Source organism: Macrosteles quadrilineatus, unplaced genomic scaffold, assembly GCF_028750875.1.
Source record: "Macrosteles quadrilineatus isolate MER2022 unplaced genomic scaffold, UCM_ALF_1.0 Scaffold_1__1_contigs__length_201487025, whole genome shotgun sequence".
NCBI lineage: Eukaryota > Metazoa > Arthropoda > Insecta > Hemiptera > Cicadellidae > Macrosteles > Macrosteles quadrilineatus.
In genome coordinates, this window is record NW_026542594.1 from 126,307,448 (window position 1) to 126,451,626 (window position 144,179).

Genomic DNA, 144,179 nt, shown 5'->3' on the forward strand with positions numbered 1-144,179 from the left:
CTTCTGTTTCTAAATAAACTAACTAGGGATTTTCCTAATAATTTCTTATTACTTTATCGCAATGACATACAAATGTCCCATCAATGGTAAAAACTAAGTTCACAGACGTAGTAAACCACGATTGTCGTCTGGGGCCTGCTCTGCCAGACATGTATCTCAGTATTTACAATATGGCCGCTACATAAACTCAGGGGCAGTACTAACCCGCCCCTTACCACACCGCACATGCTACTGAGTTATTTCCCGTCGGCCGTCAGGCTAACCCTTGTTTACTTACTTCGATTTATGGCCTAGACTCTCCAAGCGCCCAGCTCTATAAACACTTCCTTACATTTTGCCAGATTCACGCTCGAGTAGTAGCCACATAAATAAGGTTCCCTTGGAAGACTGTGGTGGTAGCCACTGTAGCACTTGGGATGAAATATTTAGCCAGACACCCGCGGTCGTCGAGTGGTTCGCATTCCTTTTGGATTTCTCAAATTTGTAAGGGACTCATCGGCTGCTCCGAGTAAACCATCGAAAAAGAGTAAAACCAATTGATATGTGAAGAAAGAGGTTATAACTTTTAAAAGATTGGAACCAAAGGACCATAGGCTGGCAGTAAATTTTCCAATCGTAATGAATCACGACGTTGCTGTAATTCTAGAGCAAATAGATTTGGATGTGAATTGCAGTATTTTTTTACTGCACTTGGATTCGATATTCTGAACTCAATTTTTTAGGTTCCGGATTCAGTGAATCTTCTAGATTTAACGATCCTTGATTCTTTCTCTTAAAAATTTCGATTGATCCCCCTTGCTCACCCTAGTCCATGGCCAAGGGCTGCCTATTGTGGATAATCCAACCGTATTGGTTCACCGAAAATAATGTACAGATAATGCTCATTAAGGGTTTGAAGAGGTTTGCCAGCCCTTTTAATCAGTCTTTTATTTTAAAGGGGAAAATGCTCCAGACTGATAGTAAATTTAGTATTATACATTGAGATTGGTCATTAGACCTGTGTGATTTATAATGTACACATAAACTTTGTCCGCCACAGGTCGGACTCATCCTTGTAGTAGATGGTCAGGGTATCAGCTCTTATCAAGTCATAATCGTATAGTTCTTCAGGGCCTTTATAAGGATACAAAATTAGTGTGGACACAACCACTCGGGTTTGATGATAGTTCTTTAATGTTGGTATATTTTAATGTCCCATGGATCACCTTAAGTATGGGATTCAATCGATAAAGGTTTTGAAGAGGTATGACAATGATTTTACGATTGGCAAAATCAACTCTATGTTACGATTCCAATATTGTAATGATTTTTGCTGTTTGACAAGATGCTGCCGTTTGTTTAAATCCTTAAATCCTGAGAGAAACTATTATAGAACATCCAACAAGTGTTGTCATGCTTTAGCAAATGCTTCATTATCATTACCCAATGTTTTATTGAGTTTAAGAAGAAATTCTTAAACTGAATTGGACTCTGTGTATCACCGATTATCTTGAATGTTTTTGCTAAACTACCAGGTATCATACAATTATCCCATCAATGATTGGTACGAGACAAAGAAAGGGAATTTAAGGAGGATAGAGTGATAGAGCATCGGCATGGTTTGTTACAGACCAAGAAATTTGCACAGACCGACAGTTAAAGGAACAAGTGTGTCAAAGGATACATGCATGGATCTACGGCATTCTCTTCTCATCTAGAATGGGTCATATCACTGATCAAAAATGTAACCCTCTTTCCACCTACCTTCAGAGTTGGCCTTAGGTAGTGCGGGGCCCTGTGCAAAAATTCAGATAGGGGCACCTTTCTGCTAAAAGCCCCCCCCCCCAAACGCCATATTGTTCTTCATGCTCATATGAAGATACATTTTGGTGGTCGTGGCAGCATCCGTCATCATTGCTTTCGACCACGGCAACAATCATGATGATGTTTACCATCACAGCGACTCCCATGAGTAGGGAAACATCTTAATCATTTTCAGCGATTGCGACTTTTCACTTGACGACAACACAAAACTAAGATAAATGGCAATTATTGGGGCTTATTCAAAAACAAAATTGGTTAAGACTTTAATTTTTCTACAATATTAGCGTATCAGGTTACCACAGACCCCTATTAGTGTACCAGGTTATCAGAGTACCCCAAAATCAGCACACGAAGTTTACACATCAGAAGATTAGAGTATCGGCTAGCCTACTGTAACAGCTAGTACTGGGAGGGACAATGGCTTGTCTAAGTGTTACTTCGGTATTACCATATATTCGGGTTATCATGTAATAGCATCAGTACCACAAAGTATCAGCGTTTTAGAATATCAGATACAAAAATATTAGCGTATTAGGATAAGTTATAAGACATAAGTCTCATCAGAGTAATACAATATCAGCGTATCAGGATATCAGGTACCATAATATTAGCGTATTAGAATATTAGAGTGATATAATACAGTACCAGCGTATAAGGACACTGTAACAGTATTAGCATATCAGGATATCAGAGTAATACAATATCAGCGTATCAAAACATCAGATACCAAAGTATCAGAATATTTAGGGTTCAGCAGCGTATAAGGATACTGTTACTGTAGCATTATTAGCGTACCAGGATATTTAGGGTTCGGGTATCAGGTTACTACAGTACCTGCGTATAAGGATACTGTTAGTGTAGCATTATTAGCGTACCAGGATAGGGTTCGGGTGTCAGGTTACTACAGTACCAGCGTATAAGGACACTGTAACAGTATTAGCGTATCAGGATATCGGGGTATCAGGTGTGACGTGTGACAGTCAGTAGCTCACCCTGAGAGCTGCTGTCAGAGCTAGTCTGATGGATAGGTGAGAAGGGTGCGGGTGGGCTTCTACTGCTCCTACCCCTCAAATTAGGCTCATTTATCTTTTAGGGGTCACCAGTCTGCATCCATCTTCAACATGTGTGTACCCCGTCCCCCAGGACTATGCTCCTGTAGATTCCCTTTAAATACGTGCTTAATAAGATAAGAAATATAGAAGTAAAATTACAACTCTATTTTCCAGTCGATATCGTTTTAAATATCGTGTGAAGCTCCTGAATTGCGAATATGTCAAAAGTAACAACACCTTATGATGTAAGCAGTTTATAGGTTGGTATTCAAATTACGTTTTAACATATTTGGATTTTATAAAACAAAATCTCAGCACACTTCATTAGGCTTGTCCTTTTAAACCTAATGCTGATTTCACTTGGACCACAATCGCAAGTAGTACATGGGAACGAGCGAAGCGACTTATACCGCTAGACATTCACGCGACGGTCAAAAAATGCTTACGATTGCTACAGATGAGGTTACAGTATACTGTATACAGGTACTTTTTAAACGGGTCTTTTTTTTGATAGTTTGAAACTGAGTTCAGATTAGAAAGAGGGTAATGATTTAATTGTACGTTTCCAGCTTTCCAAACTTTTCAAATGATCCAGAAAATTGTTTACGCATCTAGCATAATGCCAGAGGAGTCGGTCAACACACTTTCAGGTTTTATATAATTTTTTGCGAATCTGTAAAAAGGTCTGCAACTAAACGTGGGTCTGGGTACGTCATGGCCGATGCGGGATAGGTTTGTCAGTTTGTTTCTAATACAATATCGTTTGTGAGCATTCGATTAGGCGTGAGGGCGAAAATGTATTGCTTTAACCCTAAATTCTACGTTTAAAGGAAAAACATACTTTAATAGGTGGTTTTTAACAATGTTTGAAATTATTACAAGCATAGAAGCTGGAGGAATATTTAAGGAAACTATTAGTAAGTAATCAAATATTCCACCAGGAACACTTTGAAAAAGTGATATTATTGTTTGATGGGTCCTGGTAAGTGTAATAAATCCCATCCTTTAACAGAAAAATCAATTAATGGCTTTTTTTGGATTATATGATCTACAGTAAGTCTATTGGAGGTTTGATACTTGATCATGTCAAAGATATGCAGAGCCCGGATGTGCGAAAGGTACCGCTGCACAGGGACCCACACTTTAGGCAAAACACAGAAAAAATACTAATAATGTAGTACGCTGATGTAACTTTAAAATAAAAGTAGTCAATATTTGCTTTGTTTAGTTTAAAACTCTTTATTTCATTTTCTTTGCATGCATTTTACTTGGGTTTCAACTGACTTTTAATGACAACCGATCATCGTGCTAAACACCGGAAAGGGCATGAATCGATTCCTCAAATTTAAATCTCTAGGGGACCAATATAAATTGATTATTGAATCATTACCACATGTTATAATCATAATCGTGTGTTTTCTTTTTACACCTACCTCCTGCTTTAATTGATGACAATTTAGAAGGATTTTCTAGTTGAGAAAAAGGAGTGTATAAGAATGTTCTGTTTGAGGTATTAAAGATAATTTATTTCAATCATATTTTTAAAGAGTTAATCTGCTGGAAATTCAATTCAGAACTTTATAAATTCTTCATCTAATCGAGGTTACACGAATTACTGATTCCATAGTAGTATTTTTACATATAAGTACAGTATTAGTTCTTCCAAAAACAGTTGGAAAAATAATTCAATGTGAAAGATTCAAGTTGTGAGATGTGATATAGACTGGGGTTAATCCGTAGCAAACCTGCAGACTAAGCTAATTTCCATTTACCATGTTGGATTTTCACTAAATTAACCCCTGAAAATGTCTGTTTTATTCCCTATTTAAATAACATTAATTTTATTGTAATGAGTACTAGGGTTTGCCTGTAGGTAAGGCCCCGGCCACACGAGGCGAATTTAAGCCGCACGGCTTATCTTCGCGCGAAGTTAAGCCGCGCGAGTTATAAAGTGTGTTTTTATTGAAACGTTAATAGTTTAGTATGAAATTAACAAATACGCCACAATTAATTAAATTTATCCCTAAACAAGCAAACTACAACAGTGTATTTGTTCATAACAATAACATGCGCATTTTAAATTTACAGATTTTGGAATCTCCCCGTTACCATTCAGGCGTACGCTTTAATATACTAAATTATTGTTTTGTTTAAGCTTTACAACATAGTTTGAAAAGAAATTTCAAAATCTTATGTTTTGGGGGTAAAAATGGGGAATACTAATTTGTACCACGTTACACCCTCCCCCATCGTTCTCATAGTCACATCGTACTGGTTCGCGAACTCATTCCAACTCATTATACTGTTGGTTTACACGTTACTTTCACGTGGATTTTTACTGAAGATTATAATTATGGTAGATGCATATAGTGCATGATAGAGCTGCATCGTAGCAAACTGATAACCAACAATGACCAGGAGTTATCATTATAGTACTTGTAATTTACATGGACCTATTTGGGACACGTCGATATATTACGAATATGGTTATTATTTTAAAAATTATTCATACAGATTACTTTAATATTCTGGTTTATCCTAATGTGTAAATAGTTCCGAGCTACAGCCTAGCGTTCAAAGATAAACGTGAGACATAACAATATACTATGTATATACAGGGTGTACATAATTTTATACGGGAGTAAATTTTAAAAACGTGTAAGACAAGAAATTTACATGACGAAACAACGAAACACTAAAGACCAAAAGATTACTTACAATACTGACACGTTGGGCACTGCAAATTCATAAGAGGAGTCTAAGTTTCTGAATGCAACAGATGTAAGAAATATTCCCGTCTTGTTCCAGACACGGGAACAAATTGTCTGGTTGTCGGGCAGCGGGCCCGCTATGTCTGGCATCCTCACGTCTCTGTCCGCAATTAAGCCCGCAGACCACCGGCGCTCTTGCGAGTCTGAGATATAGCATTGGCTTTTGACTTACCTCTGTACATGGACAGCTGTAGTCAACATAGTTGAACGAGTCTTCCGAAGTGCTTTTTAATCCACACTGAATTTGGTAATTCGTTGAATTTTGCTTGGTGGCTTAGGACTAAATTCCATTTTCTTTCATAATTTTTGATACTGAAATATTTTTGTGAGATAATAAATCCTTATTATATAATTCTGTAAGACAAAATTTTTACCAGAAAATTGTGGACGTCTGGTTAGTCGCACAAAATTGGGAGAGGTCTTAAATTAAAGGTCTTGACCCCAGGGACTAGGGAAAAATAACAGAATTCCCATAAAGTTACCAGAAAACGAGATATAACGTAAAATATCCACTATAAGAAATATATCTTAAAATAGTAAAATATATCTAACGGGCAAAGAAAAAACAATGAAATTAATACAAATAAATAGTATCAGCTGATCAGAAATATAAAAAAAAATACCCCCGCCGCAGCAAACCTGCAGACTAAGCGAATTTCAACTTGTCTTATTACATTTTTGCTCAAATATTTCCATAAATAAGATATATTTTTATTCCTTACTAGCAGAGCACCCGTCCTTCGTACGGAATCGGCATATAAGTATAAAATGCTTGGTACAGTTATACTCAACATTTGCGTTTGCAATGGGGGAGGACACAATATTATAAAAATTGGCTTCTTTAAATTTACGGTATACTATAGTATTACACATCTAGGCCTACCATAGCTATAATGTTTTACCACTTCCCACTTCACCCAAACAATAGAAAAACATTAATTATTAAAGATTCACAAAATATCACAAATTATTCGTGAAATTAAAAATATAAACAAAACTGTAAACAGAAGGTTCTCATTGGGTATCACAGTTTTTTGTTGCTGCTTAATTCAATTTAGCTGTTTCATAAATTAAAAAAAAATTGGGCTGCGCCCTGTTGGTAAATCTTATAACTTTTAATGCTTTTGCATACCATAGAACTAACAATTTTAGTTGCAACAGTTGACTAAATTCTTTAATTCCATTTAAATATGAGTACTCATAAGGTTAACATGGCAAACTCTAGAGCCACTGGGGCAGAGCCCGAAAGGAGTTTTAAGATAAGAATATGCCTATATGTTAATCGGGAATGTAAGCTATCATCATGCCAAATTTCAGCCCAATCCGTCCAGTAATTAATGCGTGATTGAACTTCAAACAAACAAACAAACAAACACACAAACTTTCACATTTATAATATTAGTAAGATTTAAATAACATTAGATTTAACGAGTGCTTAGGTTTGCTGCTACGGGGAAGGTAAAAAGTGTTTTTGACCATATGTCAATAGTATAGGATGAAATAAATAAATTTGCCAAATTTTATCAATATATATCCATAAACAAGTAAACTACAACAATTTTCATTTTCTCCATAAGAATAACATGGGAATTTTAAATTACACTATTTTTGAATTTTCTCCGTGACTGTTAGGCATACAACAGCGCTTCAATATACTAAATTTTTTATTTTTTTATGCTCTACAAAACGGTTTAAAAAGAAATTGCAAAATATTTTGTTTTTAGGGTCAAAAATGGGAAAACCCAATTTTTACCCCATAAAACCCCCCATAAACCCCCGTTCCTATAGTCCGATCATGCTGGTTCGCGAACTCGTTCGAATAAACGTAGGTTTACATGTTCGTACCAAATTTCATCAAAATCGGATCATTTTTGCTTGAGTTATCGCGCTAACGGACACATATATAAATAAATATATATATATATATATATATATATATATATATATATATATATATATATGAATTTGAACGATTAGTGTTTTTGGCCTCTGGGGACATCAAAATGAAAAAGTAAATTGGTCCCGCGCCCAGGTCTTACCATGAGACCTACGGTAATAGCTACTTTCCTATAGGGAAATTCGCTAAAACGGGGATATCAACTAGCTTGTTCTGTCGTTAAAATGTGTCTCGCAGTTCTTTTAAAAGATACAAAAATGGTCGCCTTAAAAGATACACCCTGTATTAAAGATATGAAGGAAGTAATTTTAGTAAAAATCTAATCAGGCTAATGTTAATTTTTGATTCTGTAGGTTTGCCGAGACAGGGGTTTATGAAACACACGCTATGCCACTGACAATTAAACTAGGTGTGGTTATAATCAGAAAGCCTAATTATTGAATAGAAGGTCGTAGTTTTGTATTTTTATCATCTTAGTGGTGCAAGTTTCCTGCTTGTAACGATCAGTTTATATCAAAGGAATAACATTTGTAGTGATTCAAGTTTGTAGTGGGCCAAGAGAGTTTTTATTTAGCATTGGATTTAATTTTCGAAAGATGGAAATTTCAAAATCATCTGAAGTAAATAAAGATCTTAAAGATCACATAGATGAGCAAAACAGAAGAATAATTCAACTAGAAGTCTCCATGAAAACAGTATTGTCAAGCTTAAAACCCCTGCAGTCGCATGACCCTGCTGAAGGTACATCTACAAGGCAATTTGAATCTGAAGTTGTTGAGCAAAATAGAAAAGTTTCTACACACGAGTGTAATCGTTCACTTTATGATACAAACTGTTTCCCGCACACATACTTTCAAGATTTGATTCAGTCATTGAGTCTACCAGGCATGAAGTTTCTCGTAGGGAAGAACCAATCTTGGTTTCATACTTGCTTGTGGTTGTTTGTTCACATTCTCGCTCTGTTGGCAAGTTCATCTCTAATCAAGATAGAGTATGACAGATGGCAAAACTCTCCTGTTGTCAAAATTACTTCAAGCAACGTAACCTGTGTCAACGAAGTACCATTTCCCGCGATGATCTTTTGTCTACCGCCATCTCTAAGCATCAACTACACGGGGCTCAAGGAGAAATGTTTCCTGTGCGAAGATTATACTTGTAAATTCAATGAAGAATGTAGCTTCGAAGAGGTGGCGTCTCTTGCCGTTTCTTCATTGATCTGTTATCCAACTTTGTCGAGTTTCAGTCCATGGTTCAAATTTTACAAGTATTTTAATGGTTCATTACAGAGTGAACAATTTTTAACCCACTTTACAAATAATTTTGAACTAAAAGATTTGATCATAGGCCTGTCTTTAGGTTTAGTAGGTCTAGATCCCGAAAGTTATTCCATCGATGGGTGTGATGCCAATGACTGTCAAAAGTTCGTATCACCACGAGGTATGTGTTTTACTATTAATGGTCTCCACCATGAAGATATTTATAAGAAAAACGTGATTGCTACTTTACCTATGATAAATTACTCTATTCCGGAAACTTATTATCAATACCTAGGAAAATGTTGGACTTTAGACAATATGATGAATCATCGAGGAAACGACACATTTCCTACGACACCTAGATACACGAATAAAACAGTTGAGATTGATTTACATTTACCAACCAACGAAAATGAACAACCTTGCTTAAATGTAGAAAAGGATGGTTTAATTGTAATACACAACGCAGTGGAAATTCCTATTAACTTTGAAAATCATATCCCAATAGATATCAACTCTTTTAAGCACATAGAGATAATTCCTCACCTAGTGACATCAGAAGAAGGCCTTGAGAAGTTTGATCCTTCTGTTAGAGGGTGTTATTTTACTCATGAGAATCAGCTGTCAATGTTTAAACATTACAGTCAGATGAACTGTGAGACAGAATGTCAAGTGAACCGTTCACTTTTACATGCAGGCTGTGTCCCGTATTTCTTGCCTAGACCCAACAGTTCTGTAGAGGTTTGCATTGGAAAAAGTCATTTTATGACGAGAAGTGATTGTAATTGTTTGCCTGATTGCAATTCTTTAACTTACGATTTTAAATTTAAAGATCTTAACATGGATGATGGTGGTCAAATTTGTATGACGTTTACTTTCGAACGAGATAGAATTTACGAATCAAAGATCCGAGTCAGTTCCAACACCCTGACTCAGTTCATGGCGTATTCCATCGGTATTGTTGCTGTTTTTAACGGTTTCAATGTCTTAGTTATCTTTGAACTGTTTTACTTTTTGACATTCAAGCTGTGGAGTTACGTCAAGGGTTATTCGCACTAATTGATGTATCAAATGTTTACATGTACTGAAATAAATGTTCATTTACTTTTGTATTTTGATCAAACCTTTTTGTAATTATCTAGATAGATTTATCGAGAACTAATGCTTTATGGATGCAAAAAGAAATAAAAATAGAGTAAAATCAAGAAATTCTCTTAGTTAAATGCAGCTTTTTTAAAACAATATTTACATGTGGTTTAGTAGTATTGTTTAGTATTGTTTAGTAGCTATATTAGCATTTTACCTTTTTAAAGGTTATATTCTATACTGCTCGGACTAATAAGAAACTGATTTTTGCTTATTCTCTTTATAATTGAAACTGAGGAACCGAATACGTAGGTTTGCTGAAATGGTAACTGCCAAAAAAGGAATTTTTAGTAAACAAAATATTAAAACAGATAATATGAAGCAGAACAAAAAGTCTTATCTATATAGGTTTAATGAAAAATAATATTAATATTTATGCTTATTCTCCATAAGATTAACATTGAGTTATCTCGGCAAGAAAACATACTAAAGTTATTACAGTACTTTCAATATCTCTGTAACAAATTTAAGCAGAACAAAGATTCAATATACTAAATTGTTAGGTTTTTTTGTGTTGAATCTAATGATGAAAAAATAAATTTGAAATTATAACAAACTTTGTACAAAATATTACAAAAACATATATTTGAGGTAAAAAATCTACTTTTTAGCACATAATACCCTGAAAATTCATCTTTGGGTTACTTTGACTGCCTAGTTTTCATATGTAAGGCTGTAAATATAGTTCTACATGAGTTTGCCAATTTTCGTGGAAATCGGCCAATCCTGGAACTATGAATCGACGAATTTGCAGTCATCTTGTCGATTTGAGGGCCTCACGGCGGCCATCTTGGAAAAACCCGACTTCCGGTTGTCCGATTTTGGTAGACTTTTTTCCTGGTAATTTCTACACCTATTACTACCAAAAACCGTCGAAAAACCATTTGTTGGAATTTGTTCTATCTTAGAGGCTTTTTGGGCTAAATCGACTCAAGTCTAAAAAGCATGGGGACTGAAACACTTCTGCATTCTAATCAGCTGTTACTTATTTATTTGCAATTTTTACATTTATTCCGAAAGTCAATGTTGTTAAATAATGTTTCAAAATTTGTTTCCCGTTTTAATGAGTGAAGTAACTAGACAGGGTAGGGGAAGACTTGCAAGACGTGGAAGAGTATCCAGGAATTCAACTGACAAAAGAGAACGTCATGTAGTAAGGACTAACCATGAAAGAAATCCACAAGCTGGTTTACAACCTGCATTCAGAAGAACGCTGGAAAATGAGTTGAGTGTTGTTTCTCACAATCTAGATCCTCTCAACAGAACTTGCAAGCATTGGGGCGCAACGAGAGGAGGCCACAAATGGACATTTCAACACATGTTGCGACAATGGACTCATTAACATGCCACAACCACAAGTAAATGACGAACTAAAAGAACTGTTAAGGTTAAGGCAATACAACAGTGCAATGGCTTTTGCGTCGCTTTCCGCTACACAAAAAGAGATTCCGGGAAATGGGCCTTACTGTTTAAAAATTCAGGGACAAATTCATAGGTATATTTCCTACTTACTACAGCGAAATGGGAAGTTGCCTTCATATGGACAATTGTATTTCATTGACACATCAGAAGCAAATAATATACGACTCCAACGGAAGGGAAAGCAAGATATAAAACAAGAAACACTGTTAATTTTAAGTAACGTAAAAATTATAATTTTAAAAACATGTTGCAAGTATTTGTCTTTTTATATTACGTTTTTTTATTATTGTAGTCTAAATTAGGGGCTATGGCCCCTACAGGCCACTAGTAAGTTTACAATAAGTTTTCTTTTCAAGTTGGTGTGGTTAAAAAGTTGCTGTAGGTACACATTAGTGTTTACTAGTGATAGAACTACTGAACTAGACGTTCCATGTCCATAAGTTGACGCCTGTTTTTAAATCAAAATGGACGTAAATAGTTGAAGAGAGTTACTGACGGATTGCGTTGATGTACATTAATTTTTGTCGAATATTTTTAACCAAGTTAAACTGGTAAGATGGCTCATTTTAAGATAGGGCCTATAGAATCTTTTGTATCACATCAATCTACTAGTATCAAAAAGTCGATGGTATTTGACCATTGGTCAGGGATTGGTGGTTTTTATCAGCAGCTCAGTTCATATGTAGTCCAACGCTGGTTACTTTTATGGGAGTCGAGGGTCCAGTTTCATCATTGTGAAAGACTAATGTTAGAAGATAGCAAGGTTCAGGAAGACGGTAATTTCCCACGAGCAATTTTAATAGGTACGAAACACTTTAAAATATATTTTTTCTCCATCTCAAAGCCGGATGTCTCTTTTTAAAGAGTTTACAACACACTTATTAATTATGTTTGTCCCAAAAATCTTTAGGAGTTTTTTAACCAACCAAAACAATGCCCAAAATCGAAACTAGAGTAAAATTCAAAAGGAACCGATTTTAAACAATATAATGGTTTAGTATACCTTTATTTTCGTCAGTTCAAATCTAGTTCTTCTTTACTACAACCAAGGTTTCGACCATGGTTGCGGTTGTGTCATGATCACGCAGATGCTATTGTCAAGAAAATCAATCTTCAACAAAAATCGGTCACTTGGAAGTAGTCAAGGGGGTTATGTAAACACATACACGGACACGCACACAGTAAACATAAATACGTCACTTAATTTTATATTATTTTATTTATTCATGGCAAATTCACAATTTTTACAATCAATTTACTGCGGGCCTACACGCATAACAAATTTGTGGATAATATTAATACTATTTACATAACGACAGAAACATGCAATTTGAGCTTTGTTTGAAAGAAAAAAAACACCCAACAGAAAACTGAATCCGTGGTCTTTGCAACGATTTACTTTCAACGTATTACTCTAACTCTACAAGATTGGGGGAACGAAATGCCAATTGTTGTGTCTTATATACAATTAGGGATGGGTGGGTCTCGAATTCTCGAGAAATATTAAATCTCGTTCCACGAGACGAGATTTTATTTTGATTGAGTCGAGTGTATACAAAAAAAATTAAAACTCCTTCAGAAAGTCAATGCAATACCCACAACACAGAAACGCGTTGTTGTTGCGTTTCTTTTGCGAAGGCGTTCTTCAATTAATTATTTACTTGTAAAAATTACTTCGTTTTATATATTTTTTGTTTTGACATCGAAAATGATGAGAAGTTTTGCTAAGTGTAGGCAGTGTGAGACATGTTTTACATAGCAAACAAAAAAAAAAAAGTAAAAAGTGTTAGTAAACATAGCCAAAGAAAGTCACTCCAAAATCATTCTAAAAATAACACAAGACTGAAAAATCTTTACTTGATACTAGTAAGACTGATAAATTTTGTATTTTTCAAATGTGAACTATATTCTAACTGATATCACCATATCTCCTATGTGAAAGGGTTATTTTTAATAAGGCAGGCCTAATTAATATTTTTTTTATACTAATGTTTTTTATTAAAATATTCTTGCCTATTATTATTATTATTGTTTAAACCCGTCTTCTGGTCATAAATCAGTAGTTATTTATTTAACAATGCTATAAAATGAGGTTAAATGAATTGTTTGCATTTTCCTTTATGTATGAGAAGGGAAATCCTGTCTCGATCTCATCTCAAAATTTTATGAGACATAAAAAATCCTGCCTCGTCTCGAACTAAAAGTCCAATCTCATCCATCCCTATTTACAATAAATTTATCAAAAAAACTAAACCTTGTTGATAACAATGCAATGACACATATCAGTGTTAGGCAATGAAGTAAAGAAAACAGGGATACCAAAATATAAGGTTTAGTCCAGTAAATAGAGATGAAAATAGGGGGGTTAACTTACATACGGTCCAGTAATTCTAAATTTTTTATATGTTGTCTAGGATGATAAGTAGGTGTTAAAAATGCAAAATGCACAATTCTCCCTCCTCCGCGTTAACTATATATACAGTAGAACCTCTTTAAACCGAACCCCCGTAATCCGAACGTCCACTAATCCAAACGTCTCATTGCGCTGTACTCTATAGACAGAACAGTGTAGTTCTTCATTGGATACTGTATTTATTGATATTATACGCACCGTAATTGTTTCCATTGTAATGTACAGTACTGTTTATTCCCTATGTTTACTACTGTATTAAATAAGGACTGTATTTTACTTTATAAAGCATTTTTCACTTTTCCCTAGCAATTGTTATGTAAAAACAACAATATGTTTACTCATTGTTTGGTGTGTCAAGAACGGCTTATAAAACGGCACAGTTTTTTAATTTTTTACATATTCCGACACTTTCTTGTATACAGGGTGTGAAAAATGCAATAGACCATTGTTTTTTTAAATTTTTTTCAAACATCTTATTTTTATCTTTGAATCTACTTCCAATAGAGTTTTTACAACTGATCATCGTCATTTTCTATTATTCTTGTTCAAAATCTAATATAGAACACGAAAATGACATTTTCTACTCAAATCCATATACAGGTAATTGAGAAATCGCTGTATTAAGTTTAAAACCATGGTTATTTTTGAAAATCATCAAATAATTCTTTGGGAAGCTATTTTTAGACTTGGAACATTTGATATGCATCATCACACTGCATTTACTTTGTACTTACACCAAAAAATTTCTGTCACACTGAGTACCAATCACCCTGTATATGTTTTAGGTGTTATTTACTTTCCGTAAATTTAATAAAACGTACAATGCTGATCAAGAAGTTATATATATTCCCTTTCCCTTACAAAATCCACTGGTGAGAGAAGTTGTTAAATTTCAAACAACCCACCAACACAGCAAGTACATTTTTTAAGATTCATTTATTTATTTAAAATAAAAAACTCGAGCAAAAATTATCTAATTTTGATGAAACTTGGTATAAACGTGTAAACCTACATTTATTCGAACGAGTTTGCGAACCAGCATGTTTGGACTATGGGAGTGGGGGTTTAATGGGATAAAAGTGGGGTTTTCTAATTTTTCACCCTGTGGTATAAAATTTTGCAATTTCTTTCCAAACCATTTTGTAGAGCTCAAAATAATTTAGTATACTGAAGCATTGTTTTATGCCTAACTGCTACGGAGATATTATAAAAAATTTTGAATTTAAAATTACAATGTTTATCTCATGGAGAATAAATAAACTATTGTACAGTAGCTTGCTTGTCTATGGACATATTTTTATGAAATTTGGTTTACTTCATACTAAGCTATTGATATTTTAATTGAAAATCCCTATTTTCTTTCCTGTAGCAGCAAACCTAAGTACTCATTAAAATTAATGATATTTAAATAGGAAATAAATCTAACAATTTTGAGGGAATAATTTAGTGGAATTCCACCCAGTAGATGGAAATTCGCTTAGTCTGCAGGTTTGCTGTGGGGTATTATTAACTGAGAATTACAGCTAAAAGTCACAAAAGCAAACAAATTGACTAGTGGTGTGACGAGTCGAGTATTTTCTTGACTCGAGTCAGGACTATGTCAACTCGAGTCAGACTCAACTCGGTATCATCATGAAACTTCGGCTTCCATCGGTCGAGTTCAGGTCGACTTGCAGCGCAGCCAATAGGGTTATAGTTTGGCGAGTCGGCTCAACTCACATTCAGCCAATAGCGTTTACGTTTCGCGAGTCAACCGAGTCAACTCGTTAATTCCCGAGTTCGTAAAGGTTCGGCTTTCTCCATATGAGTTCGGTTTCTTGACTTGCTTTGAGGTTGTGAGCCACTAGCGTTTAAGTTTTGCGAGTCGGACTCGTCACGCTTCGAGTTTGTGTAGCTTCGGCAATTCCCGTACGAGTTCGTACCAACTCGAGTTGTGAATGAGATGACTCGAGTCAACTCGACTCGCCAACTCAACTCGTCACATCACTAAAATTTACCCATTCTTTTATTTTGCATTTTTAACACCTACTTACCATCCTAAACAACATATAAAAAAAATTAGAAGTACCGGACCGTTTGTAAGTTAACAGACCTCTATTCACTGGACTAGTTGTTTTGTCGTTAAAGTCTTACAATACTTATTGAATATAATGAATATATAAAAACATATTGATGCCAAATTTTAAAAAGAACTTTTAACAGTAGTAATGATTAATCAAGATTTATAATGCTATATTTATATTTGTCAAGGCAACTTATTTGACACTAAATCATTTTTTCAAAATATTTTAGCATAAAACTTATTTGAACTCACAGTTTTTTTCAAAATACTGAGCATTGAATATTATTTCTTTATATCCTATTCAACAATCAATTTCTACTTAAAGATTAGAAATAGAGAAAAAATCAGGGAACATCAAGAACAATAGTTTATTTTATGAACACTTAGTTTATTGGAGTTAAAAAAATAACAATAGGTAACTGTAGCATAGCTATGGAACTTACAGCATACTGTCATTAACTAACAGTAAAACAAGTGACTAAAACATACTCTTTATAACAATAAAACAAAACATAAACAATTTTTTTGCTTAATTTTAACACAAAAACTATCTTCTAAATAATAATATAGGTGGACAGGGTAGAAACTTAAACCGGGCCACATACTTCAAAACAGTTATTTGATGTAACAAAGAAATAATTTTAACATACAGAAAAACCTCTTTAACTCAAAGATATGTGGACCCAGAGATGGTCGAGTTTGGGGGTTGTCTAGTTATCCAGTCCAGAACATTGAAATTTTTGATGGGTTTTAATATAATTAACACATAACAGACTAATTTTTACATATAAACATACTACTGTACTTACATGTATTTTTACATATTTGAGTAAAAAATCTTTTTAAAAAATGTTGAATATTCAACAATTCAGACTAAATGTTCAAATGTTTTGCGTGCACTCCGTCAGCCGTTGACTGTTGAGTTAGTGAGGTTTTACTGTATAGCTACTTAACAGTTTTTTTCTTGAAACAGTTATTCTTGTGGTTTGATGTAGACACATTTTTTAAGAACTAATAGTTTTAAAATCTAACATCAATGAATATAAGATGTTCAGTAAACAAATTTGAGCATCATTTTTCTATTTGATTTTTTACCAATGGTGGCACGGTAAAAAATTATTTTGGCACTTGTGAACTATTATTAACTAACTAGTGTAATCATTAAACCCTAACAGTCTTTTAAATCTTTTAATATAACTGCCTTAAGGCACTGGTGGTATCATAAATTACAAAAATACTTACAATACAATGATTAAAGAAGAAATAAGAAATTCATAAGTTTTGCAAATCTATCAATGTTTGGTTTGTTGTAACTGCTGAAATATTATAAATCATATTCTAAATTATCGATTAATTGAGGTGGGATGCCACCTAAGTGCGTATTTAAACAAATATGAGAAAAGGATGAGTGTAAAATAGAGTGGTGATGTGTCAAAACTGAATCTCAAAACCATAAAAACTTTGGAAAAGTTTCGGTTTCAAGTTTTAAGATTCAAAATATTCTAAATAAAAGATTTTGGAAATTCTAATTTTGAAATTGCTGAAATTTTTTGGCATCATTTTTTTCTCTTACACTCAAGCTGGCTGCAAAAGGAGCAAACAAATCATCAGTAACACTGATGTAACAAGTAATATAGAGTATAAACTGCAATAGGTATCATAAATATTAATACAGGAACAGCTTACTTACCATACAGTTTCTCATCGGTATTAACTAAACCAAATAAATATTGACCACTGAATGTTTTTAATAGATCTAGATCTAATATTTATATTTATGTAAGTTTAAGAGGTTTAATTTATTTTAGTGTTTGTGAATATATGATTCTAAGGTTTATTTTACAAGCCACATATTCAAACAATTAGTATGTCAGGGTCTGGGTCCAATTTCTTTCAGTTTTGATTGGATAATAAACATTTTATTATCACCTTAATTTTTTTGTAGCCTTGACTGAGCAAATAAAAAAGTTTTCGTATCAGTTTTGGGATTTGAGATTTGAATTTTTAAATTTCCGTTTCGGTTTTGAGATTCAAAATTTATGGTTTCAACCATCACTGGAATATAGTGAGGTGATCTATGTAGCTTTAGTAAAAGGCTAAGACCAGCCGTTTTGGTAGCCAGGATCATGTTACGCTATGCAGCCAGTTAAATGTTACGAAACGTCTATGGTTTGTATACCACTCTGTTTCATTTAGTCATGTCATTTGTGAACAATTTGATTTGTATTTTATATTTTATTCTGTTTTCTTAACCAAAGTATTTAATAAGTTTTGTTGTGTTTATATGTTTATTTGAGCGTTTTCAAATATTTTTGTCTGTAAGGTAAGATAAGCCTACTGTTAACCTGTCCATCACAGAATCCTAAAAATACTGGCCTAAACCCATTTTTTACCACAAAAGGTCATGTATTTTGTATAAGCTATTTACGTTTTTTACCAAAGCTCTATTTAATTTGCAAACAGTTGTTTGTATACTGGTTTATATGAACGATGGTATTAACAAAAACAATAATATTAAATACTGATTTTGCTAGTTTGCACATACACTTTGCAAAGCATATCAGAAGTAGGAACTTCATTAGATGTGATGTGGAAAGCGAAAAGGGACCTCTTGTCGGCGATGCAAAATTTTCAGTACGGCCGATATAAGTAATTAAGGTTGAAAATATCGAAATTTGGTGTTTTATTGATTGTTATACCTCAACATAGAACAGGACAGTATCGGTTAAAATATCGAATTGAAGATGTAAAAGGTCGAAATAAATCATTTTGTTAGCCTCTGCACGGTCTGAGAAATGGGACCTCTTATCTTTCACTTTATAAACAGACTTTAGCCCAAAAGATTAATTGTCCTGCATTCTAGTGGAAATTTATAGATCTACAAATTCAGTTTACGGAGAACAAATATCTCACAAATTTTTGGTCCCGACAAGAGGTACCTTTATGAGGTAAGATATGGAGAAATAACATAGGGCCGACAAGAGGTTCCTTTTCTGAAGGGTGATTTTTATGACATGCTTTGATAAAACAATTATTTAAATGGAAACTACAGTGAGTTAAGACAAAAATTGGTATAGCCTCCAAAGAGGACATTGTAAGCTTTATTTTGATATCAAAATTGTTTCTTAAAAAAGAAAAAAACTATTTTTATACGTATTTGTAATTTTCAAAACGGTTTTTCTCAAAATGACCCTTTTCCATAACGAAATTTCAAAGTCCTATAACTAAAAAAAAAAATCGTAGATGTATGAGACGTGCACCAAGTAATTTAGAATTTAATAAGGAGTTCAAATATATATATAACTCAAAATCGAAAATTCCCGACAAGAGGTCCCTATTCGCTTTCCACATCACAAATATAACTCACCTTCATATCTCTTTTTACAATAAAATATTATTAAAGGCTAATAATTGTAAAAACATCACATTTGTTTATAATGCCATCACAACAATGATGCTATCTAATTATTGGTCTGAAAGTTAGTATTTAAACATAAATAAAACAATCTACTCGTAACAAATATCCCTGGCGATATAACCAGAAATAAATCACAAATTATAAAATAAGTCGTAATATATTAGAACCAAAATGTTATTAACACTAGTGCCCAGTGTCACCAACACGAACTAGACTTATGTAAAACAAGCTTCAGATCTTACTTGTGTTGTCTATGGTATCACTCATTGATTTTGACTGTTTGTTACAAATTATTCAGCCAAGAAATAGGTTACGCTAACTGCGTAGAAACAGATTTCCTCTGATGTTTTGTTGGGCTTCCTGATGTACGGGTAGAATTTTGCTAAGTCATTCTTCCCAGCCGTTATCAACATTTGGTTGTCCTCCACAATAAACTGTGAGACAATCTAAACAGACAAATACAAAAACAATATTGACAACATTAAGAAAAAAAACATGAATCAAGGTGCCTATTAAAGAGTGACTTATTTAAGTCTGTAACGGTACTGGTTTATGACCGAAATCGATTGTCGATACCGGAACCATTGGCACCTGACTGATTCTTTAAACGTAAATTACAAAAGTTGACCGTATGTTGATTTTTTAATATGAATCTCAAGGTATTAAAGCCATAGAAGTATGTAAAGTTTGCACAATTTTAAATCACGATCGCATGAGTCGAAGAAGCTCTGCTGAAAGGGGAGTCTCCCTTAGAGAGGCTCTACCAATCACTGCGGATAGGAAGAGATGGAAGCGCCTTGTAACCTCGACACCGATTGGTAGAAAGAGGACCAGATTAAGTAAGTAGATCGCGCGAGTAGATGGTTATTTCGTCAACGCAATTGTAGATGATTGATTACAATTTCAACGGAATAGGTGGAGATTCTGAAACTGGTATTGAATTCGAAGTATCAAGAACTGACGGTTCCTTGATATCCCTGAGGTCCAGAGGTTTATAGGAATCAAGAATCGGGATTTCCCCATTAGCAAATTTTCCATATAGGGAATAAGCTATTACCGTGAGTCTCACGATAAGACCCAGACCCAGTACCGATCTACTTTTTTACGTTTTGAAGTACCCAGAGACCACCAAAAAACCATCCGTTCAAATTCATATAAAATAAAATTCGAATATAACCTATCCGATTTTGATTAAATTTGGTACAAAATTGTAAACCTACATTTTTTTGAACGCATTTGGGACCAGCATTATAGGACTAAGGGAACTGGGTTTTATGGGGTAGAAATAGGATTTCTGATATTTGACCCCCGAAACATAACATTTTCCAATTTCTTTCCAGACTATTTTTATTTTGTTAAGCTAAAAAACAAATAATTTAGTATACATTTTAGGCATACAATGAGCATTGTTGTATGCCTAATAGTTACATAGACAGTACGTTGTCTTACATTACCATGTCCCCTGGGTGGCGGATAGGGGTAAGGTTGGTGGATTTGCTACAGTATTCCTCCCGACTAGTTCCAAGGGACCCACTGACCATAAGTAGGTGCAGTCCTCCATTCACTTGGGGGTTGAGCATTGGACCAACAATTCTAACTTGTACAAACGTAAAGTTGAGAAAATGCAACAACAAGCTTCGGAAACATCTGAATTATCTCAAATTTACAAAGAAAATTACAAAAAAACTGTAATTTTCCCATGTTATTTCTAAATGGATAATAGATAAACTGTTATAGTTTGCTTGTTTAGGGATTTAATATGATCAAATTTAACAAATTTGTTTATTTCATACGCTATTGACATTTCAATACAAAACACACTTTATTACCTTCCCTGTGTAGCAGCAAATCCAAGTACTCAGACATTAAAATGGAAAATAAATCTGACAATTTTAAGGAGACATTTGAGTGAAAATCTAACCAGGTAAATGGGAGTTTCCTAAGTCTCAATAGTCTGCCGGTTAGATGCTCGTTTTTTTATTTTTTATTTATTATTAAGAAAGAACAATAACTTACATCTTGCATTTTTGATCGGTGCTCATTTATCTTCCGTAGCTTTTCAGAGGCTATGGCAGCTAATTTCTTCGTCTGTAACAAATTAAACATGTTGAAAGCCACTACATGTTAACAATGCACTAATGAATATGCTGGAATCATGTGTAAATTAAAGGAATATTGAATATTGTGAGTAAGGTGGACAGAAACAATACAAAAAATAAGATTTGTCACTCAAATCAAGTCCCAATTGAAGTTTTGATCAAAGAAGGAAATGGAGATCAGTGCATAACAAGCGGAAGAGAGAACAAGACATAGCTAGAGGTATTTGAGTGGTATCCCGCTGGAATCAGAAGAGAGGTATTGAAAAAAACAAAACACGTGGGAAGGGACATTGAGCAAGGAATTAAAAGATAAAGACAAAACTTTGGAGTTGGAGAGAAGCTACCATTGTAATGGAGGGTAGACGACTAGGAGAGCTGGTTTGATGCTATTTGGTCAGACTTTGCAAGCTAAGAGGCGTGCTGAAGGTGTTTATGTAAACACTGAGGGCCTTGCACTCAGTAGCAGTTTTGGTGAGTATATAGTAGCATTGTGCGAGTACTCAAGTCGGGTATTTTTAGCAAGTATTCCATTACTCTGCTCAAATTGAGCTTTCTCTAAAAACACGAACAGTCAAGCTTTTTAATGAGATTTTTGGAAGCATTTATCTTCGTACAGTATGGCAGAACCAACGAACAATCATTATGCTAGCGAGTTACTTTACAATTCTTACTGTCAAGTGTCAACAGACCTTAAAACATACTTAAACAAAGTTGTTGAAAATGCAGAAAGGTATAAATTGCTTGGTTTAGGCAAAACCAACTATACTCCAAAGGCAAAACGCAAATGTAAATTAAATGACTAAACATCTTGCTAGGTCTGCCGAAAGCACATATTTATGGTTAGGAGGTGGAGAATCTTTTGCACGATATATTTGCCGTTGATGTTGTTAAAATTAGTTACAGCAAATAAACATGAAGTGAACAAAACAGAGAGTCAATATAGTCTGATTCACCTTCCAAAACTATAAAAAAAGGAACATGCAGCCATTTTGTTTAGTTAACCCTCGAGCGGGCGCTTGCAGAGTTTTCCTCTGCACTTAGTAGTTTTTCTTAATATAAATATGCATAATGGGTGTCGGCAGTCGTGTCCGGCTCTACACTTCACGCACCTCATCCCGGGAATGCCCCTAAGCTATTTTTACCCCCTAATTCCTCCTCATATTGTTGTCAGTTGAAATTCTGTGACGATGAATTTCTATGTTCAAAAACTATGTTGTTGGCTATGTTGCAAAAACTGACAACTTTGACACATTTTGCGTACATATAATCTAAACTAATTATGCGTTAAACCTTGGCTAGAGGTGGGACGAAAACGCAAATGGTTGTTTGACAACGGTTGTGGCGACAGAGGTTGCACAACTAAACGGTTGTGGAGAACTGGCAGTTGTCGAAAACTGTTTCAGGGAGTTGTCGTTGTTCACAGCTGCACGACTGCTAACGCAACGCTCAGTTAAAAACTGAAAAACTGTTTGGTTCGGTTGTGGGCTGGCCAAACGTGTGCGTTATCTAACTAAACAGTTGTGTAAAACAGGCAGAGGCAGTTGCGTTCAAATGTTTCGCGGAAAAGTCGTTGTTTGTATAAGACCGAGGTTACCTAAAATCTGATTTCATTCTTATTGTTACCTAAGAAAGAATAGGCTGCAAGTATATCCAGTTACTCCAAGTGATGTCAATATTTACTCTAAAATTTGTAAATTTAATAAACAAGTTAGCCTAAATTTAATGTTTGAAAACAAAACTTGTTTTGTTCACAGTGTACATTATGTATAATTTAAAGTCACAGTTATTTTGTATTTATAAACTATATAATTAATTAATTATCGCTAGGTTTTACACTTTGGCCATGCATGGCACGAGGCTAACAGCAGCAAGCAATTTAATTTATAGATAACTAAGGCAAAATAGACATTCACAACAGTCGAGGACAATGCAACTATCCACTCACGAATGTTGAGCTAAACTATCTAAACGTTATCGTTGTAAACAGCACAGCCACAACACAACGCCAGTGTCAAGGTCCGCAATGTTTGTGTGATTTTGGCAGTGTGCCTATCCCTAACCTTGGCGTTAAAGCGACGCATTTAGCGTCCGTATAGTATGGGCCTAATATGTAGGCTTCCTAGGGTAGGAAAGGGGTCAGTTGGCCAGGGCAGAGGCCTATAAGCCAGTGAAAGGTTGGGTGAGTACTGGTCACTCTGTCTTTTAGTGTTAGTCACTTTTCCTTTGTGTATACCACAATGTCACCTAGGGGGGAGTCAATTGAACTAACTAATTAAGATGAAAAAGCAAATAAAACAACACTCTTATAACTTGTCATGGAAAGTACAATGAGTTTGGGTACCTCCTATATACGGTGTAAATAGCTACATTTCATAAAGGACAAACCTAATTTCTTAATGACAAATACTAGGTAACATCTCGCAACTCTTTAATGATATTAAAAAAAAAGGTATGTTTACAGCTACTTAGTCTATGTAGATATGTTTCAGATCTTAGTGATCTTTAAACAAATAAACCTGAAAAATGTCTTTGGTTACTGGTAGCCTAGTTATTAAGTTATTATACAGTTAAATTTGTTTTTACTTGGTACAGAAACACTAAACCAATAACATTAGTTTGGATGAATAAAGCGTTATGATGTTGGCTAACTCGTAATATGTAACCCTTACAAAAGAGTGAATAGTACTGAAATTTCATGCTTAATTCAAGCCAAAAAATAGAATGGCACCTCTGTTTGCAAACTTGAATTTGCCAATTCTAAAGCTTAATTTACAATTAAGAAGAACCAAAGGCTAAGAATGACAGAAAATGTTACAGAAATTTAAGAAATTTAAAAGAAAAAGAAAGAAAATTAAAAAAAAAGAAAGAGACATTCAAAAGAAAATTTTCAAATTACCAATTTCTCGAATTTAACTCTCTTCCTTGGTGGGTAACGATTACTCTTCCATTCGTGGTCAGCCAGCATCCTCTGAATCTTAGTGCGAATCTTTGAGTTCTTTTCACTGTCTGTAAGCTGGAAAATTCCGTGTATTTAGTTGGAACTCAAGCCGACATGTTTAATCATTGTAAGAAATTGTTTAGAAAATTTAAATTAAAGCTTGGGATCTCAGTAACAAGACTTTTAATAGCAAGTCATCCTTGATAAAAAGTGCCATTCTCAAATAATTTTGATTTTGTATCACTCCCAATCACATGTTATGGCAGAAATTGTATAACTTTTTCTGCAAACAGATGATTACTTATGTACATATTTATACCATTTTACATTATACACATTAATCTAAAGGCTACACTTTTTTTAAACGTAATAGGGTCTTTACCATCTCTTGTAAATTATATTCTTGTCCTAACTAGTGAAAGTTGAATTCAACTTCTCCTGGAATGAATTTTGATTAGGGATGGACGGGTCCCGAAATTTCGGGAATTTTTCGGGAAAAAAATATTCCCGATTATCGGGACGGGATTACATTTGACTCGGGAATTTTTCGGGACGGGATTTGGTCCGGTCGTCGGTGATTTTTCCGCTTCGCGAGTGCCGATAACGCCGTTATTGCGAGCGATAGGTCCGCGAACGCAGGAGACGGAGTCATACCGACGATCGCGCCGTGACCGCGGAGTCCTACCGACGATTGCGCCGTGACCGCGGAGTCCTACCGACGATCGCGCCGTGACCGCGGAGTCCTACCGACGATCGCGCCGTGACCGCGAGTCATGACGACGATCGCGCCGTGACCGCGGAGTCATGCTGACGATCGAGCCGTGATCGCGAGTCATACCGACGATCGCGACGTGATCGCGAGTCATACCGACGATCGCGACGTGACCGCGAGTCATACCGACGATCGCGCCGTGACCGCGAGTCATACCGACGATAACCCCGTGACCGCGGAGTCATACCGACGATCGCGCCGTGACCGCGAGTCATACCGACGATCGCGCCGTGACCGCGAGTCATACCGACGATCGCGCCGTGACCGCGAGTCATACCGACGATAACCCCGTGACCGCGGAGTCATACCGACGATCGCGCCGTGACCGCGAGTCATACCGACGATCGCGCCGTGACCGCGAGTTATGACGACGATCGCGCCGTGACCGCGGAGTCATGCTGACCATCGAGCCGTGATCGCGAGTCATACCGATTATCATGCCGTGACCGCGGAGTCATACCTACGATAACCCCGTGACCGCGGAGTCATACTGACGATAACCCCGTGACCGAGGAGTCATACCGACGATAACCCCGTGACCGAGGAGTCATACCGACGATAACCCCGTGACCGCAGAGTCATACCGACGATCGCGCCGTGACCGCGAGTCATGACGACGATCGCGCCGTGACCGTGAGTCATGACGAATATCGCGCCGTGACCTTGAGTCATACAGACGATCACCCCGTGACCCGCGAGTCACAAGTTACTATAGGTACCTGTAAATTGTTACCAATTTTTTGGCTTTTATAGATCAGTGCCAAAAATGGTAAAAATTGATTTCGTATGTCTAACTGCAATACAGTACTTTCTTTTTATGCACAGAAAAAAATCCCGTCCCGTCCCGTCCCGAAAATTGGGAAGGAAATAAAAATCCCGTCCCGTCCCGTCCCGAACTAAAAATACAATCCCGTCCATCCCTAATTTTGATAAAAAAAAAAAATAGGAGGAAATTTTAGGAATTGGAAGAAACAAGAAACAGATAGTAAGTAGGGGTCTGCGGTGCAACGAAAAAGTCAGTACGGTACGGTACAAGCTTAATTACCGCCATCGGTTTGGTTCAGCATTTTACATGGTACAAATTCGGTTCGGTACAGCCTATTATAATAATAAATTACTTTCAGTTTACTATCTTAGTCAATGACAGTTGGTTCCGAGCACATAAAAGTCTTATCAGATGTTTGTTTACGATCTTTATAATTTATTACTTGGGTGATGATGCAATAAAAAACCCATTAGCAGTCCCAAATCCATTAACATTTTATCACGACAATAATTGTTGTATTGAAGTACTTCCAAGAACTGTTGAGTTTTATCACTTTTATTTCTTTACTACTTTTCCCAATTCTATTTTATCATAAAAATAATAGTTTTATGATGACTGTTAAATGATCTCTAACTCAGTCAGTATTTTCGTGAATGTTAAATTTGCCGCTGGTCATTGCCTACTGCCATAAAACTGTTTATGACTACATATTAAACTTGTAACTAATCTACAATCTTATTTTATAAGTTAAAATATTTGTTATAGATATTTTATCTTTCTATTGAGGAAACCACAAGCAAAGTTGTTGTTGTTTGCATAACTTTTTTCCGTTATTCAAGCCTACTCGGTCTCTAATTATGTCATTGCATGTTCTGTATCTTGTCTTATATTGTTAGATGTGGCTGTTTAAGGCTTAAATGTTTTTTTAGGTTCCTGTATTTTTTTATTGTGTTGAAGGTACTTTATGCGATCTAAATCTTATGAACTAGATAGTGATTTTGCCACCCTCGTTGTAACCTAATCAATTTATATAGGCCATCCTAAATAATTACGTCTAGGTCTGGGTCTTTTGATTCTTTGGAAGAGCTTTAAAATATACTAAGAAAATTGGATTGAGCCTGAGATAAACTAATGATTGATATGATTGATATTGTGGATGTTAACTTTGTAAGACACTTTGTAAATTAAGTAAGACAATAATCTTACTCTGTGATAATCCAAATTTTAGTTTCAGAAAAAAACTTTGCAAGAGTTGTATCCATCTTATAACTAGTTTTGAAGCTGATAAAAAAAGATGCTCTTTGCCATTACTTCATCATAACCTCCAGTTTTTCATTGTCGTCTGCTGTGAACAGCTGGCAACTACACTGTCATCATACTAAATGCTTTTATATGTTTTAAAAAATTTAAAAAACAACTAGACATTGTGTTGGTTGGAAATAATTTACCAGTTGTGTGAAATTATCTTGTCAATAAATGTTTCGAACATGTTTATTCCTAAAAATTCTTATCCTATTTTTAAAACCACTTTTATCATGGCTATTCAAAGTATCTCAGAGTAAAATAGGTAAAGCCTTTAGCTTAACTGTGATTTTTATTGACACAATCCTCGCAGTAGTAAAAGGTTTTGTTTTAATAATGTGTGGTACAGTAATTGTTGTTAAAAAACCATGAATGTAGGATACTATCCATTTTCATAGTAATGTCATGTATTAAAGTTTAAAATAATGGTTTGAATACAGTTCTGAGCAGAAAACCGCAAAAATACGGGTAGCCGCGTACTGTACCGATTTTGTACCGAGAACCGAGGTACAAAATATTGTACCGTACCGAACCGTACCGACCTTAAATTTTCTGTACCGCAGACCCCTAATAGTAAGCAATTTGTTCAAGCTGTTTGGTTATAAAAATTAACTTAATATAATTTGCTTTTCCCTTACCATGTAAGGGAAAATACTTGATCACCTGACTTAACTCATTCTTGTCAATATATGAAATTTCATTTAAATTTTAGACGGAAAAAATTTACACAAGAAATTTCTACAAACAATTTGTTTGTAATTTGGAGTTGCTAAGGGGACCTGGCCATTCAAAAGACACACATCTTATAATAGTTGCCTACTTTTGGGTATTTTCTTGTCCGTGTAACCAGTCCGTTTTCTTCATAGGAATTGATAAGGTCCTTCTTCAGATGAAAGACAACTGTCACTTCAATAGAAGTTTGATCTCTTTCTATATCATTGTCACATAGAAGGGTATAATTCCCTTGCTTCCACCTCTGCACCTCAACCATTGCAGATGGTGGAACATATGCTGCAAAAACAAGGATGTAAAATATAGCATAAGGCATTTTAAGGATTTTTGTTATAATAGTAGGCTTACATACAATAGGTTATAGTTGGGACTTGGAGAGATGTCTCCAGGTCCATTAATAATTATACCACTGACACAGATATCATTAGAAGTCAAATTTCTTCCAAAATCAAAACTGCCTTGTTTAAAAATAATGCCATTTAGAGTGTAATATTTCACTTTTTGTGTATAGTTTTGTGTTTCTTGTACCAAAGAAGTCTCCTTTATTCTTCATATAATTACATTAAGAAAAAAAACTTTACAATAAGACTATAATATGTATCATAAAACTGGCTCCTGACCGCCCCTCCGTCTACCCAAGGCCCCACTAGAAAAACAGGCCATGCTGCAGTGCGGGCTGCACAACACCATGTCTCAGTAGTGGATAGTTGTACTAAAGTTGCCAGACGTAAACAGCCAGCTTATTTACGAAAAACATATGGGATATGGGAATCTACCCACAAGTGTGACGTCATGGCCTGTTTTTCTAGTGGGGCCTTGGTCTACCTGGAAATGGCCCGGGCCTTAACCATTGGCCAGTTCCCAGATAGAAAGAGGGCCAGTTTTCAGGATACAGGTTCCATTATAACTATAAAAATATAACTTAACTTTTCCACAGGCTTCAATAAAAAAAATAAATTTGCAAGTCTAATATGCATCCTCGAAAAAACGCCCCACTCAGGGTTTAAGTCACTGTTACTGTTTTCTTTTTTAACATTTATAAATTGTTGATTAAATAAAGCAAAGCACTTGTATGTAGCCTACATAATTAAAACAAACTTGAAAGATGATTGTATCGTTGAATTGGCAAAGATATTGACTGATGTTTTAAATGGATTGCTGTAAGGTAAGGCCTGAAAGCCATCCGAATCATCAGCTGATTCAAAGATATTGCAGACCAAGATTCTACAGTATACAAACAAGGTACGAGTAACATCAAAACCTGTCTGAAAATAAGACTTTAACAGATAACTGATGGAGCAGAACAAAAAGACTTTCAGCACTATTCAAACAAACAGTAGAATAAAATCATTATTCGTTCCCTAGCGAATAATTTATTGAATTACTTTATCTTATAAAAATAATTTCTTTGATTTGTAATTTCTATCACTCAATTCAATTAAGTTTAAAATCAACTTACGTCCAAACACTGCATAAGTAGCTCCAGTTATTCTAGTCAGGATGTTCAGGAAATCATTACTAAGCAGATAGTCGACTATGTTCCCAATGTAAAAAAGACTTTCTCCAAAGAAAAGATGGGGTCCTTCAATTTCAAATTCCGTTGTAGAGTAGTTTCTGAAAATAGCCACTCAAATCAATCATGCAAACAAACAAATTGAAATTATATCCACACTGTAAAAACGGCATTTTTCAACTTCCACCAAAGCTTAAATTGGTGCTAGAAGTATAGTTTTTACAGGACAATGATGATTTTACAGCCATAAAATCAGCTGACTTCGAGCACAAGATCCACACATTGTGGAGGAAGGGTTTGAACAACTATTTACATGCTGTCACTTTTCACAACTGCTTCACCAAAGCCTGGCAGTTTCAGTCTTATTGATTTTTTTTTTAAGTTTTAAAATTATTATTTATTAACTTTTTCTTAATACTTTGGAAAAACATTTGGCTATAGATTACTGCAGATTATGTAAGCTTGGGACCTGATAAAATACCAATTAAAGCCACTATAAGAATGATTCAAAGAAGAAAACTCATCACATGTTGAAGCAGTACAAAACTACAAGAGATTATGTCATACTAAAGTATGGTGTATCATTGTTTTAGTCATTAAATGAATTTCATTTCTAGGAGCTTTAAAATATTCAAGTTTCGAGTTATTTAGTAACTTCTCAACTTTTTACAAATACTCAAGCCCAAGATGAGAAGTTCCACAAATAACATTTAAGTCAGGTTAGTTAAGCCTGTGATAACTTCCTTTGTATTCAATGATTTACTAAATAATATTTGTAAAGTATTTGTCTTGATGTCTTATTTTTCATAAAGTTAACAGTTTTGCACAAAAATTTCATTTTTTATGGTGAATTAACGAATAACGTTATCCAAGTCATTATTGCAGACATTTGCCATCATGAGAAGTAAAAAAAATAACAGGTTTCACGAAATTTCGAAATGTGGAACCAAAAGTGTGAAACAAGTGGCTATTTTTTGTGGATTGTCTATTATTTCTCCTTCACAATTACGCTGAATCGGGTGTTGTTTGTTGGTTATTATTATTTATTACTTGCCATAGTGCTTTGGATTCATTTTCTGATGGATTTATATGGCTCATGGTTTGTTCTCTCTTACAGAGTTTATTAGCGAATTTCCCTATAGGGAAGTAGCTATTACCGTAGGTGGCACGGTAAGACCTAGACCCAGGACCAATTTACTTTTTCATTTTGATGTCCCCAGAGGCCAAAAACACCATTCATTCAAATTTTTATATATGTATATATATATATATATATATATAGACTTATATATATATATATACGTCCGTGAACGCGATAACTTGAGTAATTTTTGTCCGATTTTGATGAAATTTGGGTTAAAGGTGTAAAGCGAGATAAACTTGAATGAGTTCGCGAACCAGCACGATCGGACCATGGGAACGGGGCTTTACGGGGGGTTTTATGGGGTAAAAATTGGTTTTTCTCACTTTTGACCTTCAAAACACAAAATTTCCCGATTTCTCTTTAGACCTTTTTAAAGAGCTTAAAAAAACAAATAATTTAGTATATAAAAGTATTTTTGTTCGATTATTAGTAACGGAGAAAATTTAAAAAATTGTAAATTTAAAATTCCCATGTTATTCTTATGGAGAATATTGTCAAATGTTGTAGTTTGCTTGTTTATGGATATATTTTGATCAAACTTGGCAAATTTATTTATTTTGTACTAAGCTATCAATATTTTACTCAAAAACACACTTTTTTAGTTTCCTTGTAGCAGCAAACCTAGGTACTCGTTAAACCTATTATTAAAATATATTTAACTGAAAATCAATTCAGACAAATGGAAATTCGCTTAGTCGGCAGGTTTGCTGCGGCGGGGGTATTTTTATAGAAAATATTGTATTAAAAGGAAACTGGCTACTGATTAAGTATTGTGCAGATGCAAAGGGATGCAGTTTAGTTGGAGGTTTGACTGGTTCCTAAGGTTCAGTTAAAATTAAAATCTGTTAATAAAATAAAATGGCTTTCTGTTAATAGTTGTACTTGATTAACTGACAATCAAGTGTCATGTCAATGTAAGCATATGTTTATTGTAGGTAGGCAGAGTGCCTAGGTCAGGGTTGCTAAGGTTTCAAGTGCAGGTCACTTGTCAGTCTGTCTTAGTGGCAAGTTTGCTGATGTGTTTATAGAGTTGGTGGGGATGTGTAAAACTAGTGTGTTGGAATTGGAAATTCGGATTAAGTTGTCTGTGACGTCACTTATACCTTCTTGATAGTTAATCAAGCTGATTTGGCAATTGATGTTTCGTTTACTTAAGTATATTTTAAGGGAAATATAACTTTTTATTTATTTTAGTTAAATGGCAGATGATAAGGTTTTATAAAGACGTTGCTGCAAGAAAAGTATGTTATTAAATTGTAAAAAGGGTGTTATTATTTTTTAAGTTTTGGTTTTGTTTTTCAATATTGTATTTAAAAGTTAACTTACAGAGACAATGTTTTGTCAGTTGACTTAACGGTGCAGGGAAGGTAGCTGGTTGCCTGGCTGGTCGCTGACTCTCTTACTGCGATGTAAAATTAAAGCACGCGTTGTTACAAGCATGTACACAGTTGCGCCTAGCAGGTAGCCGGCGAGGTAGCAGTAAGCTATGCGGCAAGTGGCAAGAGTTGCCAAATCGATTGTTTGTTAGCTGTAAGCGGGGATGGCTCGAATGGGGCATGCGCAATAGCACTTGACAGCCAAGTCTTCAAAATTGTATGTTCCACATGGAACTTTTCACTGAGTATTCCAATGTACAGGGTGTTGTTTATTGTGTTGGTTGATATGATTTGTTTAATTATTGTTTTCTGTACATGAATTAAAATGATGGATGTGGAAAAATTATAGCAGAGGTTTTCATTTGTGTGCTTTTGTGGTGCCAACCCCATTTAGACCCTCATATTTGTCACATTCTCAACGGTTTTTTTTATGAAAAAGCAAATGAATTTAGAATTTAACACCAATGACTAAGCCCGGTACTTTTTGTTTGGACTTCAGGTTCTCTGAAAACCAAAATCACCATTTATTCTTAAACATAGCCTAAGCTGCAGGTGGTTCCTATAGCAGCAAACCAGTGTTCTCAACCCCCTTGTTATTCTAAAGAATAATATTAAAGTGTGACAAAATGATTGTTAATGAATTTATGTAAATGAAACTTGGCATGTGGGTTGTAATATTAATAGGGTCGAGAGAGCCATGCACAGGGTAATTAATACTAATGTGGCTCAAAGGGATTGCAATTGACGACTCTACAAAATACAGTAATAAACTCCATGATTATACAGAAATCAAATTTATTTTGCAAAAATTAAAACTCAGACAATCCAGTATTTTTTCCCCTCTCATCCCACGACGTTAGATTCCCATTATTTTTTAATTCATCAGATATAACTTATAGTTAATTTATTTGGGTACTGTAACTGTAATTATTAAGTAAAAGGTCAGCTGACAAGCGACTGACTGAGCGCCACTGTGTGTGTGTCCAGCTTCCATCCAGGTAACCAGAGACTATGCAATTAGGCAACCTGCCCTGCTCCACTGTGTTTTTACCCTTACACTTGTCTCAGATGTACCATCACATTTGCACAATTCTTGTAGCTTGATTGTCATGGTTAGCACCTAGCAGTGTCTTCTGTTCTTCTAGACTTTGTAAGTTGGTGTTATTGTGCTTGATGTAGAGTACATTTGAAGTGGACATCGCTAATTAGTAATTTTATCATAGCAAAAGAAAAAATCACTAAATATTGGGAGCACTTATAACTTATAAGCTGATGTGTTGGGTGTCAGCTAATCCCCTGAATTAAAGGAAATATGTCTGGGAACTTATGATCTTTGAGTTGAAAGATGTGTAAATTAAATACCTATAGTTTGCGGGTCCCACGTCATTCCAATACATATCCTCAATGCTTTCAAATTCATTGACGCATGTTCTGTAAAATTCCGTGTCCAAAACATTGGGAATTATTATCCCTGCCTCATCACTTTCTTGGAAAGCAGCAGCGACTGAGTCTAAAAACATGTCTGACAGGAGCATTCTTGAAATGATTTTCTCTTGTTTCAAAATCTGCAAATGTCAAAATGCATGAATTTTACATTTTCAAACAGGAATAAATATGCAGGAGTTAAAAGTTAGACTTGATTATTATATACTTCAACCGGTCATGGCAAGGATGGATAAGCAGAAATGTAAGGGAAGGAAAATTATCTATTAAAATTTTTTTAAGAAATGTAAAATTAATTCATTAATTTTTTCGGTTCTAAGAACTGTTCTAGGCTTTAAATTTGTGTTGCATTAAAACCAATATATAATTCTTTGTCCTTAAGAGTCATACATAGTTAAATATACTTAGTGATGGTGGGATCCGGATATCGCACTACCGGATCTGCCGGATCCGAGCTAGAACCTTGGGCTGGATACGGTTTTGATGGATCTAATTTTTTCCGATTTTTTTACTAACATAAAGCCTTCTGTATTCATGTACAAGACTATCTGTGTCTGTGTACAAGAAGACTATCTGTGTTTGTGTACAAGAAGACTATCTGTGTCTGTGTACAAGAAGACTCCTCTAAAATTTAGGCAACTTCAAATCAGCAGCAAGTTTTACTATATCCAAACTACTTAATGGTTTAATTTTTGAAGTCTGCCCTTTACCCCAACTAAATTTTGCAATTATGTTAGTTTTCATTATGTTAGTAGCTGCCCAGGCGGCAGCTCTCTCACCAATACTAGAGTCTGAAGCTTTTACCCTTTCTCAAGCTGTCAGCCACTGATCTCATTTTACTATCCATCGATCTTGAGTATGCTACATTGTGGTTTTTGCATGAAGCATCCAATTTCTTATGCCTGGACCACCTCTTGCTAATCTCTTCCTTAAATTCGTTCCAGGTCCACAGTACTGATATCCGGGTATGTGAAGTTTTACAAAATAAACTCTGCGTAAAAATATCTGCGTCTGTGTACAAGAAGACTATCTGTGTCCATACAGGGTGAATAAAAAGTCAAGACACCCCATCAAATATTTTTCTAAGTTAGAACACAGTTAGTACACAGATAGTCTTCTTGTACACAGACGCAGGTATTTTACCTGTAAAACTTCACACCCGGATATCAGTACTGTAGACCTGGAACAAATTTAAGGAAGAGATTAGCAAGAGGTGATCCAGGCATAAAAAATTTGATGCTGCATGCAAAAAACCACGATATAGCATGATACTCAAGATCGAAGGATAGTAAAATATACACAGATACTCTTTTGTCCCCCAAAACTGAGGGGATAATTTTAAACAGTATGATTTAAATTGGCATTCTGTTAATATTAAGTTTTTTTCAACCCACCCTTATGACGTTGTGTATCTGGATCCGGAACCGACATTTTCTTGGATCGGCCCATCACTAATATAAACGTACCGGGACAGTTAAATATTTCAAAAAATAATAAAGAAAATATAGCTATAAAACCTTGGTACAATATCACTGGGCATAAATGCCATTTTAAAACATTATTCAGTGATACGCTACCTCCTCAGGGGCGACGGCCTGCTAGGAGTCAGGAGAAAATCATAAATGTAAGCATCGGTCAAAATCCACATGATATTTAAGGTTTCTGTTAGTAAAATATTATGCCAAAAACGCAAACTCAAACGGACAAATGAGTCAAAAATTACAGCCGTTCAAAGTTCCTTGTATTTACAATGCAATTAAACGCTACCTCCTCAGGTTTATGATTACAGTAGACCCCCTCTTAACCGACCTCGCATTAACCGATAATCGGATTATCCGCCCTTGATCGCAAAATATTACAGTTTGTTTAACCGACCTTGCTTTGGGAGCAGCTCGGTTTAACCGCCGCTTTCTAGGAATTTCGGCATTTCCGCTCCCACGCTGGGCTATGGGAACATTCACTTATCTCCACAGGATGGGACTAACAATTAGTATTTTATAGCTATCCCAAACAATATTGCATATTGCCAGTTTGTCATCATCGTACGTCTTGCGAGCACATCTAATTTTTTCTCTGTGCGGAAAATTTATACAGTAATATCAGAAAGTGTGTGGAAGTGTGTGTTTGGCTGTTTAGTTTATTTAATTAATCGGACCATGCTTCAGTTTTAATTACAATGTAAAAATAGTCATTTTAAAATACAGTAAAGTGTTTTTATGAAATAGAAATACAGTATAGTAAAGTACAAAATGGCATCGGTAAAACGAAAACAGAACGTTGTTACTGTGGAACAGAAACTAAGTGCATTGGACCGTCTTGACAAAGGTGCATCTGTGATAGTGACGAGCTGGGTGTCACTAACAACTGTCAAAGACTGGCGTCGTAACAGGAAATCTTTACAAGATTTTTGTACTCAAATAGAATTAGGGGTGTGCGAATAGTGATTTTTAGGTTCGAGCCGAGCCGAGCCGAACTTAAGCAAAAAGTTCCGAGCTTCGAGCTTTTTCGAGCCGAACCTTAACCTTCTAAAGTTTGTGGTATATTCCTGTTTTTACGCAAAAATAAAGATACAAAATACATGTAATTGTTTAAACTTACTCAAATAGGTGTTTAATAAGTAAGTATTTTACCAAGCCCCTATATATTCAATGAGTTTGCTTATCCTACTAGGCCTATTTATTAAAGGTTTAATGGGAAATACAAGATAACATTCTTAATAAAAATGCAAATTTATTTTATACAAGTAAATAATATATCAATACAAAACAATAGATTTATCTTGGAAATATAGCCTATTTGAAAATTAACCAAACATTGGAAACTGAGATCAAGTTGATAATGCCAAAACTAGGAGATGAAAAAATAACGGTAACAATAACACATGAATAGATAATGTAACAAATAAAAATCCATACTAAAGATTAGGATACACACTTTACCCTGACACTACATTTTAATTTCCTAAAAAGGAAGTATTTTGTTGAAATTAATACAACTCCTTAAATCATCTTAACAAATTAAATCAACAGCTACCTACTATAAAATAAACAACATAAAACCGAGATCAAAATGAAAATGACTAGGCTATATTATTTAAGGAATATCGATGAAAACAATTAACAGTGTAATAAATAAAAAACTATACAACAAACTGTTGTATGGTATCTTGCATACTCGAAAATGAAACGAACTTTGAAAGTGATATCCAATTAAAAATGCCAAAACTAAGAGATGAAATAATTTTTTTAAAATAATAACTGGTAGCAATATTACATAAATAAATAATGTAACCAAAAAGATACACTTCAAAACCCTGCATCAACATTTTACCAGGCAAAAAAAGGCAGTGGTTATTGAAATTATAGGCCTACAAAATGTTAAATCATCTTAAACATTTAATCATAAGATAATACTAGAAAATTAGGAACATGAAACTGAGATCAAGATGAAAATGTTCAGCCCATGTTATTTTAGGCAAGTAATAAAAACATTAACAGCTAAACAAATAAAAAATACATAAGAAACCGTTGTGAATATAAAAATATTTTTAAGCCTACGTACAGTAAATAGATAACTCAATCAGGAAACTACTTCCTTACGCAAAAGATATAGCCTAACTTAGAACTTTAGCATTTTTTATCTGCTATATTAGGCTATATTTCAAATGAGTACTAGGCAGTGCCTTGTTTCAGGTGTGTAAGCCTATTTTGTAAAATTGAATTGGCTATAACTAACCCAAAAGTATGGTAATCGAAAGCCACTTGGCCTATGGTAAAGATAGTTACTGAGATCAAGAGAAAGTTACAGCAGTAAAACATGAACACTCAAAAACTATCTAAATTTAACAAAAATTATTGAATGGATAACATAACCACGCATGTAGAAAATAATTATATTATAGCCTACTATAAAAATATAAATATACCAAACAAACACTCAACATCTTGAATATAAAAATATAACCTAGACCTAAACAGATAACTCAACCTGTAACCAGATAACAACAAAACTAATTGAATGGATAACTTAACCATGTATGTAGAAAATAATTATATTGCACTATAAAAATATAGGCCTACCAAACACTCAACATTTTGTATTTCCAGAGTTCATGAAAAAGTGTGGTTATGTTTATAATGTTTCATGTAACATGAAAATGAACGCCAATGGCAGTTAGTTAGCTTAGTTAGCGTTTGTACTTTGTATCATAAAATGATTTTGATTTGAGATTGTGAGGGTGCATAACCATGACCCAAACGTCCCTTGTGCATTTTCGAAATATCTTAAATATCTATATTATGGTGCAAAAAAACCAATTCACTAATGTGTTCCTGGGTTAAACACCTGCGCCTTTCATTCACCACATTTCCGGCACTCGAGAAGATTCTCTCACTTGCTACTTCAGTGGCAGGAATCCCCAGATAACGCTTTGCAACTGAAGCGATTGGTCCATATAATTGAGAATGCTGTTTCCACCATGAACATGGATTTTCTTGCATTGGTATGCAAGGAGAATTTATGTAGGCCTGGACATGTTGTTTCACTGCATCTTCTTTTGAACTCGGTCTGGTTCTTTGTGAGAGAGACTGGAGGTGACCCCATAATGACATCTCTGGTAGACCCTCTGAAAAGAGTACAGAAGGTTGATACTTGTTCAACTTGATAGGTTTTCATGAGTAAAAGTTGTAAAATGCCAATAGGCCTACAACAATAAAGACAATATTGACAAAAAGAAAATGCCCTCTTAAATCCTTCCAAAATTCCCGCCTTTTGGCTAACGCAATAAGAAAACATTTTTTTTTACTCAGTAAACTAATCAAGCTGTTACTACATCCAGTACTCTCATAGAACATTACATTCAGTGTAATTGTCAAAGCCTCAACAAACTCTTGTGTAGAGCATTATAAAATTAATGTTTTCATTTTTTATATAAACTAGTAGGGCAAAGATTTGGCCCTAACTTTATAATTTTAGCCATTCTGCTGACTAAAAATATACTAGGCCTAAATACAACTAGGTCTTACCCTAAAGCTTGTACTGACCTTTTGGACCACCAGAAGTAGAAGAACCTATGGATGCTGGTGGGTTATCTTCAGCGTAGAAACTCATTGCTTCCCTCTCCAATAAGTCAATTGCAAGCTTCTTGTTGATATCATCTAGGATTAGTGCCTTATACCTCGGATCAACCAGCATTGCCAATTGATAATGTTTGCTAAGTAGATATTCATCTGGCGGAAATCTTGCATTGATTGCCTTGTCAAGGGCCCTAGCGAACATTGTGCCTCTTGCCCCAGATGTAATGAATTGTCTAATGACAGTTCTTATTCCATCAATCAGAGGTAGTACTGTTGATAACGTTGGAAGATAGCCACTGGAAGATAATTTTGTGGCATCATCAAGTGGTTTCAATATATGTATATAGCCTTCAGCCAAGTCCCATTCGGTAGAAGTGAGGTTGTTAGGTTTTATTGATGTCGATAGTTCAGCTGAAATTGCCTGCTTTAGAGTAACAAGACGAGAAAGCATGTTGTATTCAGAATTCCATCTTGTCTCGCAGTCTTGAACAAGTTGGAGGGGAGTTTTGCCTAATTGTTGTTGTAATTTGTTTAGTCTGGTATTTGCGGAAGAACTATGCTTGTAGTGGCTGACAATAGCCCTAGCTTTGGCCAGCATGTGTAGCATACCAGGAACATCTTTTTTAGCATCGCTGAGTGCTAACTGAAGGGTGTGCGCAAAACACCGTATATGCGTCCATGGTGTCATCGACGCTGCACTGACCATATTGGCAGCGTTGTCTGTTACACAAAAAACTGGAATAGTACAATTAGTTCCTTGTTGATGATTCCAATCATTTAGTAATTCCATCAATTTAGAAGAAATATTTACAGCGTTATGTTCTTCGGGGAAATGAGAATTACTCAAGCAATAAGATTTTATATTGAAATCTAGATCAACAAAGTGGCCTGTCAGGGAGATAAATGAATCGTTTGCTGCGGATGTCCAGATATCAGAGGTCAGAGATAAGGATTTTAAATCCTGCATTGTATTTTTAAAATCATTTGATATTTTTACTTTTGTCTCTTTGAAAAGATCCGGTATAACACTGCGAGAAAAGGTCGTTCTTGAAGGTATTTGATATCTGGGTTCCACAATACCCATTAGGTTTCTGAAACCATCTTCCTCAACCAAAGTATATGGATGGAAACTTTTGGCCATCCACTTTCCAATTGCCTTGGTTATCAGTTGCGATCTGGGATGGTTGGAAGATAATTTCTCAGTTGTTCTAAAATGCTCATCTATTTTAAGTTGCTTAGGGGCTGTAGGCCTAGGCATTTTAGACCTTTTTTGTTCAGCTTTTAAACTTAAAAATCCCTTCTGTTCTGTGTCATATTGTTTATATATGTTAGCATGTTTATTTTCCAAATGTCTTATTATAGACGATGTAGTCCCTGTAGGAGTTTTGAAGGTTTTTTTGCAACTATTACATTTTGCTTCTTTGGAGCTTGTCTTAGTAAAATATTTCCAAATAATGGCCTGACCAACTGGTTGTGTAATACTAGAACTAGGCCTAGGACTAACTGGGTTGATCACTTCAACAGAAGTACTTGTAGAAGGTCCAGCTGGTGGGTCATCAATGCATTGTTCATCTTCACTATCCATCTTGTAATTTGAACGAAACTCAGTAAACTAAACAAAAGGTCAGGCCTTAAAAACTACAAATACAATCGAAATTAATTAAACTCGCTACGTCCAAACTGTTCTAATTGTACTTTCATTACACGACGTGACTAGAGAAATACACGCACTTCCTACATTTTGGGCGAAACTATTTTTGTAACAAACTACTTTATAAAATAACAAATAAATTATAACAATGTTACGACTAGAGAACGATAAAAAATTTTAAAAGTAAACAAACACTAAACAGAGATAACAGCCAAGAAGTAAAACCAAAAACAATAACAACAAACAACGATTCAGAAACGAAACGGCAACACGCAATATGATTTTTTCACATTCGTGCAGTACAAAGTAAAACCAAATGCAATCTTTAACCATTGATTATAGTACCTTTATAACATAATAAGCGTAACGTCAACAATATATATGATTAAAATCATTGACGAAGCAATTGCTTTATACGAAGTTGGTCAATCATAACGATTTTAATGGAATAAAAAATCCACAAATATTATATACTAATATGGTTGTACCGTCAACCCGCCACCAAGCACGAAGGCACTAACGTGCCACCCCGACAATCCGCCACCACACGGAAGAGGTGCCACCACGACAACGTGCACCACATCAACCTGCAACCATTGATTATACTTCTTCCCCAAGATGTATAATCAATGATGCAACCCTAAACTGCTTCTTCTTGTTGGTGGTTGGTTGATGTGGTGTCATCTTGACGCGTTCCCGCTTTGTCAATGCTAATACCACGAATATTAAAACCACGGCCGCCTCTAACTACAGGCCGCGGCCTTCGAACTGGCAACGTCGCAAGTGGTGTTGTAACAGCTGTTTTTGTTTGGAAGCAGCTAATGGTATTTGTGTATTTACGAACGAATGGTTACTGGACTATGACATTATTGACTCCGCTTAAAAATCTACAGATAAATTCATATTGTTTCGGTTTTCAATTCTGTATGTTTTATTTTCAATATTTTAATAAATTTATATTAATAAATTTAAATCAATAAAGTGCGATTTAATGAGCTAATGTCACATGTCTGCTATGTTATCTTATCGGACGTCTGTCACTGAACAACACCACTTGCGATGTGTTGCCAATTCGACCAGACCGCGGCCTGTAGTTAAAGGCGGCCGTGATTAAAACAGACACGGTATTGTTCATAAACATAAACAAATGTGTTACTGGCTGGAAAGTGCAAATTTAAAATAGCTTAAAATGATTTGTCCAAACCATGTTGTTATTAGCACTCGATCCGGACCAGTTACGTCATTTGTTTACATTGTCGATTTTATAACAAAGTCGCCGTTCCAGTGCTTCTCAATCCAGTATTCTTTCTCACTCAGTCTCAGTTTAGTGTCCAATCCAAACATTGCAGCAAAAATGATGTGCAGTGTCGACGGCAGTGGCATTGGCTAGTTGATTTAGTCAGCTGATTTCGTCTTGTCATTGCGTAATTCTTTCGTTGGTTGGTTCTTCTGTTCTTCAGTTCAGTTCAGTATTTACTGAGCAAACATCGTGTAATGATGTAGGCTATGCTTATCGAATTACATATTGACACAATTATGAAACGGAGATTAAATTTAAATGAAAGTTAGTTCCTTATTTCCTATTTTAAGTTTTATTTGCTAGTTCAAAAAGTATTCGGCTCGAACATTACGAACTTTTTGAAAATCACGAGCCGAGCCGAATAGGACGCTATTCGGCTCGAAAAAGCTCGATGTTCGAATACTCGCACACCCCTAAATAGAATCTGGCACGGCGTTGGCGACTCGGCGTATATTAAAAAAACCAACAAATGATCTCGTAGATGACGCGTTGTGGTTGTGGTTCACAAAAGAAAGGCGTAAAGGAAACCCATTAAATGGCCCGATTTTAAAGGGAAAAGCAACCATGCTTCATTCTAAGATTGAAAACGGCGGCAGTTTCACTGCCAGTAACGGCTGGTTCGACAGGGGGAAAAAAAGACATGGCGTCCACTTTTTATCTGTTTGCAGTGAAAAGTTGTCGGCAGATCCTACTGGAGCTAGTGAATTTTCTACAAAATTCAAGGACTATATTGAGGAGGAGGGTTTACCTCCAGAACAAATTTATAACATGGATGAAACTGGATTAAATTTTAAACGTCTGCCAGACAAAACATTTGCCGCCAGCAATGAAAAATCGGCTGCAGGGTTCAAAATGAACAAAGAGAGGGTAACAGTTTCCCTATGTTCTAATGCGTCTGGAACCCACAAACTACCTCCCTTAGTGATTGGCAAATATCAAAAGCCAAGAGCATTCAAAAACATAAACGTAAATGCTCTTCAAGTTTGTTACAAAGCGCAGCAATCTGCTTGGATGGATGAGTTTATTATTAAGGACTGGTTTATCAACGAGTTTGTTCTCAGCGTGAAAAAACATTGACTAGCCTGAAAATGCCAATAAAGGCAATTTTGCTTTTGGACAATGCTACCAGTCATGTAGAAGGCATTGAAAGCGAGGAAGACAGTGGAATAAAATGCTATTTTCTTCCTCCGAACGTTACCAGCATTGTCCAACCTATGGACCAAGGCGTAATCGATAGTTTCAAGAGACAATAAAAGAAAAAGTTACTTTCTGAAATTTTGAACAGGATGGAGTTTTACAGTAAAGGACTTGTTGACGTCTTAAAAACAATCAATGTAAAGGACGTCATTTACATGGTGGCTAAGTCGTATGAAGAACTACAATAGTAAAGTCATGGAGTAAACTGTGGCCTGAAGTAGAAGAAGCGGTATTAAACAACATAACAACGATAATCCATCAGCAGAAGTTCGCCAACAAGAGATTGACCCAAGTGAACAATTAGTATTGGAGGATCTTCAAACATTGACAGGTGGTGATTACGTCATAGAAGCAGAAGATGTTCAACAATGGATTGTTCACGTTGACGAGCTGGGGAACGATATGATGACAGACGAAGAAATCGTTATGGCAGTCACCCGTCAAGATAACAATGAGGAGGAAGATGAAGTCTAAGATTTAGATCAGGAATCCAAAATTAGTCATTCCGAGGCAAGAAAGGCATTTACTCTAGCTGCAAGTTATGTTGAACAACAAAAAGTATCAAGTTCTGCAGATGTGATGTGCAGAAGTAAGCTAGCTTCAGTGTAAAAGAAATCGCTAATTTTTATCAATGGTTTATTGTATTTTTTTATTACTGTAAAGTAGTGTGTGTGTTTCAATTCAATACAGTAATCGAATGTGAAAAATTGAAGGTGTTTTTTATTAAGTTTTCTGGTGGATCTTCAGTGTGTCAAACCAAAGCAAATCAGCGAGATCGATTGTACAAAGAGCAATTGGTATGTAAACAAAATAGTTTTCCTACAGTTACCTAACAATGTACATGTTCTCTCACTGATTTGAGAAAGCAAAGTGGCCAATTCGCTCATCAGTGAGACAATGTTAACATTGTCTCACTCTAATTACTTTGTCTCACTCCAGATTTGCAACGTGAAGGCACGAAATAGTGAGCGCGTAACATGCAGGCAACGTCGTATGCGCGCGAAATACGTTGGCAGCACTGGCTGTAAATCAGCTGGTCAACTGTTGTACTGTTGTATTAGTCACTTCACGTTAAATGTTATATTTAAAGTTCACTTCTGTGTAAAAATAGGTTATGTTTCTTCACCAATTTATTTGTTTTATAACTGTTTTGTTTGTAACTGTAGGAAAAGTATAATGTGCAACTCGAGTTCAAAGTACAATTGTCTCACTCGAGAAACCATTCCTCACTCGCCTACGGCTCGTGAGTAAGGATTTCTCTCGAGTGAGTCAATTGCTCACTTTTCTCACTAGTTGCACAAATAACTATTTACCAGTTACTTAACGTGTCTGAAAACAGCTGCTATTTTTTGTAATATATATTCCAGAGTTATCTTATCGCTAGAGTAAACAAACAAACAATGCAACTTGTAGGGGCGGGAAGGGGAGAGGGTTAACAACTCCAAGTCCAAGGTCAAGATTGTTTTTGTCACTCGAGCTTCCAGTGAGAGGCTATAAATAAACATTCTGTATCGTAACAATATGTTGCTTGTATCTTTAATTTCAACAAAGAGTTCTGTACTGTATTACGATATACTGTACTGTATTTTGAAAGCATCAATTAACAGAACAAGAACGTACTTAAGTTATAACAGTACAGTAAAATAACAGTTTTTATTGATTCTTGCCTACAACTATAATTTATTCTACTGAAAGTATTTGACTTAACCGTGTTATTTTGTTTATTAGTGTACGAAAAAAGGAGACAAGTGTAGTTTATTTTATAAATAATGCAACTACTACTTCAAAATAGTGATTATACAACACTTAATTTCATTGTGTTTTTAGGTATTACCCGTTTTAACCGACGTTTTGAGTTATCCGACCTAGGTCTGGTCCCATTAGGGTCGGTTAAGAGGCGGTCTACTGTAGTCAGAAAAAATCATAAATGTAAGCATGGGTCAACATGCACATCAAATTACAGGTCTTTGTTAGACAAAACAATTCCGCAATTCTTGAAAATAATTGTAAATAAGTAAGATTTGCTCACCGGTTTTATTGCCATTTCCAATTGCAAGACCTTGCTTTTTTGGTTAATTTTTACACATGTAAGGCTCTCATCTAATGGACTTGGTAAATGGTACCATCCATTTATAGACAGTCTTTCCTTGTCGACGTACACCTGTTCTACCTGAAAAAGAATTATACTTTAGTAAATTGAGCATGTTGTTGTAACTAAAAACTTAACAGATCAAACAAATCATTTTGTGTTGCTTTGTACACTTTTTTAAAGCAAAATATTTTTTTTAATGTCATATGGTAATTTTACCATTAATTTAAAATACAATGTATTCTCAGTTCTAAAACCTGTATTGTATCCAATCTCATGCTCAAAAATGTGTATATCCGTCCAACTTGATAAAAATCTAAAATCTTTGGGTAGGCTAGGAAATTTGTTTTGCCATATGAGCGACTAGGAACAATATTCTTGGACAATAAGAAAGTATAAAAATAAGAGATATAAAAACTAAATTGAGTTTTATGTGATACAACTTACCTCATGAAACGAAAAGTCGGAGACGTTAAACATCAGAAGTGTGTTCTCGGCAGGTTTGACTTTCTTAAAATATCTATCTTGTTTAGGATCACGATCTACAAACAATATCAGATATCAATCACACAGTTACTAAAATAAAATCTTTCACGATTGTTTGCTTGAGCAACATCTGGGGTTCATGATGACCTAATCAAATTGATTTATTATCGAACAACAACAGTTTAAGAAGACTAACATGAAAAGTGTTGTTATTAAGCTTTCTTTAATTGGAACCTTAAATGAGGCCGACATATAAAAACACAATAACAAACACTCATAATATACACACAACATAATACTAAACAATTTAAAATTTAATGTAAACAGTCCAAAGAAGGCTAAAAAACCATTTCATTTTCATTGGTATTGTATCCTCTGGATCACTCATGTTTACAACAAAAGGTTTATATTACCTGTATCCGTCAAGTGATCCTAGATTGTAGTTGGTTGACAATAGCTGTTTTGTGTTCACAAACATATCTTCAGGTCAAATGTTCACATTGATTTATTCTATGGAATGGTCTTCATGTGGTTAAAAGTTCACAAATAACACTTATACGTACACGAAACATTAAACATCATTGGCCAAAACACAAATATAAAAAACGTGGAATTTAAAAAAGACATCGGACATGACTTGCAGTCATGACCTACCTTCTGCTGGCAATGCATGTGTCCGATGTCTTTTTTAAATTTATCGTTTTTTATATTTGTGTTTTGGCCAATAATGTTAAATTTTTTGTGTAGGTGTAAGTGTTATTTGTGAACGTTTAATCTCATGACGACCATTCCATTGAATAAATCAACGTAAAATTAGAACTGAAGATGTGTTTGTGAACATGAAACAGCTGCAGTCAGTCAACCAACTACAATCTAGGATCACTTGACAGGATACAGGTAATTTAAACCTTTTGTTCTAAAAACAACATATACCAAGTTATTCGTGCATTAATGTTACTTTACAATGAATGTGTAATAGAGAAAGAATTTACACTTACCACCAGGATATGTGCTAAAAAACCGGAGTTCTCCTCCATCTTCTTCTTCCAATAGATCACTTAAATAGAGAATGAAAGCAACGGCCCTTGTCCCCGATTTGTCATCATGGCAGAGGAGGAAATCTGTAAAAAAAAAAAACATAAATTATGTAGGCCATATAACTAATGAAGACTTGAGACTAATAGTGACAATTATTAACAGTAGGCCTAACTCTAAAACAAAACACAAAATGTAAATCAAGGTCTAGGCCCACTTGCAGTTTTGTATGTCCAAAATAGTCAGATCTAGGAGCAGTTGTCAGAAATAAAAATATTGAAGGGACAGCAAAAGTGTAGTTGGGTATACGAGGTGAAACTTGACCTCTAGAATGTCCTAGTCGACTATGTTTGTCACCAGGAACTATTACCAGATCTAAGCATCAGCACCTACCAATTTTCTCTTTAAGTTTAAATCAAATAATTTATTAACACAAAGAAAAACGTTACAGGAAACATGTAGGGTGAGTGCATCAGTGAATGACCATCCCCCAGTGAATGACCGATTTGTATAAAAAACATCATATCAGGCTTTCTGTTTTTCCTAGTCTATCACAATCAGTTTTAAAATTAACTTTGAGGTCTTATTGGTCCTACACTCTGTCACTTATTAAAAAAGAAAGTGTCAATCATACTTTTGTAACATAAACAAAATGTTTCAATGCAGTTCATTTGTAAGCTTCCCACTATGGCGTCTCACACAAACATGGTTGGTTGTAATTTGTCATGGTTCCTTAATTATTGATTTGAACTTTAATATATTACATGTAATTCACAGTTAACATGTTAAGGTATAATTCTGATCTCATTTAAAGATCAAAATCCTAACCAATTGTATATTTAAACAGCCGGTCAATTACTGGTTCACAAATTAGGGTATAACCAGTGAATGACCGTTTTGTTCATTAACTGGATTTAAGTCAATTTTCTTTAGATATTGATGACAATGTTTTCTGATGGAGTAAGCGATTGGTAGGAAACGCAAAATCTCATCATAAATTATGTGGATAAACTATAACCAAAGTTTGAATGCGAGTTAACCCATTGGGGAAGGAATTAATGCGCTACCTGCAGCACCCTCTGGCGGCAATTAATTTTACCGAATTTGTAGACTTTTACTCTAACTGCTATAGAAAGAAAACCTTAGGTAATAAATTAATAATTCTTTCACCTTTTTGTTCACAGTAAAATTGTCTACAGAAAAGTGGTAATTGGATAGTCAAAGTTCTAAACTAAAAAAAAATATATATATAAAGATTATAAAAATAAAAATTTAAAAAACAATATTTTGAAAGTAAACTTGATATACAAATTCCAAGATCAATCCAGACACCAAATAACACTACTATTATAAAGTTCAATCGATTCCCTACGTAGAAAAATCAAAAGTTGTGTAGGTACTTTTATAAGTAATAACATTTTTTTTTAATTGTTTGTTTACCTTACCGCAGCTGATTTTTGGTGATATGTGGTTTCCATGGCAACACAAAATTGTTTGTTATTCGCTAAAATAAATGAGTAAAAACGCATATCAAGAAGCAAGATATTTATAAACATTATAATAGTAAGAAGAAACAAAAAGGGCGAAAAATAATAATAACTAAATAACTAATGGCGCTGCCTAGCGGTGACACGAGCGGCACTCGTAAGTCGGCCGTCGGGCCTGCAGCGGCCGTACGAGTAACGCTCGTAAGTCGGCGCCAATGGGTTAAATCTTACGGTCATTTCTTAGATAAAAGATGATCCTTCACTAGAACCAATATTTTAAGGACCCTGATATCGTTGTTTTTCATTACAGGGTTTACAGCTTCGATGCGAAAATCTAGAACGGGGGTCATTCGGTAAAAAGGAGGAGGTTTAATACAATTTTAAAATTGTTATACAATATGCGGTCATTCACTGGTGCGATGATTTATGTGCAAAAAATTGTATTTTTTGATACTTTTTTTACATAATGAATTAAGTTGTATCACCGGGAAGTACAGGGAAATGTGGGCAATACATTTTAATGATTTCGTACATTGTAGCTTAGTAGTATATTTTCCCATGTCGTTTACAAGTAGAAAGTCAACCTTAAACGGTCATTCACTGGTGCACTCACCATATAGCAGTAATTGGTGTATCCTCAGTTAATAATCTACTTTATAATATAATCTTAATCTATTTTACTACAAATCTGTCAAATCTATAACTTCAAAAAATAAATAAAACAAACAGGCCTTTAATCCACACGTAAACTCAAATAATATGCATACTATTGTATTTTGATGAGCGCTTGTTACATAATGAATACAGCATAGAGAAAGAATATTTGAAATTAAACATAACAATTGAATATCAAATACTCCTTCTGTTCAAATTCAAATATATTTGTTCAAGATATTTCATGGATGGCCTCGCCTAGTTTACAAAACTTTTTGGCAAGGACCAATAGATTTAAAAAAATGACAATCATTATAAACAATTACAGTATTTTTTTTTCTTTAATTTTTTTTAAGTACAAAAAAATATGAAACTAACTCTAAGGCGGTTTGTGGCAGGCACTTATTTATAAAAGTATTTTGGCAGGAATACTTAATTCTAAAAGCATTAAAAAGAAGTGCAACAATAAACAATAACAATAACATATTAAGAAGTAGGAACGAAACTCCTATTACCAACAGCACTCTACCGAGATTGATGATTGCAATCTTTTGTTGTGTTTGGATTTGTGAGTTTATGTTGTATGGTAGTGGAATGAGTGACGGTGTCCGATAGAAAAATACCTCCGCCGCAGCAAACCTGCAGACTAAGCGAATTTCCATTTGCCTGATTTGATTTTATATTAAATCTATTTAAGTAACATTTGGTTTAACGAGTACCTAGGTTTGCTGCTACAGGGAGGCTAATGAAATGTGTTTTTAAGTAAAATATTAGTTCCTTAATATAAAATAAATAAATTTGATAAAAATATTTCCATAAACAAGTTGTAATAAATTCGAACAGTGTTTTTGGCCTAGGGACATCAAAATGGAAAAGTATATCGGTCCGGGCTCCACCCTGCCCCCTACAGTAATAGCTACTTCTCTATAGAAAAATTCGCTAAAAAAGAGTTGCTCGTGTCATGTTTGTTGGTTGAACATAACCTCACACTAAAAATGAACATTTTTCATAAGCAGAATAATCTTTTTTTAAAAGCTCTCTTCTCTCTATTTTACCCTAAAAAATTTATCATTTGTAAATTGTGGCTTTAATCTTGTGGGATTGGTGTGTGTTTTAGAGTGTTGTAATAGTTCCAGCTAACAAAGTTGTATGTAGTCTATTGTTTGGTTGTGTGGTCCTAGGCTAGTGTAAGAAACAAAGTTATGTATATGTAAAGTGTCTATGATTTTGTATGTTGTGTTCTATGTACCTAGTTAAATGCTACTTTGGTCCAGAATCATATTTTTAGACTGGGGATTTCGTAAAAATCATTCGTAAAAATATATTAGATAATTAGATGAGTTTTAAGACTATATAACTTGGATGTATAGCATAGCTGCAATCACGATGTTATTGTCTTCATTTTACATTCAGAGAAATTGCACACACAAGGGAAATCCTATAGTATAGGTGATATAAAAACCAGTCCATCTGTAAAGATAGCAGTATAGATTACATTTTCATGTGCACACATTCAAAAACGTAAGCTAAAAATATTTGTATTAACCCTTTGGATCCCAATAATTTAACCTAGATTTAGTTTGAGTAGTCCCGTGCACTTTGGCTTGCGTTAGCTGGGGCGGCCCAGCCATTTGATGCCAGCTGTTACTCAAGAATCCCAAGCCAATAACACCTGTTTTACACATGTTTTGAAGAAAAATGTATAACTCCCTTATTATTGCAGTTAGAAATAATTTTTTTTTTTTTATTTTGAAGGCATTTGTATGTACATTGCGACTGTGTAAACTGTAATTTATTTTTTTAAATTTTTTTTTTATATTTTTTTGCAAAAAAATTTTTTTTTCACAATTACCTATTTTTTATATTTTTTTTAAAAAAGTACCAATAAAATATGCGTGCTTCTTTAAAAAAATTTCATATTTCAGTTCACTACATTGTAAAGATAACATAATGCAAATTTGACCACAAAAAGTTAAAAAATAAAGTTTCTATGCAGGTTTTTCCAATATCATGCACTTATAGAAAAAGGGTCACTCACCAGGTTTTCACGAGCAGATGAAAAATAAGTCTGAAACATGTCTTCTTTCACTAACTTTCTCTATAAACACTAATACCTAACACAAATATCCTCTTGTCCATTTCATCAAATAATGTTATAAAAATTATTTACATATTTACAAGTGCCCCCCCCCCCCCAAATTACACTTTACACTTGTGGTTGGGCAGACAGTCCAAATGGCAACCAAGCTTGCAATTCACACAAATGGTTTTGGACCGTCTCCTTTTTCCTTGTGGGTCGTTTTTACCACTGCAAACGCAACAGTTTTTTTCTTTGGTTCCCTCCAGCTTTTCGAGGCCAAACTTTCTACTATTGGGAGAAGGACCAGGACCGTCACCACATCCTCGGGCATCAACTCCAGGATTTTTCTCTGTGAACCATAGTAACGCCAATTCTTCTATGATGTCTATTTGAAACTGCAATCGGGAGACAGGTTTGTCTGTATTAAGCTTATAAAGCACGTAGGCATTTAGAATCATCCTACCAAAAATGTTGAAAATGACTTTTTTTAAATGTTTCATGCAACGACGCTCGTCCAGGTATGTATACAGCATCTGATCGGTGCCATCGATGCCTCCCATTCCGTGATTGTATTCGTAAACGACATGGGGCTTAGATTTTATGACAACCTTCCCCCCCCTTCTAATAACATAGCGAACGTTGGCAGCTTTGGCATTTGACGAAACTAAAATGAATTGGGTTCTGTTTGTGCTTTTTTCACGATATGCCATCCATAGAACTGGGCCTTTTCTTACGTAAACCTTTTTCCCTACAGGATATTTCCCGAGCAATTGTTTCGGTACTCCTCTTCTATCAATACGGACCGTCCCTGTCAACCAAGTTTTGTTGTTGTACAAATATCTCACTAGCTTTTTTGACGTAAAGAAATTATCCAAATAAAGGTGGTACCCTTTATTCAAAAGGTTGCTCATCTGTAACAATCTCTTTACAACGGAGAAACCCTGGCCTAGTTGTTCAATTTCCTCTCTATTATCTTCGTACTTGGCGCCCTTGTAACAAAAGAACTTTAAGCAATAATTTGTGGTGGCATCACAAAGGACCCACAGCTTAATACCCCATCTGTGATGCTTTTTCTTTGGCAGGTATTGAGTCAGAGCTATTATTTTTTTCGTTCCAACCAGGGACTCGTCAACAGAAAGTTTCTGGAACGGTATGTAGAAGAATTGAAAAAGCCGGTTGCAGTGATCTATAAGAGGCTGGAATCGACCGCATGGGTCATAATTGGGAGAGTTTTGTCGTGGCAAAGTCCTGGAATCAACAATGTGGAAGAATTTTAATATTGACTGGAACCTATTCCTGCTGAACATTTTGCCAAACCAATCAGTTTTTTGTGATGGAGTTGTGTACCAGTAGCTTCGTATAGATGGTTTTTTCAAAATCCCCATGTTCAAAATTACAGCGATAAACGCTTTCATTTCGTGTACGGTGACGTTACACCAATCTTTCATGTTATTTCTAGCTACGTCATTATTGTTAAAAAAGTTCTGGGCATATCTGTTAGTTTCATTTGCCAAAGTGGTAATTAGGTTCATCGTAAAAAAAAGGTGAAAATAATCAATAGGCTTAGAATTCCGGGGAGGACAATGTTTGGGCCCAGGCAATTCAGAGTATGTGAAGTCGTGTTGCCGTTCTTGATCTTCGTCCTCTCCCACCTCCTCCCATTCGCTACTATCTGGACTGGATGGTTGATCTCTCCTTCCCCTACCCCTAACTCTAGTTCCTCCCCTACCCCTTCCTCTAGGTATTCCTCTCCTTCCTCTAGACATTTCTCCCCTTCCTCTAGATATTCCTTCCCTTCCTCTAGGAATTTGAGCCGATGTGCCTGGCAAATCGATTGGTTCAAGGTCATGTGTTGTGCCTGGCAAATTGAACGGTTCAAGGTCATGTGCTGTGCCTGGCAAATTGATTGGTTCAGGGTCATCTACTATTTCCTCAGATGCATCATTAGGAGGGTCTCTTTGCCCAAATAAGTTACATCTACGCCTAGACTGATCATCATCATCATCATCAGAACCAGAGCTTGATTCGCTTACATAGTCAGTTCGACTAGGCCTATTTGCCAAAAAACTAAAACGATTATTTTCCTTACTTCTATTTGGATTGTAGTCTGGGTCCTCGTCAGTGTCATCCACATAGTCGTCACTCGTTTCGGAAGATGGTATTTCATCAAATGAGTCACTACTATTGTCTTCGTCAACAAAATTACAACCACTTTCTATAACATTATTGATTAGTGTACCTTCACTGGCGGGCGACCGGCATCTTTTACGGTTTCCGTCACTCATTTTTCAAAGGATTTTCCCACGCACAAGTTTCACCAAACAGCTAAACATTCGCGATAGTCACAAATCGATGTTCACTCACAGAAAGACCGGGCGAAACTAAATAAAAATGCGCCAAACGAAGCAAATTCGCGCTAAAACACTAACGCGGGAAGTTTTTACAGAATCATTATATAACAGCTCCGAAGATGAAAGTTGTTGTGTAATAACTAAATAACAATATTTATTTCTTTATTTTTATTTTTACTTATAGTTATTTGTTTACTAAATTGATGTGTTTTATATAATCACGTGCAAACAACAACAGTGAAGTCGGTGGAAAATGCGCCAAAAGAAGCAAATCGGCGTTAAAACACTAACGCGGGAAGAATAGGCTAGTTTTACACATTCATTATATAACAGCTCTGAAGGTGAAAGTTGTTATGTAATCACTAAATGAGAATATTTATTTATTTATTTATATTTTTACTTAGTTATTTGTTTACTAAATTATTGTATTTTATATTATGACGTTTAAACAACAACGGTACAGTCGGCGGGAAACTGTCAAGCGAAGCGTGATGCCACGTAAATTTCGTCGACTTTCGGCTCTTGGTAGCACTATATAAAATATTATATTTATGTTTTCTGAAAATATTTCCACAGACAATGTCTTTATCTGTCCTTTGATGTATTATATAGACATTTATTACGAAAATTAACATAATTGCATAACAAATACTAAAAGCCGATGACATCGGCCCTTGGGTTTTTTCGTGTCTTGTTGCTAGGCCGATCTCATCGGCCCTCGGGTCTTTTCACGGCTAATTACAAAGCCGATCAGATCGGCCTGTGGGCATTTTAAAACCTATTGGCAGAGCTGATGTAATCGGCCCTTGGGACCCAAAGGGTTAACTAATAACTAAATAATTAAGGTGTGTCAGATCTAGATTGTCCAAAAGATTGCTGGTGGCAAATTTTGCCATTGCTATCTTAAATCAGAATAAGTACCTATGAGGCAAAGACCTATGAGAGAAGGTACTTTTAAGATCTTACCTCCCTTTTTATAGCTACTGATAGTTGCTGTGATTTCTTCACTTGTTTCCACATGAAATATTTCTTCCACTTGTTTTCTTATATTCGTTTTTAGGTTGGTGATGACTTTTTTTAAATATGGCAAATCGTCTAGTTGGTCTATTTGGCTTAAATCTGCAGATTGGTGCAGGTGCATCATATCACTGGCATTCAATTCCAAGTTTACATGTTTTATTTCGTCCTTCAGTTTTGTCAAAGTTCTTTCATCAAGAATATCGTGAAAAGTGCAAAGTTTAAATGTTTCTTCCTCGTTAAGAACTTCGATATGTCTACCAACTCTTCCCAAAATAGCAGATGAGTGACATACTGTGTCAGTAATGTTACTGGATCCACCTGTAATCATCAATACTTTAAATCAATTGTAGAACCAATGATTGCATCTTAGTGTTCTCTTGAGAACAAAGACTTAGAGTTAATAGTAAATTATAGTCAGACAAACCATGTATTAAGGTATTTACTGCCTGTTATTACATCACAAAATAATTGATCTCCATTAAATGAAGAGGTCTAATAAACATAAAGACCAATATTGTCTATACAAATTACAATACATACTGTAGTCACTTTTTATCAGCTGATGTCCAAACCAAGAAGTACCCTATCACACTAATTTTAATAATTTGACAAATTTGTAAAGATAAAAAATAATGATGTTATTTGGTCCAGGATCACTTTTCTTGAAAAATTAAAATGGTATAAGATTACCTGTTTCTGTCTATGATCCTAATTTGTAGTATGAGCTACTACTGGTTTCGAGGTTATGAACTCATCATCAGGCTCTTGTCACTCTTGCGAGGTCGTCGAGTTTTACAAACACACAAAACACTGACATTTAAATAAATAAAATACATAATAAGTAAAAGTCAATGTCGTGTATTTTATTTATTTAAATGTCAGTGTTTTGTGTAATTGTAAAACTCGACAACCTTGCAAGAGTGACAAGAGCCTGATGATGAGGTCATAACCTCGAAACCGGTAGCTCATACTACAAATTAGGATCATAGACAGAAACAGGTAATCTTATACCATTTTAACATAAAATACCCCCGCCGCAGCAAACCTGCTGACTAAGCGAATTTCCATTTGTCTGAAATTATTTTCAATTAAATATATTTTAATATCATTAGGTTTAACGAGTACCTAAGTTTGCTGCTACAAGGAAACTAATAAAGTGTGTTTTTTTAGTAAAATATTGATAGCTTAGTACAAAATAAATAAATTTGCCAAGTTTGATCAAATTATATCCATAAACAAGCAAACTACAATATTTGACAATATTCTACATAAGAATAACATGGGAATTTTAAATTTAAAATTTTTTAAATTTTATCCGTTATTAATAACCGAACAAAAATACTTTTATATACTAAATTATTTGTTTTTTTAAGCTCTTTAAAAAGGTCTAAAGAAAAATTGGGAAATTTTGTGTTTTAAGGGTCAAAAGTGAGAAAAACCAATTTTTACCCCATAAAACCCCCCGTAAAGCCCCGTTCCCATGGTCCGATCATGCTGGTTCGCGAACTCATTCAAGTTTATCCCGCTTTACACCTTTAAAACGAATTTCATCAAAATCGGACAAAAATTACTCAAGTTATCCCGTTCACGCAGATAACTAAATATTATTATTTATTGGGGGCAGTGATGATGATTTATAATTTATAATTAAATATTATTATTGCCCAGTTATGGTGTGGCCGCCATCTTTGCCGCCTTGCCGCTGATTCGCCTTGCCGCTGATTCGCCTTCCCGCCAAAGTCCCCACTACTACAGTTTGAAGAGAGGGGGGCGGCGCCCGTAGGTGCGCTGCGCAGTCGCAGTGAGTTGTGTGTGTAGTGATGTGAGACGTAAGCAGGCAGACCCAGACCAGACGGTTCAATCACACACAATGGCCAACAACGATCAAGACAAGGAAGACCATCCTAAATTATACGACTCTGATAGTGATTCTGATGAACATGGAGTTTCTTCGCCACCACCTCCTACAGTACCAAGGATCGATTCAGATTCGGACGAAGAATACCATCCTAAATTATACGACTCTCCTGATTCTGAGGAAGATGGAGTTTCTTCGCCACCACCTCCTGAAGTACCACGGATTGATTCAGACTCTGACGAAGAAGACCATCCTAAATTATACGACTCTCCTGATTCTGAGGATGAAGGAGTTTCTTCACCACCCTCTCCTGAAGTACCAAGGATCGATTCAGACTCTGACGAAGAAGACCATCCTAAATTATACGACTCTCCTGATTCTGAGGATGAAGGAGTTTCTTCGCCACCCTCTCCTGAAGTACCAAGGATCGATTTAGACTCGGACGAAGAAGACCATCCTAAATTATACGACTCTCCTGATTCTGAGAATGAAGGAGTTTCTTCGCCACCCTCTCCTGAAGTACCAAGGATCGATTCAGATTCGGACGAAGAATACCATCCTAAATTATACGACTCTCCTGATTCTGAGGAAGATGGAGTTTCTTCGCCACCACCTCCTAAAGTACCACGGATTGATTCAGACTCTGACGAAGAAGACCATCCTAAATTATACGACTCTCCTGATTCTGAGGATGAAGGAGTTTCTTCGCCACCCTCTCCTGAAGTACCAAGGATCGATTCAGACTCGGACGAAGAAGACCATCCTAAATTATACGACTCTCCTGATTCTGAGAATGAAGGAGTTTCTTCGCCACCCTCTCCTGAAGTACCAAGGATCGATTCAGATTCGGACGAAGAATACCATCCTAAATTATACGACTCTCCTGATTCTGAGGATGAAGGAGTTTCTTCGCCACCACCTCCTAAAGTACCAAGGATCGATTCAGACTCTGACGAAGAAGACCATCCTAAATTATACGACTCTCCTGATTCTGAGGATGAAGGAGTTTCTTCGCCACCACCTCCTGAAGTACCAAGGATCGATTCAGACTCTGACGAAGAAGACCATCCTAAATTATACGACTCTCCTGATTCTGAGGATGAAGGAGTTTCTTTGCCACCCTCTCCTGAAGTACCAAGGATCGATTCAGACTCGGACGAAGAAGACCATCCTAAATTATACGACTCTCCTGATTCTGAGAATGAAGGAGTTTCTTCGCCACCCTCTCCTGAAGTACCAAGGATCGATTCAGATTCGGACGAAGAATACCATCCTAAATTATACGACTCTCCTGATTCTGAGGATGATGGAGTTTCTTCGCCACCACCTCCTAAAGTACCACGGATTGATTCAGACTCTGACGAAGAAGACCATCCTAAATTATACGACTCTCCTGATTCTGAGGATGAAGGAGTTTCTTCGCCACCCTCTCCTGAAGTACCAAGGATCGATTCAGACTCTGACGAAGAAGACCATCCTAAATTATACGACTCTCCTGATTCTGAGGATGAAGGAGTTTCTTCGCCACCACCTCCTAAAGTACCAAGGATCGATTCAGACTCTGACGAAGAAGACCATCCTAAATTATACGACTCTCCTGATTCTGAGGATGAAGGAGTTTCTTCGCCACCCCCTCCTAAAGTACCAAGGATCGATTCAGATTCGGACAAAGAATACCATCCTAAATTATACGACTCTCCTGATTCTGAGGAAGATGGAGTTTCTTCGCCACCACCTCCTAAAGTACCACGGATTGATTCAGACTCTGACGAAGAAGACCATCCTGAATTATACGACTCTCCTGATTCTGAGGATGAAGGAGTTTCTTCGCCACCCTCTCCTGAAGTACCAAGGATCGATTCAGACTCTGACGAAGAAGACCATCCTAAATTATACGACTCTCCTGATTCTGAGGATGAAGGAGTTTCTTCGCCACCCTCTCCTGAAGTACCAAGGATCGATTCAGACTCTGACGAAGAAGACCATCCTAAATTATACGACTCTCCTGATTCTGAGGATAAAGGAGTTTCTTCGCCACCACCTCCTAAAGTACCACGGATTGATTCAGATTCGGACGAAGAATACCATCCTAAATTATACGACTCTCCTGATTCTGAGGAAGATGGAGTTTCTTCGCCACCACCTCCTAAAGTACCACGGATTGATTCAGACTCTGACGAAGAAGACCATCCTAATTTATACGACTCTCCTGATTCTGAGGATGAAGGAGTTTCTTCGCCACCCTCTCCTGAAGTACCAAGGATCGATTCAGACTCTGACGAAGAAGACCATCCTAAATTATACGACTCTCCTGATTCTGAGGATGAAGGAGTTTCTTCGCCACCCTCTCCTGAAGTACCAAGGATCGATTCAGACTCGGACGAAGAAGACCATCCTAAATTATACGACTCTCCTGATTCTGAGAATGAAGGAGTTTCTTCGCCACCCTCTCCTGAAGTACCAAGGATCGATTCAGATTCGGACGAAGAATACCATCCTAAATTATACGACTCTCCTGATTCTGAGGAAGATGGAGTTTCTTCGCCACCACCTCCTAAAGTACCACGGATTGATTCAGACTCTGACGAAGAAGACCATCCTAAATTATACGACTCTCCTGATTCTGAGGATGAAGGAGTTTCTTCGCCACCCTCTCCTGAAGTACCAAGGATCGATTCAGACTCTGACGAAGAAGACCATCCTAAATTATACGACTCTCCTGATTCTGAGGATGAAGGAGTTTCTTCGCCACCACCTCCTAAAGTATCAAGGATCGATTCAGACTCTGACGAAGAAGACCATCCTAAATTATACGACTCTCCTGATTCTGAGGATGAAGGAGTTTCTTCGCCACCACCTCCTAAAGTACCAAGGATCGATTCAGATTCGGACAAAGAATACCATCCTAAATTATACGACTCTCCTGATTCTGAGGAAGATGGAGTTTCTTCGCCACCACCTCCTAAAGTACCACGGATTGATTCAGACTCTGACGAAGAAGACCATCCTAAATTATACGACTCTCCTGATTCTGAGGATGAAGGAGTTTCTTCGCCACCCTCTCCTGAAGTACCAAGGATCGATTCAGACTCTGACGAAGAAGACCATCCTAAATTATACGACTCTCCTGATTCTGAGGATGAAGGAGTTTCTTCGCCACCCTCTCCTGAAGTACCAAGGATCGATTCAGACTCTGACGAAGAAGACCATCCTAAATTATACGACTCTCCTGATTCTGAGGATGAAGGAGTTTCTTCGCCACCACCTCCTAAAGTACCACGGATTGATTCAGACTCTGACGAAGAAGACCATCCTAAATTATACGACTCTCCTGATTCTGAGGATGAAGGAGTTTCTTCGCCACCACCTCCTAAAGTACCAAGGATTGATTCAGATTCGGACGAAGAATACCATCCTAAATTATACGACTCTCCTGATTCTGAGGAAGATGGAGTTTCTTCGCCACCACCTCCTAAAGTACCACGGATTGATTCAGACTCTGACGAAGAAGACCATCCTAAATTATACGACTCTCCTGATTCTGAGGATGAAGGAGTTTCTTCGCCACCCTCTCCTGAAGTACCAAGGATCGATTCAGACTCTGACGAAGAAGACCATCCTAAATTATACGACTCTCCTGATTCTGAGGATGAAGGAGTTTCTTCGCCACCCTCTCCTGAAGTACCAAGGATCGATTCAGACTCTGACGAAGAAGACCATCCTAAATTATACGACTCTCCTGATTCTGAGGATGAAGGAGTTTCTTCGCCACCACCTCCTAAAGTACCACGGATTGATTCAGACTCTGACGAAGAAGACCATCCTAAATTATACGACTCTCCCGATTCTGAGGATGAAGGAGTTTCTTCGCCACCCTCTCCTGAAGTACCAAGGATCGATTCAGACTCGGACGAAGAAGACCATCCTAAATTATACGACTCTCCTGATTCTGAGAATGAAGGAGTTTCTTCGCCACCCTCTCCTGAAGTACCAAGGATCGATTCAGATTCGGACGAAGAATACCATCCTAAATTATACGACTCTCCTGATTCTGAGGAAGACGGAGTTTCTTCGCCACCACCTCCTAAAGTACTACGGATTGATTCAGACTCTGACGAAGAAGACCATCCTAAATTATACGACTCTCCTGATTCTGAGGATGAAGGAGTTTCTTCGCCACCCTCTCCTGAAGTACCAAGGATCGATTCAGACTCTGACGAAGAAGACCATCCTAAATTATACGACTCTCCTGATTCTGAGGATGAAGGAGTTTCTTCGCCACCACCTCCTAAAGTACCACGGATTGATTCAGACTCTGACGAAGAAGACCATCCTAAATTATACGACTCTCCTGATCCTGAGGATGAAGGAGTTTCTTCGCCACCCTCTCCTGAAGTACCAAGGATCGATTCAGACTCGGACGAAGAATACCATCCTAAATTATACGACTCTCCTGATTCTGAGGAAGATGGAGTTTCTTCGCCACCACCTCCTAAGATTCAAGATTCAAAGAGTCTTTATTCACACAGTACAAATTTTCGTACATGAATAGTGTCTATTGTCTATTGTTACTTACTACCTAAATTAGCAATAAGAAACATTTAAACAAAATACTATAGGCTACATTATTTTAAATTGAAATTACTAAAATCTTCTATTTTGTAAGGTGCAAGGTCAAGTAAGAATGCCTTCAGATTTTTCATAAATTTAGATTTTTCTTTTTCTTTTTTTAAAAAGCTAGGAAGTTTTCTAAAAAAATAGTTTCCAATATAAGAAGGTTTATTTTTAAAAAGTTCAAGTCTTGGTTTTTCTTTAGCTAAATAATTTTTACCCCTTGTATTATAATTATGCACAGGCAATTCTTGAGTCTCAGCAATATTTAAAAAATATTTAATTGTTTCAAAAATATATAAGGCGTGAACTGTAAAAATGCCCATCCCTTGAAAATAAGATTTGACGGACTGGTTGTATTTTAATTTATGTATTATCCTGATAGCTTTTTTTTGTATTTTCAAAATCTTTTTTAAATTCTTTTTCTTTGTCCCACCATAAATACTAATTCCATAGTTAATATGTGATTCAATATGAGCATGATATATCATTTTAAGTACTGATCCTTCACAGAGATATGACATTGTTCTTAGGACGAATATACCAGAATTTAGTTTTTTTATTAAATACTCGACATGTTTATTCCAGCTTAAATCCTCATCTATTATCAAACCCAATAGTTTTGAGGTTTTAACTTGAGCAATGGAATTTGTATCTATATCTAACTTAATACTTTGATCATTTTTGTCTCTTTTTGTTTTGAAAAGAATGAAATTAGTTTTACTAGCATTAAGTACTAAATTATGGTCTTTTAAAAACTGATTCAGACTTTTTAATTCTGATTTAGCAGACATTTCTAAATCAGTTAGGGATTTCCCAGTGGTGTTAAGATTAATATCATCTGCATATATACTTATCTTACTACCTGGGTCTTTTAGAGAATTTGGAAGATTTTTAAGGTAACATATGAATAAAAGAGGCATGGCCCCCACAAGGGTGGGGCTGGTGCAACTCTGGTCACAGGGCCCGGGCCCTCAGGGGGCCCGGGCCTACCCGTTTTTTTTCATCGTAGATTACTTTACAGCAGATCATAAATTGAAGACAAAAAATAATATATATATTTTACAAAAAACAAAGTTAAATAATTTAAAATGTATTAATTCTAGATTCTAGGCTAGTTTATATTTAAATACTATAGGTGCGTATGTATGTAATGTAATGTACTATACAACAGCAGAACAGCCAGCTATCTATGTTATTTGACACAAAAATTCTTTACTTTTGAAGTTTAAAAAATATGAAAGATTGTAATAATTTTGACCTAAATTTTCTTCCCAATTCGCTCGGTATAATACTGTACTACAGCATGGATTGGATAGCATCGGCATCGACAGCATCGGTCATTCTCGGCGTTACTCGTGCACATTCGTTTTTCTCCGAGACCAATCGCGCAAGTTCGGCAGCTCATGCATCCACTCCCAAAAAATGAAGTATTTTTAAAATTCTTTATGAAAATTGTCACTGAATAAGATATGATTTCATTGGTGTAAGCTGATAAACTCGATTTACGAAAGTTTTCTTCCTACTCCATATTACAAAGTACAATTATAGAAGTTAAACCCTTTTACAGGGAAATAAAAAAGACGAAATATTAATAGGCATGGAGCTTTTGTGTATTGATATAATAGTTTTAATTGCGGAATTCCTGTAATTTTAACTCTATAAAACTCATTGAAGAACTCTTTTCTTCCTTAAAAAATACTGCAAAAGTGCCATTTACCACTCACAAATTTAATACCTAGATTGCCTTAAAAACTCACTAAAATATATGACATTTTCAAAATTTTCCCGTGGGAGGACCCCCGAACCCCCCTCTAGGCTGGGGGGTATTCCATACCCCCCACACCCCCCGGTTGGTAGGGGGCCCGAGCTAGATTGTGGTAACAGGGCCCACAATTAAATGTGGGGGCCATGAAAAGAGGACCAAGAATCGATCCCTGTGGGACACCAGATGATATCTTTGATAAATTAGATCTTGTTTTTTGGATGATGTTATTTTTTGACAAAGTTGATATTTCCACAAATTGGTAACGTTCCTCTAAGTATGATTTAAACCATTTGAGAGTGACTCCTTTAATTCCCAAATTATCAAGTTTAGCTATTAATTGATGGTGGTCTACATTATCAAATGCCTGGGACATGTCCATGAAGATGCCAGCTGAATTTAAACCCTTATCTAGTGAATTTATCACGGCTTCAACAAAATTAACCGCTGATGTAACTGTCGATCTACCAGCACGGAAACCATGTTGTTCATTATCCATTAGATCATATTGGTTCAAGAAACTGTTCAACCTGTTGTACACTGCCTTCTCATATACCTTTGATATTGCCGGGAGAATTGACACTGGCCTGTAGTTTGAAATATCTTTCTTAGAGTTTTTCTTATAAACAGGTACCACTCTAGCAATTTTAAGCTCATTTGGAAAAATTCCTGTTACAAATGATGAGTTAATTAGGTGCATTAAAATTAATTTAATCTCATCTTTCACCTCTTTTAACATTTTTACTGATAAATTGTCATAGCCAGATGTTGTTTTATTTTTTAAAGATTGTATAATAGTTATTATTTTGGTATCAGTTACTGGTTCGAAATACAATTTTGTATGCCATATATTTTTTGAAGAGGTGTCTGATGTAGTATTACAAAATTTTGTATGTAACGTAGAGGATTTTGTAAAAAATGAGTTAAAATTATTTGTTATTTCTTTTGGATTGTTAACTATCTTATTGTTAACATTTAATGACATATTTTCCTGTTCTTTTTGTTTTTTGCCGTTAAAGACTTCCTTGTTAATAATTGACCATGTTGTTTTTGAAATGTTTGATGAATGTTTAATTTTTTTGTTATAATATTCTTTTTTTGTTTTGAAAAGATCAAATTTAAATTTTCTTTGACGAATTTTAAGCTCTTTGCACTCTTTGTCTTGATTTCTTGCACACTTACTTAGCCTAACAATAGTTTCCCTCTCTTCTCTTAACCTAGTATTCATCCAGCAATTCTTTTTGGAGCCTGTTCTAACAGTAATTTGTGGAAAACACTCATTAAAATAATAAAAAAATTTCTGATGGAACTTAGAGTACTTATATTCAATAGGAGACATGTAAATTTCCATCCAATTCTCATCTTTCAGTTTTGATTTAAACAAATTGATGTTTTCTTGGCCAAGATTTCTACAAGTTTTTACTATGGATTTTTTTTTGTTATGATCAAGGGTAATATTCATCTCAAATACCTGACCATCATGGTCTGACAAACAAGTAATTAAACCATATACATACATCTGTACATCAGTAATGTTAGTTAAAAAATTATCAATAGAGGATTTGGAATTTTTAACAACTCTTGTGGGAAAGTCCACCAAATATCTCATGCTGTGGCTTTTTAGCATGTTTGAAAACTGTTTATATGTGTGATTTTTATCCAGTACATTTATATTAATGTCCCCAGCTACAATTATATTTTTACAAATTCCTAAGAGCCTGTCAATCACAAAACTAAGTTTATCTAAAAATAGTTTACTGCTTGCGCTTGGGGAACGATAAACTCCTAATAGTACAAAAAAGTACTAAAGTACTACGGATTGATTCAGACTCTGACGAAGAAGACCATCCTAAATTATACGACTCTCCTGATTCTGAGGATGAAGGAGTTTCTTCGCCACCCTCTCCTGAAGTACCAAGGATCGATTCAGACTCTGACGAAGAAGACCATCCTAAATTATACGACTCTCCTGATTCTGAGGATGAAGGAGTTTCTTCGCCACCACCTCCTAAAGTACCACGGATTGATTCAGACTCTGACGAAGAAGACCATCCTAAATTATACGACTCTCCTGATTCTGAGGATGAAGGAGTTTCTTCGCCACCACCTCCTAAAGTACCAAGGATCGATTCAGATTCGGACGAAGAATACCATCCTAAATTATACGACTCTCCTGATTCTGAGGAAGATGGAGTTTCTTCGCCACCACCTCCTAAAGTACCACGGATTGATTCAGACTCTGACGAAGAAGACCATCCTAAATTATACGACTCTCCTGATTCTGAGGATGAAGGAGTTTCTTCGCCACCCTCTCCTGAAGTACCAAGGATCGATTCAGACTCTGACGAAGAAGACCATCCTAAATTATACGACTCTCCTGATTCTGAGGATGAAGGAGTTTCTTCGCCACCCTCTCCTGAAGTACCAAGGATCGATTCAGACTCTGACGAAGAAGACCATCCTAAATTATACGACTCTCCTGATTCTGAGGATGAAGGAGTTTCTTCGCCACCCTCTCCTGAAGTACCAAGGATCGATTCAGATTCGGACGAAGAATACCATCCTAAATTATACGACTCTCCTGATTCTGAGGAAGATGGAGTTTCTTCGCCACCACCTCCTAAAGTACTACGGATTGATTCAGACTCTGACGAAGAAGACCATCCTAAATTATACGACTCTCCTGATTCTGAGGATAAAGGAGTTTCTTCGCCACCCTCTCCTGAAGTACCAAGGATCGATTCAGACTCTGACGAAGAAGACCATCCTAAATTATACGACTCTCCTGATTCTGAGGATGAAGGAGTTTCTTCGCCACCACCTCCTAAAGTACCACGGATTGATTCAGACTCTGACGAAGAAGACCATCCTAAATTATACGACTCTCCTGATTCTGAGGATGAAGGAGTTTCTTCGCCACCACCTCCTAAAGTACCAAGGATCGATTCAGATTCGGACGAAGAATACCATCCTAAATTATACGACTCTCCTGATTCTGAGGAAGATGGAGTTTCTTCGCCACCACCTCCTAAAGTACCACCGATTGATTCAGACTCTGACGAAGAAGACCATCCTAAATTATACGACTCTCCTGATTCTGAGGATGAAGGAGTTTCTTCGCCACCCTCTCCTGAAGTACCAAGGATCGATTCAGACTCTGACGAAGAAGACCATCCTAAATTATACGACTCTCCTGATTCTGAGGATGAAGGAGTTTCTTCGCCACCACCTCCTAAAGTACCACGGATTGATTCAGACTCTGACGAAGAAGACCATCCTAAATTATACGACTCTCCTGATTCTGAGGATGAAGGAGTTTCTTCGCCACCCTCTCCTGAAGTACCAAGGATCGATTCAGACTCGGACGAAGAAGACCATCCTAAATTATACGACTCTCCTGATTCTGAGAATGAAGGAGTTTCTTCGCCACCCTCTCCTGAAGTACCAAGGATCGATTCAGACTCGGACGAAGAAGACCATCCTAAATTATACGACTCTCCTGATTCTGAGGATGAAGGAGTTTCTTCACCACCCTCTACTGAAGTACCAAGGATCGATTCAGACTCGGACGAAGGGCTGCAGGTTCACGAAATACGTCCGTATTCTGTGGATCCTCTACAACCAGACGTTGGTGCCCATTTCCATTTAGCTGTTTCTGGTAACGGAGAACTGCAGCTTCGTGAAATATGGCGGCTTAATCGCGGTGAGTACCCCAGGACTGGTCAAAGGTATCCACCAATCTTGGTAACAGCTGATGAGCCACATTACATGATCCAGTGGTTAGATGACTCAGGTTATGTCTCCTACATTCAAATCAAATCAAATCAAAATATCCTTTATTCATTTAAGTACAATTGTACAGGAATAGAGTCAGATCTTGCAAAATAAAGTGTTTTACATTTAAGAACTAAAAATAAGACAGAATATCTATTTTATTTGTTCTCCCAAAACTCTTTAAGAGAATAAGGGGCAATTTTAATCAAATACTGTTTCAGACAATTTTTAAACTTTTTTGTATCATTTTCAGTTAGAAGTATTTTTGGAAGATGGGACATAAATTTATTTCCTGCGAATTTTGTTTTCTTTTTATACATTGATGTCAACAACAACGAGGTTTTCCTTTGAACACGGAGCAGAGAACAATTTAAGGTTTCTTTTTTTCATTATATAAATTACATTTGTATTTGTATAGCTTTAAAGTTATTCAATAAATAAATAATTGGTTTTGCTTGAATAAAAAAAAAAAAAAAAAAAAAAAAAAAAAACATTAAATGGGGCGTAAAGAGGGTAATATATGACTCACCAATAATCCAAGGGTGAAGAGTAACAAGAAACACTAGAGAGTAGAGGTGGCACATGGGCGGAAGCCGTGAGTGGATGGCAGAAGACGACGTCTTGGGAAGAGGGTAGCCAACTTGTAGGTTGAGTAGAGATGAGGGAAGTGTGCACACTTTTGGGGAATCCAGTAATCCTAATCCACTAAAGTTGGCACTTGACACAGGCACTCGCGACGAAGACGCGGCGGACGTAACTACTTAGCGGCGACAGTGATAACGTACTTAATAACTTATTTAAGAAAAAAAAAACACCTTTTACAGAGTTTGACGTCGAGAAAGTTTTATTAATTGTTCGTGACAAACGATAGAAGAGCGTTAGAGAGTCCGAGAAACGGTTTTAGAGGTAAAAGTTTATAAATAGAGAAAGACTAACGAAATACGGCGCAATGCACGTATTCAGCCAAGGAGAGTTACATTTCAACTGAACATTATTTTTGGAGGGGGAAGGGACGCTACCTCAATGTTTCTTAGAGGGGTACCGCAAATTTATCCATGTCCATATCACGCCACATTTTTTAACCAATAGGATTCGTCCTGCATCGGGCAACACAGCCGAGATAGTGTGTGTGTTTTATGTAGGCTTGTGTGAGTGAGACTCTAACATTTGATACAACAATACTTAATGAAATTGAAATGAGATTTAAAAATACAGATTTGGTTTGGAAATAAGCTATCACTAATTGAACAATAATTATGATGATAAATATAGTAATAATTAATTAAATACAGAACATATATATATATATATATATACACGGCCGCGCCCGGGAAGTCAGTCACATGAAATATACACTGGAAGTCAGTCAGTTGCACCCCCCAATATATTTCAAGACTATGATATATATATAATATATATTGGTAAATATCTTAAGCCTAGACATTTCTGAATGTATATATCTCTTTTTTTCTTAAAAATACTAAAATATAATTACGTAAAAACTGCTATGCTAATGCAGTCACCACCGCATTTGCACGGGAAAGCCAGTCACGTAAAATTTGTGCTGCTAAGCCAGTCACTATATATTTTACCGCATACCACTGGAATCCAGTCACTGAAAATCCACTGGGTATCCCGTCACTTCAGTCAATTTCACCCCTGCCCTTCTACTTTGTATAATATTTATTTGTTCTACAAGCTTGAAAATCCGCACCTCAAACAAACGGATAATGCTTCAAGCATTGATCACTCTTATAACCAATCTTTCGCACTTCATTTTAATTAGTAGTCTTCCAGATTACTTAAAAATTACTATTCTACAGGTTAAATACCTAAATGCCAATGTAATCTTTGGTCATCTTAATGGCTATTGTCCTGCCAACTGTGGATACAAATATGTACCGAGCTAATTAGCAAGCGCAAGGGGGGGGGGAGTTATTGCTTTATAGTCGCACAAGTAGGCCTATTGTTGAGTCCTTGGAGGCAAGCAGCCATCTTGGATAGTTTCAAACATTTGCAAAATTTATCGTCCAAAAATATTTTTTCAAACAACCAAAGTATTTATAGTTTAAATATCTAGTATACTGTGGGATTATAAATGTTCTTTGCAGTTTTGAATTATTCTCCAAGGGAGTGCATAAAAGCTAACGTTCACAGTTATAATACGAAAACAATATCCTGTGTTGTGCGGGCCGTAGCACATAGATAGTTTTCCCGCCTCAAACAATCGAAGGCGGGAGAACAAGGCAAAATTCTTGTCTCTCTTGCGGCGAGAGGCAGGGGCGAACCTAACGGGTTCCATTGATGGGCTACCGACCGACCTGGGGTAGCGACTAGCGAAGCACTGGATGGTTGGTTCGGCTGGTTATTTCCAACTTATTGCTGGTTCTCGAGCTTACTGAGCGCGTTGTACAGTGAAATCTTACTTCCCTATTATATATAGCCACAATCGAAGCGATTTTTACATGAGAATGAAGATATAGACGCAGTGATGTGTGGTTACTTAATCAAGTCATGTTTCGTGATTGCAGGGTGTCCACAAAAAATTTGTCATTAATTTCCATGACTTTCCATGACTATCCATGACCATTTACCATTGATTTCCATGACTCACGAACTTTACACGCAAATTATAATATAACATACACACACAAATATAACTGCCTGGACATGTTATTTTTGCAGAAAATACTGAAATATGTAATAACAGATAACAATGGAGTACAATAGGTACAACAATGAACTAAAACAAACCAAAAACTCATAAAATAATACAACTGTAATAAATTGAATTGTCGAACATTTGTGAAAAATCCTGAAAAATGCTACAAGTCCGGGTTACAGCTGACTAGAGCATTGAATGGTCCCCTCAAATCCATCCATAATTGGAAATTTCCATGACTTTCCATGACATCTTGCCTATTTCCCTGACTTTCAATGACCAAAATTGTTTTACATGACTTTCCATGACTATCCCTGACTTTCCAGAATGTGGACACCCTGTGATTGTTTATCTTATAACGGCCAATAATCAATAAACTTATATTTTCTTTATTTTTTGATTTATTATCTATATAAATTCAAGAGGTAACCCTGTACCTGGTTGACACATATACCGATTACTTTTAACGTGTTTTCTTTGAATTACGCCCCATGGGATTTTAAAGTTTCACAATGTTTACATTTTTGAAGAATGTAGATAACAGAATGTTAAACGAAGTCAGCTGTAAGTGCAGTGCTTTGATTTTACGGTCCAAAAGGTAGAAACTATTCGAATTGTGAAACTTTTAATTTTTGCTACGAGCCTGTTAATTGGAGATTGTGACTTTCTTAATTTAAGGAAGTAAACGTATTAACATGACGTGTTTGGAGTGGGATTTGATATATATGACGTGTATCAAACTTTTTCTCTTCAAAATCCTCTCCGATGCAAAATACGGGTACAGCAGCTAGGTTTATTAGAATTCAAAAGTTTTTTATGATTAAAATTGTCCTCCAAAGTTAAAAAATTATTTTCCAATCAAGTTGTTTAATGAATAAATAATTGTTTTGCCAAATTATGTTTCGAAACCAGGAACTCAAAATAGATCAGAAAATAGATATTTTAGTTCAGAAAACAAAGCCAATCAAATAGGCCTACGTACTTTTTAAATGAAAACACTGGTCGGATGGTTTGTAAATTGTTCTTTATTTACTTCAATAACCTTCTAATAAAAATCACCAGAGGTACAAATCTATATATATAAAATTAGAGTTTTGTCTGTACTTTTAGGTTATTTTTACGTTTTATACATTCAAGAATCCGAAACAAGTCTCATCTCAATTTCTGTCTGTCTTCCGTCTGTCACGGACCAAAAGCCATTTTACACGGCCTTCTCCTGAAAAACAAGAGTACCTATCAAAATCCAAATCATTTTAATGTGTTCACTAGATTGGCAAAAGTGTCTTTAGCTATTAAAATATGGCCTCACTAATTTGTAAAAAAACTTACGGACGTTTAAAAACCCTATTTTGTGTGATTTTTGTCAAGTTTTATCACATAATCATCTATGAAATAGGGAACAGCTGTTCGGATCAAAATTATTTTTCTATAGCTGTCACTGATATGTTTACATTAAACGTTGTTTAGAAATACCGCAATCATTTCCGATCACGTTTCAAAAGCGAATCCAAACCAAGTTGGATTAAAACCGTGTTTCCTTACATAACGGATTTTCGCAAGTGCAATAATGTGTAGGGTAACTGTAAATGAAAAAAGAGCTTCTTTGTGTATAACATTTTTATTGAGTTTTGATAACTGGGGAAAAGACCTTGAATCAGTGTTCTGTATGGCTGGGAAACTTATATTTTTTAAATAAGCGTTACCAATAGCTTACACAAAAGGTTTCAACTCTCATTGACGACACTTGAATGGTGGTTGTGTTGTCTGTGGTAAAATGTACAGTGACAACTGCAGTGGGTGATTGTAACAGAGGTTTACGGATTATGCTCAAATCGCTTTTCCAATGTGTCTTCTCAACGCTATGTGCTGCTCGCTGGACCATACAGCCAATAGACCAATTGCCCATCTCTTGGGTTCGTAGGCCTAAACAATTATTTATAAGTTGGTAGCGCATATTACTCAGTGTTCCGTACAGACAGGAAAAGAGCACCTTTGATAGTGAAATTTCCAACCTGAATGTTTAATGGCGAGGTTGAGGTATAGTATTTTAACTTTATGTCGTTTGGTGAGATAGGTAAGGTTAACCTAACCTAACTAACCAAACGATATATCGAATTAAACAATCGAATAATCATTTAGTTGTTTGTGCCATCAGATACAAAAGTGTACCCCACATAGATCTATTAGGTACGCATTTTTTTTACTTGAAACTGTCAGATACTGTATTTGTTTCTATATAATAGTTTGGCCAGTATATCTGAAAATATGCAAACCATCTGCTGTTCTTTATATAACTGACCACTATAAGATCCCCGTGCGTAGAACAGGCATACAGCTAGTAATCAATATTTAATTAATACATCCTATCTTACGGGAGACGGACAGCGTCCCAGATCTTTGTTTGGGTTAATCACCTGATTTATGGCCTGAGGGTAGTGGTCACCAGTGGAGGGGTGGGGAACCGAGAATTCTGAATCCCACTGGAGGCGTTAACCTTTTGTCAAAGATTTCGCTTAGAATGCGATTACTTCTTAACTGTACATCTTTTGTTATAATTTATAACTTTATGACCAAAACTATTTTTCGATTACCAACCTTTATTTGGTTTTTTTATTATCAGCAAGTTTGGTTGGTTTGGTTAGGTTATGATAGTTTAATTTTATAATTTAAAAAATTATAAAATTAAATGTTAGGCATTTGTAATTTTATTTTATGAACAGAGCTATTTTTTTATTAGTAAACCTTCATTCGATTTTTCATTATCAGCAAGTTTGGTTAGTTTGGTTAGGTTATGACGGTAAAATTAAATTTAAATTTAACCTACAAACGATACGTTTTGACAGCGACGGTGATAGAGCTAACAATTAGCCGCGAACAGTTCGGCTTCGGCTATGCACGGTTGATGCGGAAGCGTTCGACACCAACCTAAAACTGACAGGTCAACCGACCGTGATTAAGAGGATTACAGCCTCGGTCATACACCTACACCCCCTATCTTACTAATCTTACTACAGTAATATTATAAATGTGAAAGTTTGTGTGTTTGTTTGTTTGTTTGAAGTTCAATTACGCATTAATTACTGGTCAGATTGAGCTGGAATTCGATATGACGATAGCTCACATTCCAGATTAACATATAGACATACTCTTATCTCAAAGATCCTTTCGGGCTCAGATCCTTTCGGGCTCCACCCTAGTGGCCCTGGGAATTCCCATGTTAACCTTATCAGTATTCATATTTGAAATCAATTAAAGAATTTTACCTGTTGTTTCAATTACACATGTTGGTTCTATGATATTCAACAGCATTAAGGATTTATAGGGTTTACCAATAGAGTGCAGCACTATTATTTTTTTTCATTTACGACAACAGCTAACTTGAACCAAGCCGCAACAAAAACCTTTGATACACAATTGGAAGTGACAAAATAGGATTGTTTACAGTTATGCTAATGTTTTTTTTATTTATAAATAATTTGTAGTATTGTGCGAATCTTTGGTGATTTCCTTTTTTCTGCTGTTTAGATGCAGCGGTAGAACATTATTATGGATATGGTAGATGTTTATACTATATAGCATACCGTAATCTAGTTTTCTCGGAGTAGGCAGCGTAAATTTACATTTTGTCGGTACATACAGAATTACAGAAAGACAGACAGACAGAAATTGAGATGATACTCGTTTCGGCTTTCTTAGGCTATGAAACGTAAAAATAACAACAACAAAAAACTGCATGATTCTACGCAATGGACAGACAAAACTGTAATTTTATTTCTATAGAAGATGACTGCTACTCTACTAGTCAAATTTGCACAGTTTCGAGCACTCGACACACGACAAGCTGGTCGGAGTCTGACACCATTGAATCACTGCAATGGATGCGCCAAGAGGTAGACGAACATTCAGATGAGTTCTGAGAATTTCAACTTTCTCGTTTTGTAATGTGCCGTTATAGCCTTACTTGGAAGAGGGGAATTTTCGGACCACGAATGAGTTCGTATTTGTTTAGTTTTAAATAAATCCGACCTGAATATAAAATAGCAAATGCAAGTCCGCAGTGTCTAAATCTAGTGCAACAAACCTAAATATTGACTACTGGTTTTGATTAACGTCAATTAGTAATACTTAACGTTATTTAAGGCTATTGAATGTTTGATAACTGACCTCCTGAATTTTATTTCAGTTCCTAAGTACAATATTATTGTCAAACAATGCAATAATGTTATTTCATAAAATTTGTACCTGAGAAATTTAAAAATGGAAAATGCATTTCTCGTGTAAGAAAATCTTAAAATGATACGATTCGTAATGATACGATCTTAAAACGAGCCATTCAGTAAAGTCCACAAACTGTACATCGTTAGAGAGAGAGAGGGGGGGGGGAGTGAGAGAGAGGGAGGGAGAGAAAGGGAGAGAGAGAGAGAGATTTGATAAGGAATCTGAAAAGTAAACAAATAATCGTTTCTGGCGTTTGTCATGGTGTACCCCTCCCCCCCGTATTAGCACTCGTGACCACTTTTTGTTGCTTCCTTATCTTTCATCCGTCCCAAAATAGAATTCATGTAATGGTTTGTTTGTAAAATTAAAATTATTATAAACATCTTTTATCTATCGAGTGTAGTTTCGTAGTTATTAAAGTTAGTAAGCGTAAAAAAACAGTTTCCGTATCTCGGAGAAGATTCACGTATATTTCCCGAGATAAAGAAAATCCGTATAATTTCCGATCTTCCCGGTCCGTGGACACACTGTAAATATTGTACGTCAATAAAGGAGATATTGACTAAAATTTCTACTGAAGGTGAAAAAAATAAAACTTAAAATTTGGGATGATGACCGGGTAGGTTTTAAGATTCAACCATTTATAATTAATTAATATTCGTAGTTCCTTATTAGAGGTGCATCATCTTTATTTGGAATATGAACATGTTTAAACATTAACACGTATTTAATCACTATCCCAACATAAATAGTAACAAGGAGTAAACGAAGGTTACAGACCGCTGGGTGTTACCGCTACAAAGTAGGCGAGGAGGGTGCCGTACTGGCTACACTACTCCACGATAGAACAAGAACACACGATGAGACAGTCTCCGCATTGGTATTGCAGTTACGCTTATCGACACAGGCAGCAGCACCGGTTAAGCTGTTTTCAAACGTATAAAGTGCACGGGAAGCCATACCTGACTGGCTTTTGGGAGAGCTGACTGGCTTTCGGGTGGGTGACTGCCACACCGAGTAAATTACCAGCGCGGTGACTGCCTCTCCGGGTGGGTACAAAGGTATATAAATATATATATATATATATACATATATAAAAATTTGAACGAATGGTGTTTTTGGCCTCTGGGGACATCAAAATGAAAAAGTAAATCGGTCCCAGGTCTAGGTCTTACCGTGCCACCTACGGTAATAGCTACTTCCCTATAGGGAAATTCGCTAAAAGGATTTTTGCTTTTCAGGGTTATATACAAAGTAGTAAGGTTAGCAATACCTCAATAGTGTTATACAAACAATCCTCGGCATAACTTCAAAATAAAAACTTCAGTATAACCACAATGGGAGTGTTTTGTGACCTATCCAAGGCATTTGACTGTGTCAACCATGATATACTTTTAAAAAAGCTAAAAATTTATAACTTTTCAAAAGAATCTGTTTTATGGTTGACTTCATACTTGACAAATCGATTTCAAAGAACAGTAATTTTTAAAAATAATGAAAAATCAATATCAGAATGGGAAAAAATTACAGTTGGTGTTCCCCAAGGGTCAATTCTCGGACCTTTACTCTTTATTTTATATATAAATGACTTGCCTAAAAATGTTTCCAACAACCTTGTTTTATTTGCCGACGATACAACTGCAGTTGTCAAATCTAAAAATGATTCAGAACTATCTCTCAAAGTTAAACAAGCCCTATCGGAATTGGAACGGTGGTTCAATATTAACGGTTTAAAAATGAATCAAGATAAAACCCAATTGGTAAAGTTTTGTACTCAGGCAAGAGAGTTTAGTGACCAAAATTTATGTGTTCAAGATGATGCAAAATTTCTCGGATTGTACGTAGACTCAAATTTAAATTGGAACAAAAGCATTGAAAATTTGATTAGTAGACTGAATTCGGCATGTTATCAAATGATATGTTTAAGAAACACAATTGACTTAAAAACTCGTTTGATGTTATATTATGCATACTTCTATTCAATTCTTCAGTATGGAATTGAATTCTGGGGCTTTGCATCAAACATTGATTTAATTTTTAAGATACAAAAAAGGTTTTTAAGAATAATGATATTTGCTCCTTGGAGAACATCATGTAAACCTATTTTTAAAGAATTAGGGATAATGACTGTTCCGAGTTTAACCATTTTTAAAACACTTTTGATGGTGGAGGGAAATTTTGAAAAATTATCTAGTGAAAATGTCAAGCATAAGTACGATACTAGGTTTAAATATAATTTTCAATATCCGCGGCACCGTCTTTCATTAGTAGAAAAAACTCCGACATACATGGGCAAAAAGTTTTTTAATAAATTGTCTCAAGAGCTCAAAAACAGAATACAGTCTAAGCATTTCAAGAGCAGCCTTACTAATTTTCTTTTAAGGAAAACATATTATAGTATAGATGAGTTTTTATGTGATCAAGATGTGTAATTATTTGGTATTTTAAATGCAATGTTTAAGTTTATCTATTTTGTCTACAACAATTATTTCTATTTTCATAGCGTTAGTTTATTTTATTCTTTTATAACTCCTTAGTTTTAAGGTATTTGTATACTGTATTGACAATGTCACCTGTTTTATAGCATTGCTATATTTTGTAAACGTTATGTGATAATAAAGATTTATTTATTTATTTAACCAAATTGCTGATAAAACTTTTATTTTAATCTCCACAATAATAATTCATGTACATTTCAAAACTGCAAAACAAATACAATAATTTACAAAACTTCGATCTAGGCCTATATAATTATTACGCTACATCAAACTTTGTCGGTTGAACTCCTCCGCCATTTCTTAACCGATGTTTTCCATTGACGTCACATTGGAAAGAGCGTGTCGCATAGATTTGCAAACTGGCCTTACATTTTTGAAAAAGTCCCTTGGGCTCTGCCCCAGTGGCTTTAAAAGTTCCCATGTTATGCTTAAGAAGAACATAATTGTTTACATTTAGATTAGCTGTAATTTAATTGCTGTTTTGTTTTTCAATTCAATGAAACGCATTGAGTAGGCCTACATTTATTTACTATTTGAGTAGTGTAATTATAACCCCCAAGACGGATCGTGTTAGTATGGTTGTATCTTAAATTTGTGTATTTATCGTTGTTTTGTGTCACTATGACGGATTGTGTTAGCATGATTGTAACTTAAATTTGTGCATTTATCATTGTTTTGTGTAGCTAACTAATTGGTTTATTTGTTGTTTTTTTTCTTTTAAATGACTCCAACGCGACGTCAACAAAACATAGACAGGAGGCGTAATCGTGAAAACGACCGCAGTTACAGAACAGTGGCGCGTAATAGGCTTAACTCATCACAGTCAGTACCTGACCCTGGACAATCTCAACTATTAGGTTACAAATGCGCATTAACATCACCCCCAAAACGACTTTTCGTTCTCAATTGGCCCTCTATCGATGACCTGTGTTGCCTGTTCAGCGAGGCATTTTGAGAAGGAGAAAACCGGGCGGAATGCTTTAGGTTTAATCAATAATGAAGATAAACATGGTCTGAGTTACACACCGGTAATCTTTGAGTTGACTCTTTTAAACTCATTGTAAATATGACTGTTATTCGTTTTGAAATAACTCATGTAGCCTAATACTTTGCAATTGCTCAAATTCGAGCAACATCACACTAGTACAGGGAGCGGCAGAAATATCTGACGGTTTTCAAGCGAGTACAGTCCGGCAGCCGAGTGGAGGGGGGTGATGGGGAGCGGCTCATTCTCAAGGCCAAGTGACCCCATTTCAGTCGCCATGGAGCAGTGGACCGGTATACATCGCGCGTTTGTCGTTGAGGTGTAAGTGGCGATTCTGTTGTTGATACGCAACGTAAGTTTTGTAGGCATTTTAATGTGGCTTGTGGGGAACCTATCCCATCCCGAAACACAAATTGTGGGTAGATACCTTTAGATCTACAGGATCAACTGCAAAACGAATAGCATGTGACCAATACCTAAAATTCTGTTTGTTTACATAGCCATCTAGGTGAAAATGGGCCTCATCACTCATTACAAGAATGTTTTCGTCATCCATCAAATCTATCATTTGCTCTGAAAATGTTTGACGATTAGCGTGATCGTGAAGCTGAAGTTTTTGGACGATTGCTATTTTATGTGGGTGAAAGTGAAGGTCTGAGTGCAAAATTCGTCGAATAGAGCGATCAGACATGCCAAGAGCAGCAGCTTGTCTATGCGCCAGGCGATGCGAGCTTGTTAGCACAGCTTGTCACACTCGCTCCACGTTCTCCGGCGTCCTCACTGACCTTGGATGGCCTGTAGGCTTACGTTTTGCAGTTGATCCTGTGGATCTAAAGGTATCTACCCACAATTTGATGGTGTTTCGGGATGGGACAGGTTCCCCACAAGCCACATTAAAATGCCTACGAAACTTATGTTGCGTATCAACAGAATTGCCACTTTAAAATACGCCTCAACGACAAACGCGCGATGTATACCGGTATACCGGTCCACTGCTCCATGGCGACTGAAATGGGGTCACTTGGCCTTGAGAATGAGCCGCTCCCCACCACCCCCCTCCACTCGGCTGCCGGACTGTACTCGCTTGAAAACCGTCAGATATTTCTGCCGCTCCCTGTATAATACAATTTGAATAGTCTCTGATGGCAATCATATATCAATAACTGTACAGGTAATATCCTGTAGTTACAATCTCTATCTAGGGTCATATTACCTCTATACAACAGAGCTCCTACGACTGTACATCGAAGTAATTAACGCAACATACAAAATACCATTGTGGTGTCTCCACATAAAAGATTAGTCATAGCAATATTAGTAATAAATGGTAAACCGGTTTATTGAAGAGATTATTGCAGATACCAATAACAAAGACAAATGCCCGCAGCAAACCTAGAATACGGACTAAGCGAATTCCCATGTGTCTGATTGCATTTTCACTCAGATATATCCTTAACCCTCCATATGTGACGGAGCTTTCCACCATTCCATTTCCATTTTGTTTTGTCGAAAGAGCCGAAGCCCCTCAACTACAAACCCGGTACCTATAATTAAACATACCCGGGCCCCATGGTGTAGGTCGGAGCATACGCACTCACCGGCTCACCGGCTGCCGAAGCAACCCTTCAGAAAGATGGTTGCCCCTCAATCCTAACCAGGGATACCGGCTACTTGGTTTTAAGCGTCACTCCACCTGAAACCAGCCTAGGTAGAAAACCTGAAGGCCCATAATGAAATGCCCTGACGCATTTAGTGCAAGCAACACTCGGGACCTATCCAATCCTTGACAGGCCAAAACCCGCCATCAAAGCCAGGAGGAAGGGGTTCGCCAGCAAGCTGACGGGGGAACCCCCACCCCCCTATTCCACCACTACCCGATCAAGGCCATCCCATTGCTTGGAAATCAGGGATACCCAGGGCGATAGATCCCCAGATACCCCTAGCGGGCTTGATCCCAACACCTGATCTACTTGGTTTCCCCATCAAGCCCAACATCACTGCCAGGCCCTCGGGTTTCCCAAAAGGAGGCGGGCTTAGAAGTGCGACCCGCCCGGATGAACCTATCCACCAAAGGTGGCGACACCCTTAACTCAATTGAGGTTCCAGAGGAAACCCCCCACACTCTACATAACCATACCTTCCGGGCTCAGAGACAGGGATTGGCTGATTTAGTGCGCCCAGCCATTACCCTCACACTGCGGAAAGTTACGTTCCCCTAGAGTTTTACACCGGGCACATTTGTTTTTTTTTTTTTTTTATGTGTTATCGCCAACCTGCAGTTTTACAAGGAACAGCAAGTAAGGCCTACTTTTGTGCCCCTTTCTAGGAACCGATTGAACATTATTTTGCTCTCAAACCTCCCCTGCTCAACCCTATTAATCCGTTGAAACCTGAAGAGTAGCGTAGCAGGAAGCCTGGCTCCGGGTGTCACTGCTCACGTGGGAGATTCCACGGAACGGGGAAGCTACGTGGGCCACCTATGGTGGTTTTTTGTTTGCTATATATTTTTTTAATATATGACGAAATTTCGGGTTGAGAGACAAAATTAGATTTTAAAGTACGTAATTGTTGTCTCACCTGAAATTCTGTCACACCTTAAATTTGTCCAGATAGCTTAGCCTACAATGAGATAGTCCAGGGCTCTATCGTGTTTGTTAATTAATTATCGTTTCGAGTTTATTGGCTCAGAATATTAATTACAACAATAATGCTTACAATGTTAAGCTTACCTTCAACAAGTGCTCATCATAGCCACTTGAAAAATATGTAAAGTTAAATTTAGAATTTTGAATAACCTATCGAAATGCGAATAAGCCTAATTAATTAGAAACTGAACTAAAACGTGATTCGGTTGTTATACTTGGTAATCACCAAAGTAAACTTGTCGGGAAAATTAGACTCGGTCGATCACCAGAGTCGATACGGGGTTTTTAAACCAAATTTACGTAGGACGGTCCGGGGTAACGGGGTAAGTCGTACGTAAACCGTTCCGGCAACTTAACTGATTTCCGAAGCTGGTTTAAGACAAAAGGTAGTGTGCTCGTACGTGAAAAAGCGTGCGGGGTGCGCGCGACTGCGGCACAGTAAAATAAAAATAATAACTTTTCTAAAAATGAGATTAAACAAAATAAATTTGGTAGCACACTAACCTGATGACTTATGATTCTACCAGGAACGGGGGAAATCTTTAATTGACCAGAATTTAGGAGGTTATAGACTGTTGGATTGTCTCCAAACAGCAAGCGTACTGACGGTTCGGTAGCGGGTGGACGACTGAACATGAGGTCCGCTCTTCTGGTCCTTCTTCGCCATCGCCCCTGGCGGCGGGGTAGGTAACTAGCGTCATCCCCCCTACGATGACGTAGGACCATTGCCCCTACGCTGCCGCTGACAACGCGGGCGGCACGGCTTACCCCGAACGTAGAAAATTATAATATTTAAGATGAAACTTTAAAAAATCGGGTTTTTACCCCTTGACGGGTTTTGGGGCGTTACAAATATATAAAGTAAGAGTTTTTAATGTGCAATTTGATTGATTATAAATGGGTTTAATACGTTTTTATATAAATAAAGGCTAAAATGATAGTTTGTCTAACTTTCAGAAGGTAAATAGCACGTCATGTCATTCGCTCATAGATTCACTTATTTCGGCACGCTTTTCCAAATGTGCAGACTCTGAGTCCGCGGCACGTGTACTGGAGGGTTAGAGGACTCAATAAACTGGCTCGATAAAGCCCCTGGAAGAAAGCTGTCCCACACTGAGTATGGCTAGTTGGCTTTAGAGCAACACGGTTCCATGGATGACCTGTGCATTACAACACAGCGTGTAAACGTATGGTTAGCAGTCAACGTGGTAAAGAGATAGCCTATATCAAATGTCTAGACCAAGGTCTAATAGATAGGTCACCAGGCAAAGTAATGGTTTAAGAGAAGGAGAGGAAAGGCCAGTAGGCTAGCATCTCGATTTTTGATTGACTGAATAGGCCAAAGGAAACTTATGTGGCAATTTGTATCGGCAGCCCACCATACCCCTTTTGAAGGCATCATTTTTTTTGCGTCCGTGCAAGTGTCTCAAACTTCATGAAATCAAGTAAATTTAAGCCTAGGCTATCCTAGGCCTAGTGCACAAAATAAATTTTCTTTTGTTCAACATGCTATAATTTAATGGTTTAGGCCAATTGCCTTAACTAGGCCTAGCAGATATTGGGATAATTTAAAGTAGCAATCCAAATTACTATGATTATGAAGCCAATTTAGTTCCTACTTTGGAACTAATTTTGTATTACTTAGGTAGGCCAACTCAAATTAATCCCCTTTGAAACCTTAAGACAAGAGTTAACACATACTTAAACAGATAGAACTTGTCTTACTGTACCTTGATCCATTTTGATGAAGTAAACCAACAAAAACTGCCAAAATTTCTTCAATTAAAATGCCGAGAGAAACAGCGAGTAGCCGAAGTGCTCGGCTTCAATTCCGTAGGTAATCTGATTCGAATCGAATCTAAGCGAGATAGGCCTAGTTTCCAGACCCAGATTCCATTTGCCATCGGGTCATGAATTCACTTAATAAAGCTAGGCCTAACTGACAAAAAGGTCGACGTTATTAGATGGTAAAAAGTCCAGGGTGTGGATTGTTCCCTTTCAAAACGTAACAATTATTCAATTGTTAATTGATATTGGCGTAGAAAACATACAAATCGAAGCACATGGGGCAGATGGCACTGATGGCAGATTTGATTTGAGTTTGAGTTTAGCTATTGACCTTACTACAGGCAGTGTGTGTGATCCTCTCTGACTCTGATTTTTTTTTCTTTTTTTCTATTTTGCCAAAAACGGCCGGCTTTGCTCGGTTAAAACAATGCAGCCGCGTGGTTCAGTATTTTAAATATAACTTTTTTATTTCGGTTGCTTCCTTCAGGTTAGTATTGTCATCTGAAACAGTTTGTTAGTCACATGGTTAATTGTCAATAATTTTGTTAGCATAGTTACTATTCACACATGGTTATATTATTTTGTTATTTGTTTTTCAAAAAGATTGGGATATTTCTGTGGTAAGATGGGATTTTGAGGAAGGTCAGGGTTGAGTGTCTTCACTGCTTGGGGTCTATCAAGCAGACTTTCCTAACCCGAAAGGGGATAAGACCGCGGAATGAAGAACCCACCAGCCAGGAACACACTAGAAACATTTAGGTTTGTTTTGAGTGTGTCAGTGTGTTTTTGTCTTTAAAGAGGTCTTTTAATCATGCGAAGGAATGCATTTAACTCTTTGTATATCTCTAGGTCTTCGGTCTTCATTAGATCTGTCAAGGTAATAATTTGTCTATTTTTCCTGTCGGTTATCTTTTTTTTTATTTTTTTAAAGCATGCTATTCTTGCGTAACTATGCTGTGGACATTCTAGCAATATGTGTTCTATTGTTTCAACTTTGTTATCCATGCAGTTCATAAAAAGTGGTGTGAAATACTTTTTTCCTACAGTCACACGACAAAGTTGGCTTCCTTGTACTGTTTATAGTACAGCAAGCTGCTAATTGCTGCATATTTATACTTTTCCGTACGGTTTATACTTTGCCGCACGGTTTATACTTTGCCGCACATCAGGATTCCAACGAAACAACACAAAACAGCGTGGTTCTATTATGCACGTAATCCGTGTACGCTTGGAAATAGGTTGGCAACACTTAAAGATAATAATACTATGAGCAGCTGATTGACTATTATAACTATGATTTAACCTGTCATTTCGTGTTTATAGTTTCGGTATTTCTGAACTTTCTGGACTTTTCTTTTAAACGTTTTTAAAACATTCCTACGAACTTAATAAACAAGAAAATACCTTTAAAGCATTTTTTTAGGCACGGAAACCACTTCAAATTACAAAAACATACGGAACTATATTCTCAAACGCGGAGCACATTTTTTGCCGAGGAAAAATAGCGGAGTGATATGGACCGCGGGCACTACTTTCTCTAGGGCACCATTTGTGTTGCCAGCTGAACTTAAACGTGTTGTATAGTGTTTGAAAGACTAATTATTTATTTATGCTTTATAGTGACTGTAGGAAAAATATAATGTGTAACACGAGTGAAAAAGGCCTTTGCTGCACTCGAGATCATTCCGCACTCGCCAGCGGCTCGTGCGTAAACATTGCTCTCGTGTGCAGCAAAGTGCCACTTTCACCACTAGTTACACAAATAACTATTGATTTTATGCAGGCTATTGTTTACGTTTGCGTGACCAAATCTAGTTTTAAAAATGTTAATAAGATCGAATCTATTCATTTTGGTGTTTCTAAACCAGGGGATCTTTTTGTACTCATTTTGGATTTTTTGTACCAATTTGCCTTGTTTGTTTCCAGGAAAGTTTTATTATATATTTCTACGTAATGGGATTGCCTGTGGGTTTTAAAATCCTCGATTGGTATTTGTATGTTTTGTAATGTGATTCCTTCTGATATTGCTTTTTTTGCTAATTGATCAACTAATTCATTGTGTAGTATACCGCAATGTCCTGGTATCCATTTGAAGATTATATTTTTCTCACATTCAATAGCAAGATAAATAATTTCTGACGTTAATCTGTTCTTCTCAATTCCATTATACGTACTCTCTAGGGCTCTAATCGACGATTGTGAGTCAGTACATATTACAAAGTTGAATCCTTCAAGTTGTTTAATAAGCTCGATGGCTTTGAAGATTGCTATTAGTTCCGCTGAATAGCTTGAAAAAATTTTGTTTATACTGTATTTTTCAACAATGTCTGCAGATGGAATCATGACAGCCGCGCCGACTCCTTCTACTGTTTTGGAACCGTCAGTGTAAACAACAACAAAGTCCTTATAGGTTATGTCCATATCCCAATAAAACATTTGTTTGATTACTTCTGGGTTGTTATTTTTCTTATTTATGTCACAGATTTCAATGTTGTGTTTACAATTAAGGTTGCTCCTCATTATTTGTGTTGGTATTGTAAAATTATAATATTTTGGGTAGATGTCCCTTTCCTCATTCCATATGTCAAGTTCAGATGATATGTCATTAATACAGTTTATGAAGCTTGGTTTAGCCTTTTTCTTCCAAAATTTATTGATATTTGTGAGTAGGTTTAGATAAATAATTTTGTAATGTGATGAATGTTCAGAGTTGCATAGTATCTTGTACGTGATACGTTCTGTCAAAATATTTCTTCTAATCTTGAGTGGAAGTGTTGAACATTCTGTTTGAAGACCTATGATAGGTGTTGTTTTAAAGGCTCCAGTGATGATTCGTAGAGCTTGGTTCTGTATTATGTCCTGTTTATGTTAAGTGTTTTTTGCAATGTGTCCAAAGATATGGCAGCAATAATCAAATTTTGATCTCACTAAACTTTGGTAGATTTGCAGGAGAAAGTCTGGGTGAGTACCTTTTCTGCCACACGCTAGTGATTTTATTATGTTTAAATCTTTGATTCCTTTGCAAGGAATGTTTTCAATATGAGCTTTAAATGAAAGTTTGTTATCAATAGTAATTCCGAGAAGTCTTATTTCTGTGACTGGAATAATTTGAATAGTTTTGTTTGCTAGATTAAAACCTTGGAAGTTGTATTGCTTTCTCTTTCTTGTGATGTACATTGTTTTACATTTGTCTGGGTTTAATTCAAGATGTAGGGAATCAATAGTTCTTGAGCTTCTTGCATATTATCGTGGGCAGTGTCAATATCTTTATTTGATGTATATAGCGCAACATCATCAGCAAATTGGATGGATTTTGTTGATGGCGGAAGTTGCTTATTTATTTCAGATATATATATGTTAAATAGGGTAGGGCTCAACACACTTCCTTGGGGAATCCCTCTATTTGTAAGCCTAGAGTGACTATGTTCTGGAAAGAATAAGGTTAATGTTCTGTTCGTCAAAAATTTATGACAATGTAGGATGAATTTGTTTGGTATTCCGAATTTGAACATTTTGATTAGTAGCTCAGGTATTTAAACTTTATCATAGGCTTTTGAAATGTCTAGTGATGTCAATATGGTTGTTTCATTGAGAGAAGAGGATGTATATATATCGGACATCAAACTAATCAAATAGTCTCCACATCCCCTGCCTTTACGAAAACCGTACTGTGAGTTGGGCACAATTTGCATATTTTCCACTAGCCATTCTCGTCTATTTTTGACCATTAAATTCATGACTTTTAATATGCAAGGAATCAATGAAATTGGCCTATACGCCTTTTCTTCATTTTTATTTTGGTTAGGTTTTAGAAGGGCTATAATTTTAAAATGTTTCCATCCCTCTGGTATTTCAATTTTGTTGTTCCATATCTTATTATAAACTGATAACAGAAATTCTAATGCCTCTATTGGTAGTTTTTTTATCATAGAATATGCTATGTTATCCACTCCAGGTGCAGTATCTCTCTTTTTTTAGCTTGATTGCTCCTAATAGTTCCTTTAGGCTAAAATCTTGTTCCAGTAAATGATTAGTCTCAATAATATTAGGTTGAATAATTTCAGGAGCTTGCGATACGTAGTCAGGTACTATGTGTTTCATGAATCTGTCACATAAATCAGAGTTATTTTCCATCACACTTTCAAAGTTTTTGTCCATGTTTTTCAAACTTCTTACAACTTTCCATGCGTGTTGTGATGATTTTTTCTCACTTATTGTTTGGCATGTTTTAATCCATCCTTGTTTCTTTGCATCCAGAATAGTCTCTTTAGCTCTTAACTGTGCTTTATGGTAATTATTGTAGTTTTCATGTGTCATATTTAATTTAAATTTTTTTAATTCTAGCCTCCTTAGTGCTACTGCTTTTGAGCACTCATTTGTCCACCAACGCTTTGTTTGGAAATTATCTTTATTTGGGTCGCTGAAGTTTGATTTAACATATGGAATCGACTTATCTGCAGCTCTGTTTATCATGTTTATCAGTTCAACACCTTGATCTTTGTGAGATAATTTTTTTATGGCTTCTAATTCTTTATTAATTAACTCAACATATAAGGTCCAGTTTGCTTTCTTGTAGTTTCGTTTGGTATTGTTTATATGTGGGTTTTTACAATAATTTATATTACTTAAATTAATGGTCATAAATATTGGGAAATGATTACTTCCCATGGGATCCGTCCCAACTACCCATTTTCCTATTTTCCTATGTATAGCTGGTGTTGCAAAACTGAGGTCAATTACAGATTGCTGTCCATTTAATGTGGGTGTAGTTGTATAAGATTCATCATTTAATATGAACATTGATTTAGTGTAATGTTTTACAATGTCACTACCCCTAGTGTTATTTTTTGCACAATTCCAAAGGGTATGGTGTGCATTCATATCACCACATATAATGACATTACCACTGTCATAGCAGAATATATTGTCAGACCAGAAATTTGGTTGAATTTTGGTATTCGTACAATATATATTGAAAATTGTAATCGGTATGTTGATGTTGCTTAACTCGATAGCCATTAGTTGAATTGAATTTGTATTTATTTCTTTTATTATCTTATAATCTAGTGATTTGCAGGCCCGCAGAGAGAAATCTCGGGCCCCTGGGCAATCGTTGCCGCGGGCCCACTCCACTCCCCCATCCCCCAAACGCAACGGCGCCGGCGCGGCGGTTGATGGTCTTAAACTTATTAATAGCACTTATCACACAATCTCAGAGTTTAAATACATTTTTAAGGCCATAAAGGACTTTTCTTTTTTTTCGAAAGAGATCTGTTATTTAAAGATCTCTAGCTTTTTAAATAAGAAGCTAGTTAGAGATATCTATATTTTCATACTTAAATACTGTTTATTGCTGTTAACACGTTCACTGTGGGTTACCGGACAGTTGTATTACAGTTGTAGTTGTAGTTACAAAACTCTCAGAAACGCAAAGTTTTTCAATTAATAAACTAGGCCTATACACAGAACGATCGTCATTTCACAACAAAACAAGCTTAGAAAAACCAACGCCGGCAACGCCACTTCTCACACGGTAAACAGCAGAACAGAACATTAACCTCACTCACTGCACAATCAAAACAACGAACTGACACTACTAAAACAGTGTTTCCACTTCGCTTCGACAGTTCCTCCCTCGCCGAAGCCCGAAATTTCCCTTTTTTCCCTCAGGCTGAAACTGAAATTGCCCGTGGCGGGTATACAATCCTACGAATCGTAGCGAGCGTCACCCGCCTGGAATTTAAATAAACACTGTGTTTGTTTAAATTCTATGGTCACCCGTCGTGCGTCGCGGTCGGTAATAATATCACATTAGACATTAGTGCCAGTGCCCCACAGCTTACGCAATAAGCCTTAAACTTAAAACTTTTGTAACAATTATCATCAATAAATCTTCATCATAAATCATCAATAAGACGTTAAAAATGTTTTATTTTAAATACAACATGGATTGTGAAATTATTGAAAAAGTACGTTCAGCAATATTCTTTATTATATTATTACGTTATAGCTACTTATACTACATACTACATTTTAGACCAGGCCCGGCCCGGGCCCGGGCCCCTGGGCAATGCCCCCGCTGGCCCCCCCCTCTCGGCGGGCCTGGTGATTTGTGTAAAATGAAAGTGATACCGCCATATCCATCATTTCTGTCAGTTCTTAAAATGTGGAATTTTTTATGTGTTAGTTTATCATTTTTTCCAAGCCAAGTCTCTTGTATTATACCAACATGTATGTTGCTTGTATCAAATATGTGCATTAATTCAGGCCATTTTGGAAATTGACCGTGCATTCCATTGTAAAATATTTAAATCCTTAACATTAAATTTTGTTGCCATTTTTTATGGTCTAATTTGATAGGCCTATTTATTTAAATTCCTTATTGTTCTTGAGTGTTGTAGTTGCCTTTTTCTTTAAACTTTGTCGCAGCGGCTTTGCTGTAATTGAAGTTAGGTTCGTCTTCATTATCAAAAATGTAATCATGCAGGTGTTGTTGAAATAGTTCATCTATGTTTTCCATATTGTTACATTCTTTGAGTGATATTTTAAGTTGCTCTATTTAGCCCTGAGGGTCCTGGATAACCAGGTTCGGTCAGAGGTGGGGATGTCAATTGTTTTGGGTTTTGTTTTTGTCTTTTCCTTATTTTGTAAAGATGTTGTTTGTCGACGTGAGCTGTATGTGTGGTCGTTGCCTTGATGAAATCTGAGTTTATCCGTCTTTATTTGCCTGTTGTAGGGGTTGCGCCAAATGTTCTGTTCCTGATTTCGGTTTTGTGTAGGCCTAACATTTTCTTCTTCAAAGTTACCGGTACTTAGGATCTCATATTGGTTGCGTGTCACTGGCCATGCGTTATTCTCCAATTTTGTTCTATTAGGATGCCTAAGTATTACTTTTTTATTTAGGGCAGGAAAGTCTTCTGTGTCTCTGGTGTTTATGCCAAATTTAGCCGCTTGTGAGTAGGATGTTACTGGTATTAAATTGTGTTTAACTTGGTTATTTGCTTTGTAAGTAATAGGGAAGTCTTTGCTTGCGGTGAAATAGTCCAGTCTGTTAATGCTCATGTGATTTTTAAGTTGTCTGATGTACTCGGGGCATTTTTTTGATGTGCTGCTGTGTTCTGCGTTGCAGTGGACGCATTTAAGGATGCTGATACACTCACCATCGTGGAAATTTTCACTGCAATTTCTGCAAATGCGAGCTTTATTGCAGGGGCTGGAGGCTACATGACCATAAGAAAAACACCTGAAGCATTGCTTCACTGGAATAATGTATGGTTCTACCTTCATTATTACATGATTTAATTTAACCTCTCTTGGTAGAGAATCCGAGTTAAATGTAACTTTCATGAAGTATGTATCTTTAAGTTCTTCATTTACCTTTCTTTTGATTCTATCAGCAGCGACAAAAGGAAATTCGCTAACTGCATCAGCGAGGAACTCATCCTCAGATATATCTGGATCTATGTTAATTACTCCAACAGAGTGTATTCTTAGTCTAGGTATAAATACCTTATACCCTTTTAGACTGCTACAAAACAATAGATCATTTGCAGATTTGTAGTCTTGGCATGTAATAGTTACATTACAACCAGATCTTCGTACTGAGTTTATTTTGTTATTTGATTTAAGTATTTTTCCTATTGTGAAAGGGCTTATTTTGGTTTTATCCTCTTTCATAATAATGACCTCGAAGGGCCCTTTATTTTGGGGGCTATATCTGGTCTCTTCTGAATGGATCTTTTTTGTGTTGTGCGGTGATATTGAACCTGCATCACTGAGGGGCCTTTTGAGTTCATTTGACACGTTTTCATTTTGTGGTAAAATAGTAGATACTGCTAAGTCTATTTCATGTTGATTTTGGTTTAAATTTAATTTAAGATTACCTAAATCCACCTGACTGTGTGCCATGGATAGACCTGTGACAGGTCCAGCCGTGTGTGTGAATATGGTGTTTTGTAACAGAATGTGATTTTGTTTTGAATGAAAATTAGTAAATAAAGATATTTGATTGACAGGAAATTTGAAAGGAAAAAGGTAGATTAATTAGATATTACATATTAGAATTTTGTTACCTGTATACCAGAACACATAAAGTTAGACAGGAAGCAACCGGGTAAATTTTAATTGAAAGATAACCTTTAAAAGTCAACTATTCACTTTGAAAGATCACGCGGGAAAGGGACTCTGATATAGACAGACACCATAGGAGTTGACCAGGCTGAATTTAGCTGACGAACCTATCTGACAACATGGTTTTTTGCCCCTATGATTTACGACAGGCCGAGGGCAAACAGAGCTGAATCCAAAATCAAGTAGACCTCGACCTCTATCTAGACTCTAGAATAACGATACCTTTGAAAATACTATGTGTGTATAATTATGTCAGTGACGATATAATGAACTTTTTACTAACTGTTACCAACTATTTCGTTGATTATTACTTATTATTAATTTATTTTGGTTAAAATTTGACCTGGTGTTTTAGTAAAGGCGTTGAGCTTGCCAACATAACTTCACACACGCAGTAGAGATGATAAGAAATTAGTTCAAACTAAATATTTTTTATGTAAGCATGCAAACTTTCGGAGATCATTCCAATGGCAGATTAGCAAACCTGCGTAATGTTATGGAGGGTTAGGGAAACTTCAGCTCTAAAGTATGCGCCCGACCCCGACCCTCGGAGAACATTCCTATTTCAGGTAAACGCCCTAGCTTAATGTTTGGGAGGGTGCTACAGATACAAAAGTGATTCAAATATGTAAAGCTCAAAATAAGATCTGGCTTTTAGCAAATTTCCCATATAGGGAATAAGCTATTACCGTAGATCTCAAGGTAAGACTAGATCCAGGACTGATTTACTTTTTCGTTTCGACGTCCCCAGAGGCCAAAAAACCATCCGTTCAAATTCGAGCCTATATTTATATATGATCAGATTTTGATGAAATTTTGGTACAAATGTGTAAACCTACGTTTTATTCGAACGAGTTCACGAACCAGCATAATCAAACTATGGAAACGGGGGTGTATTATGGAGTAAAATTTTTTTTTCCCATTTTTTAACCCAAAAAGTTTCGAGATTTCTCTCCAAACCATTTTGTAGAGCTTAAAAAGAAATAATTTTGTATATTGAAGCGTTGTTGTATGCCCAACGGTTACGGAGATAATAAATAAATATATAAATTTAAAATTCCCATGACTGTTGTTGTTAGCTTGTTTATGGACATAATCAAATTTGGCAATTTTGTTTATTTTATACTAAGCTATCATCATTTGTAATAAGAAAACACTGCTCAATATCTTCCCCGTAGCAGTAGCAGCAAACCTACTCACTAAAATTAATGTTATTTAAAAATTGAATTAATCTGACTATTTGTAGGGAATATTTTAAGAAATCAAGCCGGGTAAATGGGAATTTGCTTAGTCTGTAGATTTGCTGAAGTGTTTTTTTTTTAATAATCTCCATAAACTGCAGTTATTATTTCCAATCATCTTAAAAAAGCATCTTAAAACTTAATCAATTAAAAGAATAATCAATTGATGTATCAATTATCTTCATTAAATATATAATTTAATTATAAAATAAATGTAAGAATTAAATTTAAAAAATTGTATTATAGCGTCCTTGACTTCCTTGCTAACGGCTAGTATTTAAAACTTCCCTGGCAACAAGGCAATAAGTTTTGAAAAATATATATGGTTCCAGTAAATGTTGTATCAAAAAAGTAACTGTGATCCTTCAAACTCGGACATGTTAAATTTTGTTCAAAATGATATAAGCACAATCAGACCAATTGTATCAGACAATTTTTTTATCAATCAATTTTTGTATCAGACCAATTCATATAGGAGCTTTCACAAAACCTACCGAGCTTGGCGTGATAAGTGATATACGGAGAAACGGTGAGCTAATAGAGAAAATAATTCAAATATTCAACGACTTGCATCACAACTACCTAGGTGGTGAGAGGTGTTAGATTATAACATATCAATTACAGTAATGTGGACTGGAATATAAAACTATTATAACTTATTTTAATTACTGGAGGACCTTGAAAAAAGCCTGCTGAACATGGCATGATAAGTGATAGACGGAGAGACTGTGAGCTAGTAGGCAAAAATAATTCTAATATTCAACGACTTGCATCACAAGTACCTAGGTGGTGAGAGGTGTTAGATTATATCATATCAATTACAGTAATAGGGACTAGAATATAAAACTATTTTAACTTATTTTAATTACTGGAGGACCTTGAAAAAAGCCTGCTGAACATGGCATGATAAGTGATAGACAGAGTGACTGTGAGCTAGTAGGCAAAAATAATTCTAATATTCAACGACTTGCATCACAACTACCTAGGTGGTGAGTATATCATATCAATTACAGTAATAGGGACTAGAATATAAAACTATTTTAACTTATTTTAATTACTGGAGGACCTTGAAAAAAGCCTGCTGAATATGGCGCGATAAGTAATAGACGGAAAGACGGTGAGGTAGTAGGCAAAGCGTAGTAGAGATGTTTTTTTTTAGAATTGACTATCTTTATCATTTAGTCTTTATAATGAAGGAAACCTACAAAGATTTCTACAAACAATGAACGAGGTTGTTAGCCGAAGTGCTACTATTTTTGTAGGATAATAACTTATTGCAGAGGAAACCATTTTAATCTTGAATAAAACTGGTATTTAATATCAAAATTTTACCGAATTTCTCCATAAGCAAGCAGCTTTTACCGCAGGCATTACAGTAAGACCTAGGCGGGGAACAATTTCAAGTTTTTCATTTTAGGGGTCTTAGAAGTAACAAACACCAGTCGTTTATATTTATACTCATGTAGTGTGTACATTTTACATTCTTTTTAAGATTCAAAATATAATCTATAATGGTCCCGTAACCAAGCCGTTGCCTTGCCACTTATAAGAATCATTCACTAAAATACATCAACTATTAATGAATGAATTTCATGAATGGATTCTATTTCGACCTCATTGTTATATTATAACTTTCCTAGCCAAAGATTTACCTTGCTTTTGCTGATCGATTGTTTAACTGTATTGTCAGTCCAAATTCTTACCTTTGTTATTGCTTTTTCACAATTATTTTTAACTTTATTGTTAAATTATTGCTTTCCTAGTTAAGATTATATTTCCTGTTACCAATGTTGCTCTGCTCCTTCCATAGATTTAAGTTAGTTGTTAAGTTTTCTGTTAAAATGCATGTTGTTACCACATAGGATTCTTGAATCCACATTGTAAATTGGTGATATTGCCGTTGGAATAAATAAATAAATAAATAATTTCAACATGCATCAGGTCAACTTGAACATAGCTTCCCTTAGACTTTTGTTAGGTTTCTTAGGAAAGGTATATAATAAAATATTAAAATCGGAGGAAAATTTCGATACACACTTTGTTATGAAACTATACAATGTATACACACAATAAATGCAAAAGAAACGTAAAACAATTTATTTCTATGACATTAGACTTTCCACGTTTTAAAACAATTTAATACAAAACTATACAATATGTACAAAATCAATACAAAGCGAATGCAAGATAATAAGTTTCTAGCCTAGTAGACTATTTTAGGACGCTTTCATCCCTTAGCCGCCATCATAAGATAAACAGATTATTATACATATGGGATTATGCATTTCAAAATGGGAAAGAGTGTTGCTTCAGCATGTAGATGCTTAACGAATAATATTACAGAATATAGTGTTTTCCGTATTTATATGTGAGTGACTGTAAAATTGAAATAACATAGATCATGGAAGCAGTTAGATTATAATTGGGTAAATTAAAATATTTAAAACATAAATTTGTTTAATTAAAAAAACCTAACTTTTTGGTCCACAATGGCATGACATGCTGGGCACGTTATCGGTACTCGTACTTGAGTACCGTCTCCTAATAGAGAATAATTGTTGGGCTCCGTCTATCACTTATCGCGCCATTTTAAGCAGGCTTTTTTCAAGGTCCTCCAGTAATAAAAATAGGTAATTATAGTTTTATATTCCAGACCTTATTACTGTAATTGATATGTTTTAATCTAACACCTCTCACCACCTAGGTAGTTGTGATGCAAGTCGTTGAATATTAGAATTATTTTGGCCTACTAGCTCACAGTCACTCCGTCTATCACTTATCATGCCATGTTCAGCAGGCTTTTTTCAAGGTCCTCCAGTAATAAAAATAGGTAATTATAGTTTTATATTCCAGACCTTATTACTGTAATTGATATGTTTTAATCTAACACCTCTCACCACCTAGATAGTTGTGATGCAAGTCGTTGAATATTTGAATTATTTTCTCTATTAGCTCACCGTTTCTCCGTCTATCACTTATCACGCCATGTTCAGTAGGATTTTTTCAAGGTCCTCCAGTAATTAATATAAGTAAAAATAGTTTAGTATTCCAGTCCACATTACTGTAATTGATATGTTATAATCTAACACCTCTCACCACCTAGGTAGGCCTAGTTGTGATGCAAGTCGTTGAATATTTGAATTATTTTCTCTATTAGCTCACCGTTTCTCCGTCTATCACTTATCACGCCATGTTCAGCAGGATTTTGTCAAGGTCCTCCAGTTATTAATATAAGTAAAAATAGTTTTATATTCCAGTCCACATTACTGTAATTGATAAATTATAATCTAACATCTCTCACCACCTAGGTAGTTGTGATGCAAGTCGTTGAATATTAGAATTATTTTTGCCTACTAGCTCACAGTCACTCCGTCTATCACTTATCATGCCATGTTCAGCAGGCTTTTTTCAAGGTCCTCCAGTAATTAAAATAAGTTAAACTAGTTTTATATTCTAGTCCCTATTACTGTAATTGATATGTTATAATCTAACACCTCTCACCACCTAGGTAGTTGTGATGCAAGTCGTTGAATATTTGAATTATTTTCTCTATTAGCTCACCGTTTCTCCGTCTATCACTTATCACGCCATGTTCAGTAGGATTTTTTCAAGGTCCTCCAGTAATTATTATAAGTAAAAATAGTTTTATATTCCAGTCCACATTACTGTAATTGGTATGTTATAATCTAACACCTCTCACCACCTAGGTAGTTGTGATGCAAGTCGTTGAATATTTGAATTATTTTTGCCTACTAGCTCACAGTCACTCCGTCTATCACTTATCATGCCATGTTCAGCAGGCTTTTTTCAAGGTCCTCCACTAATTAAAATATGTTAAAATAGTTTTATATTCTAGTCCCTATTACTGTAATTGACATGATATAATCTAACACCTCTCACCACCTAGGTAGTTGTGATGCAAGTCGTTGAATATTAGAATTATTTTTGCCTACTAGCTCACAGTCTCTCAGTCTATCACTTATATCATGCCATGTTCAGCAGGCTTTTTTCAAAGTCCTCCAGTAATTAAAATAAGTTAAAATAGTTTTATATTCGAGTCCCTATTAGTAGTGAAGTATACGGGTTCTAGGACTATAGGTATTGCCCCCCGCGAAGCCATACCTTGTTTATTGTTTACAATCCTTGACCCCTGACCTCCAGTAATCAGCCGATAGTGCTAATCGCATTCCGGCGTTATCCGTTATCGGGGATTCCCCGACCTGCGGGTCGCCGCGTCTGTTTACATCGTCAGCCATTGTTGTTTACACTTCTTTATCTCCATTTGCGCGCGCTTTTGTCTCCGCCGATTCAGTTTCCTAGTATCTTCAGCTCTCCTGATACTCGCTCGAATTTTCTTTCAAATCTATTTTGTTTGGAGTAGATTTTTTTTGCGCGCACTTTTGAATCCGTCGATTTTGATTCCTAGTATCTTCAGCGCTCCTGGTACTCGCTCAAATTTTCTTTCAAATCTATTTAGTTTGAAGTTGATTTTTTTAAACAGAGACTTTCTTCAATTATGGTTCTTACTAATCTCCGCTCTCCTGCTAGTTAAGTTTTTGCAATTTATAGAATTTTGCGGAATATTCTAACATGCAGTGGACTGTGAACTGTGAACCTAGGTACCACGTGTTTTCTTTGAATCATGTCTGTGATAATCACTCATTTACATCAATTTAAAATAGTGATATGGCATTTTGTAAACTTTAGTGGAAAGGGTTTATAATCCTTTTTTATTCTCACCTAATAAATTCAACTTTTTATATCTTAAGTTGGATATTTTGCATCTTTTACTCAGATATATTTCTGAGATAAATCTTTCATTCACTATCATTATTTAATATCCAGCTTTGGATGTTTTGATGTGGTCTGACCCTCTCATGTTCAACGACACAATAAATGTGACTTTTCAAATTGTCTAAAGGACTGTTGAAAATACTTTTGATATCTTAATACTGTAGTTGCATGGAATTGCATTTTTAGGCATATACCTAAAAGCATGCCTTTTAAGCATGTTACATTATGGTGTGATTATCTGTTCTTGTTGTTTTAAAAACTCTTTTTATTATAATCAATAGTAGTATGTATGCAACTAAAAAATTAAGTTCTGCAGATGTTTAAAAACAGTAGTGATGAATTATATGCCATTTAAGGATTACAAAGATTGTTTGGAAAATTGAATTGTTCAAAAGAGAAAAAAATAGGATTTTTAGATCTAAAAAACATATTGTTCATACTGTAGTAAAATAAAAAAAAAATAAAAAAAATCAAATCAATTTATTGTTGTAGACATTTCACAATGTTTTAACAATCGTCATAAAATGCATAAATTAATACAGCAAATGAATACTTAGATGTAATAAATCAATATAATAAGTTCTAGTATTAAAAAATATATAAATATATAAATACAGGCACAATTAAATAGAAATATTTTGACATGTAAAAAAATCCTCCACTGTATATAGGCATTTTTGTATTAATATGTTTTCAATTTTGATTTGAAAGTGTTCAAGGACAACTCCCGAGACTCCACTGATAAATTATTAAACAATTTAGCTGCCATGTATTGAATGTTTGTTTGACTCTTTGAGTATTTACAGAGCACTGTTTGCAAGTTGTTTTTAAATCTGGTTTCATAATTATGTCTATTTGAATTTTCTGAGAACATTTCTAAATGATTTTTTACATACAACAGAACTTGAAGAATATATATTGCAGGCAAAGTTAAAATTTTGAAATGTTTAAATATAGGTTTACAGTGAGTTCTAGAGCGTACACCACTTACAAGCCTTATCGCTCTTTTTTGCAATTTAAATAACTTTTTGGTATATGATTGGAAACCCCACACCAATATTCCGTAACTCAATAAACTATGTATCTGTGCATAATACACTGTTATCAAAACATCTTGTGTACACAACCTTTTAATCTTCTTAAGCAGTATACACCTTTCGACATTTTGGTTGAGGTTATGTCAATGTGATCCTTCCAATCTAGTTTTGCATTTAGATTAATTCCAAGAAATTTTAAAGGTTTTACCTCATTTAATAGAGGCTGCCTATTTGAGAAACAAATTTCTAAATCTTGCAATTTATTTAGATTTAGGCATAATCTATTTGCATTACACCACTGATAAATCAGATCCGTAGCATTTTGCAGGATGTGATTCATTTGATCTCTAGATTCAGAACAAACATTCAAGCCTAGGTCATCAGCGTAAAGAAAACTATTTATGTTTTCACCTATCAAATTGTATGGCAGATCATTGATATAGATATTAAATAGCAGTGGCCCTAAAGAAGATCCCTGAGGAACACCAACGTCTATATTTTTTCCAAGAGATAACTCATTTTTGAAACGAACAAATTGTTCTCTATTTTTTAAATACGAATTGATAAGATTAATTAAATTGTCTTGAAAACCATAAAATTTTAATTTGTGTATTAATATGTTGTGATTAACAGTATCAAATGCTTTTGACATGTCAAAAGAGCGAAAGCAAACCAATCTTTTGTTCTCTATATTTTTAACCACAAATATAACTAAACTAACAACAGCATCATTTGTGCTCTTCCCAGAGCGAAACCCAAACTGCCTATCAGTAAACATGTTATTACTTTCAAAGTATTCATACACCTGGTTATACATTAGTAATTCAAACAACTTCGATATGGTTGGTACAATTGATATTGGTCTGAAGCTTTCATAACTATCATTATTTTTCTTGGGAACTGGAACCACTTTAATTTTTTTAAGTACTGTTGGGTATACACCGTTTTCTATCATCCTATTAAATATCGTGGTCAATACTTCACAAATACTAAAAGAAGCGTGTTTAAGAATAATTGAATTCATTCCATAGATATCCAAACATTTACTTGTACGTAAGTTATTAATAGTTTTAAAAACTTCTTCAACCGACACAAATCTAAAATCAAAAATATGCTGTCTCATATCTACTTTTCCAAGAAAAAAAGTGAAATCAGGTTCATGATGATTTATCCGTATGTTTTTTGCAATTTCGTTGACACTTGATATAAAAAACTTATTGAATCCCTCAGCTGTAAGTTCTGAAATTCCTGAGGACATTCTCGAATGGTTGGATAGTTTTTTAACAAGCGACCACACAGCCTTTGTTTTATTTTTACTTTTGGATATTAAACTATTGTTGTATTCAATTTTGGCTTTCTTAATTTTCTGTTTATATGTTTTACTGAGTGATTAATAGGATTCTTTAATTTTTAATGATCTTGTTTGCTTATACATATCATATAACATACAACATTTTTCTTTAGTTTCAAATAGATCCATATTAAACCACTTATTATCTGATTTAGCTTTACTTAACTTAAATGTCTTTAACGGAAAATTTCTATCAACTAACCCCATAAAATTACTATGAAAATTTTTAACCATAGTATTTATGTCAATTTCTGAATATGTATTAAGCCAATTGTAGCATTTTAGATCTCCCTTGAAACCTTGACATGCATGATCTGAAATAATACGTGAGACTATGCTATTTTTACAGTTACTCTTATTCTCTGAACCTTGTAGTAGTGTTTTACAAATAATTGCATTGTGATCAGAAACAATGGTATGTACAGTACTAGCATCTAACATAAAAGAGTCAAGAGAAGTAAAAACATTGTCAATGCAAGAACCTTCATTTACATTACCAGGGCGGGTTACATCAAATATGGTTCTTTTTAAGTGAAAACTTTTACATAAAGTGATAAGATCTAAACTATTGGAACATTTAGAATTTAAATCCACATTAAAATCCCCAACCAGAATAATTTCACATTTAAATTTGATCACTTCTTGAAGAATATTTTCTAATACATTTAAAAATTTCAAAAACTTCTCCTTTTCTTTAGTGTAAGGTCGATAAAGGGACAGAACTATTACATTGCATGATATAAGTTTTACAGCTGAAACCTCACATATCATTTCTAAGGACATATTATTTATTTTATTTAAACATTTACTTTTAAAAACTTCTTTTACAAAAACTATTGTACCCCCTCTATTTTTTGAAGACCTAGAAAAGGAACTGACATTCTTATAACCTGGTAATGAAACATGCTCCCCTTCATGCAAACCCAGCCAGTGTTCTGCAATGCAGACAACATCAATTTTAAATTGGTTAAGATACACATTTAGTATATCTATTTTGTTCACTAGCCCTTGAACATTCCAGAAAAAAATATTAACCCCTTTTTTGGAATTAAATGTATTGGAAAAATCAGCTGACTCTATAACATCTAAGTAGTCAACAGAATTGTGTTGAGTGCTAATAAAAAACATAACCATAATTTTTTATGATGGATACAACAACAATGGCACTTGTGCATACTGTCAAGTACCTAGTTGTAACCTCATCCAGACTTGTGTATATTTTTTTGTATAAACCCAAATTTTGATATGTGTTACAACTAAGAGGACCATAATGGTTAAGGTAGGGATATAATAATGAAAATAAAGTAATATAAAATTGTTTTATTAATCATATATTACATTATTTTTCGTACAGAACCAGACAGCGGTAAATATTGAACCAAAGCATCATGTATAATTAAACAGTAAGCTGATGTGTTAGCAGGCATGTCATCTGAAGTTTGAAAATCAATTCTAATATCTAAGGATCCAGTTTTTATTGTTTCAGTCTGATTTGAACAATCTATTACAAACAGTGGTGCCTTATTAATAAAGGTTTCCTTGTTAAGGCATGGTTGATCGTCAATTCCATTATAATAAGAAGAATGGAATGATGAGTAAAAGTTAAACATTAGAGATTTGTTTCCGTTAACATTATCATAAGGATAGTATTTTGCATTTATAGTTTGACATTTTCCAGCTTACACATATCAAAATGAGCTGCATTTTTATTTGACTTATCTTATCTATCGGTTTGAAAACCTAAAATTACATATCGTGGTTTTTCCATCATTGAGCTTGTTTTGACTGTCCAAGAATGTAGTTTTGATACTGGGAGAGTTGGGTATTCGTACAGTTGCCATCTTCTAAAAGGCATAGATATAGGTTGATCCCTATCGGTTATTTTTAAGAGAGAAAGTCTTGTATTGTCTTCAACCTGGACATAGGGTATTTTCCATAAGACCTTGTCTAGGATTATATTGACATCGTGAAGAGCTGTAGCAGCTTGAAAAATTGCATTTTTATCTGTTGAAGACCTTAAAAGAATCAATTCTTGTTTAACATTTAACAAAATGTGATTATAGTCTTCTGAAAACCCTAAGAGTAATTTCAGTGGTATGCAAAATGAAAAATTAGTTTTTTCATCTAGCACTGCTACTGTGGTAACTTTCCAGCCAGCATTTTCCATCCAATTTTGATCAGAAGAGCGGGAAGTCAATATGTTCTTCATTGTAGTTGTAATTCCAACATTTTTTACTCTATCAACTTTTGTTCCACATAACTCATATCTAATTTCATCAAACAAAAAAGACATGGCATTGGTAATCAATTCAGTCGTAGTATCATCTTTCTTATCGGTGGCCTTTACAATTTTCCCCTCGATTACTAAAAAACTCTTACTAGGCAGTGTATAGACATCTTGTTGATGAACTGGGATTCGTATTTCATCGCTGTTCTTTAGTGAATTGGAAGAGTATGGTGTGTGGCTGTGATATTCTATATTGCATATGGTATCATCATAGTTCACATTTTCACTAATCTTCAGGATGTCATTCATCTTTTTTTTGTAAAACCCTAGTTATTTTAAGAATAAACGGTTCTTCAGTGTTAACTGTTTAACCTCTCGATTGTTACTGATCGTGTGATTGGGATTTATTGGCTTGTATGTTTTTTGCGGTTTTCCTACTGATTTTTGGTTATCAAAAATAAATCCCATTATGGATGTTGTGATTTCTTCCTAATGTGTAACCGTAGATTAATGTTCTCACCTCTAAAATTAACAAGCCTACCTTCTTGATCCTCTAATTTAATGTTAAACTCTGACAGACTTTTTCTATTGAAAATAGGTAGGTGAATGATTGATGTTGGTTTTTCAACTATTTTAAAACCGGGTCCAACTAAAGGATAAAACTCATGTAACACATGTCCTTCAATACCGTCTCTGTATGATCCGCACACAATTTTGCATGTTATTCTTACGACATCAACTTTATTAATGGTGACTTGAGTTGGAGATACATGCCATTTATTCGCTTCAAGAATGACTTTTTCACTAAATCCCAGTAACAAACCTATATTTGAAGGTTTGCTAAAATCTAAAGTTTCTGAACACTTGATTTCACTTTTCAAAGTATTATTATTAGCAACCAACTGAAATGTAACAGAAGGATGCTTTTTTTTAATCTGCTTATTTATATACGTGTTGGATGTCACTGATTTCATAAGATCCTGTTGGTAAGGATATTTGTATATCATTTCCAACATGTAAAATGTTGTTTATACCTTCCTCCACGTTTGGTATTGAGTTATATGTCATTAAATCCAGGAATCCTAGCTCCCATTCATTTGCTGATGATAAGTCCATTGGAGGGAACAGTGAGCAATTTAAATTAGATGAATTTCCAGTAATACAAATCATCTTCTTTTAGCAAGAAAATCCAAACAAAAATGACCACAGTTGACAGAGTTGAATTTTTGTTTTAGAAAATAGTTATATTTGACCAATATAGGATGGAATCCTGTGTTGAAATACTGTTGTAACTCAATTGGTGGTTTTAAGTTGCCAAAACTATCGAAGTATTCAATATGAAAACCTCTCTTATAATAACACACCCAATGAGTACCATTTCCCTTTATACTATCTAGGTTAATAACTGCTGATTCATTTTCATGAACTCTCAATGGTAAACTGTCCCTCATAAAAACTCCTCTAAAATAGAGCAACTTTAGACTATACATTTGGCAGTGTGTTAATGGTTGGTAGTGAAAACTTGGACTTTAACGATAAAGGTAATATATATATATATATCGGTGGTGTTAACTATGGAGCGTCTGAAGGTCTTTACGAACTATTATTTAAACGATTACCCGATAAAGGTACTTACATGGAAAACGATTTGAATACATACAAAAGTATATTGTATGCTACAAACGCACATAGAGAGAAATATGAGCCTACAGGTCGAGTTAAATCGAGTAAAGGTGTTAAATATCTTAGAATTATACAGCCATTAATGTTAGAACAAGGGAGAGGCTTACTATGGAAAAACATACATTCTCGAGACATTATATTGGGATGATGTAAATGAGCTTGTAAACCAACTCGGGTATATTATCATGCCTACAGAGACCGGAAACAGAGTACATTCCAATGAGATCATTAGTATCATAGAAGAGCTGCGTGAAGCTGGGTGTATAAGAGGTGGTGGAAACTCTAGGTTTAAATCATTAATATAATGACTATTGATAAGTTTGGACGTAGTAGCAAATCGGGCACAGACCCTATTAAAGGTGAGGGATATGTTCTTACAGCCGAGGGGAACTACAACTTACAGGGCAAAATCGTGACCAATATAGTTAAACCCAAAAACAGTAATGACGCGGCTTCAAAGGAATATGTCGATAAAAAAATAATACCGGGTGATAGACACTCCTATAATCTTAGAAGTAAAAGGTTAATAAATGTGGGAAATCCTATTGAAGACACTGACGGAGTCAACTACCAGACTGTAAAACGACTCTGTATATCACTTAAGGCCTCCCATTATGATGCCCAGAGAAAACAAATAACACATCTAGCTGAGCCTGAGGGTAAAGATGGTGCTGTAACAAAAGGATACTTGGAGAAAAGTATGAATGATAAATTTATACCAATGTCTACACATTTGGCTAAACTTCAATCCGATATTAATACCATCAATGAGAAAATATCACACCATCAAGGTTTAATAACGCAAAACAAGGAACATCATGATAGAGAATTGAAAAAATTCAGCGTGATTCTATTTAACTATATCCATAAAAAACATACGGGAAAGTCTGCCAATTTACCTATTGCTGGGGAAAGTGATTATCTAAATTGGGGGGAACTATATAAAGTCCCTAATGAAGAAATAGAACCACCATCCTCTGATGAAGAAGTAATTAGATCTAAACGAATTTGAATTGAGTAAAGACGATATATTAGCTATTTAGTTTGTTAGTAGTATAATCGCAAGATCTATCATTAAAGTAAATACTGTATTAGTCGGTGTATTAAATGTATCAACTTTGGAGGTTTTGAAGTGGTCTGTTCAACAACACACTAAACGTCAAATTGTCTAAAATACTCTTGACAAAACTTTTGGCATTTTAATAGTTGCGTGGAACCACATTTTTGGAATATGCTTATAAAGTGTTAAGCATGTTACATCATGACATAATTATCCACTCCAATGTTCTTAAAATCAATTTTCATTATAACGTAGTAGTGTGTATGAAGCTAAAAACATCAACACTTAAAAAGATTTATATCCTGCACATATTTAAAAAGTTTTGATGAGCAACTTTAAACATTTTTACTCCACAATAAACGCACTTAGTGGTATCCTTTTAGCTATGCATCCAGATGAAGTCTCCATCAGTAAGATGTTTAGCAGAAGAAGATTTTAGTTTCCACTCATTTAATGTCATCCACCTCCCTGCAGGGCCATTATATAAATTAATGTTGGATTGTTTAGACACCAATTGACAAGTTAGTGTGTATTACACTGTGCACAACAGATGAGTTAGTTTCCTAATTTTACTAAGAATTTATAACACATAGAATGATCATCAAGAGAGTAGTGACTAACATGATGTACCTTAAAGTTTTGTAAAACAATTTCAACTTGACTAATCCTTCGCTTAAAACGATCTCTATCCAACAAACTGGTGCATCTCCGATCTTCATAGTCAGAAAAGTAAAATGTAGTGTCAAGAGGTTCTAATAAGGTGACTAACCTCTTATTTGCGTGAAACATTTCAATCTTTTTCAATCTGTTTTCATCAGCATTTGAGTTCTATCATAAACTTAATAACACTATTTAAAGCTATTGCCTAACCACATAAGATAGCATATGTTTCAATATTAATTTATGAGGATCAAAATTAATTTAGTAGCAATTTATTAAAACAATCAAACATACCAGACACTGAATCGGAGTCATACCTAGGTCCACCGCGGCCAATCTCCCCCGCGCTAGTTTGCGCAAGGTCTGCGGCCGGCGGAGCATGAGACCAACAATCCCTCCCACTTGCCTCTGAGTCGCACAGTTTGGTTTGGCCGACCTAACCAAACGGTGCGGCGGACAACTGGAGACTACTTCACTCGTAACTACGCCTGCAAAATGTAGGATACTTTACCAAAGCACTGCTGTATTGCGGGCTGACTAATGAGACCGTTTTCTGTAAAGTAGTAATTGTACAAATTACCGTACACTTGCTTGGCTACGAGAAAATAATTATTCAATTGTCATATCTATTCCACGATTATTACTGGTTTTGAAATCCATACACCACTTTACTCACTAATATTAATGGTACAGATTAAGCACATAACATTATAATAATAATTCACTTTAAACACAAATGCAAATTGTTAACGACAACATTATTACATTTATTAATTAAAGACAAATCAATCAAATAACAATAAGCCGTTTAATTATTAACACAAAAGGTTTCGTATGATTAGATTATGCATACTGATAAACCACCTATGGCCATCTATAATACTATTTATTTGGGTTTTCTTTTCCGAGTCGGGTTAGCTCTTCTACTCGACCGATTTTCATAATTTTGGCCTCAAACTAAAGGTATGGACGCACTACAGATTTGCAATCAAGAATCGGCATTCATTTTTATTGACGTATATTTCGAGTTATGCAAAACTCATAAACTAACTCGTTCATAAACTAGCCTCATAGTTCTTAGAATATTTGTATACTAGTGTACACGTTGCTCGAATTCGAGCAATTGCAAAGTATTACAGGAGTTATTTAAAAACGAATAACAGTTATTTTTACAATGAGTTTAAAAGAGGCTACTCAAAGATTACCGGTGTGTAACTCAGACCATGTGTATCTTCGTTATTGATAAACCTAAAGCATTCCGGCCGGTTTTTTTATTCTCAAAATGCCTCGCTGTACAGGCAACACAGGTCATTGTTTGATGGCCAATTGAGAACGAAAAATCGTTTTGGAGTGTTAGGGCGCATTTGTAACCTAATAGTTGAGATTGTCTATGACTTTACAATAACACAAAACAGAGCAAACAGAGGCAGTTCCAACTACTGGTAGGGGTTGGATATATTATATTTGTTTCTTTATTCTATTACGTGCCACTGTTCTGTAGCTGCGGTCGTTATCACGATTACGCCTCCTAACTATGTTTCGATGTCGTCGCGTCGGAGGCATTTAAAAGAAAAAAACAACAAATAAACATATTATAGGTACACAAAATAACGATAAATGCACAATTTTAAGTTACAATCATGCAACACGATCCGTCATAGCGACACAAAACAACGATAAATACACAAATTTAAGATACAACCACGATCCGTCTTGGGGGTTATGTTAACTCAAACTCAAATAGTAAATAAATGTACTCAATGCGTTTCATTGAATTGAAAAATAAATAGAAGCAATTAAATTATACAGCTGATCAAACTGTACAGCTGTAAACAATTATGTCCTCAATAAGGATAACATGGGAACTTTCAAAGCCACTTCAAACACCCTGGGGCAGAGCCCAAGGGACTTTTTCAAAAATGTAAGGCCAGTTTGCAAATCTACGTGACGCGCTATTTTCAATGAGACGTCAATGGATAAAATCGGTAAAGAAATGGCGGAGGAGTTCAACCGACAAAGTTTCATGTAGCGTATTAATTATATAGACGAGCTCACTTATGAAGTTAAGCGGGGCAAAGCCCGCGGGTACAGCTAGTACTGTAGTAAATAAATGTACTCAATGCGTTTCATTGAATCGAAAAATAAATAACGGTAATTAAATTATACAGCTGATCAAACTGTACAGCTGTAAACAATTATTTTCTCCATAAGGATAACATAGGAACTTTCAAAGCCACTGAGGCAGAGCCCGAGGGACTTTTTCAAAAATTTAAGGCCAGTTTGCAAATCTACGCGACACGCTTTTTCCAATGAGACGTCAATGGATAAAATCGGTTAAGAAATGGCGGAGGAGTTCAACCGACAAAATTTCATGTAGCGTATTAATTATATAGATTTAACCAGCTGTTAGTTATAACAAATTATATTGCACTAAAACAAACTAAAGATTTTATAGACTGTTGAAAAAATAAATTAGAACATCTATTATTTTAATTTTACTTTGTACTAGCTGTTTGCTCGTTCTACGTACGGGAATCTTGTAGTAAGTTGAAACCTTATATTCAGAACAGGAGTTGGTTTGCATATTTAGTGTGCATTTTTCCAGATATGCTAGCAAAACTATTACTGTATAGGAATACATATAATCCTTCGCAAATACAATATCTGACAGTTTCAAAGCCAAAACGAATGCTTCGCAATTAAATGTCACCCGATCGTGTTAGTCCATATTTTATATCTAATGATAAAAGGAATTGCTTTATAGATCTATAGCCCTAAGGTAGACCTGTAATTGAAAGTTACTTTTCACACTGGTTAAAAGAAGTTAAAAAAACTACCTCAACCTCACTACTGCACACTTTATTCGGGTTGAAATTTTCAATAACAAAGGTGCTCTTGTCTTTTCCAAGAAACACTGAGAAATAAGGACATTAATGCGTTACCAACAGACATACACACACAATAGCAGTTAGGGGATTTGCTACGCTTTAACCAAAGCAAATTACAAACAAAATAATTATTTGAAAGTTTTGATAGTGTCATCAAATATTATGATAATCGTTTTTAGGCCTAATCAAACTGTAAAATTTGTGTAAATCCGTTGGTAAATATATAAATAAGTAAATAAATACACAGTCCACAAAAAAATTATTCGTTAAAAACGCCAAGCTTTAAAAATTCATGATGGTTTGCTAAAAAATCTTTCAATAATGTTTTATCATTTCATAGCATAAACTAACATTTTGGAGTCCAGACAGAAAACGCAAAAATTATACAGTAGGACATCAATTAAATTTAATAAGAAATAAGGTGCAGCACTAACGATAACTATAGTTGTAAATAGTGATGTGTTTCTACATAAAAATGATTCTTACTGCTACCACCGGTTCTAAGGAAAAGTAGCAGTACCATAAACCAACGTTTACATTTCAGAAAAGAACTATAGTTCTTGCAACCAATTCAAACTGTCCTTCTAATCAAACTGTTTTATATAGGTTTTAATCCGTTGGCAAATAAATAAATAAATAAATACACAGGCCACAAAACATGTAACATGTAACGTTAACAACGTAAAGCTTTAAAACTCACTATGGTTTGCTAAAAAAAAACTTTCACTTGATGTGGTGCAGTACCGAAGTTATTAATCTCCCTTGGTTTTAAATGTCTTTTAAGTTTTCGAGAATCAAAGTTATTTCCCAATAATAGCATTAATAATTGTAAGCAACTTTCAATGTTAACATATTAATGACAGTTTGAAGAAACCACCTTTATCCAAACAAAGGTTTCTTATGTAAAATATTACGTAATCTCTCTCTAAACGATAATTGGTACATACATCTAGCAAACATTCGGAGGAAATGTGACAAAAAACGCACAAATCTGGGGTTTTGGACGTTTGTAGTTTTACTTCCTAAGTAGGAAAAGTACCGATATCGTTGTCGAAATGTAAGTAGTAAAAACCAAAAGTGACACATTGGAAAATTGAGTTTAGCTACATCTGTAAGTTAAACCTCTGTTACGATCACAGCAAAATCAGAAAGATCTTCCACGATCGCAGCAACATCCACGATCACCCAGTCACCCACTGCAGTTGTGATTTTTTACTTTGCACTTACCACAACTGTCCTTGAAGCGCCGTCAATGAATGGAAACCTTTTTTGTAAGGCACAACGTTTTTCATCTCACTTGGTTTGGATGTGCTAACAAAACTTGATCGGAAATGGTTGCGGTATTTGTAAACAACTTTTGCTGTAAACATATCAGTGACAGCTAGAAGTGAGAACTAATCCAAACAGCTGATCGTTATTTCATCAAATGTAATAGTAAACATTAGGAGAAAATTTGACAAAAATCGAACAAAATTGGGTTTTTGATAACACGTAATTTTGTGTTCAAAGAAGCGAGGCCAGGTTTTTATAGCCAAAGACACTCTCACCAATCCAGTAAATACAGACAAATGATTAGAACCTTGATCGGTACTCTAGTTTTCTAGGAGTAGGCCGCGTAAAATGACATTTTGGCGTTACAGACGCAACCACAGAATGGACAGACAAACAGATAAACAGACATACAGACAGAAATTGAGACAAGACTCGTTTCGGCTTTCTTAGCCTATGAAACGTAAAAATAACCAAAAACTGCATGATTCTAAGCAATGTACAGACAAAACTGTAATTTTATTTATATAGATATTTAAATTATCTCTCGCCTCTAACCGAATAAATAAACGTATCAATTATTAAAGCATTACACATAGTATAGAAAGTCAACCCAACGTATGTCATTTTCATTTTCATCCAAATGCTGAATTTGTGTCGAAAACGCTGATTGTTTACAGCTGTTACGTTAAGCAAATTGTATTATACCAAAACCTAGAGTAGAATGATAGCGTCGGCTGCTGGACTTTTTAAAATTTTAAACTTAATTAAACAAAACTGAAACCCTAAACTAAAATTGTGGCTTCGACATTCCCTAGTTCCCAAAATTGGCTTCTTTCAAATCTTTCTTTCAACGCAAAAATGATGAAAATCAGTCAAGTGGTTGATTCAGAATCGTGAAATAAAAAAAAACCTGTTACGTTTTAATATATAAGATAACGTACACATTTTTGTAATATTCCTGGAATTAGTTTGGGTTTTTATTACTCGATACTTAAATTATATAAATAGCCAAAGGCAAGACAACGTCTGGCGGCTTCAGCTAGTTTTTTGATAATCCTATCTCCTCTCTGGCGTTATTTAATTCGAAAATGATTACATTGCATTATAAAGTGATTTCATACGTTGTAGGCCCACTTATTATGTCTTACAGTATACCCCTTCAATCACGGTTAAAAGATTAAATACACCTATAAAGAGTTATTAAATTGTGAGTGAAAATAGAATGATAAGTATTTGTTATTTAATTAGAAGAAGATTTACCTAAAAATGGGGCCCATTGGCTTCCTTATGGGGCAAGAATAAGTGACCCAATGTCCCCCTTCCCCAGTGTCAATAAGCAAACTTTTTTAATTAAAAGAAAACTGCTTTTCGTGGTGGGCCCTCCATAATAGTAGGCTATTTTTAGGACGCATTCATCCCTTAGCCACCTTCCTAAGATAAATAAATTATTACATATGAGATTATGAATTTCAAAATGGAAAAGAGTGTTTCTTCAGCGTGTAGATTCTTAATATAATAATAATACGACATATTATAATAACGAATAATATGACAGATTAAAGTGTTTTCCTTACGTAAATGTGAGTGAGTGTATGTATAATTGAAGTAACATAAATTATGGAAGCAGCCAGATTGAGTAAAATAAAATATGTAAAAACAACAATTCATTTAATTTAAATAACAACCCCTAATTATTCGGTCCACAATGGAATGACATGCCGGGCACGTTATCGGTAGTCTTACTTGAGTACCATCTCCATTAATAGAGAATAACTGTTGAGAGACAAATGCCCTCAAACACCAAACACCTACTACAAAACACGGGGTGGCCACAGGGGGTGCAAAGCCTCGTGGGCTGCATAACACCGCAGAAGCGGAGCGGCGCGGCGGTTCGATGACCAGAGGGTCCAGTTTTGCGAGCAAGAGAACAAAGAGTTTGCGTTCCTTGAAACCCAAACAAAGACTGATGTGTTGGGGTGCGAGCTTTCTCTCGGCGGCAGGGCAGGTAGCTGGTAGCTACAGCCGCGACAAGGGTCGCTGCAGTTAGTTGTAGCTAAATAATATCATCGACGCATTGACGGTGGTGGATAGATATTGTTAAAATAAAAATGAATTATAATAATTATCATAGTTCAATGTCCTAATTAAGAGCTTAATTTTTACGCAAAAACCTTATATCAGACAAATGTGCTTTATGGACAGATTTCACGTTTAAGTCCCTACCACGTGCAACACTTGTTTTTTTTTAGCAAATTTCCCTATAGGAAATCAATAGTTTCTTAGCAAACGTATTGACTGTTTACAATTAATATATGTTCTTCTTCTCACTTTTAGTTTCTGCCAACAGTGGTTGGAATTTCATAACAGTGTTTGTTTCCCATGTTAATCTTATGGAGAATTACGAAACTTTAAAGGACCTCTGGGCCTCACTCTCTAATTATTTCCCTAAGCAGAAGGTTTCCTGCACAACTTCACGTTACGCTCTTTCCAATGATACCAAAAACATGCCAATCGGTTCAGTAGTTTCGGAGGAGTAATTGTCACAAAAAACCTGCTGCGTATTAAATAAGTAATAGATAGATATACTGTTACAGTGTCCCTGTTGCTGTTTTCTTTTTAGTATATCAACTCATCCAGGCTCTCTCTCTTTTTTCTATTGTAATATTTGCGCCAACCCAAATTCAAATCTTTATAATTAATACGCTACATGAAACTTTGTCGGTTGAACTCCTCCGCCATTTCTTAACCGATTTTATCCATTGACGTCTCATTGGAAAGAGCGTGTAGAGTAGATCTGCAAACTAGCCTTACATTTATGAAAAAGTCCCTTAAGCTCTGCCCCAGTGGCTTTAAAGGATTTGCGAAAGGTTAATGAGATCAGCGTGCCGGACGCTTACCCCCTGCCGAGGATAAACGCCATTTTAGAAAAGCTTCGGCGGGCTCGGTACATAAGCACTCTCGATTTGTACCGTGGCTATTGGCAGGTGCCTCTCAATGAACGGAGTCGCCCGGTTACCGCCTTCACGGTGCCCGGGATTGGCTTATTTCAGTTTAAAGTGATGCCTTTTGGTTTGCATTCGGCGGGGGCCACGTTTCAGCGTTTGCTGGACAAGGTGATCGGCCCGGACCTAGAACCATCGGCGTTTGCGTATCTGGATGACTTGGTCTTGGTTTCTGAAACTTTTGAGAAACATCTGGAATTGTTGAGGACCGTTTTCGCCAGATTGAGAGGGGCGGGATTGCGCCTGAATCCTGACAAGTGTCATTTTTGTAAGACCCGGTTAAAATACCTGGGTCACGTAGTCAGCGATGCTGGGATCGCAACCGATCCCGAGAAGGTCAGGGCAATCAATGACTTTCCTAGACCGCGAAGCGTGAGGAACCTTCGAAGTTTTCTTGGGCTGGCCAGCTGGTACAGGAGATTTGTTGACGGATTTGCGTCGTTGGTCAGGCCTTTGACCAAGTTATTAAAGAAGGGGGAGAAATGGCAGTGGGGTTCAGATCAGGAGATTGCTTTCGAAGCAATGAAGAACCGCCTGAGCTCAACACCAGTTTTGGCATGCCCGGATTTTTCGAAGACGTTCGTGCTGCAAGTAGATGCCTCAAACGATGGCCTTGGTGCGGCTTTGACGCAAGACCAGGCCGGTAAAGAGGCCGTAGTTGCATACGCGAGCCGTCTATTAACAGACCAAGAGCGGAAATATACGACTACCGAGAAGGAGTGTTTGGCTCTGGTCTGGGCGGTGCGGAAGTTCCGACCATATCTGGAGGGTTATCGCTTCGTGGCCATAACAGACCATGTGGCATTGGGATGGTTGATGAAGCTGCAAGAACCGTCCGGTCGGCTTGCTCGTTGGGTTATGGAGTTGCAACAGCATGATTTCGAGATCCGGTACCGCAAGGGTACATTGAATCGTGTTGCAGATGCTCTCTCCCGTCAGCCCGTGGGTGGAGAAGATGACGATACCCCGGCTGACGTAGCTGTGATGGGAGGAGACCCACGAGAGGCCGAATCAGAGGCCGAGGGTATGCAGCCAGAAGATGGCACATGGTACCAGCGCACTAAAGAGTGTGTGTTGTCCAATCCCAGACGTGTCCCGAGTTATTGTATAAGGGATGGGGAGTTATACAGGCGTCTTGGGAAAGATAAGAACGATGAAGGCGGAGTGGTATGGAGGACTTGTGTACCACCATCTAAGGTTAAGGATGTGTTGGTAGAGAACCATGACTCTCCTATGGCGGGCCACCTGGGAGTTAAGAAAACAATTGCCCGGGTTGGGGAAAACTATTTCTGGCCTGGTTGGCGTCGTGCCGTGAAAGAATACGTTAGGTCCTGTGTCGCGTGCCAGGAATTCAAGGTGTTGCAGCAGAAACCGGCAGGACAAATGTACTTTCGAAACCCTCAAGGACCTTGGCATTCGGTGTCGGTCGACTTGATGGGTCCATTCCCCAGATCCAAAGGTGGGCATCGTTTTCTTGCAGTTTTCCAGGACCTATTTAGCAAGTGGGTTGAAATAAGACCCCTGCGGTCAGCTACGGCCAAGGCTGTAGCTAGTGCATTCAAGGACGGGCTATTGCTGCGTTTTGGCGCCCCTGTGATTCTTATGAGTGACAATGGAACCCAGTTCGTCTCTAAGGTGTTCCGAGACCTGACGAAAGAGTGGGGAATCGAGTTCCGACAGACTGCCCCTTACAGCCCGCAATCCAATCCGGTTGAACGGCCAAACCGGGTTATCAAAACTATGATAGCCCAATTTGTTCAGGATAATCATCGTACTTGGGATGCACTCATTGCCGAGTTCCAGTACGCGATGAACACCGCCGTTCACGACTCCACTGGGTTTTCACCTGCCAAACTGTGTTTTGGGAGAGATCTCAGGCTACCTAGGGCAATCGGGTCGTCTCTGACCACAGGACCAGAGCCTGGAGATGACCGTGAGAGAACCGTGGACGAGCTATATAGTGACCGGGAGCGGGCGTTTGAGAGGTTGTATGATAGTTGTCGACAGAACTTGAGGAGGGCTTTCCAGCGTCAGTCTAAATATTATAATCTTAGGTCGACGTGAGGTGCAATACCATCGAGGTGATCAAGTCATGAGAAGACTACATGTCTTGTCCTCAGCTGCTGAAGCTATAGTGGGCAAACTGGCCCCTAAGTTTCAGGGTCCTTGTACCGTAGTCAAGCGAGTGGCCCCTAATATGTACGAGGTAAAGGACGAGGGTAGGAGAGAGACCCACGTCGTCCATGTTAAGGACCTTAAGACCTACCTTGAAAGAACCGAATCCTAGTTATTCTTGGTTATGCATGGTGGTGGGTAGTCAAATAGCGATTTGTGCATGGCTTGTGCTTGCTATTCTTTTTATGTTTTTTTTTTGCAGGTGATCGCAGTTTTTTTGGGCTTGGGTAGTCGTTGCTTGGTTGCTTGCTTGTTTGCCTGCTTGCTTACCTTTGGCTTAGTATTAAGATGTCTCTGCGTTCGGAGATTTTTGTTTTGCCGGAAGACATTGAGACCCTTCGTCCCAATTGCCTAGTAAATGGGATTGCGATTAATGGGTACCTTCGCCTTATTGAGCGCAGGTGTTTCTATTACCGGCACTTACCTACAGTTTGGGCATGTGACAGCGCCTTTAGGTCCGACTGGGTAAGGGGAGGATATGAGGCGACGAAGTGGCGGTTGCGAAATATAAACCCGTTTAGTAGAGAGCTTCTGTTATTCCCAATACACCTGCCGAACGTTGGACAGCATGGACATTGGTCGCTGATCGGTGTGTGGCCCCGGAAGGCGGAAATCGCTACTTTCGATTCTGTCGGGCATCGGCGAGCTGCAGCGAGACAACAAATGGAGGGCGTGCTAGATTTTCTTCGGCTGTACGCCAGATCCGAGAACCTCCCGTTTGACGCGGATGGTTGGGCCCTAGTCGACTCCCCGGCAAGCTTACCCCGACAAGAAGATGCAGAGAGCTGCGGAGTGTTTGTATGCGTGTACGCTGACAGGTTAGCGAGGAACGCCCCTATCACTGAACCTACCGACGTCCACGAAGCACGCTTGGCCATCGCCGAAGTGCTGAAGAGAGGGAAATTCGACAGGGAGGATTTCAAAAATCGCCGGAACGTCAGCCCCGTCCCTCCTCAGTCGTCAGCCGTTACAATCGACCTCACGCTGCCGGTTGACGAAACCCCATCGGAGATCTTCGAAGTGGTAGAGGAGGTGACTGGGGAAGTCGAGCAACATGCTGACAGGAGGGCTGCGGAGGAAGCGAGGCTGTTAGGTGACGAGACCTCAGCCATGCTGCTAGACGACGTGGCGGAGGCTGAAGCTTCGGGACGGGCACCCGTCGAGAGCCAAGACCCCTGTCTAGACCTGGAGGATGGCGAGTTGGTGGTGGAGCTTGACGCGGAACCAGCCGCCAGACCAGCGGTCCAGTCGAGATTGGGTGGTTGTCAGCGAGGTGAGGATCGTCGTCAACACCGTCACCCAGGATCCCGTCGAGAACATAAGCGAAGGCTCGAGCGGCATCGCGACGAGACTCGAAGGTACCAGGGAAGCCAGCAGCGTCAGGTGGTGGAGAGGAGCCGTGGTCTAGGTGGACACAGGGTTCGGAGACCTGACCACGTGGTGGAGCCGAATCGGCGCAACCCGGAAGGAGTGTCTACGAGGAGACGCCGGGAAGGTGGACCTCAACAGCAGGAACCTGGTCAACGCCGGAATGAGGAGACCCGTCGTCGTGCTCACGTCGACTTGAGGTATAAGCTCCTGGCCCAACGGTGCGAGAGACTGCATTCTCCTCAACGGTCTGGGCGGAGCGGTGACATGGCTCGCAGGCTCGAGCGACGGTTCACTGAGAGGGCGGAGAGAAGGCCGCCGGCATGCTCTCAGTCGGACGTGCGGGTGGTTACGGAGGCCAGCGGTCAGCGCGGGTTCGAAGTGCCACAACACCTGCGAGACCGTTTGGCGGAGTTGGAGACCCAAGGGTGGTCGAAGACGGATCTGAGGAACAAGCGCTGGGTGGTGACCCGGGCCGATGGGTCCAAGTTCAAGATCCGTGCCGCCAAGCTCCGGACCCTAGAGACACTTCATTGAGTGTCGTGATGCGGGTGGGGCTTTACAATATTTAATTTTAGTTTTCTGCTCGCAGTTGGAGTGGGAGTGATTTATTTGTTTTTTTTTGTTAATCTAGTAGTTTGGTTTTTGGTTTACATTGAGACCCATGGTAAAGGAGGTATCATTGGGTGAGGGGCCGGAATGTTTTGTTTTGGTCGGAGTTTGAAGATTTTTTTTCTTTTGGCCGTTTTCTTTTTTTCATCCTGATATAAGTGGGGGGTGTAACGAGTTATTTTTCCTAGGGGGGTATATTTTCGTTATTTGGGCCGCGCGTCTGTTGAGGTAAGCAAGCGGCAGCGGCGAACCTGGCTAGCGCCCTTTGACCCGGCTTATCAGTTCGGATAAGCTTGGGTATCCCGGGACTACTGGATAGCCGAGCAAGGACATTCTAGTGGTGGATCTCGTAGAGTGAGGAGACTAGTGTTGGTGTCTTGTGGAGACGAGTGGCGTGTACGTTGGTGTGACTGGTGAGACTGGTGGACAGTGAGTGTAGGTGTCGAGTTGGGTATTAAGACCCACTACTGGTGAGTGGACGACATTCTTTTGATTTTGGTTAAGGAGCCGATATTATTAGTCTGATAATAGTATTATCTGATTTTATTGCGAGAGTTAGAGTTGTAACCGTGCTGGTCAAAGCCTGACGGTAGTTAGGATTTATATTAGTCAGGAATAATATTAAAGTGTATTCCTGACGGTTCTGGGCAGGTGCTAGAGCGCAAATAATATAATTTATTGACTGTAGTAGTTATTATTTTGTGTTGTACCAAGAGTTAGTTATATTACTAATAACTCTGAGGCCCGACAAACCTAAGCTGCACGATTTAGTGTGCGTAGTTGGAAGCACGAGGCCAGTAGGCTAGTAGCTAATTTTATTAGCCTATTAACAGAAGCCCAGCTAAGCAATATAACGTTGATATAGTAGCAGTAGTGGTAGTAGCAGTAGGGTTGGTATTGATTGATCATTTAATTATTTTAATTTAACCTGAACAGCTTGTTTGGTAATCCAACACGTTATCTTGGTAGCTTGGATAGCGGAGTACCGGCTATCAGATAATATATTTATCTAGTGTTTGGAACGTATTTAATATTTATTTATCTGCTACTAAGCTGCCCAATGATTTAATAGTATTGCAATTGACGTATAGTTTTGCTTGTTTAGCTTGGTATTTATTGAGACCAGCTACTAGCGGTGTAGTCACTCTGTCTATAGTATACTTGTATATTATTATATGGTATTAGTATCGAGTGGACTGTTTGATTCTTAGCTTGGGCATTAGAGTTGTGTATTGGATTATAGTGGCCTAGTAGACCCCGCCTGGTGATAACACGCGTTGTGGTTTTTATTGGCAAGTCGTCGTGTAACTCACCGTGTTTTAGGCACTCTGGGCTTAACTATTGGATAGTTAGGACGAAGCCCGAGTTGCGTAGTCAGCAACGACCCCCTAGGAGTGTGGAGAATCGGCGTAGGCCTGGTAGTGATTATTGCACGTTTGTTTTGGTGACTTGTTTTGACTTGTTCACAGTGCCCGTGTATGAGCCAGTCCTATACCGGTTAGACCCGGCTTTTGGCCTAGTGGTTTCCCTGACCTTGTCGCAGACCCTGGAACTTTACCCAGCCATTGTAGGCTGAGCTATCCCCGGCAAACGGTTGCGACTATACTTTTAATATTTATTTTTTCCAGTGCAGAAAGCAGCGTCGCATATTCTATAGTTACAGAGGACTTTTACAAGGAAATAGAATGTGACTTGCACTATTTTGATACCTCTGGATATAGTAAAGACCATTTCTTATACTCTGATAAAAATAAAAAAGTCACTGGCAAGTTTAAAGACGAATTAGATGGTCATATTATGTATGAATATTGTGGTTTAAGACCAAAGTTATATTCTTATATTCCTCTAAAATGGTTATATGAAGAAGACAAGCAAGCTTTAGAGGTGAAGAAAGGTAAAGGAGCTGATGGTGCTACAGTTAAACATCTCCTTAGACATCAACATTATTTGAACGGTCTTGCAACTGGGCAAGATTACTATGAGAATGTGACAAGAATTAAATCTACAAATCAAACTAAATCTACAAATATTGTATCAATTGGACCTCACCGACAAGTTTTATAAACTTGGTGAGGCCAAGCTGTTGTAATTTTCATAATAAATATATTTGTATTTGTATTTATATTTGTAAACCTTGACCATGAACAAGAAAGTACTATCCTTTGACGATGACAAGAGGTTTATTCTGGAAGATGGCATCAATACTCTTGCGCTTGGTCATTATAAAATTGATCAAACATAAATTGTATGTGTAGATATATTTAATAATGCAAAATAAAAGCAAATGTTAAACTTCAGTCTTTCATTTATTTACCCTTACCATCCTCTTGATAGAATTGGTCAAACATAAATCTATATTTGCCATTATTTTTTGACCTTTCTTTGTCTATTACGAAAAAGCCATATTTAGTTTTATCCCAACATTGATGACAGATATTTTTAAATTGGTCAAACGAAAAGTCATTACCAACATGATTGTGATATACATGTTTTAAATTTAAATCATCTTGTTTGAATAATATTAGAAATTTACATTATCACGTAAATGTTTGTGTTTTGCTGTAAGATTGACACAAGTAAAAACAGTTAATATTTTTATGTCGACCCATGGAGAAAAATTGTATAATATTTGGACTATTTATGTCATCAAATACAACAACTGACTGTGATTTTACATCATTTGGTGTGATTTCACAGTCAGTAAACGTGTGTAATTTCACTTCGTGACACAAACTAAATATTTCAATTATTTTTTTATATTTTTCTTGTTCTAAAGATTTAGATATTAAATATAAGTTTGTAAATTTTAATCCTTCCTTTCTTAATTAAATTATAAATTACAACCGTCTTCCCACTTCCACTTGGACCACTAATAACACATCTAATATTGGTAGGAAATAGACCCAACTTCTTTGGTATATTTTCCTTAGTATGTACTATTCTAAATTTGTGTTTTTGTTGAATAAAAGACAATTTTTATATAATAAAAATGGTAAAAATAATAAGAAAACATGTAAAAAGGGCAAAGGTTTATTCCTAAAGCCTTACAGGCGTCGAGGGTTATTGAATACTCTTATAAATAACCTTCCATTCCCACTTCACATACATCATATCGGTACTGTGGACCTGAACGAATATACGTGAGAATCTAGCTAAAAATGTACCTCCAAAAAATAAACTAGACTCTTATTGTAAAGAGCATGACATATTCTACATGAATAATCCCGATACCGCTGCTCGGAACAAAGCAGACATTAGATTAGCATACTTACCTTGGACTAGAGTTACGGCCAAGGACGCAAGTCTTGCTGAAAAAGCTGCTGCTTATGCCGTGACAAATTTGATGAAGGCAAAAGCAAAAATGGGAATGGGTAAAATTTAATAAAAAAGATGGACAACTACCAGCTGTTAGAGGCCGCAAAAGACGTGCCTCACTTCAGGGGGGTGTACCTAAAAAACGAGTTAAAAAATCTAATACCAAGAGTAAAAGAGTGCGGAATAGTTAATTTAGATAGCTCATCTGGCACACATTGGACAGCATATCGTAAAAATAATGATATTGTAAATTATTTTGACCCATTTGGAATCCAACCTCCAAAAGAAGTAATTAAATATTTTGAGGGATATAAAATCTTCCATACAACCGATCAAATACAAGATTTAAATAGTTCTATTTGTGGAATTTTATGTTTATCATTCATAAAAAATTTTTGTTTATAAAAATGGATTCATTTACCATAACATTTTCGGGTACAGAGCCAGAGCTAAAGTCATTGTTCTTTCCTCCCATAGAATTAAATTATGATTATGTAATTGGATTAGTACATTTTCAAAGTTATAATTCTATATTTAATGTTAAAAAACCTCTAAATACTTTAACATATTACAAAGTAGAGAAAATAACATTACCAAAGGGAGAGATCTCAGTTGCTGATTTAAACCAGTTATTAAATGGTAAACTTAAAGTTATAATAGATAAAAATGGAGAAGCATTAATTAATACTAAATCCAAACTTTTATTCAAAGGGCTTATTCCAAAATTAAATCAACTTAAAGGCAACAAATTAACCATTGGAGAAGGTGATGATGTTTTCTATTATGACCACAATGCTCCAGTTACAATAGACATTTCTGAAGGAACATATGAGGTGGTTGAGCTTGCAAAGGAAATTCAAAAGCAAATCCCAGACTTTTTCCTTACAGCTAATAATAAAACTATTAAAGCGACATTACTTTCTAGCCATGTGTTTGATTTTACAAAACCATGTTTAGGGTCTGTTTTATTGGGATTTAAAGGTGTTTCTACTCCTGGTGTTCAGTTTGAATCTACACATAAAATAAACATAAGTTCCAAGAAATATTATATATATTCCTGTAAATAAGAGAAGTTTAGATGTTGTCAGTATTACATTTGCCGATCAGAACGACAAAGCAATTGACTTTAACGGAGAAGAAACTACAATTACTTGTCATATAAAAAAGATATGAGAATTTATAAGAGTGGGCAGCTATCTATAAGTGTACAAAATGCTAGGTTCCTAAAATCAATAGGACTAAAGTTAAAATTTTCTATTAATAAAAATGGAAGATTTTCTAGACGTTACAGGGAAATCCCAATTCGACGATAGTGTGGTTAAAATTACAAATCACTCCTATGTTCCCCACAACACTTTAGCAATAAATAATTCTGATGAAATTCGAATATGTATTAATAATTAAGATTTGCTAACTCTCCCATGTAGGAGTTATCTGTATATTAAGGGAGAAATTGAAAATCACGATAAAGGTCATTTTATAAATAATGCATTTGCATTCTTATTTGATGAAATTAGATATGAAGTTGCAGGTAAAGAAATAGACATTGTAAGAAACCCAGGAATTTCTAGTCTTATGAAAATATTGAGCTCTTTCAATAAAACAACTAAATTGACAAATGTAGCATTTGATTCTGACACGAATTTAAAAGAGTTCCATAAAGGTGGCAAGTTTAGTACATGTTTGCCATTAGAGCTGTTAATGGGTGTATTAGAGGATTTTAATAAGGTATTAGTAAATGTCAAACAAGAATTGGTGTTGAAAAGATCCAAAAATGATTTGAATTGTATATTAACAACCGCTAGTGCTCCAGCCAGTGGCACTGCTGATTCGATTCCTAAAATTACACTTAACTCAATTCAATGGGTGATGCCACATGTGATACCATCAGATGGAGAGAAGTTACAATTACAAAAGATGTTATTGCAAAATAAAAATTTGCAAATTGCATTTAGAAGCTTAGAGCTGCATGAACTTCCATCATATCCCAATACCACAAGACATACATGGTCAGTAAAGACCTCTTCAAGTTTGGAGAAGCCTAGGTATATTATATTTGGTTTCCAAACAGCTAGGGATAATAGTGCACGAAAAAGAACTGATGAATTTGATCACTGTAAATTAAAAAATCTCAAAGTATTTCTAAACTCTGAATATTATCCTTATAGTGATTTAAATCTCGACTTTGAAAATGGAGATGTCTCTAAAGCTTATGAGATGTTTATGAGGTTTAGAGAGACTTACTATAATACTATCCCAGATCCTATGATTAGTAGGGCTGAGTTTATGAAGAAATATCCACTAATTGTAATAGACTGTTCTAGACAGAACGAAAAAGTGAAGGAAGGAATTGTTGATATTAAATTAGAGATTGAAACTGCAGAAAATGTACCAGCAAATACATCTACATATTGTTTGATAATACATGATAAAGTGTTTGAGTACAATCCTTTGTCAAATGAGATAAATAAAATGTAAATAAAAGATGAAAAACATTCAAAAAGAATTGGTTGACTCTGCAAATCAAATACGAGAGAAATATAGAGCTTTAAAACGTGGCAAGTTTCTAGAGGCTGAAGAAAGGTTCCAAACATTCCAACCTTTAATAGAGCCATTACAAGAATTAAAAAAATCGCATCTATTGGTAAAACAGAGTGGCCTCGAATGGAGATTCTCCCAATGACTCCATCTAGAATACCAATAATACCAAGATTACAACCATTACAACAATCCACCCCACAGAAATTAGATTTTGGTCTTTTAGCATCGGACTATTTAGGAAATTACCTCAGTAAAAATAGTATGACAGACACTACGTATGGTATTAGACGAGAAGCAAATAAATTTTTTATTGGATATAAGGAAGTTGATATTGCCAAAGATGATGTTACAGTTGCAAATAAAACCTACAAGGGGACAAAAGGTTTGTGGGGATTGTTAACTTTAAAAGAACCTGAGGATTATACTCAGGCTGATTTGCAAAATTATAAAGACATTTTGGAAGCTACAAATGTCCATTTAAAGAGGTACAAAGATGGTGCACCAATTTCAAGTAATAGACATACTAAATATCTTAATATAATTAAACCTCTTTTTAAATCTGTTGGTGAAGGTTTGAGACAAGTGACTGGTAATAAAATAGACTATATTTATTGGGATGATCCTAATGAGCTTGTAGATAGGTTAAGACTTCTTTGGCTAAGTCGCCAAGCCGGTAACTCAGGAGTGGATAATGAAATAGATTCCATTATTGAGAAATTGAGAGAAAGTGGAATTGTTTATTAAATAAAAATATGTTTATAGATAAATTTTCTCGTTTATATAATCCATATAATAAGCCTGCAGAACCCAGGGCTAGTAGTGAACCTACTTTAAATTTACAAGACGATAGTTGGAATGGTTTAAACCGTAAAATTGGTAATGTTAAAGATGGGGAGTTTTTAGATGATGTATCAACTTTGGGACAGACATTAACTAGAAAAGGTGATGTCTTTTTACAAGGTAAAACTAAATATGAGTTTTTAGAATCTAAGAATAAAAATTGGAATGCTAAAAAACAGAAAATTACTAATGTGGAAAGGGGTGAAAGTTTAGATGATGTGCCCACTTTACAACAGACTTTAATACGAACAGATGGTTGTACACTTATACAAGACAATAATAATTATGAATTTTTAGAATAAAAAATGGTGTTTGGAATGCTAAGAAACGGAAAATTACTAATGTAGAAAAGGGTGAAAGTTTAAATGATGTGCCCACTTTACAACAGACTTTAATACGAAAAGAAGATGGTAAATTTGTACAAGACAATAATAATTATGAATTTTTAGAATCAGAGAATGGTGTTTGGAATGCTAAGAAACAGAAACTTAGCAATTTGATGGAAGGTACAGATAGTAAAGATGCTGTAAATGTTTCACAAGTTCCAAAAATGGAAGCAAGCTATTGGAATTTTTATAATAAAAGGTTAGTAGGTGTTAAACCTGCCATTTATGAAACTGACTGTGTTATAAAAGAAAAGACTATAACTTTTGATAAAAAAGAAAAATGTTGGGATGCCAAAAAAATATTTATAAGGAATCTACCAGAGGGGGAACATTCGGATGATATTTGTCTAATGTCACAATCTATGCATTACGATGGATCAAAATTTGTATATGGAGAAAATTTTTTTAATTTAATGGAATATAATCCTGATTTATTAGTTGCAGATCCCACATCTTTGAGTGGATTTAAGTATATAGATAATAGACCATATATACCAGAAAACTATGAATTTAAAAGAATGGAAGATAATCTTTTGATTGGGGCTAATGGTGATGTATTTAGAGTTACAGGAAAGGATGATGTTATAAAAAATGAATAAAATTGCATACGAACTTCATAAGCCTGCAAGAAAGAATTTCATTAGAAGGTCTTTTAAAGTATTGGGTATAAACGAAACCATACAAATAGATTTAATTGATATGCAAAACTATGCTAGAGAGAATTCTGGCAATAAATATATTTTAACTTTAATAGATACATTTTCTAAAAAAAGCTTATGCTGCTCCACTAAAGAATAAGACAGGGTTGGTGGTTACAGAAGCCATTAAAACCATTCTACCAAAGGGGGTTAAAAACATTCAATCCGACAATGGAAAAGAATTTTTTAATCAATATTTTAGCAAACTAATGAAACAATTAAATATTAATCACTATCACACTTTTTCTACAACTAAGGCTGCAATTGTGGAAAGGTTTCAGAGAACTTTAAAGAATTGGTTATATAGGGAATTCAGTGCTCAGAGGAGTTATAAATGGTTGGATTTACTTCCAAAGTTAATTCGAAAATATAATAATAAGGTGCATAGATCTATAGGAATGAAGCCTAACCAAGTGAGTATTAAGAACAGTAAATATGTGCATGAGAGGTTGACTTCTAAAGTAGTGCAAGTTAAAAAGCCAAGATATAAGGTAGGTGATAGCGTAAGGATTTCCAAGTATAAACATGTTTTTGGTAAAGGTTATACTCCAAATTGGACAGGGGAACTATTTACAATAGCAGAAGTAAAGAATACAAAGCCTGTGACTTATATCTTGAAAGATGAAAATGGTAATATAATCAGAGGAGGATTCTATACAGAGGAGTTGTTAAAGACCAAATATAAAGACATGTATTTGGTGGAAAAGGTAATTAAGAGAAAGGGTGATTTATTGTATGTAAAATGGCTTGGGTTCCCAAGTAGCCAGAATTCATGGATTTCCGCAAAAGATACCATTTCACAGCCCCACCACTAGAGGCAAGAAGCGGGAGCCTGGAGCGCACCATGAGCCGGGAGCGCGCCCGAGTTCGCGTACAAACCTCGCACTGTCAAGTTGATGATTTTGAGAATATACATGTGAATGGATGTGGATTTGAAATAGTAATGGAGTTGTACAATGGTATTGAACATTTATATAGGCTTGTTTAGGCCGAGAGCTGGATTTTTAAAAAAGTGGTCAAAAAAAGCTCACCATGTTATCCTTATGAGGAAAACGTGCCTAAAGTGATGTCATACCATCATATTGCCACTACTATCTATTATTAGTCAAAGATACCAACTGGCAATGGTAAAGTCATGTTTCAACTTATACTATAACACTATACTATAAACTTATACTATAAATTATAATATAAACTGGGGTGTAAAAGAGGTAAAAAGTTACAACAAACTTAAAAATACTTTTATTTTTCTATTTACAAAACAAAAAAACAAAATTCCTTTTTACAAATTGCACATTTTATTAACAATTTAAAAGAATGGTTCCATAGCAAACCTTAAGCAGTTTTAAAATGTTGGCCACTATAAAAATTTGTTTAAGATTAAAAATGCACATAATTATTATATTTAATTATTAAATAGGAACGAAAAATTTTTTCAATCCAACAATTTTAAATTGTACTAAAATCACTACACATTGGTAGTCTTATTTGGATCTTAAGACAATGGATATGACTTGTCTTGTCCTGTCATTAAATGGCAGTCTTTCAAGAGCTAACTAGACTCATTTTGAAGTATAACTTCTTGATTAGAATAGTAAGTGTTATTAAATTACCTGAAAGCAAATACAATACGTCAAATAAAATATGTCAAATGACACTTATAATAATATATTTACATTTATACTGTTTACTTACAAGACAATAAATACATATAAAAGATGGTAAGTGGTGATCGATTTCGATTGGACTCTCCAACCGTCATCAGACCCTAGGGGCGAATGACAAGTATCAAAATGGCGTCCCTTATATACTATTGGCTACCCGAAGTACTGGCCAGTAAATTTCTATATGTACAACTGGAGTCAAAATTCACTTATTCATTAATTAGCTTGTTTCTGTTTTTAAAATTTCTTTGTAAATATGCAATTCTTCCCAAGCATTAACCATTCCTTTTATACAATTAATTATTTAAAATACATACATTGTCTTCCATTTTTCCTCATGAGTGGCCATTTTGTAACAAGTGTTGTGCCACATTTGATCTTTCCGGTTTGTTGTTTCTCCATGCAGAGACATGGTTTTTGAAACGTTTAACAAAGTTTACATTTTGTCCTATGTAAAAGCTATCACAATCGTTACAATTTATTTTGTAAATCCCCGAAGCCTCAAATTTGTTATATTCATCTATTTGCGGATGCAATACTTTGCTCAAGGTGTTCTTAGTCCTGAAGACTATTGATATTCCCTATTTATTGAATTTTTAGCGATCCTTTGTGTATTGGGTCCCGTGTAACTAAATGTAGCATACCTGGTGTTTCTACTTTTATTTCATCCACGTTGTTCTGCTGTGTAACTTTTTCTGGCTCTCGATTTTTCGTCTCGTATTTTTAGCGATTTCTTCTTTGTTTTAATTTGAAGTCCATTAGCCTGAGCAATCTTCTTTGTGGTGTTTAATTCCTTTCTCCTACTGGCTTCATTAAGTGGAATTTTGAAAGCTTCGTGCAACATGGTTCTGAAGGCTGTAGTCTTGTGGGTTGTTGGATGAACAGAGCAGTTACTAACCGTTGTGTCCGTTTGCGTTGGTGTATGACTTCATGCAGAAGGTTCCATTTGTGCAGTACATGGGGACTAAAATATAGTCATACAAGAATCAAGATTTCCATGAAGATGCAGATATTCACTTCAACAAAGAATGTATCAAGAAGAGGATAACACCCCAATGGGCTAACATCAAAGACAACTGTAACTCCACCGCCACCAGAAGAACCAAGGAACAACCAGAGGTATTGTTCATCCAAAACCTGATAAAGCAACTTTACCGAAAAAAAAGACAAGCTGAACTTAATCGCCTACAAATCCATCTACAATTATTACAACTTACTGTACCGACTGTGTGCATGGAACCTTCTGCATGAAGTCCTCTGTGAGAAATAGAATTTGCAATGGAGCAAAAGTATTCCCGAATAAACAACAAATTACATAAACTTGCAGAGAAGAATAAAGACAACGAAGACTTGGAAAGAACGAGTACAGGAAACAGTTTTCAGCAGAGAGCCATCAACCTTGCGAGCATTCAATTCAGCGAAGAAGAAACCAAAATATTAAACTACAGAATGAAGCACAATTTCACAATGAAGAAGAAAGACGAAAAGCTACTGAAGTTGTGGCAAACAAAGATCAGCGAACAATCTTAACCCAAAATACCCAAACTATAATCAATCAAAGATGCAGACCATTATACCATTCAGAAGCAAGTAACATCAAACGCTTTCACTAGCCAAGGACCCATAGATCCCAGTAAAAATGAAGAACTGAATATATGCAACAAAATAAAGAAGTAACTGGATGAGAACAGCTCAATTCCAGTGAAAGCAGACAAAAGTAATGCCATCATAATCCTAGGAAAAGAAGAATATACTCATAATAAAGAAAATTGAAGAATTTATCAAAGAAAATAACTTCAAAGAGTTAATTAAGGATCCTACTCAGAGGTAACAAAAAGAGCTGTCTGATGTCGTGAACAAATGCACCAGATTGATTCCCGAAGAATGTTGACAGAAGATGAACATACTAAATTCAAAGCACCGGTGATGAAAGGGATCCCGAAAATACAAAAGAAGAATGTACCATTCAGACCCCTAGTATTATCAGTAGTAATGCATTGGAAATGGCCTGTAACTGGTTCAATGTGAATGGGTTGCTTTTAAATGAAAACAAAACCAAGAACCTGATTGTTACCTTCAAAGATGTATCTTTAGACCTAGTTCAGTATGAGAGAACAGTTAAGCTTTTACGTATTTACATAGACTCTTAGTTATCCTGGTTTGATCACATCGACAATGTTTGTAAAAAACTATCTAGAGTCATATTTCTTTTAGTAAATATTAAGAACCAAGTAACAGACGATTTTTTGAGAATGGCTTATTTTGCTTTCTTTGAAAGCGTTCTGAGATATGGTCTGATTGTTTGGGGAAATGGAGTTGGTATAGATGATGTATTAATTATACAGAAGAAAGCTCTTAGAATACTTACTAATTCCTATAGTCTGGAGCATTGTAAACCACTTTTCATCCAAGCTGGAATCCTTACCATTGTCAACCTTTATATATTAGAAGTATTACTATCAAAAACAAAACCATGTCAAAATGAATTTAAGTGATTACCGCCCTAGAAGTTTTATACATAACCACAACACTCGTAATAAAAATAAGCTGGACCTTCAAAGATGTAGACTCTCAAAAACTATGAATTACCATACCTACCTAGGATTAAATATGTTCAACAAGCTGCCAAATGTCTGCCAAAACATGTCTGTAACTGTTTTTAGTAAAAAGCTCCATAAATGGCTTTTAAACAACCCTTTTTATCATGTTAGTGAATTGTTTTATACTTGCCCACATGAGACTGATTTTATGTAATTTAACTAAATGTTGTGTATGCATGGTATTGTAAATGTTTTTTTCTATGTAGGCCTACATGTCAGATGTGTTTTTAAATTTTACATTTTCTTATTGTTAGACCGTGAGAAGTCTTGTAAATAAAAATGTGACGATGTCTATTGCTAATTTGTAATGTGCTGAATGACGGAATAAATGCCTTATTAATGCCTTAGTTAACTTTAAATGTGCTCCTACCTACAATATTTTGTAAATGTTAGCAAGAAAGCTCAGCAACGATCTAGAATTATAATATATTTATAGTGTAAAGAACAGATATGAATTTTTTGTGTTGAACGTGTTAAGAACATAGATATAGAATCAAACAGTAGGTTAGTCTCATTTGATATTTCAAATCTGTACACCAACATACCTGTAACTGAAACTGTGGATCTTGTCAAATGTAGGCTTCAACATAATGGATTATAGAATAAATATGTAATTCAGTTGTAAAACTGCTCACAACTGTTTTGAAACAAAATTATTTTCGATTCAACAAGTTGTATGAACAAACAGATGGTTTGGCAATGGGAAGCCCACTTTTGGCAATTTTATCAGAAGTATTTTTACAACATCACGAAAAAGAAATATTATAAAACCTTAAACTCAGTCATAATGTAAATCTTTATATTAGATATGTAGACGACATTCTTGTTATTTTCAGACAAACCCAGGAGAAAGGGCACGATACAACGATGCAGATATTCTACAGTCAACACCCGAACCTCACGTTTTTAACAATTTCAAAGAGAACAAGATCAACTTCCTGGACCTATCAATAGAAAGAAAATACGACAAGATTGATGTATAGTTGCAAACATGTGTTCATTAATTGATTGTTTATGTTTACCAATTTTGTAAATAGAATGGATTGAGTAAAATAATGTATCTTTTGAGTTGAATCTAATTATTATACAATAAAGGGCGACGAGGATGACGGAAATAGGGAATATAAAGAAGTTGAGATCAGTTGCAAATAGGCAAATTTCCAAAGCATTTAAACTAATTTTAGAAAATAAATCAACTGATAAAATGACAAGTGCAGAGATAGAGGCGAGACCCTTACAAGATGAACTATGAAAATGTTGTTACTGTTTTGAAAGACCATTTGGAACCATTACCAAGTGTATTAACATTACAACATCGCGTTGTGTGTAGTGTACAACAACCGAATGAGTCAATCATTGAATTCGCTATGGAATTGAAGAAACTGTCCAAAGATTGTCAGTTTAACTGTGATTGTGGAAAGTCAGTAACTGATATGTTATTACGCATGCTATTGGTAAGAGGACTTCACGACCATGATATTAAAGGACATCTTTTACAGAAGAAAATTGTAACTACTTTTAAGGAAGCACTTGAACTTTCAACATCACTTGAAGCTTCGAGAACTGAGAGCAGCATGATGACTGTTCAAACAGCACCACCAGCAGTTCCAGTGCTAAAGGTTGTAGAGAATCAGACAAGAAAATGGGACAGATACTCTAGGAATAAGAACACTGTACAGGCAACAAATAAAGACCAATATTCTCCTTCCCGTTCAAAGTTTTCAGGTCTACAAGGACGGTGTTATCGGTGTGGAGATAAAGACCATAGAGCAAATACATGTAAGTTTAGAATTGAATTTTGTAATTTATGTAACAAAGTAGGGCATATTGCAAAAGCATGTATGGGAGGACCAAGAAAAAAAACGAATTTACCAACTAGACGACAGAGAGACTGAAAAACAGTTAGATCATACTACCTACGATTCTTATAAACTTCAAGTAAATAACAGTGATAAGTCCATTATTAAAATAGAAATTGAAGGAAACCCATTATCTATGGAACTTGATACAGGAGCAGTGCTATCTTCAATCTTATTTGAGGACTATAAGAGATTAGATATCGATAAGAGAATGTTCAAATCACATGTACAGCTTCGCACATATACAGGTGAAATCATACAAACTAAGGGTAGTATATGTTAGGTTTCAGTACAAAGAAAAGATATACTTCGGAAAACTATTTGTTATCATCGACCAAGATGTTGAACCAATATTTGGTAGAGACTGGATAAAAGACGTCAATTTAGAAATTGGTGATATTAGAATGTTAAATCAAAACTCATCTGAGTTGACACAAGTGCTTGATAGTTATTCAGATATATTCAGGAAATTGGTTGCATTCCAAATGAAAAAGGACACCTAAATGTAAAGGAAGGCTGTGGTCCAATATTTGTGAAGCCGAGGCAAGGGCCCTATGCTATTAAACAAAAGGTGGGAGAAGAACTCGATCGACTGGAAAAAGCTGGTATTATTACAAAGATAGAAAACTCTGAATGGGGTACGCCAATTATGCCAGTAGTAAAACCTAATGGTTCGGTACGAATATGTGCGGAATACAAGACTACATTGAATAAAATTATCCGTGATGAGAAATATCCAATACAAAGAATTGAGAACATCTTTGCAGAGATGAATGGAGGTAAATTTTTCTGCACACTCGATGTTAGTAATGCTTACTTACACATGCCAATGGACTCTGAAAGTGCTCTGCTACAAAGAATAAGCACTCAGAAAGGTTTGTATAAAATAAACAGGTTGATGTTTGGAGTGAAAGTAGCACCAGCACTGTGGCAAAGATTCATGGATAAGGTACTGCAAGGGACTGATGGAGTTAAGTGCTTTTTCGATGATATAATCATTCAAGGTACAGATTACAAGAGTACACTAGAGAGATTAAAAACTGTCCTAGAAAAACTTAGAGCGCATAACTTAAATTAAATTTTGACAAATGTAGATTCTTTCAACAAAGAATAACATACTTGGGACATACAATTAATGAAAACGGGCTGAAGAAAAACTCAGAAAAGGTGAAAGCAATTATCGTGGCAGAAAAACCTAGAAATGTGAATCAACTACAATCTTTCATTGGCATGGCCAATTACTACAACAAATTTTTACCAAGACTGGCTGAAAAGCTATATCCATTGAATAAGTTGCTACAGAAAGGACAGCGATTTGAATGGTCATAAGAATGTGAAAACAGCTTTATCAATGTTAAAAAGCACATAGGCAATGACAACACTCTAGCACACTACAATCCAAAACTTCCTCTTATACTCTCAACTGACGACGCTCCTTGTGGATTGAGAGCAGTAATTTCCCACAAGTTTTCTGATGGGTCGGAACAACCCATAGCTTTTGCTTCCCGATATTTATCAAAAAGTGAAAAACAGTACAGTCAAATAGACAAAGAAGCTACAGCAATTTACCGGGGGGTAAAGAAATTCTTTGCTTATTGCTATGGACGAAAGTTTGTTCTTCAGACGGACCACAAACCTCTGGTTTGCATATTCCATCCATCAAAATAATTACCGGCAATGTCAGCTACTCGTTTATTGAACTACTCACTTTTCCTTGCTGGGTTTGATTATACAATTGAGTATAGAAGAACTTCAGACCACTGTAACGCAGATTTCTTGTCTCGTTTTCCAGTTGAACAAACTCAAGATGATGAAGACTTGCATTCCAAGTCCCAAATGAATCAAATAGCAATTCTTCCTATCACACAATGTACACTTGCAGAGCATACAAAGAAAGACCCTGCCACAAGCTACAATAGTTACAGGACTAGAAAATGCAGAAAATCTGGAAAAGGTTGGTTTCCGTAATAATGACTTAAGTTTACATAAAGGTTGCATCTTTAGAGGTAGTCGAGTTGTAATACCTAACGAAGAAAGAAGTTCTCAAGGAACTACACATTGGGCATTTAGGCATGTCGAAAATGAAGGCCATGGCGCGAAGTTATGTACATTGGAAAAACTTTGATAATGATAGTGAAAACTTGGTTAATAACTGTGACAAATGCAAACAGAAAAGAAATTAACCGTCTAAATTAAACCATCACCCTTGGGAAGAACCTACAGCTCCCTGGCATCGCTAACATTTGGATTTTTGTGGACCCGTAAATGGAAATTATTTCTTCATAATTATTGACGCCCATAAAAAATAGTTGGAGGTTATACATACAAAAAACACTTCTTCAGACTGGTGTATTCAAAATTTAAGTAACTTATTTATAGCTTTTGGACTGCCAATTATGATAGTAACAGACAACGGCTCCCAATTTACGAGTGCACTTTTTTAAAGGTTTTTAAGCAATAATGGAATTTGCCATAGGACTTGTGCAGCTTTTCACCCATCAAGCAATGGCCAAGCAGAACGATTTGTCCAAACTGTTAAGAAATCAATGGCTGCCATGAGTGAAGACAAGGGAGACTTGCAGCATAAAATAGATCTTCTTGTAACTCAGTTACGGAAAGCTCCAAACTCTACAGGACTCTCCACTTATGTGTTAATGTTTGGCAGAGACATAAGAACGAAACTTAACGTGATGGCAGATAAAGTTGAATGGAATAAAAGGACTATGTCGAAACACAAGCTGAAAAGAAATTTTCAGGTGGGACAGAGAGTACTGGTAAGAAATTATTTCTCAAAAGTAAAGTGGAAGGAAGGGAAAATAATTTCAAGAACAGGAAATGTTATGTTTAAAGTCAAGACAGACACTGGACTCACTTGGACTCGTCACTCAGACCAAAGTTTATACAATTTGTTGTTTATTCGCGAATACTTTTGCTCCATTGCAAATTCGATTTCTCACAGAGGACTTCATGCAGAAGGTTCCATGCACACAGTCGGTACAGTAAGTTGTAAGAATTGTAGATGGATGTTGTAGGCGATTAAATTCAGCTTGTCTTTTTTTCGGTAAAGTTGCTTTATCAGGTTCTGGATGAACAATACCTCTGGTTGTTCCTTGGTTCTTCTGGTGGCGGTGGAGTTACAGTCGTCTTTGATGTTAGCCCATTGGGGTGTTATCCTCTTCTTGATACATTCTTTGTTGAAGTGAATATCTGCATCTTCATGGAAATCTTGATTCTTGTATGACTATATTTTAGTCCCCATGTACTGCACGCATGGAACCTTCTGCATGAAGTCATACACCAACGCAAACGGACACAACAGTAGGGTTATTTAGCCGCTCCGGTGACAGTGAGCGGCTGATGTCACACGACGCCGCCCCAACCCCGACGCCACCCCCACCCCCGGTGCCAACCCCGCCCCCACCCCCACCCCCGTCGCTAACCCCTACAACCATTGGGCAGGTTCAAGGTCATCCTTTGTTGTCTGGAACCACCCTACGCATCTTGGGAGGTCTCCAAGCCAACCCTCACTACACCATCACTCACTGTCAGCCGCAGCTGCTCCCCTGCTCACTGCCACTCATCCCGCTCACTCACGCTCATAATATTTGTTAAAACGAAACTATTGTGCCTGTTAAGTTTTGCTTGTCTTCAAAAACGTGTCATGAATGATTAACTTTGTTAGACAAAATTCTTGAAAAAAATAGCTGTTCTGACAAAACATTTAATTGAATTAATTTCAGACGAAGATGTCACCAATATATTTTAGTTATGTTTTATTATACGTCATTACAAAAACATTTTAAAAACTGAAGGTAATAATAAATTACAATATATAAATTGTTAAATATCACTTGTGGGCAATGTAATATAAAATATAACTTTGTTAGGTAATTTTAGGTAACATTATAAAATTAACTCTAGTTATGATACATGGATTTATTAATGTTATACCTATAGTTTTATCAACGTAGAAACAATTGAAAATTCTAAAAAAACAAATTAACACGGGTAAATTGTTTGGGAGTGCAATTTTAACGTTTGTTAATCAAACCCGTATTGCAAAGTTGGTCACACATGTGTTATTTTTTTTCGTCCTAAACTTAGTTCTAAAAAAAAATAAACAATAAACAAATGTAAATGTATACACCTCCTACACACCATCCCCCCCATCCTGTGATCATGTACAGTGTCCTTTGCACTATAGTCAAAGATTTTGTATGTAATTTAGTTAAGTCCTTTTTACAATTTCCGTATTTTACAAGAAAATAGTACTCATTTATATTTAATGGGTTATACGGTTCGTCTTAGGAAAACAAAGATCAATATAACTTAAATATGAAAAGCTAGATCTCTAATTTTTTACTTCGTGTTTAATTAGCTTGTTTGGACGTATATTGGATTATACTTTTACCAACTCATATTGCAATAGTAAATTGATTAGGCATAGCTATCACATTGGTTTTAAATATTATGCCATGTTTATGTAAATACAACCTTGATAGTAGGCTAATGTTGCTTAAAGGGTTATTACAGACACTTTTCATCACACATGTAAAACACACTACCCAACGTTTCAGCATCTAAAATCTCATCTCGTACTCAAATGAGAAAAAACTTAACACATTGTAACTTAACATATCGTACAACTAACAATACACAAACTCCAACCTAAGTTGGAATACACTTCAGAGAACATTTAAAGTACAGTATATGCTATCCACTGTATAGCAGTCAAGTCATGATACTAAATGCAAAATAGCCTACAATCAATCAAAACACAACAAAATCTAAAATGTAATAAAAGAAAAAAAAGATATGTGATTTCTGCTGTTAGCCTATGATTAATACATAATACAATAAAGTTAAAATAACGTTATATGATAAATAAAAAGTGAGAAATAGTGACAAGTTCACACGCAATATCTTTCGTCAAAGATTGGCAATTTTTGGTGCAAGTTTCGCCTTTTTTTGAGCTGTCATTGGTTGGAGAAATAAAAATAACTTTAGATGAACGGGATTTTATTTCTTCCACGGTCAACGTTCAATTAAATATGCATTCTCATATACACCTACAGTAATTTTAAATATAATTGCTTTATTTTTCTTGAAAAACAATCTTCCTTTTATTTTCATTATAATTTTTCTATATTTTAAAAAAATATATGGGGTTTTGTAGAACTATTTAGTTTTAATTATTGAAAAGTCAAATAACATTACTGTGCACAAAATGTAAACCTATACAAGCAATTGATTGCAAAGAAGATGCTTTGTTCTCAACCACATATTATTTATCTTTCATATTGTCCCACTTAGGTGCGTATTTTAACTAAATATGAATATAGAATGAAGTATCACTTTTCTAAGTCGATGTCAGTACTGGTCACGGTACCGTTACAATCGACACGTAACTAGTCTAAACCTTGTTAATAATTTAAAAATAAACTGACTACAATTCCTTCCATGAAAAATAATGATAAAAATATATTTTAAAAACTTGTATTCGGTTTAAAAATATTCTTTCCAAGCTAGAGATGTCTGATATGTTTAAAATAGGTCAAATTGAAATAAAGTTATGTGCAGTTTTATTTTATTGAATGCTACAGAGAGTAAAATGATGATTTAGTTCAGAACGCGTTTTATACTCAGATTTATAAGTTCCGCTCGAGCTTTAATAGTTTATGAAGCAACATAGCATTTAATAAGTTTATACTATAGCATATCGTGAATTTAAAGAACCAAATTCTATAAAACTGTGTCCTCTCCTATTGAAAACGCAAAGCTTGAGTATAACTGCAATGCGCATTTTACACCTATACCAACCGCGTACAAAGGACGGGTACTCTGCTATTAAATAAATAAATAAAGCAAATAACTCAAAACAACATTCGATAGCTTCCCAAATACCTCACGTGTTAGACCCAGTCTAATTAGATCCAGCATTAATTTTTTGACAGTCTAAAAAATTGAACTCATTTGTTACAGTTTTCCACAATACTGTAGTATATTTTGTAACAAATTTCGAAAAAGGATGTTTTACTGAGGTAAGAATTATACTTTTACCGCGCTAAAAATAAATTTTTCCCCCTTTAGTGTTATGTAAAAAACGATAATTTTTTTAGTAACTGTTGTATATGTTTAATTTAATATTAGTTGAATTTGTAGCAGCTGATTATTACTATTGTTTATGTTTGTGGTTGCTATGTTGTAAATCATTCTAAAAGTCAATACATATTAGTTTTACTGAAGTCTTTACAATTATTATTTCTTAAATAGTTAACATGGTGTCAGAATAACTTGTGAGAATGGATTGTAAACCTGCACCTCTTGATTTGAGCAATACAGCCTCAGCCAAGAAAGGACGGAGAGTATTTAAGAAGCAATGGGAAAACTACCTGGTACTAGCAGAGGCAGGAGCAGTATGTGGCACAAGGCTAAGTACACCAAGACTCAAACTGGCTATGTTTAACACATTGATATGTAAAGAGGGCCTTAAATTGATTGAAAAACTTGTAGATAACAACAATACAGATCTTGCTGGTATCATAGATGCATTGGATTCATATTTTGTAGGAACGACAAATCCCTTATATGAAAGATTTTTGTTTAACAAAATAATCCAACACAAGAATGAAAATATAAAGGATTTTATAGGAAGGTTGAAAGAAGGAGCTAAAAGTTGCGGTATTGATGGTTTGTCAAGTTTAAATAAAAATGAGTTAGAAGAGACATTAATATGTGACCGTCTTGTCATTGGCTAGAAAGCAATGAACTACGGAAACGTCTATTGCTAAAGAAAGGCTTGAAGCTAAATGATGCTATGGAAGTTTGTTTGCAGCATGAAAATACGGAAACATATGTAAAGCAAATGACATCTCCAGGAAACGAAGAAACTTCTTTTAAGATAACAAAACATCAATACAATGAAAAAGGTCAATCTTGTCGATACTGTGGAAAATTTCACAAAAGAGGGGCTTGTCCGGCTTATGGTAAGATCTGTTCCAGTTGCCAAAAAGAAACCATTTTAGTAGTGTGTGTAAAAGCAAAATGACAGTAAAACATATTGAGGACGAAGAAAACCAATATCAGCATTCTACTTCTCAAGAGGATGTCATGCATATGAAAGAAACTGATAGACCTACTTACGAAAACAGCTTTTTGTCAAAATGCAAGTCAATAGAAAGTTTTTAAAATGTCAACTAGACTCAGGAGCTACATGCAATGTTATAAGTATCACTGATTTAAGAAGACTGTTGGATACTGATAAGCCAGTTTTGAACAAAAGTATGGTTACTCTATCATTCTATGGAGGAATGTCACAAAAATCATTAGGAAATATTGTCTTGAGAGCTAAATTTAAGAAACGGTTCTACGATTTGAGATTTGAAGTAATGGAAAGCAATAAAAAATCTGTTACTAGGGGCAAGTGATTGTTTGAGACTGGGTTTGATTACCACCGATGATGAGGTGTTTCAAGCCTTAGCTACCACTCAAGTCCAAACAAATGATTTATTTAGTAAATATCCTGATGTTTTTGAAGGGCTTGGATGTCTTGAAGGTTCATACAACATAAAAGTTGATCCAAATGTTCAGCCTTCAGTTGCTGCTCCTAGACGTCACCCCCTTGCTCTGAAAGATGAAATAAATACAGAGCTATGCAGACTTGAGTCTCTTGGAGTAATTAAAAAGGTCACAGAACCTACTGATTGGCTTAGTAGTATGGTGGTCGTCAAGAAACCTAATAAAAAGAGACTATGCATAGACCCTTTCTACCTAAACAAGGCCATCAAGAGATCTCACTATCAAACGCCTACTGTTGAAGAGATAATGCCACAATTAGCAGGAGCAAAATACTTTAGTATTCTTGATCTAAAAGATGGATTTTGGCACGTCAATCTTACAGAGGAAGCGAGCAAACTCACAACATTTTGGACTCCTAAAGGAAGATTTCGCTGGACACGACTACCCTTTGGTATATCTACTGCCCCTGAGGAGTTCCAAAGAAGAATTCATGAAAATCTTGAAGGGTTGGATGGCATTGTTGCAATTGCTGATGATGTGATGGTTTTTGGTAAAGGAGACACAATTGAAGATGCTAAATTCAATCATAACAAGAACCTTCAAGCATTACTGGAAAGAGCTCGACAGCGAGGATTAAAATTCAACAAAGACAAATGCAAAATTGGAGCCGACAAAGTTAAATACTTGGGCCATCTAATAACAACAGAGGGAGTTAAGCCTGATCCCAAGAAAATAGAAGCGATCAGTAAACTCAAACCACCCACTTCTAAAGACGAAGTCAGGAGATTTTTGGGATACATAACGTACCTGTCAAAATTCTTACCCAAACTCTCAGAGATAACGGCACCAATTAGAGATTTACTTAAGGATGACTGCGAATGGGTCTGGGACTCACCTCAAGAACAGGCATTCCATAAATTGTTAAGAATGGTTCAAGAAGCCCCTACATTAGCATTTTTTGATGAAAAACGGAGTTGCTTAATTCAATGTGATGCGAGCCAATATGGACTGGGTGCTTGTCTAATGCAAGAGGGTAAACCTGTAGCTTACGCGTCCAGGTCATTGACAGACACAGAGACATCATACGCGCAGATAGAAAAGGAATGTTTGGCGATTGTATTTGGACTTCAGCGTTTTGAACAATTTATCCATGGAAGGAATGATGATCTTGTGGAAACAGACCACAAACCACTGGAGTCAATATTTAAGAAGCCGATTGTTTCTGCCCCAAGACGATTACAAAGAATGCTACTAAGACTTCAAAAAACAATTTCAATGTTATTTACAGACCTGGAAAATCCATAGTCATAGCAGACTTCTTATCAAGAGCACCTTTACAGGACACACAAGGTTACAAAATCGATAAAGCACTGATATTTCAAAATGAAATCGAAGAAATAGAAGCTTTGAATCACATAAACATAACAGACGAGAGGATAAAGGAAGTACAAGAGGAATCAAAGTTATGTCCTATGATGGCTCAACTAGCAAAGACCACTAGCAAAGACCACAAACAAAGGATGGCCTGAAAAGAAAGGAAAACTTTCAGATGACTTAAAGCAATACTGGAACATAAGAGATGAACTGACAACAGCTGAAGGTTTAGTTTTGAAAGGAGAACGGCTTGTAATTCCAGCAAAGCTGAGACCGTCAATGTTACAGAAATTACATTCTTCTCATCAAGGTATAGAATCAAGCTTAAGACGAGCCAGAGAAGTGATGTTTTGGCCAGGAATGACGAAAGACATCAAATCGACTGTAGAAAAATGCTGGCCTTGTCAGAAGTATGCATCCTCACAAAGAAAAGAACCCTTAAAACCTCATGAAATTCCATCTCGACCATGGCAAAAATTAGGAGTTGATTTTTTTCAAATTGAAAAAGAAAATTTTCTAATCATGGTTGACTACTATTCGTCATTTTTCGAACTAAAAAAGTATATTCACTTAAAACAGCTGGACTAATTAATTTTTGCAAAGAACAGTTTTCAAGATATGGAATACCCGATGTGGTAGTCTCAGACAGTGGTTTACAACTACTAAGTAATGCCTTAAAAGAGTTTTCTAAAGAGTGGAAATTTTAAGTAGTAACCTCGTCACCTTATAATCATCAGTCAAACGGAAAAGCCGAATCATATGTGAAAGTGGCAAAAAAACTAATTAAAAAAGTTAAAGAAAACAAAGAAGATTAGAGTGTTGCATTGTTGGAGTTGAGGAATTCACCTATTAAAGGAATTGGAGCCAGCCCAGCTCAATTACTGATGGCTAGAACAACAAAAACACTACAACCAGTGTTGGAAGAAAGTCTTAAGCCACAGATAAAAACAGAGTTAGAAGACAAGATAAAACTGAAACAATTGAAATACAAGAGGCAATATGACAAAGGTACATGCAATTTGGAGCCTCTAGAAGTGGGCAGTCATGCCCTTATTCAAAAACGACCCGACATCAAATCAGAGATTTGGACTAAGGGATCAATTGTATCAAAAGAAGGACTACGTTCATACATTATAGCAGCAGATGGAAGATTATACAGCCGTAACCGCCGATTCGTTCGAATCTTCAAAAGCCCTTGAAGAACCTCTGAAGAAGAGAGATGTTGTATATGTTAATTTTAATATTTGTTGAATTTGTAGCAGCTGATTATTACTATTGTTTATGTTTGTGGTTGCTATGTTGTAAATCATTCTAAAAGTCAATACATATGTGATGATGTGGAGTAGTATGAGTGTAAATGAAGATACCTGGGCCCTATATATCTTCCTCTAACCACTACCAAATCACGCACATTTCCTGTCGTAACCCAACTCTCTATTGCAAGGAAATTAATCTAACTCGTCAAAGTGCACAATATTACCTTAGCTGCCTATCACAGCCAGCTTTTATGTTCTTTAATGTATCTAATTATAATATACTGAACAGATAAATTTATATATATATATGGACTTGTTCTAATTCGTGAAAAAGGTAACTAGATTTAGCAAATGTGAATTCTAAATTTGTGAAATTGAATGCCAGACCACGACCATTCGAGAACCTAATAAATTACATAATTTAATTACTATGCGACGATACTTTCTGCACTGGAAAAAAAAATATTAAATATTAAAAGTGCAGTGCAGTCGTTTGCCAGGGATAGCTCAGCCTACAATGGCTGGGTAAAGTTCCAGGGTCTGCGATAAGGTCAGGGAAACCACTAGGCCAATAGCCGGGTCCAACCGGTATAGGACTGGCTCATACACGGGCACTGTGAACAAGTAAAAAAACAAGTCACCACAACAAACGTGCAATAATCACCACCAGGCCTACGCCGATTCTCCACACTCCTAGGGGGTCGTTGCTGACTACGCAACTCGGGCTTCGTCCTAACTATCCAATAGTTAAGCCCAGAGTGCCTAAAACACGGTGAGTTACACGACGACTTGCCAATAAAAACCACAACGCGTGTTATCACCAGGCGGGGTCTACTAGGCCACTATAATCCAATACACAACTCTAATGCCCAAGCTAAGAATCAAACAGTTCACTCAATAATCGTACCACATAATAATATACAAGTACACTATAGGTAGAGTGACTACACCGCTAGTAGCTGGTCTCAATAAATACCAAGCTAAACAAGCAAAAGTAAATGGCAATTGCACTATTAAAATTATTGAGCAACTTAGTAGCAGATGAATAAATATTAACTACGTTCCAAACACTAGATAAATATATTATCTGATAGCCGGTACTCCGCTATCCAAGCTACCAAGATAACGTGTTGGACTACCATTAAATTAAAATAATCGAATGAATATACAATAACAACCCTACTACTGTTACTGCTACTACCAACTTTATGTTACTTAGCTGGGCTTCTGTTAATAGGCTAATAATATTAGCTACTAGCCTACTGGCCACGTGTTTCCAACTACGCACGCTAAATCGTGCAACCTAGGTTTGTCGGGCCTCAGAGTTATTAGTAATATAACTAACTCTTGGTACAACGCAAAATAATAACTACTACAGTCAATAAATTATATTATTTGCGCTCTAGCACCTGCCCAGAACCGTCAGGAATATACTTTAATATTATTCCTGACTAATAAATAAATCCTAACTATCGTCAGGCTTTGACTAGCACGGTTACAACTCTAACCCTCGCAAATAAATCAGATATTAATATTATCAAACTAATAATATCAAGTCGTCCACTCACCTCAAGTGGGTCACTGACTTACTACCCAACTTGACACCAACACGCCTTGAGCACCAATATCACACCGATGTCACCAAAGCACTACTCGTCTCACTCGACAAACGCTCGCTCTTCCCTGCACGGGATCCACGACTAGAATGTCTCTCTCGGCTATCCAGTAGTCCCAGGATACCCAAGCTTATCCGAACTGATAAGCCGGGTCAAAGGGCGCTAGCCAGGTTCGCCGCCGCCACTTGCTTACCTCAACAGACGCGCGGCCCAAATAGCAAATATTTACCCCCCTAGGAAAAATAACTCGTTACATCCCCCACTTACATCGGGATGAAAAAAAAAGAAAACGGCCAAAAGAAAAAAAATATTCAAACTCCGGCCAAAAAAAAATACTTCAACACCTAACCCAATGGTGAATCCTACACCACAGGTCTCAAACTTAAAACAAAGAAAAACTCTCGCTCTAGCCACTACCAGCCAACAAGGTGCTGAATGATTTAGCATCAGGAACCAGACGGGGATTTCAATTGCAAGGGCCTTCGGGGTCTTCGTCACCAATTTTGACACTGTCCATGCGGCCCCCTTGGCCAGAACAGTCATCACCCACGCCCATTGTTATCACCTCCGTCACGACCGTCACAAGTCCGAGATCTCGTATGGCATCCATACCCAAAATCAAATCCGTGGTAAGAGTGGGAACGTACAAGGCATCTCCAACCCACCGTCTTCCCGCAGCCTCCCCTGCCAATCGGAACGAATACTCGGCCCTAGACCGCGACCCATCTGCCATCCTTAGAAGAGAGGGTTTCTTAAAAGGTTCTACCCCCTGACGTTGAAGATGATCGGCGACTTCTCGCCCAACCAGGTTAACTACGGACCCAGTGTCCAATAACGCCTTAAAAACGCTGCCCATCAGCACAACTTCAACAAAGGGCCTTGTCTCAGAAATCAGCCGGTTCTCGTCTACTCCACCAACCAGGCTGTTTAGTTTTCCGAGCCACTCGGACCACTCTTCTGAGGTCGTTCGTTTTGGGTGGCCTCGCCCAGTTGACCTCTTGATGTCTGAGCTGGCCTGCCGTTTCCCGCACGACATCCACACTGGTTCACAGTAAGACCGGGTTTCCCACACCCAAAACAGGAGACGGTCCTTAGTTTGCCACAGCCTCTTGCAAAGTGACCAATCTCCTGGCACCTAAAACACCGTACATCCTTCGCACCATCTGCCACTCCCCTAGTCATTACGGGCCTTTGTTCACGGACCCGGTTAGAGTCAAAATCTACTCGCTGCCCAATCGACTTGGTCTCAAGGGATGGTCTCTGAAAATTATGTCTTTCGACCACGGCCACTTCAAAACACTTCTCAGCCTTCTTCTTGGGAACATAGGCGGTTTCCAAAACCAGCGCTACGTTCGGAGAAGGAGGAGGTCTAAAGGCCGCCTTCTCTCGCAGATAGGCCTCGTAGTCTTCGGCCAACTCAACCATCTCGGCCAGATTGCGGAAGTCCCGCCGTCGCACCATGAGTTTGTACTCAGGTCGCATGTTGTTGTAGATCAAGTCCAATCTACCATGCTCTGACCACGTACCGCTACGCCTAAGCAAGGTACTTATGGCAACAACGTAGTCCCGGAAGTGCTCGCCTTCACCCTGTGTCCTTTTCCGGATCTCCTCATCCAAATTCCTCTGATAACCAGGTGGAAGGAACTGGATCTCAAATTGATGCCGAAAAGCTTCGAATGAATACAGGAGCTCCTTGCAATTCCTGTACCATAGAAGCGCTGAGCCTTGCAGCAACTCCGGCAGCGCTCTGAGCAGGTCCTCTGATTTTATAGAGTACGAGACCATCAGCTCTTCAAGGCGCTCCAGGAATGACACTGGGTCTCGTCGGCCATCAAACCTTAAACCCCACTTCCGTACCGTGTTGCATACTTTGGAGCAATCCTTTGGCTCCACCCTGCTGGCCTCATTTGAGAGCATATCCGAGCCTCGAGGTAGCTCCAAGCTCGAAGGCCGGGCTGGTCTCTCAGAACTATCATTGGGCCGCTGCCATCCCTCGGGTCTACTAGGTAACCCAAAGGTAGGCATTGGAGCAGCCACAACAGGGGACGTAGGGTTGGCGGGTCTTTCGAACCCATAGCCGACCCCGTTACTCGGTGAGCCTCTCGCCTGTCGCACCACCGATGCCAGATGTTCTCTAAGAGTCCGGGTATTGGTCTCCAAAGACAACCCAAGGATCTCTTTGACCGCCTCTAACTCCCTGCTAAGTCCCACTATCTCTGCTTGATTCGATTCCGCATTACCCATTACCTGAGGTACGGTTCTCAGGGGGTCAGGAAGCCCCATAGTGGTAATAGCCGGCGGTAAATATGTCGGTGCAGCAGCCCCAGCCATCGTACACAGCCTATCATCGCTGTACCGGCGGGCATTCCGCTGCTTCCAAAACGACGAGAATCTCTGCCGTAATTCCGCAGAAGTACCAGTGGTCACCAAACCATACTGGTCCATCGTTCTCATGAGCTCCCCTTTCGAGAGGTCATAGATCCAACCCACGCGACTGTCCCGGGGCTGCGACCCCAAGGACATAGTCGCTGGCGCGGAATAGGTCAACGAAGTTGTCACCGTCGTAGCCACTACTGAAGAAATTGTCGGCCAAACGGGCGAAGACGCCGGCCACAATGACGATGTCGTCATCACCGACAGTTCGGAGCTAACCCCAGAACTCGTCGTAGCAATAGCAGACGTAATAGGCGTACCGCCCAGCACAGACGTCGTACTCGTAGTCACAACCATATTTAAAATTCAAAACACCACGACAAATCCGCAAAAATAAGGGCGTAACCAATTAAAATATATTTAACACCGTTATAATAAATCAAACCAATTATAGGTGTGAAAGTCAAACCACAAATACACAATAAGGGTTCTCACTCAAATAATATTCAATGATAAAATTCAATTAATTAGCAAAATAATAAATCAAACCAATTATGGGTGTGAAAGTCAAACCACAAATACACAATAAGGGTTCTCACTCAAATAATATTCAATGATAAGGCTCAATTAATTAGCAAAATTAAAATTACTAACTAATATCTATGTATACAACCACTAAATAAATTAGGGTTCACAACACACCACACTGTAACAGAAAACAGGTTAGGCCTACCCAACCGACTATAAAATCACAGCAGGTCTGCCTAAAACTCTGCTCGACAGCTCAGGTCCGCAGCCAATCTGCACAAGTCCGCAGCAAATCTGCACAAATAAAATTATTTTGTTCGGGCGCCGTTAATACGTCAGCAACTCAGCACCACTGCCAACCTCAGTCCCTGTTCGGGCGCCATCTTGCGACGATACTTTCTGCACTGGAAAAAAAAATATTAAATATTAAAAGTGCAGTGCAGTCGTTTGCCAGGGATAGCTCAGCCTACAATGGCTGGGTAAAGTTCCAGGGTCTGCGATAAGGTCAGGGAAACCACTAGGCCAATAGCCGGGTCCAACCGGTATAGGACTGGCTCATACACGGGCACTGTGAACAAGTAAAAAAACAAGTCACCACAACAAACGTGCAATAATCACCACCAGGCCTACGCCGATTCTCCACACTCCTAGGGGGTCGTTGCTGACTACGCAACTCGGGCTTCGTCCTAACTATCCAATAGTTAAGCCCAGAGTGCCTAAAACACGGTGAGTTACACGACGACTTGCCAATAAAAACCACAACGCGTGTTATCACCAGGCGGGGTCTACTAGGCCACTATAATCCAATACACAACTCTAATGCCCAAGCTAAGAATCAAACAGTTCACTCAATAATCGTACCACATAATAATATACAAGTACACTATAGGTAGAGTGACTACACCGCTAGTAGCTGGTCTCAATAAATACCAAGCTAAACAAGCAAAAGTAAATGGCAATTGCACTATTAAAATTATTGAGCAACTTAGTAGCAGATGAATAAATATTAACTACGTTCCAAACACTAGATAAATATATTATCTGATAGCCGGTACTCCGCTATCCAAGCTACCAAGATAACGTGTTGGACTACCATTAAATTAAAATAATCGAATGAATATACAATAACAACCCTACTACTGTTACTGCTACTACCAACTTTATGTTACTTAGCTGGGCTTCTGTTAATAGGCTAATAATATTAGCTACTAGCCTACTGGCCACGTGTTTCCAACTACGCACGCTAAATCGTGCAACCTAGGTTTGTCGGGCCTCAGAGTTATTAGTAATATAACTAACTCTTGGTACAACGCAAAATAATAACTACTACAGTCAATAAATTATATTATTTGCGCTCTAGCACCTGCCCAGAACCGTCAGGAATATACTTTAATATTATTCCTGACTAATAAATAAATCCTAACTATCGTCAGGCTTTGACTAGCACGGTTACAACTCTAACCCTCGCAAATAAATCAGATATTAATATTATCAAACTAATAATATCAAGTCGTCCACTCACCTCAAGTGGGTCACTGACTTACTACCCAACTTGAC

At 36.3% G+C, this 144,179-nt stretch overlaps 2 protein-coding genes across 3 annotated transcripts; both read right to left on the bottom strand.

The window, feature by feature from the left end:
• Window positions 1-16,198: 16,198 nt before the first annotated feature.
• Window positions 16,199-80,871, bottom strand: LOC128984499 (prolyl 3-hydroxylase sudestada1-like). Of its 2 annotated transcripts, XM_054403829.1 has the most exons (11): window positions 80,497-80,871; window positions 53,697-54,068; window positions 46,122-46,244; window positions 45,085-45,179; window positions 44,578-44,718; window positions 33,245-33,447; window positions 29,309-29,463; window positions 27,938-28,128; window positions 24,236-24,352; window positions 21,257-21,328; window positions 16,199-19,686 (listed from the first exon to the last, which is right to left on the bottom strand). In XM_054403829.1, the coding sequence occupies exons 1-11, from the start codon at window positions 80,504-80,506 to the stop codon at window positions 19,531-19,533; spliced, it is 1,635 nt and encodes a 544-aa protein (XP_054259804.1). In that variant the 5' UTR covers window positions 80,507-80,871; the 3' UTR covers window positions 16,199-19,530. The 2 variants fall into 2 exon arrangements, with proteins under 2 accessions (XP_054259804.1, XP_054259810.1); XM_054403835.1 differs by lacking the exon at window positions 53,697-54,068.
• On the bottom strand, window positions 37,599-38,753 carry LOC128984512 (E3 SUMO-protein ligase ZBED1-like). Its single transcript, XM_054403844.1, has 2 exons — window positions 38,368-38,753; window positions 37,599-37,949 (listed from the first exon to the last, which is right to left on the bottom strand). Exons 1-2 carry the CDS (start codon window positions 38,600-38,602, stop codon window positions 37,609-37,611), a joined length of 576 nt encoding a protein of 191 aa, XP_054259819.1. The 5' UTR covers window positions 38,603-38,753; the 3' UTR covers window positions 37,599-37,608.
• Window positions 80,872-144,179: the final 63,308 nt, after the last annotated feature.

What these genes read in the sequence shown, in the direction of transcription:
- LOC128984512 (XM_054403844.1), bottom strand. Translation starts at nt 38,602, where the DNA reads ATGTTCGCTAGGGCCCTTGACAAGGCAATCAATGCAAGATTTCCGCCA. An exon ending in TACTTCTGGTGGTCCAAAAG is followed by an intron (nt 37,950 to 38,367) that starts GTCAGTACAAGC and finishes TACTCTTTTCAG; the next exon opens with AGGGTCTACCAGAGATGTCA.
- LOC128984499 (XM_054403829.1), bottom strand. An exon ending in TGGAAATGGCAATAAAACCG is followed by an intron (nt 33,448 to 44,577) that starts GTGAGCAAATCT and finishes TGACATTTGCAG; the next exon opens with ATTTTGAAACAAGAGAAAAT. An exon ending in GAGTTAAATTCGAGAAATTG is followed by an intron (nt 21,329 to 24,235) that starts GTAATTTGAAAA and finishes AATTTGTTACAG; the next exon opens with ACGAAGAAATTAGCTGCCAT.